The 144,179-nt window shown below is 38.3% G+C and overlaps 1 protein-coding gene and 2 pseudogenes across 1 annotated transcript; 2 read left to right on the forward strand and 1 right to left on the reverse strand.

The window, feature by feature from the left end:
• Nucleotides 1-41,618: 41,618 nt before the first annotated feature.
• Itgb8 (integrin beta 8) lies at nt 41,619-117,092 on the reverse strand. Its single transcript, NM_177290.3, has 14 exons — nt 116,488-117,092; nt 87,335-87,420; nt 81,223-81,397; nt 70,897-71,143; nt 69,316-69,481; nt 68,635-68,793; nt 59,732-59,827; nt 55,811-55,900; nt 52,102-52,236; nt 49,463-49,865; nt 46,815-47,040; nt 45,571-45,677; nt 42,153-42,316; nt 41,619-42,055 (listed from the first exon to the last, which is right to left on the reverse strand). The coding sequence occupies exons 1-14, from the start codon at nt 116,612-116,614 to the stop codon at nt 41,933-41,935; spliced, it is 2,304 nt and encodes a 767-aa protein (NP_796264.2). The 5' UTR covers nt 116,615-117,092; the 3' UTR covers nt 41,619-41,932.
• On the forward strand, nt 83,270-83,441 carry Gm52023 (annotated as a pseudogene).
• Ncoa4-ps (nuclear receptor coactivator 4, pseudogene) lies at nt 139,749-143,091 on the forward strand (annotated as a pseudogene).

Here is a 144,179-nt window from a genome sequence, read left to right on the forward strand (position 1 = left end):
TGTATGAATATTCATAAGCGAGATTGGTCTGAAGTTCTCTCTTTTTGGGGTCCTTGTGTGGGTTAGGTATCAGAGTAATTGTTTCTTCATAGAACAAGTTAGGTAGTGTTCCTTCTGTTTCTATTTTATGAAATAGTTTGAGGAAAATTGGTATTAGGTCTTCTTTGAAGGTCTGGTAGAATTCTGCACTAAATCCATCTGGCCCCGGGCTTTATTTGGTTCGGAGGTTTTTAATGACTTCTATTTCCTTGTGAGATATGGGCCTGTTTAGATAGTTTACCTGCTCTTGATTTAACTTTGGTGTGTGGTATCTGTCTAGAAAACCATCCATTTCATCTAGATTTTTCCAGTTTTGTTGAGTATAGGCTTTTATAGCATGATCTGATGATTTTTTTAATTTCCTCTGTTTCTGTCACCCTTTTCATTTCTGATTTTGTTAATTTGTATATTGCTTCTGGGCCCTTTCATTAGTTTGGTCAGGGGCTATTCTATCTTGTTCACTCTCTCAAAGAACCAGCTTTTGGTTTTGTTGATTTTTTTATATTGTTCTGTTTTTATTTCGTTGATTTTGGCTCTGAGTTTCACTATTTCCTGCAGTCCACTCCTCTTGGGTAAGTTTGTTTCCTTTTGTTCTAGAGTTCTCAGGTGTGCAGTTGTTAGTGTGAAATCTCTCCAGTTTCTTTACCAGGGTACTTAGTGCTATGAATTTTCTTTTTAGCACTGCTTTGATTGTGTCCCATAAGTTTGGATGTGATATGTCAATATTTTAATTAAACTCCAGGAAATCTTTAATTTCTTTCCTTCCTTCCTTCCTTCCTTCCTTCCTTCCTTCCTTCCTTTCTTTCTTTCTTTCTTTCTTTCTTTCTTTCTTTCTTTCTTTCTTTCTTTCTTTCTTTCTTTCTCTCCTCCCTGACCAAGTTATTATTGACTAGAGAGTTGTTCAGCTTCCACATGTATGTGGTCTTTCTGTTGTTTTTGCTGTTATTTTTTTTCACCAACAAACCAAGCATAATTTTATTATTGGAAGGAAAATTGAATTATTTAAGAATAAGAAGTATGTTTTCTTTGAAATCAATACAACAGAATTACCATCTTCAAGTACTAAAAATGACAAAGATAATATTATTCTTTCTTATTTTTTGTTATTAGGTTTTGTTAGCCATTGTACTATATAGAGTTGTTAGTTTGTTTAAAACATTGAAATGCTATTTAGGCAATGTAGTATGAAAGGGTGAAAACCCTTTTAACATTTTTTTCTTTTTTTTTTAATTAGGTATTTTCCTCGTTTACATTTTCAATGCTATCCCAAAGGTCCCCCATACCCACCCCCCTAATCCCCTACCCACCCACTCCCTCTTTTTGGCCCTGGCATTCCCCTGTACTGGGGCATATAAAGTTTGCAAGTCCAATGGGCCTCTCTTTGCAGTGATGGCCGACTAGGCCATCTTTTGATACATATGCAGCTAAAGACAAGAGCTCCCGGGTACTAGTTAGTTCATATTGTTGTTCCACCTATAGGGTTGCAGTTCCCTTTAGCTCCTTGGGTAATTTCTCTAGCTCCTCCATTAGGGGCCGTGTGACCCATCCAATAGCTGACTGTGATCATCCACTTCTGTGTTTGCTAGGCCCCGGCATAGTCTCACAAGAGAGAGCTATATCTGGGTCCTTTCAGCAAAATCTTGCTAGTGTATGCAATGGTGTCAGCATTTGGAAGCTGATTATGGGATGGATCCCTGCATATGGCAATCACTAGATGGTCCATCCTTTCGTCAGAGCTCCAAATTTTGTCTCTGTAACTCCTTTTATGGGTGTTTTGTTCCCATTTCTAAGAAAGGGTAAAGTGTCCACACTTGAGTTCTTCATTCTTCTTGAATTTCATGCGTTTGGCAAGTTGTATCTTATATCTTGGGTATCCTTAGTTTCTGGGCTAATATCCACTTATCAGTGAGTACATATTGTGCGAGTTCCTTTGTGATTGGGTTACCTCACTCAGGATGATACCCTCCAGGTCCATCCATTTGCCTAGGAATTTCATAAATTCATTTTTTTAAATAGGTGAGTAGTATTCCATTGTGTAAATGTACCACATTTTCTGTATCCATTCCTCTGTTGAGGGGCATCTGGGTTCTTTCCAGCTTCTGGCTATTATAAACAAGGCTGCTATGAACATAGTGGAGCATGTATCCTTCTTACCGGTTGGGACATCTTCTGGATATATGCCCAGGAGAGGTATTACAGGATCCTCCGGTAGTACTATGTCCAATTTTCTGAGGAACCACCAGACTGATTTCCAGAGTGGTTGTACAAGCTTGCAATCCCACCAACAATGGAAGAGTGTTCCCCTTTCTCCATATCCTCGCCAGCATCTGCTGTCACCTGAGTTTTTGATCTTAGCCATTCTGACTGGAGTGAAGTGGAATCTCAGTGTTGTTTTGATTTGCATTTCCCTGATGATTAAGGATGTTGAACATTTCTTCAGGTTCTTCTCTGTCATTCGGTATTCCTCAGGTGAGAATTCTTTGTTCAGCTCTGAGCCCCATTTTTTAATGGGGTTATTTGATTTTCTGGAGTTCACCTTCTTGAGTTCTTTATATATATTGGATACTAGTCCCCTATCCGATTTGGGATAGGTAAAGATCCTTTCCCAATCTGTTGGTGGCCTTTTTGTCTTATTGACGGTGTCTTTTGCTTTGCAGAAGCTTTGCAATTTTATGAGGTCCCATTTATCGATTCTTGATCTTACAGCACAAGCCATTGCTGTTCTATTCAGGAATTTTTCCCCTGTACCCATATCTTTGAGGCTTTTCCCTACTTTCTCCTCTATAAGTTTCAGTGTCTCTGGTTTTATGTGGAGTTCCTTAATCCACTTAGATTTGACCTTAGTACAAGGAGATAGAAATGGATCAATTCGCATTCTTCTACATGATAACCGCCAGTTGTGCCAGCACCATTTGTTGAAAATGCTGTCTTTTTTCCATGGATGGTTTTAGCTCCCTTGTCAAAGATCAAGTGACCATAGGTGTGTGGGTTCATCTCTGGGTCTTCAATTCTGTTCCATTGGTCTACTTGTCTGTCACTATACCAGTACCATGCAGTTTTGATCACAATTGCTCTGTAGTACAGTTTTAGGTCTGGCATGGTGATTCCACCAGAGGTTCTTTTATCCTTGAGAAGAGTTTTTGCTATCCTTGGTTTTTTGTTATTCCAGATGAATCTGCCGATTGCCCTTTCACATTCGTTGAAGAATTGAGTTGGAATTTTGATGGGGATTGCATTGAATCTGTAGATTGCTTTTGGCAAGATAGCCATTTTTACAATGTTGATCCTGCCAATCCATGAGAATGGGAGATCTTTCCATCTTCTGAGATCTTCTTTAATTTCTTTCTTTAGAGACTTGAAGTTCTTATCATACAGATCTTTCACTTCCTTAGTTAGAGTCACGCCAAGGTATTTTATATTATTTGTGACTATTGAGAAGGGTGTTGCTTCCGTAATTTCTTTCTCAGCCTGTTTATCCTTTGTGTACAGAAAGGCCATTGACTTGTTTGAGTTAATTTTATATCCAGCTACTTCATTGAAGCTGTTTATCAGGCTTAGGAGTTCTCTGGTAGAATTTTTAGGGTCACTTATATATACTATCATATCATATGCAAAAAGTGATATTTTGACTTCTTCCTTTCCAATTTGTATCCCCTTGATCTCCTTTTGTTGTCTAATTGCTCTGGCTAGGACTTCAAGTACAATGTTGAATAGGTAGTGTGAGAGTGGACAGCCTTGTCTAGTCCCTGATTTTAGTGGGATTGCTTCCAGCTTCTCACCATTTACTTTGATGTTGGCTATTGGTTAGCTGTAGATTGCTTTTATCATGTTTAGGTATGGGCCTTGAATTCCTGATCTTTCCAAGACTTTTATCATGAATGGGTGTTGGATTTTGTCAAATGCTTTCTCAGCATCTAACGAGATGATCATGTGGTTTTTGTCTTTGAGTTTGTTTATATACTGGATTACATTGATGGATTTCCGTATATTAAACCATCCCTGCATCCCTGGGTGAAACCTACTTGGTCAGGATGGATGATTGTTTTGATGTGTTCTTGGATTCGGTTAGCAAGAACTTTATTGAGGATTTTTGCATCGATATTCATAAGGGAAATTGGTCTGAAGATCTCTATCTTTGTTGGGTCTTTTTGTGGTTTAGGTATCAGAGTAATTGTGGCTTCATAGAATGAGTTGGGTAGAGTACCTTCCGTTTCTATTTCGTGGAATAGTTTGTGAAGAACTGGAATTAGGTCTTCTTTGAAGGTCTGATAGAACTCTGCACTAAACCCATCTGGTCCTGGGCTTTTTTTGGCTGGGAGACTATTAATAACTGCTTCTATTTCTTTAGGGGATATGGGACTGTTTAGATGGTCAACTTGATCCTGATTCAACTTTGGTACCTGGTATCTGTCCAGAAATTTGTCCATTTCGTCCAGGTGTTCCAGTTTTATTGAGTATAGCCTTTTGTAAAGGATCTGATGGTGTTTTGGATTTCTTCAGGATCTGTTGTTATGTGTCCCTTTTCATTTCTGATTTTGTTAATTAGGATTTTGTCCCTGTGCCCTCTAGTGAGTCTAGCTAAGGGTTTATCTATCTTGTTGATTTTCTCAAAGAACCAACTCCTCATTTGGTTAATTCTTTGAATAGTTCTTCTTGTTTTCTCTTGGTTGATTTCACCCCTGAGTTTGATTATTTCCTGCAGTCTACTCCTCTTGGTTGAATTTGCTTCCTTTTCTTCTAGACCTTTTAGGTGTGTTGTCAAGCTGCTAATGTGTGCTCTTTCTAGTTTCTTTTTGGAGGCACTCAGAGCTATGAGTTTTCCTCTTAGGCATGCTTTCATTGTGTCCCATAAGTTTGGGTATGTTGTGGCTTCATTTTCATTAAACTCCAAAAAGTCCTTAATTTCTTTCTTTATTCCTTCCTTGACCAAGTTATCATTGAGAAGAGTGCTGTTCAGTTTCCACGTGAATGTTGGCTTTCTATTATTTATTTTGTTATTGAAGATCAGCCTTAGTCCATGGTGATCTGATAGGATGCATGGGACAATTTCAATATTTTTGTATATGTTGAGGCTTGTTTTGTGACCAATTATGTGGTCAATTTTAGAGAAGGTACCATGAGGTGCTGAGAAGAATGTATATCCTTTTGTTTTAGGATAAAATGTTCTGTAGATATCTGTTAAGTCCATTTGTTTCATCACTTCTGTTAGTTTCACTGTGTCCCTGTTTAGTTTCTGTTTCCATGATCTGTCCATTGGTGAAAGTGGTGTGTTGAAGTCTCCCACTATTATTGTGTGTGGTGCAATGTGTGCTTTGAGCTTTACTAACGTTTCTTTAATGAATGTGGCTGCCCTTGTATTTGGAGCATAGATATTCAGAATTGAGAGTTCCTCTTGGAGGATTTTACCTTTGATGAGTATGAAGTGCCCCTCCTTGTCTTTTTTGATGACTTTGGGTTGGAAGTCAATCTTATCAGATATTAGGATGGCTACTCCAGCTTGTTTCTTCAGACCATTTGCTTGGAAAATTGTTTTCCAGCCTTTCATTCTGAAGTAGTGTCTATCTTTTTCTCTGAGATGAGTTTCCTGTAAGCAGCAGAATGTTGGGTCTTGTTTGTGTAGCCAGTTTGTTAGTCTATGTCTTTTTATTGGGGTGTTGAGACCATTGATATTAAGAGATATTAAGGAAAAGTAATTGTTGCTTCCTGTTATTTTTGTTGTTAAAGTTGGCATTCTGTTCTTGTGGCTGTCTTCTTTTAGTTTTGTTGCGGGATTATCTTCTTGTTTTTTCTAGGGTGTGGTTCCCATCCTTGTATTGTTTTTTTTTTTTTCTGTTATTATCCTTTGAAGGGCTGGATTCGTGGAGAGATAATGGGTAAATTTAGTTTTGTCGTGGAATACTTTGGTTTCTCCATCTATGGTAATTGAGAGTTTGGCTGGGTATAGTAGCCTGGGCTGGAATTTGTGTTCTCTTAGTGTCTGTATAACATCTGTCCAGGCTCTTCTGGCTTTCATAGTCTCTGGTGAAAAATCTGGTGTAATTCTGATAGGCTTGCCTTTATATGTTACTTGACCTTTTTCCCTTACTGCTTTTAGTACTCTATCTTTATTTAGTGCATTTGATGTTCTGATTATTATGTGTCGGGAGGAATTTCTTTTCTGGTCCAGTCTATTTGGAGTTCTGTAGGCTTCTTGTATGTTCATGGGCATCTCTTTCTTTAGATTTGGGAAGTTTTCTTCAATAATTTTGTTGAAGATGTTTGCTGGTCCTTTGAGTTGAAAATCTTCATTCTCATCTACTCCTATTATCCGTAGGTTTGGTCTTCTCATTGTGTCCTGGATTTCCTGGATGTTTTGAGTTAGGATCTTTTTGCATTTTCCATTTTCTTTGATTGTTGTGCCGATGTTCTCTATGGAATCTTCTGTACCTGAGATTCTCTCTTCCATCTCTTGTATTCTGTTGCTGATGCTGGCATCTATGGTTCCAGATTTCTTTCCTAGGGTTTCTATCTCCAGTGTTGCCTCACTTTGGGTTTTCTTTATTGTGTCTACTTCCTTTTTTAGGTCTAGTATGGTTTTGTTTATTTCCATCACCTATTTGGATGTGTTTTCCTGTTTTTCTATAAGGACTTGTAACTCTTTAGCAGTGTTCTCCTGTATTTCTTTAAGTGAGTTATTAAATTCCTTCTTTATGTCCTCTACCATCATCATGAGATATGCTTTTAAATCCAGGTCTACATTTTCAGGTGTGTTAGGGTGCCCTGGACTGGGCGAAGTGGGCGTTCTGGGTTCTGATGATGGTGAGTGGTCCTGGTTTCTGTTAGTAGGATTCTTAAGTTTACCTTTCGCCATCTGGCAATCTCTGGAGTTAGTTGTTATAGTTGTCTTTGTTTAGAGATTGTTCCTCTGTTGATTTTGTTACCCTCTATCAGCAGATGTGGGAGACTAGCTCTCTCCTCTGCGTTTCAGTGGTCAGAGCAGTATCTGCAGGCAAGCTCTCCTCTTTCAGGGAAGGTGCACAGTTATCTGGTGTTTGGACCTCCTCCTGGCTGAAGATGAAGGCCTAAAACAGGATCTTTCCCAGAAGCTGTGTTGCTTTGGCCAGGAAGGTGGCCGGTTGTCTGGAGCCGAAGATGGCGCTGCCTCAGAAGCTCTGTGGCCCTCGCGTGTCCCAGAAATGGCTGGCCTCTGTATTCCACACCCTCACCCATGCAGCCTGCCCTCCTCGGAGTCCCTGAGCCAAGGTGGCTCCCGCCTGAGCCTGAGGCAGAAACTTCTCAGGCCGGGCGGACCCCTGTGCTCTCACCAGGAAGGTGGCCGATTGTCTGGAGCTGAAGATGGTGCCGCCCGTTTTTGCTGTTATTGAAGACCAGCCTTAGGCCATGGTGATCTGATAGGATGCATGGGATTATTTCAATCTTCTTATATTGGTTGAGGGTTGTTTTGTGACCAATTAATTAAATGGTCGATTTTGGAGAACTTACCATGAGGTGCTGAGAAGAAGGTATATTCTTTTACTTTAGGGTGAAATGTCCTGTAGATATCTGTTAAATCCATTTGGCTCATAACCTCATTAGTTTCACTGTGTCTCTTTCTAGTTTCTTTTTCAATGACCTGTCCATTGGTATTACTGGGGTGTTGAAATCTCCCACTATTATTGTGTGGGATTTATTAAAGTCAAGTTTCTTTTATGAATGTAGATGTCCTTGCATTTGGAGCACAGATGTTTAGAATTTAGACTTTCTCTTAGTGGATTTACCCTTTGATGAATATAAACTGTCCTTCCTCATCACTCTTGATAACTTTTGGTTGAAAGTCTATTTGATTGGATATAAGAATGGCAACTTCAGCTTGTTTCCTGGGACCTTTTGCTTGGAAGACCTTTTTTCATCTTTTTACTCTGAGATAGTTCTTGTCTTTGTTATTGAGGTGTATTTCTTGTATGCAGTGAAATTCTGGATCTTGTTTGTGCACCCAGTCTATTAGTTTATGTCTGTTATAGTTGAGTTGAATCCATTAATATTGACAGATATTAAACATAGATGACTGCTGGTTCCTGATATGTTTGTTTTTACAGGTGGCTTTATGTGCTTATGGTTCTCTGTTTTTGGCTTTGTTGTGAGATACTTAATATATTGTCCTTTCTTTGGTGCAGGTACCTTCCTTGTGTTGGAGATTTCCTTCCAGGATCCTTTGTAGGGATGGATTGGTAGCTAGATACTGGCTTTGAATTTTTTTTCCTGGAATATTTTGGTGTCTCCATCTATGTTGATTAAGAGTTTTGCTGGGTATAGTAATCTGGGCTGGGATTTGTCTTCTCTTAGAGTCTGCATGAGCTCTGATGAGACTCTTCTGCCTTATATTTTCTGTTGAGAAGTCTGGTGTGATTCAGATAGATCTACCTTTGTATGTTACTTGGCCATTTTCCCTTGCACCTTTTAATATTCTTTCTTTTTTTCTGTGCATTTAGCATTTTGATTATTATGTGACAACAGGATTTTCTTTTCTGGTCCCATTTATTTGGTGTTCTATAGGCTTCTTGTACCTTTATGGCTATCTCTTTTTTTAGGTTGGGGAAGTTTTATTCTATGATTTTGTTGATGACATTTTTGGGTCCTTTGAGCTGGGAATCTTCATTCTCCTCTATTCTGGTTATTCTTAGATTTGGTCTTTTTATTGTATCCTGAATTTCCTGGGTGCTTTGGGTTAGGAGTTTTTTATGTTTTGAATTTTCTTTGACAGTTGTGTCAATATCTTCTAAGGTATCTTCTACACCTGAGGTTCTCTCTTCTATCTCTTATATTATATTCTGGTGGTGATACTTACACCTGCAATTCCTGACCTCTTTCCTAGGTTTTCCATTTCCAGGTTTGCCCCCATTTGTGTTTTCTCTATTGTTTCTACTTCCTCTTTTAGGTCTTGGACTGCTTTATTCAATTTCTTCACCTTTAAAATTTTGTTTTCCTGTATTTTTTTAAGGGAGTGATTTGTTTCCTCTTTAAGGGATTCTATCTGTTTACGTGTATTTTCCTGCATCTCTTTCAGTGAATTATTTATATCCTCTTTAAAGGACTCTGTTATCTTCATGAGATAGGATTTTTAGGTCAGGTTTCTGATTTTCAGGTATGTTGGTGTATTCAGGGCTTGCTATGGTAGGAGAACTGGGTTCTGATGATGCCCACATATATTGGCATCTGTTGTGTATGAGCTTGTGCTTGCCTCTCACCATCTGGTTATCCCTGGTTTTTACTGGTCTGCCTTTTTTGCTTTTGGGTTGCTTCAGATCTCCTGGTATGCCTGTGGCCCTGGCTGTAGCAGACTACCTGTGGGGCCTTCCAACTGGAGGCTCTTCAGAGGGGAAGAGAAACTGCTGATCTGTTGTTGCCTTGGCTGCAATAGATCTCCTGGGAGGCCTTCAAACTGTTAGGTCTTCAGAGAAGCAGTCAAGCTGTTGTCCTGTGTGAAGATGTTCTGTAGGGGCCCTATGGACTGTGGTTTCTGTTTCCTTGTGTGCAGCAGAACTACTGGGAGATTTTCAGTCTGTTGGGTCATTTGCCCTTCATGCCACAGAGCCCTTGGGAGGTCTTCAGACTATGGTGTCTGTTGCCCAGTTGCCCTATATACAGAGGAGCTCCTGGGATGCCTTCAAGCTGTGATGTGTTCAGGGGAGCAGGCAAGCTGGTGATCAGTTGCTCAGTTGTCTTGTGTACAGCACATCTCCTGGGATACCTCGGGCTTTGGTGTCAGTTGCCCAGCTGCTCTGAGTGCAGAGGATCCTCTGAGATGGCTCAGAATATGGTGTCAACTGCTCTGAGTGCAGCAGATCCTCTAGGATGGCTCAGGATATGGTGTCTTCATGGGAGCAGACCAGCTAGCAGTCTGCTCCAGCAGAAAGGACCAGGTAGAAGGGAGTAGCATTTGGGATGCAGCTAGACATATATTGTTTAAATTTGGTTTTGTCATGGAATATTTAGGTTTCTCCCTCTATGATGATTGAGAGTTTTTCAGGGTATAGTAGCCTGGGCTGCCATTTGTGTACTCTCAGCATCTGCATGACCTCTGTCCATACTCTTCTGGCTTTAGGATCTCGGTTGAGAAGTCTGGTGTAATTCTGATAGGTCTGCTTTCATATGGTACTTGACCTTTTTTTCTTATAGCTTTTAATATTCTTTCTTTGTTCTGTGCATTTAGTGCTTTGATTATTATGTAATGAGAAGTTTTTCTTTTCTTATCCAATCTATTTGATATTCTATAGGCTTCTTGTACATTTATGGTCATCTCTTTCTTTAGGTTGGGAAAGTTTGCTTCTATGATTTTGTTGAAGGTGTTTTTGGGTCCTTTGAGATTGGAATCTTTGCTCTCTTCTATTCCTATTATTCTTAGACTTGGTCTTTTCATTCTTGTCCTGAATTATCTGGATGTTGTGGGTTAGAAGTTTTTTACATTTTGTATTTTCTTTGACCACTGTCTCAATATCTTCTAAGGTATCTTCTACATATGAGATTCTCTCTTGTATCTCTTGTTATTGATGCTTGTAACTGTAGCTCCTGACACCTTTCCTAGGTTTTTCATTTCCAGGGTTGCCTCAATTTGTGTTTTCTTTATTGTTTCTACTTTTGTTTTTAGGTCTTGGACCACTTTGTTCAATTCCTTCACCTATTGATTGTGTTTTCCTGTATTTCTTTAAGGGATTTACTTGTTTCCTCTTTAAGGACTTCTATCTGTTTACCTGTGATTTCCTGTATTTCTTTCAGTGAGTTATTTATATCTTCCTTAAAGAACTCTATTAGCTTCATGAGATCGAATTGTAGGTCAGCATTCTGGTTTTCCAGTATGTCGGTGTATCCAGGGCTTGCTGTGGTAGGAGCACCGGGTTCTGATGATGCCAAAGTATATTACCTTCTGTTGCTTATGTGCTTGCCTCTCTCCAACTGGTTATCTCTGGTGTTAGTGTAAGACCCGAAAAGCCTTACATCCGGGTTGTCCCACTCACAGAGACGCAGAGATGGAGATTGATACAAAAAGCAAGAGATTTATTAATTCAGGATGCTGGGGTTGTTCTGAAATAGGGATAGAAGCGACCTCGAGTAGCTAAAGCACACACATTTTATACATTGGGGGGGGCTGTTTAATGTCACTAAAGTTTGGTTAGCCTTTAGCAACATTAAGGGGCAGACTGAAGGACTGGAGACATTGTGTGGGCTTTTCTATACAATCAGAGCACACCTTGCAGTGAGGCAAATTCTGGGAAAAGAACACATTTACTTAACTTTTTACAACCGTGGTCATTTTGAGCTACCACGAATCTTACAATAGCTACCCTGGGTGTCTCTGTCTGGAGCCTGCCTCCTGTTCCCCTGGGTTGCTGCAAGTCTCCTGGGAGGCCTGTGGCCCTGGCTGTAAAAATCCTCCTAGGAGGCTTTCAAATTGTGAGGTCTTCAGAGGACCAAACAAGCTGATGATCTGTCCCAGTAGAAGGCACAGGTTGGATAGGGGGTGGAGTTTGAGTAGGGGGTTGTGGGGTGTCACAGTGGAGACTTGGGAGAAGGAAGGTCCAGAGTCTGCTAGGCTCCTTGGGGTTCCCAGCTGCTGGGATTGTTTTGGAGCGTCCCTTACTTGTTGCTCTGCCTGCAGCAGATCTCCTGGGAGGCCTTCAGACTGTGAGGTCTTTAGAGGAGCAGACAACTTGATGATCTGCCCTGGTGGAAGGCTTCAGAGACTATTATAACAAGCAATTTGCCTGGAAATTGTCTAAACATTCTAGTACAAAAAAGAAATGGAGTGATTCTAGAGGCTCAGTAGATTGCTTACTAACATGTTTGTTACTCTGTATTATTAATTCAATGGCAATTTCTATAGTGTATTAGTTACTTTCTGGCTGTTGTAATAAAATACCATAACCAGCTTATAAAAGGAAGAAATTATTTGGACTTATGATTCTATTGTGATAAAAATTCATCATGGCAGTGGGATGTAGCTGCCTGTGTCCACAGGAACCAAGTTCCTGAGTGAGAGGCCGGAGCAGTAGGGAGGGAACAGCGAGAGAAGAAATGAGACCAAAAAAGATTTCTGATCAAGGCCCAATGTTTACTAAGAGTCTGTGCTTATAAAGGAGGAAAGCTCATATCCTAATCCACTCTTGATGCCTGTAAGCAATTTTTCTGACAGTAGTAAATTGGCAATAAGGTGTCAATAGCTGAGTTGCCTGCTGTCTCAGGAATTTCTCAGGAAGGCAGGTTCAGCCTATCATCAGGTAGCAGCCTTTGCTAGTGACAGAACAATAGAACCACCTAGGTGGGGAGGCTCCACCCCAGGTCATCTCATTTACAGTGGCAGCAAGGTCTGAATCAGCCTGCTCAAGGCTGGGGGAGGCTAGAGAGGGGCAAGTTGTATGCATAGCAGCAGGAACAAGAAGCAGAGACCTTTATCCTCAACTGTAATCAAGAAGAGAGAACAATGCTGAAGTTGGATAAAGTTGTAGGCACTCAGAGCCTTATAAACTTCCTCAAATAGTGCTACTATAGGGGACCAATTATTCATATATCTGAACCTATTGGGGGCATTCTCACTCAAAACTATAAGCAAATTTTGTTTTATCATTCAATAACTTACATGTCAAAAATAGAGGTAATCCAGTGTTAGTAAAAGGGAGCTATGCTATGGTAATAATTGCTTTTATATGTTTATTCCAGTAGTCACCTTGAGGAATGTGAATTCCCCCTAAAATCTATAAAATTTAGATAGTTGCTTAGTGAAGTAAACTAGTATTTAGACCATGGACAGAAGACATAAACTGTGATGCACAGTATCAAACAGCTTCCTGGAAACATGATAGGAAAAATGATTGTATAAAGGCCCTGGCCTTTATTTATTTTTAAGTACCTTTTTTTTCTTAACATGACAGTAAAATCACTAGTAGTCTTAATAACAGAGGATGGAAAAAAAAGCTTAGAAAAACTTAGAAGGATGTCAACTAGTGAATATCCTATCTTCAGTGATAGGAAGAAGTTGGAATGTTTCAAGTCCATAGCCAAATTACCTTGGGTCATCTTTACCGCCATCTGAAGTCATTTACTACCTTTCTCTATATATGACCTAACATGTTTTGTGATCAATTAGGTAAATCCTTTGCAATGTATGAACAGATCCCTAGTTTCTATCAACCAAGGGCCTTAGATGCTATTAGATGCATCTACTGCCTATAACTGTGCTTTTGCTGATTTTGTGATAACCTATCTGCCTGATATAACCACTCATATGTTTGAAAAGTATTTATGAACTTTTCTAATTGATCATTATAAAACACATAAAATTGCTACCTTACTGGAACATGGTATCTGAGGAAACCTGAGTCTATGTTCCTAAGCCACGGTTCATATTTGGCTCTAGAAAAAAAAACCTTCTCTTTCATGCCTTTGAAAAGAAAACGATATAATTAGGATAAACTTCATCAATTAATGGTATAGCCTGCTATATACACGGTTGGGCCCCATTTTGGCCCTGGTTTGGGCCTTGAGGATAAACTTGAGCCTGGCTCGAGTTTTGAGACCTGTCTCAGTCACTTCTTTTTTTTTTTTTTTTTCTTTTCCATTTTTTATTAGGTATTTAGCTCATTTATGTGGGAAGCCACATGTGCCGTTGCAGAGTGGCACTGACTACTGCTGGCCACCACGCATAAGTTTGGACAAACAACCAATGTATACATATGCAGTAAAGTTTTTTGCAAAGACACTGCCTGGCCCGGGCATGATAATAAGGTTCTGTAAGGTACTGAGAGTATAACCAATCAGATGTGAGACATGCAAATGAGGTACGATAATGAGGTTCTGTAAGGTACTGAGAGAGTAACCAATCAGATGTGAGACATGCAAATGAGGTATGATAATGAGGCTCTATGAGGTACTGAGGGAGAGTAGCCAATCAGATAGGAACATGCAAATGAGGCATAGTGCATAACCAATCCGGGTGTGAGACACGCCTCTCCTAGGCCTATAAAAGCAGCACCATTTCTGGGTTCGGGGTCTTTTCGCCTCTACAATCAAGCTCTCCCAATAAACGTGTGCAGAAGGACCCTGTTGCAGCGTCGTTTACTGCTGGCCAGTCCAGCGCGCGCAAGAAGCATTTCCAATGCTATACCAAAAGTCCCCCATACCCACCCACCCCCACTCCCCTACCCACCCACTCCCCCTTTTTGGCCCTGGTGTTCCCCTGTACTGGGGCATATAAAGTTTGCGTGTCCAATGGGCCTCTCTTTCCAGTGATGGCCGACTAGGCCATCTTTTGATACATATGCAGCTAGAGTCAAGAGCTCCGGGGTACTGGTTAGTTCATAATGTTGTTCCACCTATAGGGTTGCAGATCCCTTTAGCTCCTTGGGTACTTTCTCTAGCTCCTCCATTGGGAGCCCTGTGATCCATCCATTAGGTGACTGTGAGCATCCACTTCTGTGTTTGCTAGGCCCCGGCATAGTCTCACAAGAGACAGCTACATCTGGGTCCTTTCGATAAAATCTTGCTAGTGTATGCAATGGTGTCAGCGTTTGGATGCTGATTATGGGGTGGATCCCTGGATATGGCAGTCTCTACATGGTCCATCTTCTTTTTAGGAGTGACTCAGCAAAACGTGTTTGGCTCTGCCTCTGCCCCACCATTGCTGATGTAGAGCTTTGCCATTGGCCCTGTCAGTCACTCCATACCCTCTGTCACCTTCCCTGCCCCCGTGTCATCTTACCCCATCAAAAATCCCCCTCCCTGTGTTCTGAACATATATAAGAGAGAGGTTGATGCCATAAAGTTGAGTTCCTGCTTCGACAAGACTCCTGGCTGTGTTTCTTTTAGGCTGTCTACACTTATCATCTCGCTCAGCCACTGAGAGACCCCGTGGAACCAGGACCTCTCTCCTCTTGCCTGGACCTGCCAGCAAGAAGCCAGCAATACACTATTCTCACTTCAAACATGGGCTACAAATTCATGAGATCCTAAGTACCCCAATTTCTGATCGGCTGCCTATAAACTCAGGGATGTTAACTACTTCTCAGGTGTGTTAGAAGGACTCAGGAGAGCACTATATTTATGATTGCAGTTTTACTATAGTAATAGGGCATACACTAAAGTCAGCCAAAGGGAAGAGTGCATAGGGAAGGGTGTCCTCACACTGCAGAAGAGCACAGCAGTGTGCAGTAATAGCTGTTGCTAACCATGTGTTGTGTAGTGTGACCTTACACCACATCAGTTTATATATATATCATAATATAGCAAGTAAATAAAAGAACACAGAAGTTTGATGTATTTTAAATTTAGGTTATTTTTATAATTATATGAATGGCATAATTTACATATATGTTACAATACACCATATAATTTATAGTTACATAAATTCTTCTGGAACACAGTGCTGCTTCAAATAACTTCAAGGCAAAGAACTGTTAAGTCTTTATTTCACTTGTAACAAAAGTGCATTTTGGAGAACTTTGTTTTTGAAAGTTTCAAGTATCCAATACCAACTTTTATTACAAAGCATTGCTTGAATTATCAGGTTATTTTTGAGATATGGGAGATCTTTGGATGACTTTATGTGATAGAGATAGGCTGTCTTTTAAAGACAGCTTCCATTTTTTTCTTTTTTTTCTTTGTTTTTCTTTTTTTAATTTTATTTTTATTAGATATTTTCTTTATTTACATTTTAAATGTTATCCCCTTTCCTAGTTTCCCCTCTGAAAAATCTCCTATCTCCTCCCCCCCCCCTTTCCCCTGCTCCCAAACCCACCCACTCCCATTCCTGGTCCTGGCATTCCCCTATGTTGGGGCATAGAGCCTTCGCAGGAACAAAGGGCCTCTCTTCCCATTGATAACTGGCTATGCCATCCTCTGCTACAAATATAGCTAGAGCCACAAGTTCCACCATGTGTTTTCTTTGATTGGTGGTATAGTTCCAAGGAGCTCTGAGGGTACTGGTTAGTTTATATTGATGTTCCTCCTATGGGGCTTTAGTCCCCTTTAGCTCCTTGGGTACTTTCTCTAGCTCTTTCACTGGGGACCTTGTATTCCATCCAATGGATGACTGTGAGCATCTACTTCTGTATTTGCCAGGCACTGACAGAGCCTCGCAGGAGACAGCTATATCAGGCTCCTGTCAGCAGGCTCTTGTTGGCATCTGATTAGTGTCTGGATTTGGTAGTTGTTTATGGGGTGGGTCCTGAAGTGGGGCAGTCTCTGCTTGGTCATTCCTTCAGGCTCTGAAAGCTTCCATTTAAATTCAGAAATTTCATAATTTGTATAAACCAATCCAAATTTTGATAGTTTATCAAGGTTCAAATTCTGACTTACTTTGCATTAATATCTTCCCTAAGTTCTATTGAAAAATTCAAAACTTAGTATTTGAAAACTATTATTAAGGCAGTGATTTTTATTCTATTTTAGTCATAATTTTGAAAAAAGAAACCAAAAGACAATCCCAGACAAAACCTTAAAGTAAAAGGTATATGAGAGTGTCTTTCCCTTTCCTCTTTTCTGTTCTCCTTTTCTTTAGTTTATTTCAGTGCTGTTTGGTGAGTAATAAAATTCTGTGTCTGCAGACTGGTTTCTCTCTTGATTGATATTTACACTTATTTTAAAAGCTATTGGTTTTTTACCCAGAGTCATCTTGTTCTAGTAAGTTCCAGCATATTCTGAAAAAATATTTGATACCTGATTCTATTAGGAAAGACTACTAAAGGTCTTTGTACATGCTTGAGTAATGAATGCTATGTTCCAGAAGCTTAAAAATGTTTCCTAATACATTTGTGCAATAATCAAGTCCAGAATCTTCTGTTATTTATATCCTATGTATGCAGCTCTGGGAAATTCAGGAAAAGTGAGTATTGGGCCAAGCTCCTGCTCAAAGAGTGTCTTATTCGATTCACATCTTGTCATCAAGTGCAGTGTGAGTAGTAGCCAGATCAAGACCTGGGAAAGGGCCAGATAGATAAATGGAAATGTTACTTGAGATCAGGGCCTTGACTAATCTTCACTACCCACAGAGGACACTATATTTTGGCAGTTCTCCAGCAAGCTTAGCAGTTTTGTTTCTGCCCTGACTTCAGAGCCCAGGGAGAAGACTGAAACATTTCTTTCTTAGAGTCATGCTCTTTTTTTCTTGATGTATCATTATCTTAAGTGAATATCCTTCTAGAAAGATCTGATAAGTAAATTTTTATTGATAAGCTAAGAATGACCAATAAAGTCAAGTGTGCACTTATCACCCCAACAAAGGATATTGAAGTGAGATTTTGGTTCAAAGAAATAAACAATTAATGATAGTATTTTATGAAGGCTTAAGGGATAACTACTTTTGAAGATGAGTCAAAATTATTATATAGTCATCACGAGAAAAGAGGAACATGGTTAGACCTCTAAAAATATGAATTGGCTATAATAAGAAATTTCTTAAATGTATGAATACATTATAGCTAGACAGAAGATAGGAGAATCAGATTATTGGGCCAAGCTCCTGGGCAAAAAAACTGCCTTACTCAATTTTGTCTTGTCACCAAGTAGATATAGTTTTGGTTGACAACTAAAAGGGAAACTTATAGTATAGCCTGAACTATACAGTGAGACTTCTCCAAGACAAAGAGGAAAGGGAGAGGGAGAGGGACAAAGTAGAAAAGAGAGGGGAAGTGGGAGAGAGAGAAAGTGTTCATTTGTTTTCAGTTAAAGAGTATGTAGTTCAGCTTTATAACTTTATAGTTTATGATTTTTCACTTTCTGACTAAAGAATAATCCATAGAACACCGTATGAATAAAGTTACAGCACTGTACTGAGAAGCACAAAGGAAGCATTGACTAGGTAAAGAACATTAACTTATGCAAGAAACAGTTCTATTTTTTCATTGATCAGTTGTTGCCAAATTATTTTTTTAATCCTGATATATTGCCAGTTAGGCTGTGTGTGTTGCACCTGTTATACATAAATGTCCATAATCCCAGATGAGCTCATCTGTTCATGAACATGTGGAGGGTGGGTGCCTTCCTCTAGATGTGCTCCATATATTTTCTGTTTGTTTTTGTCTTGAGCTAGCTAGCATCTCTCACTAAACCCAGAGCACACAATTTCAAGGCAAGATGAGTTGCCTACTGAGACTATGCCTGTCTCTACCTCCCCAGCTCTGTGGTTACTGACACTCATTGTATTAATAGGCTTTTGCCTGGATGTTGGAGATCTGAACTCAGGACCCTATATTTGCACAACAAGCACTTTTTACCAGCTTCCCAGCCTTGCAATAAGTCTTTTGCACAGTACTCAATTTCTCCTTGATGAATGAGGGCTATTAAACACATTTTGAGGAAAATTAAAAGGAGATTTGTCTTCAAATGCTTAACTAGCATGATTGAAATGCTGCAGTTGTGTGAAAGTAGGTAGGTCACTGACCTAAGGACAGATCAGAACAGTTTCCCAGGAGGGGACAACAGAACAGTCACTCAGTCACCAATTTGACTCATCCCCAAAACTCCACAACCCAGAAATTCATTTATGATTGTTCCCTAGAGCATTTCCTTTTACTAACTGCAGAAGAAACTTTTGATTTCCATACCACTCCAAGCCCCACTGTTATAGTGGGCACCTCTTGTTTTGGTTCTTTCTGTTGGGAGTTTCTTCTTAAGGTCTCCATCTCCCTCTTCTTTGGTGAACAGCTGTGGAGAGTCAAGTCTACACTGATGCTAGAGTTCCTAGCAGGCAAGCCCCAGTTATCCTTCTTTACTATAAAAACAAGTGTTGTTAATATAAATAGAAATAAAAAGTTAACTATAGGAAGGAGAAATGTTTTTAGAAGTTTTGACAAAAGGGCACAAAACATAATATTAACATTGGGACTTCATAGACAAACTTGATGAACCCATTGAATTATGATCTGACTTTATTCTCTAGATTTTTCTCATGGAAAAGCAAATATTCATGTTAAGTCTTCATTCCTCATATGTTATATATTATAGACTTGTTGGGTTGTTTGAAGTATTAAGAAGATCATATAGATAAAGTATATTGCAGAATGTCGAGGTGCAAAAAGTTTTTGTAACATCTAATTTAAGGTATTTTTATTATTTTAAATAGTGACATAGTCTAGAGTTTTTATAAGTGGTGAGTGGGTGTTTTTTTTTAACAGTATTACTTATCTTTTTACACTTATTGTATTTTATATGTATGAGTGTTTTTGCCTGCATGTATATTCACCAAGTGCATGAAGTACTCAGGGAGTACAGCATAGGGAACAGAATTCCCTGGAACTGGAATTAAAAATGGTTGTGGACCACTATGTGAGTGCTGGGAACAAACCCCAGATCCTCTATAAAGGTAACAAGTAATTATCTTTGTTCTATATTTCAATCAATATCATTTGTTATATACAAGTAGTTTATCTGAAGGAAATGTATGATTAATTACAGAACCATCTCTTTAGTCCCAACATCATTACTTTCTAAAGGTTGAACTGTCATAGAAAAAATAACAAAGAACTCTTGAATAAGGTCCAAATGAAGAAAGGCAAATGATTAATTGCCAGACTTTTAGGCTAGGCACCTCAGATACAACTGTAATGTTAAATATTTCAGTCACCATATAAAATATTTCTTATTTTAATTTTCATGTGATGAAGAAACCAATGTATAGATAGACTAAGGTGTTTTGTAATCATATAACTAGCAATATAATACTTATTTCTTAAGGAGTTCCAGTGAACACCAAAAATATATCTTAAGATTACTTTGAACAGTACTAAGAACCAACAACATTTTAACTACTTTTATGGTCACTTTATATTTAATAAAAATTTAAGATAGTTTTGACATTAAGTGATGTCTCTTTTTTTTATGCTTACTAGACTTAGTGTACAAATTAACCTTGGTCACTGAATTGACTCATTCTGTTTCATCTAATTTTTCTGTTATCATGAAACTACAAACAAATGATATTTATGGAAAAGGGATTTGAGTGATGAATCATCACCCATCCCCTTCCCTGAGGCTTCAAGTCTCTATAGAATTAGACACATCCTCTCCCTCTGAGGCCAGGCATGGCAGTCCTCTACTTCATATGTGCCTGGGGACTTGACTAGTCTGTGTATGTTCTTTTGTTGGTGTCTTAGTCTCGGGGAGCTCCCAGGGGTCCTGGTTAGTTGATATTGTTGGTCTTCCTATGGGGTTGCCCTACTCTTCAGATCTTTCATTCCTTCCCCTAACTCTTCCATAGGAGTCCCTGACCTCAGTCCAATGCTTGGCTGTATCTGCATCTGTCTCAGAAAGCTGCTGGTATTCTTCCTTAGAGGACAGCCATGTTAAGCTCCTGTCTACAAGCAAAACAGCATCAGTAATAGTGTCAGGGACTGATAACTGTCCATGAGATGGATCCCAAGTTGGGCAGGTCACTGGTCATCCATTCCTTCAATATCAGTTCCATTTTTCTCCCCGCATTTCTTTTGGACAGAAACAATTTTATATTGAGAATTTTGTAGGTGGGTTGATGCCCCCATTCCTGCACTGGGGTCCAGTCTGATTATTGGGAGTGGTCTATTCAGGTTCCATATCCCCACTATTGGTCATTTTTGCTAAGGTCACCCACATTGAATCCTGGGAGCCTCTTCCATCCCAGGTGTCTGGGACATTCTAGAGGTTCTCCCCACTGCCCTCCTCTGGTAGCTGCATATTTCCATTCATTCTCCTGACCCTTTAGGCCTCTCTTCTGTCTCCCTCCATGCCTGATTCTGCCCCCTTTCCCCTCCCATTCCCCTTTCCCACCAAGATCCCCATCTCCTTCTTTCTCCCATGATTATTTTGTTCCTCCATCTAAGTGGGATGTAAACATCCTCACTTGGCCCTTCCTTCTTATTTAACTTCTTAGGGTTTGTGGGGTGTATCATAGGTATTCTGTAATTTTTGGCTAATAGCCACTTAGTGAATACATGTCATGTATGTCCTTCTGGGTCTGAGTTACCTCACTCAGGATATTTTCTAATTCCATCCATTTGCCTGTAAAATTCATGATATTGTTGTTTTTAATAGCTGAATAGTATTCCATTGTGTAAATGAACCACATTTTCTGTATCCATTCTTTGTTTGTGGGAAATATGGGTTGCTTCCAGTTTCTGCATATTATGAATAAGGCTGCTATTAATATAATTGACATGTGTCTTTGTAATATGGTGAAGCATCTTTTGGGTATATGCCCAGGCCTGGTATAGCTGGGTTTTCAGGTAGAACTATTTCCAATTTTCTGAGAACTGTCAAACTGATTTCCAGAGTGGTTGTACAAGTTTTCAGTCCCACTGGTAATGGAGTAGTTTTTCCCTTTCTCTACATCCTTGCCAGCATGTGCGGTTGCTTGAGTTTTTGGTCTTAGCCATTCTGATTGGTATAAGATGGAATCTCAAGGTCTTTTTGGTTTTCATTTCCCTGATGACTAAGGTTGGTTGAAAGTCTACTTTCTTGGATATTATAATGGCTACTCCAACTTGTTTCTTGGGATGTTTGCTTGAAAAACTTTTTTACCTTTAGCCTGAGTTAGCATCTATCTTTTTTGCTAAGGTGTGTTTCTAGTATGCAGCAGAATGGTGGATCAGGTCTGTTAGCCTGTGTCTTTTTATTGGGGAACTGAACCCATTGATGTTGAGAGATATTAATGACCAATGATTTTTAGTTCCCAATATTTTGTTTTTAGAGTTGGTACTTTGTGTGTGTGCGCGCACACACACACACACACACACACACACACACACACACGTGTGTTTCTCTCCTTTTGGGTTTGTTGTGAGATGGTTAATTTCTTGTGCTTTCTTGGGTATAGTTACCTTCCTTGTGTTGGAGTTTTCCTTCTCGTATCCTCTGTAGGGCTGGATTAGTAGAAAAATATTATTTGTTTGGTTTTGTCATAGACTATCTTGGTTTTTCCACCTACGATTATTGAGATATTTGTTGGGTATAGTAGTCTGAGCTGGCATCTCTGGTCTCTTAGGGTCCACAATTTTCTGTCTTTTAGCATTTCTGTTGGGAAGTCAGGTGTATTTCTGATAGGTCTGCCTTTATATGTTACGTGGCATTTTTTTCCTTACAGCTTTTAATATTCTTTCTTTGTTCCATACATTTAGTGTTTATCATATGGTGGAAGGATTTTCTTTTTTTGGACCAGTCTTTCTTTAGGTTAGGGAAGTTTTCTCCCATGATTTGTTGAAGATGTTTTCTGGCTGTTTGAACTTGGAATCTTCACCTTCTTACCTTCCTGTTAGTCTTAGGTTTGGTCTTTTCATTGTGTCCCAAATTTCCTAGATGTTTTGGGTTAGAAACTTTTCATACTTGGGATTTTCTTTAACCAATGTATCAATATCTTCTATGGTATTTTCCACACCTGAGATTCTCTCTTCCATCTTTTGTATTGTGTTGGTGAAGCTTGCATCTGTAGTTCCTGTTCTCTTTCCTATGTTTTGCATCTCCTATATGTTGCCTCCATTTGTGATTCTTTATTGCTTCTATTTACCTTTTTAGGTCTTGTACCATTTGTTCATTTCCCTCGTGTGCTTGATTATATTTTCCTGTATGAATGCCTTAAGGCATTCATTTGTTTCCTCTTTAAGAACTTCTTCCTCTTCCTGTTTTTTTGTTTGTTTGTTTGTTTGTTTTGTGTGTGTGTGTTTCCTATATATCTCTAAGGATCCATGAAGGCTTCAATCATCTTTTTGAGATAGGATTTAAGGTCAGAATCTTGCTCTTCAGGTGTGTTAGTGTATACAAGGCTTGATGTAGTAGGAGATCTGGGTTCTGATGGTGCTAAATTGCATTGGCTTCTGTTGATTATGTTCTTGTGCTTGCATTTACCATCTGGTTATCTCTGGTATTAACTGGTCTGGAGGTCTTGGATTGGAACAGGCCTTCCCCAAGATACACGGAGCCGTGTGTCCTGGATTAGAACAGGTTTATTGGGAAGCAGTCAGTGCTGTGTCTTTGGCTGGAGCAGGCCTCTTGCATCCTTAGTTAGAGCGGTCCTCCTGGGACATAGGCAGAGCTGTGGGGTGGGAGAGTGTGCAAGCTGAGCTGCCATGGTACAGTTTGAGGTGGGACCAGAAGGGTGCTGGGGATCTGGCAGGGTGAGACAGATCCCACATTTCCTGGACACTTCAGGGTCCCAGATGGCATGGGTACTGGGGCAAGGGATTCACCTGTGTCCTTGGTTAGAGCAGTCTTCCTGGGAGGCAGATAAGTCTGTGATATGGGGGAGCATACATGTCAATCAGCCAAGGGTGCAGTTGAAAATGTGGACCAGAAGAATGATCCAGCAGAGCATTTCTAAGCCAGTGATTCTCAAGCTTCCTAATGCTGAGGCATTAGTACAGTTCCTCATTCTGTGATGATCCCCAACCATAAAATTATTTTTGTTGCTACTTCTTAATTGTAATTTTGCTGTTGTTATGAATCATAATATAGGTCTCTGATATACAGAATATCTGTTCCACCCACTAAAGGGTATGACCCACTGGTTGGGAACTGCTGTTCTATGGCTAGTGTTCAGTATTACATATCCACAATATTAAAGATAAATAAATAAATAAATAAATAAATATAAATAAAACCAGTCAATATACTATTGTAATTTTCTTTTTCCAAACAGAGGAAAAATATTTTCTCAATTGAGGTTTATTTAGAAAGTTTTGTATTCCAGAATCACTTGCTTTCTGTGGCTTCCCTGTTTTGAGTTCATGCATTTCCTTCAAATAAAATACTTATATATAATAAATGACATTGTTTGAAATATAGAACAAAGGTAATTCTTCACTTTTTGTTGTGTTACTTCATTATAGAGCTAATAATGTAATTCTACTAATAGTTTTATAATTATAAAATAAGCTGAGAGAGAGAAAGAGAGAGAGAGAGAGAGAACAAATAATCATGAATAAACAAGATAATTAAATGGAAGCCTCACAACAAAAGCATCAAAACATGGGAGATAGAATAAGAAAAGTTGTGCTCCTCAAAAGAAAGTCTCCTATCTGGGGAGGTACTCTGTGGCTTGGGTTTTGAGGGATTGAGAGGCCTCAAATGCATGGCATTTGGAAGGAGTATCTGGGGCTTACAGGAATCCCTAGACACCTACTGCCCCTACACAAGGGCAACAAGGTTGAGTTGATATTTGGAAAGCATAGGTGTAGCACAGGGAAATGACCTCGATGGAAAGTTAGCCTCCAAGTGTATAATTAGGTGAACCATCCCTGAAGCCACAGAGCAGAACAATGCACAGAGTAAATTAAAATTATTTAAGTACATTGAGCCAGTATAAAACAGATTGATATCAAGATGAATACAGAGGGTGGATTAAGACAGGGTGGAGGGTTAGCAGGACCACACTGTGAGAGTTCACATAATGCTTCTATGAAGGTGATCAAGGGACTCAGAAATGTGGAAAGGGTCAGATCCAATAGATTGTGAGGTTTTTGAAGAAACACAGGAGCAAGCTGCAATCTTTCTGTTTGCTTTCTGAGAAGCTGTGGATTCTATCTACAAATGTCACCTGTAGTGAGAGCAATCTGACATCTAGCAAATACTCAGTTTCTCAGGAATATTTTCTTTGGTATCTCATGTCTCGTTAATATTTAGTAATGCATGTATTTAAGTCTTTTGCACTGTCCATCCCCATCTTTGTTTAACATTTATGTCTGACATATCTCACAGGCCACTAATGTGTATCTATGCTTAACAATGTTTTTTCCTATGCCTCATGAGGCACTGTCATACTTACTATTTATACTTGATATTTCTAATGAATGCTTTCAAGTCTATTTATTCTCCCTGATTTTACACTCCCCTCAGATATTATAGCCAAGATACTTTAGAAAGATGAGATATGAACAAATACTATTCAGATGCTAGCCTGCTGTGTGTAGTGGAGATTAGTTCTAGAGTGTGCTAAGCAAGGGGGCTTGGCAAGAGGGTTCTTCCCACATATCCTTTTGTTTCCAATGCTTGTGGATTGTCCCAACAAGTTTCTAGGGGTGATTTATATGTGGTCACTGAAAAAGCCCTACACACAGCTGTATGCTTTAAAAGCATCCCTACTATAAACTGTATTACGGTGTTTATTCTTCTACCATTACATCTTCCCCTGGACTGATAAATTATTTACTTAATGTTGACAAGGCTAAACTGGAAAAACATGCCAAAATTTAGATACTCAGAGGACCAAAGAAGGGTTTTCCAGACAGATGGTTCCAGAATCTTTCAAGGTAGAATTAAGACTCACAAAAATTTTGATTATAAGTAATATAAAATTGAGTTTCATAATGCATTGTGTCCTATAATCCCTGTTGGAACCCACATACAGTTGATTCTTGATGTTCAGTGTTGCTAAATTCCAGCTGAACTTGACTTAGCTGAGTTCTGAAACAAGAGAAAAATCCCCATTCTTACTTACAGTATAAGACTTTATTCTTTGTTTTTCATCTTGGATCATGGAAATCACCAAAGTTTTACCACTGTGACTCGAGATGCTGATTGGGAGATTGAAATAGCTCTGATCCAACATTGGGTAAGTTCTGCTTTCCCAGGCGACCACTCTAGTATGTCCACATACTACAACAAATATTTTAAAAGGAGCTACTTAGAAATTTGAAGTTTTATATCCAGGTAATTTAATAATCATTTGGAGACTGTTACTAAGGCAAAAACTCCAAAGACAGGATACTTCCTAAGCACTACTAGCTCCACAGCCGGAAAGCTCTATTGCCAAAGCTATACTGTTTAGGTTTGCATATTGTCTCAATTCTCAGATCTTGCTTGACCAAGGTGCTTTTTATTTTTTAAGTTTTAATGAAAACCAGCTTGCCCTACTTTAAGAGGATCTTCTTAACAATCATAAGGAGAAAATTTACAAAATGACTTTTAGACAAATTTTGACTTATATTTTGCTATTAAAAAAGAAATTGGTTGTGTAAAACAATGCTAAATTATTGTATTTATGAGACCAGTCATTTTAGTACTTGAATGAATGCCACTTTTGCAAGGACAGACATAATGAATACAGTTTTGGAGCAGAGGGCTCAATAAAACATACAATTATTTGGAACACTGAAATAACTAATATTCAGAGATAACAAATAAATTTTATTTTACATCTTACTTATGCTTCACAAAGAGTACCAAGCAAGATGCCGCAGAGTATTTTTAATAAATAAATGTACCATTTTGCCTTATTCTCAATTACATATTTTTATAAAGGATTTTTGAAGGAACAGGAGATTCTTTTTATATTCACAGTTCAACAGAAAGAAAAGAAATGATTACAGTGTTCTAGAAATGTCCCTAGAGCAGGAAGGGTGGGAGGAGGATCATCCATGATAATAAAAATAACTGGAAGCTCCTCACAGCTGCAGAAAGCTGTCCCTTATTCTGTGCTAGGAGGAAATGCCATTGTGCCTCCAAATATTCTACCTGGCTTCCCTAGCTCTTCTCTTCTGCTCCTGGTTTGTTTTTTTTAACCACTCTCTGGCAGTTTCATCCTTCGTGATATGACTTCTTGCAGTTTAAAAGTGGATTAGAAGATCATTTATGTCCAAAATTTTGGCCTATGGAGAGGAGACAAGAGGAAATGGAAGTAAAACTGCTTCTGAAATGGAGAGAGATTCCCCAGGAAGTGAGTGGGAAAAAAACTTTGCAAGTCAGAGAAGCATCAGCCAAAAGAATAGGACAGAACGCGGTTTATGGTTTACTGTACTTCCTCCCAAATATGGCTAAAAATGGAAAGTAAAATTCTGCTATGGAGGAGTTTCAAACTAGGTGGGTGGGTACAGAATTTAAAACAAAACAACCACAAAAAAAACCCCAATGAATGCAAGTTACCACATCAAAAGCCCCAAACACAATCAGAATACTATCCAATGAGTACGTTCAGTAATGGAATTTAATAAAATTATTTGTCCTGAAAGAGTTCTCAGTAAATTGGGAACAGAAGGGAATTTCCTCAGCTCTCCATAGGAAATTTGTGAAGAGCTTACAACTCATAACATAATGGTCAAAGTCTGGTGCCTTCATCCTGGCAATACGACAGTGAGATGTTTGTTTGTATTGCTTCACTTCAGCACTGTCCTGGCTACCTTGACCACAGGTGATACTTCATTACATGCTCAAAGCAACTGCAGCAGCAGCAACAACAACAACAACAAAAACAACAACAACAAAAATGAGAGCAGGAGATCAAGAGCTAGAGAAAGCAAAGGAAAGTTACACTTTGGAGTTGGTACTTAAGAGAAATGGTCACACTTAGCAGTGAAGACTCACAAGCAGTATCCCTGGGGAGGGACTCCTTGGAGGTATAAGTGCATTGTCTTATTAAGGAGATAATTATTACTCCTACATTCTTAGAGTATTTTAAGGTGAATCAGGGTTCCTATGGGGTGGTCTCCTGGACAGGTGACTGATAGACCCATTTGCATTAACTGTTAAGGGAGGAGATAATAATATTTAATATTCTAATTTTTCAAGCATGTGGTGGTTTAAATGAGAATGGCCTGCAAAGGCTCAAAAGGGGTGGTGCTATCAGGAGACAGGGTCTTGTTGGGTGAAGTGTGTCACTGGAGGTGGGATCTGGGGTTTCAAAAGTTCAAGGCAGGTCCAGTGTCATTTTCTGTTTCTGCTGCCTGCATATCTAGATTTAGCTGTCTCTCTAGCACAGTGTCTATGTGCATGTCACCATGCTTCCTGCCATGATGATAACAGACTAAACCTCTGAACTGTAAACCTGTCCCAATTAATTTTTTTTTAAATAAGAGTTTCTCTGGTCATGGTGTCTCTTTAGAGAAATTGAAACCTTAACTAAGACAGAGCAAGTCAGAATGTTCTGTATCCACCAGGGCTAGAGGTAAACCTCAGATTCTGGAGGAAAGGACCTTTCCCTAATGGTGTTCCAGTACCTTCACTTTTTTTTTTTTTTTTATATATAAAGCATCTTAATCCTAAGGAGAGTAAACTGTAAAGCTTCCTTTTCTAGGGGAAACAGAAAGTGGGATTTAAAGGCAAAGATGAGGCAAGGGTCCACACTCAGTGGCCTCTAAAGATGGTAATAGTTCTTGTGACCTAACAAAAATAATTGACAGAACCAACTTAAGGGAGGAAGTTTATATTGGCTCATGATTCTAGGGTACAGTCTTTTGTGATGGGGACAGCATTGATGGGAGGTGCATAGGCAGCTGGTCACATTGTCCCTGGTCAGGAAACAAGCATGTGCTGGTATAGAGCTTGCCCTCTCTTTATTTAGTTTACGGGTCTACCACATGGGATGATGCTATGCATACTCAAGGGAGGTCTTCCCTTCTCAGTTAAATCTCCCTGAAGATACCATCATAGACACACTCAGAAGATTGTTCCCGTAGTAATTGTAAATCCAGTCATATTGACAATGATATATTTGTATAGTTTTCAGAAAAGAATATTTTAATTGTGTGTTGTCTATTATTGTACAGTAAACGAGCCATAAAAGTGGCACAGAATAACTGTAACTGCAAGCTTTTATTACCTAATAGTATTTATAGCTCAGGACTCAGAAACAGCTAAGTTGAGTAGTCTGGGTTTCCGGTTGGAGACAGAGTCAAGATGCTGGCTTAGACTAAAGACTCTGAACTGTAAGCTGGCATGGAGGATTTGTTTCATGTCCACTCACATGCCCAGACAAGCCAGTATTGGCTGATGTCAGGAGGCCTGCATTCTTCATCTTGTGGCTCTCCCTATGGGGTTTTGAGAATGTCTTCCTAACATAGCAGCTGGTTTTCATCAAAATGAGCAAGTCAAGAGACAGTAAAGAGACAACAGTAATGGTTTTGACTTAATTTCAGAAATTTTCTATGGTGTCCTAATAGTTACAATTTAGGAGTTAGAAACACATAGGGGTATGAACATGAATATCTTAGGATCATTTGGGATTTATTTTGGAGGCTAGCCACAGAGATAATGGAAAATACATAAAAAGGAGCCCAATGACTTAGCTGAATGTACCCTTTAGAATTTTTTTTCTTTCTGTATACACAAAAGTCAGTGTTTTATGTCAGGTATCTTCCTCAGTTGTTATCCATCTTACTTCCTGAGTAGGGTCTCTCACAGCACCTGAAGCTTACTGATCTGGCTAGACTTTCTGTCCAGAAAGCCCCAGGAATCCTCCTGATTCTGCCTTCATATAACTGGAATCACAAATGCACTGTAACATGCCTGACTTTATACAAGGGTGCTAGAAACCCAAAGAACTTAGGTCCTCACTTGTGCATGACAAGTGTTTTACTAACTGAGCCACCCCCACAGCTTTAGGATGGCTTTTAAAACCCTGACAGTACAAAGCCTTCTTAACGATGCCAAGCACCTGGAACACTCTTATTTTGTTTCTGAAAATAACAGCCATTTGCAACGATCTAGGTTATGTCTAACAATGAGGCTTATGCTTACTACTTGCCCTGTGATCCTATTCCTAGGCAATTAAATGGGACACATAGAAACACAGCTCTGTACACAGAGCTGTATATGAATGTGGATGGCACGTTCACTCACACTCACACAGACAGAAATACATCAAATGTATTAGGTACAGCCTGTGAGATAACTCGGCTGGTAAGCCTTATGACCTGAGTTTAATTCCCAGGATCCACATTGTGAAAGAGGAGAACCGGCCTTTCCAAGTTATTCTCTTTCCTTCATGCATGCCCCTGAAACCCCTCTCCCTGTCCCTCTAAATAAAACATTTTTTTAATGTAGCAAATCAAAACAAGATATTAACCAAAAGTGGAAAAATCAAACTATGATGGGATTTTGGCAAATGATAAATACAAAAGTGTACATATACATGGTCACAGTTAAATTTCAAAACCATTATTCGAAGTGAAAAAAAAGCCAGTGTTAGGCTACACAGGGCACAGTTCTATACTTACTACACACAGCCTGCAAAAGAGGATATAGGAATCACTGTGGTTGTCCAGGATTGAGAACAAGTAGGAAGAGAGGATTGACTATAAAGGCCTTCAGAAACTCTTGGGGTTCTTGAAAATATATAAGCTACTCCCATGAACCGGAGTTTAAAGAAAGCAAATACAATTTAAATAACATAACAGACTTGGCATTTCAGTGTTTTTGTGAGAAGCTTACATTTTAATACTAGGTAAGATATTATTTTTAAGGGAAATTTTAATAAGAAAGTTATGGTCCTTCAGAGAAACAAAAACCTATGGCATTTGCTTTTTTAACTCAGTTGCTTAAAGTACAACTGACTTCACTAACATTGAGGCCTGGCAAGTCAAAACTCTGATGGGAACAGAGGTATACCCAAGTCCAGCGGCAGTTGGGCAGGAACAGGATTAGCTGGCCCTTGCAGAAGGTAGTATATTAAGAATATTTAATGTCTCTGTGAGGTCATACTTTTGATCTGGTCAGGCCTTCAACTCACTGGATTAGGCCAACTCACATTAAGGAGAACAAACTGCTTTACTGAAAGTCCACAGATTCAAACAAAAGCCTCATCTGAAAGCACTTTCTCTGAAATATCACAGTAATCTTTTGCCAGAGATAAGGATGCTGTGGCCCTTACAGGTTGCCATATGATTAACAATCACAGGAGGGGATTATTTGACTGGGAAAAGGATTAAGGAGCTTCTAAACTAACAGAAACTCTCAGAATCTGACTCAGGATGTCTTGGGTGCAAATGTTTCTCAAAACTCATGGAGCAGTAAACTTCACATCTGCCCATTGTGGTAAATTAATGATATATTCTTAATAAAATGCAGAAGAGACTCTGGAAAGCTGTGTTAAGACCGATGTTACAGCTTACCCAGCATAAGAATGTATATGTGTGTATAGATATGAAAATGCCTTTGTGTGTATGTATGGTACATGTGTTTGCATAAGTGTGAGTATGTGTATAAGTGTATGCATATATGCATGTATATATGTGTCTGGTGGTGGTGATAAGTGATGATGACTTTGCTTGTAATATTTTCTCCACTTGTCTCTCCTCTGTTCTTGAGCCACCCACACCAATATTGAACACATGAGGCCACCATTAGTCACCACCACTTTTAAGAACCTATTTTATTTTCTGCAGTTTTTTGGAAGTATGTGGGTTACCTCTATTCTGCTCCCACTAATTAGACCATCATTACTCCTTTTGCCAAAATACAGAATATATGTTCAGCCTTAAATGACTAAGGAGGTAGGAAGAAACTTAAATGGCATCTTTATCTTTTATTAATGGAGGAAATAGAAAAGGGAGGCATGTGCAGTTACTATTCTGGTGACTTTCTACATAACTTTCCAGATGGAATTCATGTCATTAGAGGACAAAGCAATGACAGCTTTAAGCTTGCTAACAGTCTTTTCCTAGCTACCCAAGGACAAATACTTAGCATTAGGGTTATTTAAAATACTAAAAGCATCAGATTTGTCTTAGAACATTAAAATGTGTAGTATAAAAAAAGAATATAGGAAATTGTCAAGCGAGAAGTAACCAATATTTGAAGAATCAATTTGTAAATCAAGGCAGAGATTTTTGTATGCAAAGTAATCTTATTAAATTCAAATGTACAAAAACATAAATCCTAATGATATAGAAAAATTATTAAATTTTTGACAATTTTTTTTGTCAGGTAATAGAGGGTTGTGAGTTATGTCCAAACTATTCCTGAGAATATTCTGATTGTCGCTTCAAATTATATAGCAGGCTGTACAATGAGCATAGACATGTAATCAGACTTAGGAAGAACATGATCAATTTTGTCCCATTTTGTTTTCCTGTGAGGAAACAGGAGGCAGGTATAATAGCCTTGTATGTTATCAGAAGTAATCTATGGCCAACACTTCTGGCATGAATCAAGCATAGGACTCCTCTGTATCTTAAATATCAGGAATCAGTGATCCATTTCCATTGATCCAGAAATCCATTGATCCATTTCAAGTTTGTGGTTGGTGGGGATATTTCTTATTTCACCCACAGAGAGCACAGAAGTCAATTTCTAAAAATAAATACTAAATCTGTCTTCTTTTTTCTTTATTGTTCTCTCTTCTCCTTACCCTCCCCCTCTCTCTGTCTCTCTCATCTCTGTGTTTCTGTCTCTGTTTCTCTCTCTCTCTCTAACCTAAGGGAGGGAGCTAAAATCTTAACGTCATTTGTTCTGACAATTTGCGTGTGACACAGGTGAAAATCTTCTGGTCCCTGCTAACTATGAGCAAAGCCCCAGGTCGCTTTGACAGGTAGATGACAATGCCTACTCCTGATTCATTCAGAGACACAGAGTGAATTTTTATTACAACCTTCTGCTATTCCTAACCTTTCCCAAGGCATTAAATACTAATAATTATCAAGAATAATTAAGGGATATCTTTTTCTCAAAAGAGAAACTTAGAGCAATTCTTGTTCCTTGGAAACTCAGTGTAATCACAACAAACTAATGAATAATATGTTAATGAAATAGCATGAGAAAATTCTAGTTTACCACTTGTGTTAATCCAATATACTGGTTGGTTGAACCATTAAAAAGGGCAGAGTATTTATAATAGTTTGACTGGAAATAAGCCTATAGACTCACAGAGAATAGCATTTTTTAAAGGAATAGAACCAATGTCCTTGTTGGAGTAGATATGGCCTTATTGGAGGAATAATGTCACAGGGTGGGATGGGCAGGGGTTGAGGTTTCAAGGGCTCATGCTTTATAAGTGTTGCCATGGTCGTGGTGTCTCTTCACAACAATAGAAGCCATAACTAAGACAATATCTAATGTACAGAAGTCAGCAGCTTTTGATTTATAGTCTATAAAACGACATTCCCAGGCTGCTGTTAATTCCCCTGAAATATTCTCTGGGATCAAGCTATTTCGTAGCTCCTTTTCTAGTAGGTCCACCTAGATTCTTATCTTGACAGGAGGGTTCTCTCCACTCTAGCTAATTGGCAAACACTTGTAAGAGAAGGTAGTTTTTTTTTTTCTAAAATCATGCATATTCTCAATTATGCTGGGACCTATTTTCATTTAATGATGCTAGAGAAGTGGATACACAAATCACCTAGCAGAGAAAAACCTAGCAGGGTAGGTGCCTAGATTTTTATCCCAGAGCTGCAATATCACGGAAAATTAAGTTGGGCATATTTATTTTTTCCATTTATATTTCCAGTTAGAGCATTCCCCCACTCCTGTTCACCTAGTACACATGAGCAGATGTTTGTAAAATAACTCTGTTCTCACTAAAATCAGGAAAAGCCTGCTCAAACCTTAGGGTCTGCTGGTGCCTATTCCCAGTCATTTGGGGGTGTTTCTCATATGTTGATGGTCACTGAAACTGTGTATAGAGCTCTTGAATGCACATTGCTGGACTCCATTTCTATATTTTCTAACTTAGAAAGTGTGGGCTAGTGTGGTGGTCTAAGAAAAAATGGCCCCCATAGGCTCATATATTTGGTTGGACACTAGGTATTGGCTTTCCTTGACAGGAATTAAGAAGTCTGGCCTTGGTGGAGTAGATATGACTTTGTTGGAGGTTAATAGGTGTGGGCCAATATCTGTGTCTCTCTCTCTCCATCTCTCTCTTTCTTTCTCTCTCTTCTTTTTTTGCTGTTTGACAATCCAGATATAGAACACTCAGATATCTCTCCAGCACCGTATCTGCCTGTTTGCCACCATGCTTTCTGCCATGAGGATAATGGACTAAACTTCTGAAGCTGTAATCTATCCCCAATGTTTTCCTTTATAGGAGTTGCCATGGTTGCTAGGTGATGGTGGCATGTGCCTTTAATCCCAGTATAGGGAGACAAAGACAGGTGGATCTCTGAGTTTGAGGCCAGTCCAGTCTACAGAGTGAGTTCTAGGGCAGCCAGGGCTACACAAAGAAACCCTGTCTCATAACACAACGAAACAAAAACAAAAACAAAAGGTTACCATGGTCAGGGTGTCTCTTTACAGTAATAGAATACTAGCCAAGACAGATAGATACCAGAAGTTTCATTGTCAACAGGTGACTTTCCCTTGATGCTACTGTTGGCCCAGGGGTTCCTCTGTGAACACTAGGGCCTCACAGATTACAATGCATTTAATATGGAAAAATTTTCTTATGTAGGTTATTATTATTTTAGTGGTGATTACAGTGATTTTAGGTTCATAACTATGTAGCACATAGTATGAATTGCCCCGTAAAGGTTTTTCTCTTCCCAGTCTGGTTTGAGAGCTTGTCTGAATAAGACCAGAAGAGGTCTGAACAGGACTGGCCCTGGTGCAGTAACTTCAAGGTGCTGCAGGGGACCCAGTTCAATACACAGGTACATTTGTTTTTCTCATGCAGTGAATGATGGCTTGTAAATATGACCACAATATTTGAAACACATATTGCTGCTCTTTTGATTAGATTTATTTTTTATGAATTGTTGAAAGTGTGATCATTGACGTGGTTTAAAAATTTCCTGCTTTAGTTTGGTCTGGCCAAATATTTTGATAATGTGAGAATTTAGTCTACAAGTCAAGGATTGGCAAGAATAATGTGGTTTGTGAGACCAGTCTGGGAGTTTGATCCAGTTTGGACAGATGCCAGGAGCGACTATTGGAGCTGACATTAGAGTTCTCTTGGAGAAACTCCTTTATCGCCTAAACCAACTCAATTCCCAAGCTTTCTTGACATTCTCTTTAGTAACCAATAGTCCTTCTCTTTGTACTTTTATTTGGATCTTTACTTTCTCTTGGAAAAAACGTGCTCTATATATGGATCCAGTTTGTCACAGTTTTAAATGACCACCCCCATATCATATTTTAATTCACCCAGACCTTCCCAACATAAATGTTTCCACTCTGGCTTCTTTTAGTTTTGTTAAAAACGGACAAGTCTTTCCCACTAAAAAACAACTGATTTTCTTTTGCTGAATACTGAGGCTTGATATTTGATATCTTACCTTGTTTATTCTTTTCTCCATGAACATGATCAGAGCACAGTTTACCTATTAAGCAGAGTTTTAAGCTGGGAGTGACCAGCTCAGTCAGCAAAGTACTTGTCCTACGAACAAGAGGATCCAAGTTCAACTCCCAGAAACCACCTTAAGAAAAAGCTGGTGTGGTTGCATGCACTTATTACAGTGCCAGGAAAGAGAGACAGGCAGATCCTTGAGGCCCAAGGGCTTGCCTATTCAGTGAGCTCCAGGCTAGTGGAAGACCCTTTCTCAAAAGAAAGATTGATGGCACCAGAGGAATGATACCTAAGATATCTGATGTTGCCTCCTGGTCATCATGATTATGTGTACATGTGCTTTTTGGTATAAGATCTTCAGCATGACTACTTAACTAGTCAGCATTATTTGGCCAATCCTTCACACCAAGTTCTTCATAACCTGGGAATGGTAGGTCATTCATTTTCCTAGTGTCACTCTCTCTGCCTTGTGGTCATGCTTTACCATTTTCTAGGTCTTCTTTGATTCTCCCCTTCTCCATGTCCACTCACTTTTTCTGTGAGGACAGATGATTCTATGTGGGTCTTCTGTTCTCTCTTACTTGTGGCATCTTAGTATACGTAGCATTTCAGTTGCCCTTTATTTCTATGTAGCATTTGTTCACACACATTAGCTCTTCTGCTTTATTTACTGCATGTCTTGTACAGGAGTACAGGGACAAAGGAGCCTCTGATAGCTAAACTTGTTTATTACCCTCAAAATACATGGGGACAGTCACTTGTGGAATGAAACGTTGACCTGAGTATGGTAAACTTTTCTGGCTTGAACATTTATTAACTTGATACATTTTTATAAATCCCTGAATCTTCTTGGAAGATCCATTTTTCTTCTTTGAGCAATTAGAGAAAATAATATTTATGTCAGTGAAGGTTCTCAGGGAGACAATTATATATATGAATCAATTAGTAGAATACAGGTTATCTGCTGTTAGGCCTAACGGTATAGCTACACAGTTGACCTGCCAGGGATCAGAGAGGTGAGCACTGTTAGGTAAAGAGGAAGCTATTTACCAGTCTCAGAACATGGTTTCTATGCCAAAGCAGTTTTCTCTAGTTTTCCTCGACAATGAAAAGAGGAAAGAGAAAGTGAAACTATATTTGCACACATCATTTCCTCTTTCATTTCCGCTGTATCTAGTTTTGGCTGTAAAGGAAATTTCAGTGTACTCTATATTGAACTTTAATATATTGAAGATTATATGACTAAAACAGGGTGGGAAGAAATCTGACTCTCAAAGATTAGGTGTAGTTCAAACACAACTGGGATGAATTCTCAAAAATGAAGGCTTGTGAGACAGGCTTTCTACTTAGTTTCTTTCTGAACTTTACACACTCTTTCCAAATTGTTAGGAGCTTCTTAAGAATAAAGTCTCTGTTTTATTTAGTATTTAATACATGCTTCATTGTTCTGTTTTATTCTTTCCCTTGTTTTAAAAGGAAAGAAAGCTAGAACACTTTTTAACAAATTTCAGTTGCTTAATAATGACATTCTAAAATGAGTAATTGGGTATTAGTAGTGTGGTATTTGCGTCAAATGTGTTCTGTATCTGATAGCAGAAATGTCTTAAAGGTAGAGGATGCCAGGTTTAAAACTGACTAATTTTTTAATATTTTGTCATTAGAGTATTATTTCCATTTCCATTATTAGGCTCCGCCTAAAGAGGCAAGGGCAGTTTAGGATGTCACAACTCTTCCTAGGTTGAGGAACCTAAAGACAGTGGCTTTTTAAATTATTCAGTGTTCCCTTTTAGTGACAGCTTGTGATTATTGCCACATTCTCTCCCTTGTCAGTACTGTTTCCCAAGGCTTGGAGGATCATGAAGCACATGGAAAATAAAGAACAATTTTATATATTCTTTATGTTTTTATTAGATCTTTAAAGTTTTATTTTAAAACATAGAATTTTATATAGATTAACACCTACATTTAAACAGACTGGTATATCAATTAAATGCTGTGTCACAACAGTTATAAGCTCTGTTAGAAAAATAAACATCTCACAACAATCTACAGTGTCAGCTTTTAATAAATACATAAAAGAGAAGTTAGTAGTCAACCAGTTATGCAAGGAGATTCATAGTATAGTACGTGAAATTGTCATATTTACCAAGCTTCTGTCTTTAAGGCAATTTCACCTTTTATATAATCAAAGCCAGAAACAACATAAAATGTGTTCATGAAGAATTTGTTTTTCTTTGAGCTATTTCATATTCAAATGTCTTGATTTAAAAATACATTCTATATTAAATGTTTCTTACAAAGGCATTATTTGTTAAGTCAAACAAAGACTGTTATTGATTTTAAAACATGTCTAATTGCTTTTGCAAAGATTTACAAACCTTCATAAAGAAGGTAGTAGATGTAAAACAGCCTTAAACATATGTTAAATATATACAAAATGGATTTCTATATTATAATGTGCAAATTGGTACTTATAATTTAGAATGAAAATAGTTTTGCTCAACATTTCAATAAAAATCTGTGTACCATACTTGTCATTGTGCAGACATGTTTTCAGACTCACATTTATATGTATAAAGTCAGTAAAGTTCTCTACAGAAATCACATTTCTATCCTTGATAATTGCAATGTGGTTTTTTATTTTCTTTCTCCTATACTGATGAGTTACACAGTTGTACTGACATTGGTTGTGAAGAATAGACACCTGGTTGAAAGAGTTAGCTTACAAAGATACATTCTATACAGGAAGGTATTGCAGGTAGACAGAGTAGTGTTATTACTCTCACATATTCGATCAAAAGCTGCCTAAAGAGTTGAACAATTGTTTCACATAAAGTACTATATTTTAACTGCAGTTTTTTTTTTATAACAGTCATCACATGGGCTGTAGAGGAAAAGTTACTTGAGCCAACCAAAACATCAAAAGAAAGTAAAGGATAAGGAGAAATGAGAAAGTTGCGAGATCTCAGAGGAAATCTTTTCAAGACTAGCTGGTTGCATCATTTTAGTCTCTGGTAACTGGCATCAAACTTACAAAGTGCTGTGAAATCTAACTATGATGTTTTCATGTAATCTTTTTTCCAGTTAACTTATTTAAAAGTGAGATGATCATTTTAAACAATCCCTTAACTAGGAATGGGAATGCTAAAGATCCTTAAATGAAAGCTCAAGAAACTCCACACTTTTATTAGCTTCAGTTTGCTTAAATCACTGCTGTTAGCAGACAGTATAAATGGGAGCCTGAAAGAGCTTTTGTAACTCAAAGATTCAAAGGATCCGAGCTAATAGCCAGTTAGGTTTGCATTGAGTAGTATGCGGTTCAGCTGTATTAAAAACTGGCTTCACATGTCATCAAAAACGAATTCATAAACATTTATATGGAAAGAACTGTATCCATGAATATTTAATTACTGTAGTATTTATCTCAACACAGTTTTAAACACTACACTGCAGATGACAATTTCAAGAGATGTCCCAATTTGGGGGATGCTAAATTGAAAAAAAAATGTCTTCTAGAATCAGCAAGACACACAGTAGGTATGTCTAATCAATTATCCACAACTAATTTGCCATGCAGGGATTATGGAAGATGAAAAGGAAAGGATTTGAAGGAATATTAGTGCTATCCCTTGAAAACGTTTGCATTACATAAAATGAAGTTTTTACAGTCCTAAGGACATAAGGATAGCTGTAAGCTAAGTATCAAGAGTAAACAAGGAGAATACAGTATTGAACCTCCTAATGAGCTGCTACCTTTACAAAACATAAATCACAACATTGTGAACATTTAAAATTCTTTGTTTTCAGAAGGGCTGTATTTGTCCAAATGAGTGCCGACATTAATAAGAGATTTTTTTTGGAAATGAAGAACTTAGTTATATTGTTAAGCTGTTATTTTTCAAAATTAGGCTTATTGGCTTGAAGCTTATGGGCAATTTCTAGAGAAATGTGAATGGGACAAACAGGAGACGGGAAGGAAGGAAGAGTCATTGAGTATAAGCTCGTCTACCAAGTGCCAGAAGAAATATAATTCTACTGAGAAAAACATTCATAATCTAGCAAGAATAATGATTTCAGTGTATCACAGATGTTTGTTGATATATAAAAGAATATCCTTAATGGAGGTTTAGTAAATATTAAAAGATATTTGAATTTTATTCTTTGGCGGTTTTGCATTTGATATATACACAATTTTAATTTGTCAATTTTGAAAACTTTGCCCCCAGAGATACCTAGTTTGTTTTTGTTATTTTTATAAACTAAGTTAAATTGAACATGTCTCTTAGAGAATGGATATGGCTTAATAAATAGTAGAAAATACCTAAAAAATTGTATCAAATGTTTATAAATACATGTTTACTGCAGTGTAAAAAAATGTCTCAGAAGAAATAACTTGTATATAGTTGCTTATGTAGTGGAAATATGGGACAGTTTTGAATAATTACACACCAGGGAACAAAATGCTGACAGGCCAAAAAAATTATCACTCGTTATTCATTTTGCTAACAATTTAAAATTCAATTAATTGCATTTACTATCAACAACTCAAATAACTCATGTGATCATAGCATTTGAAAATAGTCTAAAATACATAAATTATTTAATCTAAGAATACCCTGTTTCCCCTTACTGTTAATTAATTCTACCTAGTAAATATTAATTCTCTTCTCACAAACTATTAAACAGAACAATTATTCAAGTAAAATATAAGCCCTACAATCTTTTAAAAATTAGCTTTTTAAGTTAACAAAAAGAAGAGAAAGAAAGGCTACAAGACATTCCACATGTAAGTACATATTATCATCCAGCACTGAATTCTTGGCAAGGAAATTCATCTTTCCCATGGCAACAGCCTTGGTCAGTCTTAAAATTAGTGCAAACTAGTGAGGGCCTAAAAATGTACAAATCATTTTTTTTCAAGGCTTCTCTTTGATTATGCTCTTTTGCTCATTTCATGTGGAAATCATTGTTCATAAACACTGCTCACTTTTGAGTTGCTAGCATTTAATTAATGGATATCTTCCTTTGGGAGGAGGGACTGCCAAGCATCCATTAATATGTATATTTATAAAAGGACCCTATTCTGAGCAGCAAAGTAGGATTTTCACATCAGCTTTAGTGAGCACAGTTTCTTTAGGTGCAGTCACAGTATTTTGACAATGCCCATCTCAACTTGAGTAAACACTCAAGTCAAGAGCATTGTCATAGCTCTGCTAAGGGACACATCATGTTTTCTGACTAGAGAATAATTTACAGGCGTTCCAGCCCCCAGAGTATAATACCTAATAGAGGCTAGTGTTCATCGACATGCTAATATCTAATAACTTTCAAGTGCTGGAGAGCAGCAAACTGAGGAGAGACACTCTTTAGATTCCTCTGTTTTCACAGGTAAGACACTTGCTACACAAAGGACAGTTAGAATTTAGAATCCAAGTCACGAGCCTCTGGATCAAAGCATGGCCAGCTCCAAGAGGCTTGTTCTTGTAGTCACTGTGGAGGGAAGGGCTGCACCAAAGCCTTATCAGAAGGTGGCTAATGGGGAAAACTAGAAGCTGCTTATGCACAGTACCCTTTTCTACTTTGCATTGAAATATTCTCAAGAAAAATATTCAAGACTTGAATAAATCGTATTTTAAATTTTGCCATGGATGTTTTACAGATTCAAGAGGTAGAGTATTATTGTCCAATGCTGTCCTGTAATTGGAAGGCAGCTCTTCTCTGGTATTGTCACTTTCTCCGCGTCTGTGTTTTGTAAAATCGTTTTAATTTTCTGAGCCTCCATTTCCTGGCTAACAAAAAGGGGAGATTAGCTTGTTTCCAGGATATTACCCTCATGTGTCCAATTTTATACCTTTGTGAATTCTTATGAGTAGGGTTGGGATTCAAGGAATGCCCTTAGGGAACACAGGAGGGCAAGAATAATATAGCTTTCCATTTGAAAACTGTTGACATCATCTTGGAGTAAAAATCAAGAGAACACACTCAGAAAAGAGGGTACTCTGCTCGAAGCAGTTTTGTAGACACCTTTTGGATTTCGGGCTACAGGTCAGATCAATGACAGAGTGAAACAATCCATCCAGTTTGACAGGTAAGAATATATAAACTATCTTCAGACAAAGAAGCTATGGACTTAGATGACCTTAGACACCTTACAGTGACCCTTATTAACATTCAGCTTTAAAACCAGTATTCTAGTAAAGTGACATTGTCATATAGGTTCTATGGCAGTAGTAACTTAGCACTTATTTAATCCAGTCATTTGTGACATTATAAACTTATTCCAAAGGAAGAAAAACAGAATTTAAATGCAAAAAGGAGAAGATGTTGGAGTCAAAATCCATTTTGGAAAAGAGAAGAAAGCAGATTTGTACATGCACAAAGCCACGCAGCTTCAAAGGAGAAGAAAACAGACCCGTGCATGCACAAAACTGCACAGCTTCAAAAGCAACACCGCTTAGATTAAAGTTCATCTGTTCACCCAAACTGAAATGAAAGCCTAACCCTTACTCAGCTGGTTGTACACAGCTCGACAATGCCAATTGCCGGGTGTGGTTGACTGCTTTCAACTACTCCTGGATGCTTTTCATCAGCAGGTTGTACAGAAGGATCACCAGTCTGTGGTGGTGACACCCTGCAACCTGCTCCATAGCCTCGTGTTTGTCTGTGAAGCTCAGGGCTGACAGGTACCTGTAAAGTGTAATCAGTGCTTTCCCAGATGATCTACATTCTACGCTGATCTAAATAAGTTATATATTACAATAAAGTGCTACAACACTAGTCTCCAACAGTAGTAAGACACATAGTTCACTGAAAACTTCAGCAGCTGAGTGAGTCATATGGTTGTGAAGACACTTGCCAGTCTTCATGGCACACTCTTCAATATAATTTGTCTTCTCCTGTGACTTTATATTATACTTGCTAGAATAAATTGTAAAACCATCCAGCTTCCAACAGTTTTTGTTTGTTTGTTAATCTTATTTAGAAGTTGCACCTGAAGGCCTCCTGAGCATTTAGTTTGCTGATATCCATTTTTATTTCCTCAGGCTTTTCTCGTCGGTAGGTTACAGCTCTCGTGCAAACACTTTGCAGAATCAGTTTATCCTTGATGGAGAAGAAATATTAGGATTAGTAACAGAGCTGAGTGTTAGAAGTGCACAGTCACATATAATTAATATAATTGTCCTCCGAGTTCACCAACCTTTTTAGAAGCAGACATTCTATAATCTGATGAGGACTTTATTTTATTATTATTCCATTGTAGTATCACTTGTCTAATGATAAGAACTTTAAGCAACCCGATCAAGAATGTGACTATGAATATGATGAAAAATATTCGCAGATAGCTTGGGCCAGATAAACATTCTGCAAGAAAGGAGACAAGTTAATGGGTTAAAATTTTTTTTAAAGTAAACCAAAGTTTTCTGTCAAATAAATATAGTTTACATTCTTATAATAAAAGCAGGTTTCTTTACAAGTCTCTATTTTCACAATAGGAGGTTGACATTACTGATTACTCAAAACAGTGAACCCTTCTTTGGAGAATATTCACAATTAAAATATTTCATTTTTTTGTAGCTTGCTATGTCAAAATTTCTTACCCATATGTAAGTTTGTTTAGAACAGTGACTGAGAGAGCTATAGTGGTGTGTACAGTTCAGTACTATGTGGAAAACATGATTTAAAAAGGATATTGAGCAGCCCCAAGCATTCAGCATGTGTTTTTCCTTTTATGCTTTCTCCTCCTTTATTGCTCAGCAGTAATGGAAAATAAAGTAAACATCTGCAGAAGCAAACTCAGTACTACTCTAATAGGGAAATAAATATTTTCTCTAAACCCTGGTGTAAGATTTCATTATTATTAGACATCATGACTCTGAGAAGTAGGAGTGTTGCATCTTGGACAATACCCAAATCTCTCGTCTCACTTTTTACTAATTAACTTCACTAATCTAGTCTGTTTGCCTCCACAAATTCATTATGTGTTCTTCCTCGAACAATAATCACTTGCTGAAGAAAGAAAAGCCATGTTAGGAGAGGGAAAATGCTAGACCTTTGTTTTAGAACCAGATCTCTGGCAAACTCTCACTGGAAAAATTTGTATAAGCTCTGTGCTTGCCTGAGGTCTACTCTAGTCTCTGAGGAATATGGTTGCACAATAGTGGGTATTCCACAGAGCTCACAAGCTGCCCCAGATTCATAAAACACTTCCTGGACTGAAGCATGTGTTTCTCCACCCATTTTGCACGCTTCAGGGACCTGGTCTGAATGCTGCAGTTGCCTAGGAAAGAGCATCTAGAGAGAGGATGTGCCAAGGCCATGAGCATAGTAGCATCCAGTCATAGCTGATTCTGGCTCCAAAGCTCAATGCTAACCCAGCATGCCTCTTAAATGAGGCAAGGTTTCAATAATGGGGGCAAGAGATCTTCTACAACTAGGTGGACTTAATAGAGACCATTGTTTGTGATTGGTGACAAAAGACTTTGTGGAGTTAAAAAACACGCCCATTCCTATTCATTGAAATGGGAACATCAGATGCCAGTATGGTACAATGCTTCCTTGTTAAAGATATTATGAGTACAGAATACAAAGTGTGTGTCCAAAGGTGGTGCTATTTGATCTTTTACAGCTTCTTTCCTTCAGGTTAGTGACCCTCATAGCTTATGTCCTGACAGATTGTGATATCCCTTGGCTGACTTAGTCTACTCCATCAGCTAAGCCAATCCTTAGAGGGGCACGTGGCTTGATCCCTATCCTGGCTTTTTGCCTGATGGGAGCTTAGCCAGAGAGACTGAAAGAAGACCCTGTAAGAGTGGTTGAGTGGACAAATAATTAAGGTGCCTAACAAATGCTCTTTTCCTTTCCTTGCATAATAGTTGTTAAGGGGAGGGAAGTCTTGTAGTTTGATACATTTCAGAAATATTATGAATGTGTTAGCCAGAGGACCCGTTGAGGGTTCAAGTCTGTATTCATTTTTCCCCAATGTTGTTATGATGATCCAACATTTGCCTCTGGTCATGCTTTTCTTAGCTGAGGTCAGGCTAGGTCTTTTTCTAAGGAGTTTTAAGGGAACACTGTTTGCAACAACACTTAAGTCAGAGTAGTGTTTACTTAACTTAATTAATGATATGTAGGGGCCCTCTTTATTAGAAAGGCACTTGGCTTTCTGGAGAGATTGCTGCAGCCTGAGCTGGCAGCACATGGGACTCTTTTCTGAGCCAAATTCACTGTGGGCTAAGGGAATGAAATATGGGAAACTAAGATGTGCAGGACATTTCTACTTTGCTATTTCTCCGGGGCTGGGTTTTCTATTTGTTGAAATAGTAGAATCAAAATGAACGTTTCCAAAGATCTGACTGTAAGTATAGCTTGTATTTCACAGGTGGTTTTACAGCTTAGACCTGTGCAAAGTGTTTTGAGTTCTTTTGGGAGTGCTCCAGTAAATTTTTGTTTAAAAGTAGTTTTTGAGCATAGCTCTCACATCTTTCCCATTATACATCCTCTTTGATTTGAGGTACTAAACATACCTTTTATTCAATACACTTTTTATCCTCTATTTTGTACATGAGATATAGGCCCACAGAAATTTTGCAGAAGTGCTTACATTTCTTACTTTACTATATTTTAGACCAAGGTTTTTAGCTTAAAAGCAACACATTCTTTCCACTGTGTCAAATTCAGAATTATCCACCTCAAAGTTGTTGTTTTTTTCTTTTCACTTTTCTCTTTTTCTTTTTCTTTTTTTTCCCTTTTAATAGGAAGAATTTTACATAGCTCAGGATGGCCTTGAACTCCCCATGTATCTGAGGCTGACCTTGAACTTCTGATCTCTGGGTACCAACTCCCAAGTTCTCATATGTCACCTGATGCCTAGTTTCATGTGGTGCTGGGAATTGCACACAGGCTTTACCTATGCCAGGCAAGTGCTCTACCAACAGAGCTACACCTCAGACTCATAAGATGTGCAGGACATTTCTACTCTGCTATTTCTCCAGGGCTGGGTTTTCTATTTGTTGAAATAGTAGAATCAAAAGGAACGTTTCCAAAGATCTGACTGCAAGTATAGCTTGTATTTCACAGGTGGTTTTACAGCTTAGATCTTAGGTATACTACAACAGCAGATGATCACTTAAAATTTTAGTGTTTTACCTGAAACAGGAGAATAAAGTTTTTGTAGATATGTGAAGAGTGAGCAGAAGAAACAAATTTAGGTTATATAGGGAAACCATAGCTCCTGAGCTCTTAGTGACATTATTCTACACAGTGAACTTATATTTTTGGCTCATGTAAGTCCTTCTAGATAATTCATTTTCTTGGTCCTTGGTGGAGGCAGGCAGCACATAGAGCCTGTGCGAATGAGCAGGGAGGTGTCACCACCTAAGTATTTCTCTTTGGGAGATTAAAAAATGGATTACTGATTCAGTTTAATACTGTATATACATATTAGAACAGGGTGTGTTTTTGTTTCTGTTTCTTTGTTTATATCTGTGACACAGTGATAGAGTTGTTTTAAAAAGGAATCCAATAATTTACAATGGAATCAATATGAAGCCACTGTTCCTTCTTTCAGGAATAAGGTACATGGTAACTCCTTGCCCCAGGAGTCTCCTCAGACTTACCTGATGTTTGGTCCATGCGATGCTGTTCCATGACAGCACAGGAGGATTTACACTGATCAAGGGCAGCCTGAGACAGATTGTGAGGGTGAAGGCACTGCAGACAATTCCTGTTCAAGGAACATGAAAGGATTACTACTTTAAAAAGTCAATAGACTGAATATTCCTAACCCTAACCCTGTGAAAAATAAATAACCAATGGACAAATTTTGAACCCATTAGCAAAGCATGGTGGCCAAAGCCAATAATCCCAGATACATGAAGTCTGAGGCAGGAGGATGATATGGCCTAGGAATGCCTGATCTACAGAGTAAATTCAAGGTCATCATGAGTAAAACAATGCCTGTAAAGTAAAATAAAATTATAGTAAATAATGATAATAATAATATAATAAGTAGGATATGTTGCTTTTTAGAGTACTTGCACAGTTCAACTCAATTGAATCCATGAGCCTGGATTCAATCCTCACTAGCAAATAAATAACTAAACCCCACCATTATATTAAAATGCTATATTTCTAAACGATTTAAATAACTATGTATATTTCTAAAATTCTTACTTGCATTAGTGATCTGAGAAAGTATGTTTTAAAATTTTAAGCAAGCAAGCTGGAGGCACACTGACATTTATACAAGTGCTCTATGAGCAAGTCTCAGATTGTTAGTGAAAAATATTTTTACACAAAACAATATTTTTTGTTATGCAACACATGACTTTCCATTTATGCATCCCCTAAGTGCTTTATAGCACTATAATTCTTTATGTTAAATATTAAGATATTTAATCTAGTTATAATGAGTCACATTTATTCACTGACTGCCATGTACCAAGTACAAAAATTTTATTTTAGTTAACTTTACAAATATCACTTGATTCTTTCACAATTAACTAGAGGCACAGAGAATTTTAACAAATTATTTTACATTGCACAGCTAAATAGTAATAAGTAGGTTAACTGGCAACCTCTGTTTTCAGGAAAGCATTTTCTTAAAAAAACCAACCAAACAGAGTAGTGACTTTATATAGATTTGTTCTGATTATTCCAATGCAACTTACTAGCCAAAATTAGGAATTCCAGTACCCAATTCTTAAAGTTTCCCACTCAGGATTGTTTTTTTAACTTTTTAATCATCATTTTTGTATGCTAGTAACTAAGAATCCAGCAACTAAGATGAAAGAAGGCAGAATGAAGAGCAAAACCAGCTGTCAGCCAGGATTGCTTTGTTCATTTGGAGACAGAATCATACCAGTTTTCACTGCAGGAGAGATGGCAGGTTGGGCAGTGCTCACAGAGACGGCCAATGCTTCTGGGATCAGTACACTCACACCTGCCACACACGCAGGTGCCTCTCCCGCTGCAAACTTGGCCCTTGGAGTTGACACAGTGCTGTGCTGAGGCTGATGGGCACTGACACCGATCTCCTTCCCAGCCACTAAAGCACTGGCATCTGCCACCTTCACACTCCCCATGCCCTGCAACAGAGACACACTTGGATCAAGGTCACCAGGCCTACAGAGTTGGTAATGTCTCCCCCATTTTCATGAAACATGCAACAGTCTGGTGAGTGGAAACAGCATTAGTTTTGACAAGTCAGTACCAGAATTAAGAAGTGTTTTAAACACTGTTCTATTGTAAGTATATTTCTCCTACTAATATGTAATGCTAACATGTACAAAGAAAGCCCCTACTTTGGTGGCTGACCAACTGCTTAAATGCCAATTTGCTTTCAAGTTTTAAATTAGAAACAGATAAATATTGTGAAACCATAAGGGCTGACTTCAAATCAGCAAAGTAAGAGCATTTGGTCAATGCCTGCCACAGTCTTCCCTCTTCACTGTTGCTAGGGGCTCAGGAGAATTTTGCAGGGTGATGGGGCAAACATTCTAACACTTCTCTGTGTTCAGGCATGGTTAAAGATAGGTCTTGTGAGAAGCAGAAACAATTCCCCTTATTCTCAGAACACTAAGCAAGAGGTTAGCATCCTTAGAACACTATCCAGAACACTGTATTAGCAGGGCAGGCTTAGTCTGTTCTATGTAGGCCGAACAATGGAAAAGACAAAGGCATGTGTGCATGCCTGAGGGGCATTTATTTGCAGACAATTAACTTGAGAAAATCTTGTTTACACACTAATAAATGGATTTTAGACTATAAGAAGTGTCCAAAATTTAATATGGTAATGTGAAGTAGAAGTCTTCAAAAGGAGGTACACTGTATGTTTTATACATTTTCAAGCTTATCCAACTATAGACCAAACACCCTTCCTTTTCTTTCCTCTTTTTCACTTTATCTCCTAGTATTCCTTTCTTCCTCCTCCCTCCCCTCTATTCCCAACCCCCCCCCCCTGTCTCTTCTCTCCCTCTCTCCCTCTTCCTTCTCTTATTGCTGAATACCTAACAGGTTAATTGTCCCATAGAGCCTACTGCTGGTTCAGCTCAATTTGCTAAGTGTAAAACTAATGAGGTCCAGGCAAACAAATGTCGAACACATCCCATTTCCTGATGTAGCTAGCACGCTGAATCCCAGCCAGCTGACCTGTGAATATGAGTTTTCATTCCCAAGGGAAAGTGGTAGGGAAAAATGCATGTCAACTTGCACTCACACAAGCAATTCAAAGCACATCGTCAGTTGCCTCTGTGTGCATTGGGTGTGTGGTCAAAATCATGTAGACAGGGTCAATATATTGAGATTATGCAGCAGAACCTCAGATTCTAAATGTATATGATAGACAGTTCTACTGACCAATGCCAGAAATGTCATTCTCTTCTTCCCTGTAAAATATTTATTTCCCCTATAAAATATATTAGGCAACTGTGGGTTTATTCTGAAGTAATCTTCCTTCCTAACAATAATTCTAGTTACAACTAAATAAATGTCTAGAACACAGAGTATTTTACATATGTAAGAGAATAAAAAGACAACTTATAATAATGTTTTCCTGTAACTTAAAACAAGCTTTCTACTTATCCATGAATAGTTACATTTTATGGGCTTTCATTTCCATACAGTTATAACAATGAAATATTTCCATTTCCCAATAACTTAACACATATTTTGTTACTAACATGCACATACAAAAAAGAGATCTTTATGATAAGTAAACTTACCCTTTCATGGAGAAATGATCAAGGAATTCAAATGACAGGTAGTTTAATTTATTTTAAAGTTACGTTTTTGTTTTAATTTTCAAAGGCTGCATAAGTTTTTCTGGACTGTAACCAGTAGGTGGCAGTGAACTAAATTAGCCAAAAGTAATCTTGATATTTTTATCTTATCCTATTTCATTGCAAAATCTGGTCTGTGTGTGGCCAGAAGGACAAAACTTCTGAATTACTTAACAATCCACTTCTCTCTGAAGAATGTATTCCTTTGTCCAGTCTGTGACTGGTGGCTTTCCAAAAATAAATTGGTGAGGTTTGAATGACTTCGAACATACAATTCTATCTACAATAGTTCTTTAAACATTTTCCAGTGAGTGGAATTATATTTTTATATCTCACTTCCCCTCATCCTGACAGAAACAAAATCCTCTGCAAGCAGGAGGTGGACCATGTGCTGGAATGAATCAGACCCTTATAGAATACCCGCCATTCTTCTAGAAAACCACATCGGCAATCACCAGTAACTTCCTTTTCTTGTGTAAATCTTTCCAAGATCAAGGGACACATGAGATTCATATTTCATTTTAGGTTTTGAATTTTTTAAAATAGCAGCCACAGTACTCAAGCTAAAAATATAAACATGATCTTGCCATGACCTAATTTCACAGACTATGAGGCTTTGAACTTTGATTTTGGGTTAAGTGGCAGTACCTCATCACATCAGATTTAAAGATACACTAATATATATGCCAATATCGTTATGAATTCTAACTGCCTGTGTATATCAACTCACCAGCACACACATCCCCATGGAGATAGGGACAGGAGAAGTCATCCTTCTCACAGTACTGGCCATACACTCTTCCTAGCTTGGTTTTGTGACATAAACATTTCCCACAGATGCAAACACCTCGGCCACTGCAGACAGGTTGATCCTCCTGTGGCTTGCAAGTTTCAGAAGGAAACTGGTCTTCATCAAAATGACATCTGCTGTCATCACACTGTGGACACTTGGGGTCTGGGGCAGCTTCCGCACACTGTCCTTTGAGTCCTCTGTGGTTCTCACACTGGCAACTGCAGCTTCTGTGTATGTGGACTTTAGTGGTTTCATTGAAACCAATAGGCTTGATTATTGCATAGTTTTTTCCTCCCATGATATCACATGTTTTCATCACAACAGTTACATTGAAAAGAACCTAAATTTCAAAGGAAAATAGAAATATCTTTATATCCTTGGATACTGTAAACAGTATATCAAGTAATGATATTTAAATCAATGGTGAACATCTTAGAGATACCAACAATATTTATAAATCACATGTGCATGCAATCTAATATGTAAGTACATAATTGCCACTTAATTCCATTTTTGCCTAACTGATTAATTAGAATTAAAGGAAGTAACAATTGCTAATGGCCTGTAAATCACCATGTGTCCATTTGTCCTCAGGTGTCTGTCACCTTAGGTAACTGATTTCATGGACAACTGCTGAATCAATGTTCTATTTTCTGAATTGGACATATGAGGTTAGTGAACAATTGGCATTAGGAACCAATAAACCTAAGTAAATGGTTTCTTATCTTCTGGGTCAGAACCCTGATTTAGTCATATGGGCAATTTTATTTATTTGTATTTTACTTTTTAGAGGCTCAAGGTAAAGACCAAGAGATGATCTTTAGTATATACATATACAGTTTTTCAGTGGAGGAAAACACAACCCCATCTCTGATGTTACTTGAGAAAGAGGCTCAGGACTTATTCTCCAGCTTCAAGACCTCACACCAAAGTCACTTGTTACTGTGGGGTCATCCCAGAACTAAAGAATGGACTAGTAGCAAGGAGTGGTTTGTTTGTTTGTTTGTTTGTTTGTTTTTCCCTCTAGAACAACAGTTTATTTGCCTGAAAATTTTTCCTTGTTCTTTAATTTCTTGTTATTTATAATATGGTTGATTTAATATCTATATTTTCTGACTTCAGCTTCAGGTGCTTTGGAAAATCGGGAAGCTTATATATACATACAGTTATATATGAGTTCACTACAGTAATTAAATTCCAACATTAAAATAATGGATGCTGGGCTTTTAAATTGGAAATTATGTAGCATGAAATAAAAGATCTATATTTAGGCATCCATGTACAAGACATTTTATTTAAATGTGTCACATTAAAATCAGTGTGGTTGGAGTCAGTTTGTGCTCAAATTGTTTTTGCCTCTAAGAATTTTAAGGATACACAGATGTGTAGGATGAGTGGCCACTGCTATTAAAACTAGTATAATAAAACAGACCTTCTAAAGTTGAAGGCTGGTTGACTCCTCGTGGGAGACAAGCTGTTTATAGTTGAAAGGAGCATAGTCAAAGAAAGAAAAAATTAAGGAAGGTAAATCATTGTTATATATTTGAGTCTTTAAAGACTCACTTTGTTTTTAAGAATTTAGCCTTTTATTTTTTTTACAAAAATTTACAAAAACTTTTCTGTAGCAGAAATCAAATGTATCTTATATAAACTAGTATATGATCGTTTTTGAATGATATCCAAGGAAAAATTATAGAGGAAACTACTGAATTAGAGGCTTAGGATAATTAATTAAAGATACACAGCTTGTGGGCACAATCACACTACCCACAGCTTCTAATGTTCCTATGAGGAAAAAAAATTTAAGTGTTTTCTTTGAATTAATTTTAGAACTTTAGGATTTTGCATTTGAAAAATTCTTCCCAATACAGGATAGAGTAATAAAACTACAGAACCTTAGAACAAGAAAGAGGAAAGAATCAAAAATTTCTCTGTACCAGTTCATTCAGGTACAGCTGAAGTAAGAGATACTGAAGAAGTGACACCCTACCCAGCCCCTGCTGAGAACATGATGTAGTCTATTCTGGCAGTTCTTGGAGAATAACCATTTCATCTGGTCTTGGAGTTCTCTTGGACTCTCAACTCTTTCTAGTTATTATATAAATGGTATCATCCCTCTGATTTGACTGATTTTAACAAATTTCTTCATCTCCTTTTCCTGGACATCACAAGATGAAAGATTTTGGAATTCGTAGCTTTTATATACTGTACCATCCTTTCATACTCTGAGAATGAACAGATTTGAAACAATAAAGGCTTTGTCACTATTACATCTACAGATACTACTTGCTTGGAAGGATGTTATTTTTTTATTAGGCAAAACCTCTCAGAAAATATATTACTACTAAGTATTTAATAAGTACTTAACACAATACATATTTATTTTAACTTGAAAGTTTGAGAGAAGTCAATTATGTATAGACGTAACTTTAAGAAGAAACAGGAAGGCTCATTTAAAGTTGAAACAATATTCTAATAGTAGCAATGTTTTTAAAGTAATTTTTTTTTTTGTTTTTTTTTTTTAAGAAAGCACACCAAAAAATTGTCTTAAACAAGAAAAACATACTGCCACATACTTCGTCATTGCTTGTCACGTTTCCACACCCACTTATGCCTGGCTTTCTGGCCCCATCTGGACAGATGGCAGTGATGTTAAAATGGACACCGTGTACCTGGTTTTCCAGCTGCACTTTTACTTCTGAGATAATCTTCTGCAGAGACATCAATTTTTAATTACACTGAAGTAGTTTCTAGTATAAGCGACAAAGCAGACTTATAATCATTATGCCATCCTGGATTTAATATTTAACTTTAATCAAAGTCTACATCTGGGAAATGAATAAAATGGTAGCTTCTCACAACAGCTCAATTATATTTAAAACATATGAAATACTAAATGATCAGCTGTTTTAAATAGTTGATTTTTCCACATATCTATGATCACAAATTTAAAACCCTATAGAAATACCTCTCTTATCCAGTGTGGCAAAGATAATTTTTCAAATTCATACTGATGATATTTAATGATGAAGTTTAAAGAAACATTCTCATAGCTGATGAATTCTGACAATTTACAGCAGGAAACATGGTTTTGGCAAAAATGAAACTTGAATTTCAAATGATTTTGACTATCATGAAACGTTAAGTGTTTTATAAATACATAGTTGAAACAGTTTTGTGGGGGTGGCATTTCTAAACTGACTGTGCATAGGAATCACTGGTGAAACACTGTTGTACAAGTTTCTCTAAGATGGGCTTACGGATTTTATCATCTCTATGCTTGCTTGCATCCATGATGTTTGCCTTAATTCTAAAGCAGGGCTTCATATAGGGTACAGTACCATGAATTAATTTACACAGTCATTCATTAAATGACTCACTCATTAAACATCTACTGCTTGATGTCAAGTATTGGGCACACACTAAGGCCTTCCATCACAATATTACAGTTCCAAAGGATCCAACTACTTTAAATATATCTTTTAAATATGTGTGCATTTGGTCATATACATCTGAGCCTGGCACATGCAAAAATCCTGATTTTAAACTTATAAAGAAAAATAACAGTGATGTGAAATATGTGGCTATGAAAGGAGAATGGGTTGTACCCTGGAGGAAAAGACTTAGACAGGCTTCCAATGTTTTAGTTAAAGTAACTTTACTCCTTCAACAATAGCTTTGATATGAGATGAGTTTTTACTGATGAATAATTGATTATGAAATTCTGATAGCATGTCCTCAAAAGAAGATGCTTTCCTCAAGTTCATGAATATTATTCAAGTAGGTGAAACCACACACACACACACACACACACACACACACTTACTTTTCTCTCCCCCAAGAGTTCATATACTGCAAGTAATTCTGGCAAGCTAGAAGAACCTTACAAAGGTGTAATCTAATTTGGATATGCATTGGTTTCTTTGGTCAGTACATGTCTCCCATAGCAGCACATTAGCCACACTTGCAGTTCCTCTAAGTTCTCAAACCACTTATGTCTTTGAAGTATTGTATGAAGAAATTTTTCTACAATATTTTCTGTCCTTTGCTTTGCAAGTCAAGGTTCTGGGGAACTATTAAACTTCTTTACTCTCTGAGAGGTGCTAGGACAGATGCTATTCATGTCTAAGAGTTGTTGGGAAAGACCCCATTTTTTTTTCTGGATGCATAATACTTCAATGAATTATGAATTGTCTCTGTTGGGATTTTAATAATACAATTTTGAAACTGTATTATTCTTTAAAAAGAATTTTGAAGACATAGACACATAAAAATAGTAGTAATCGAATCTCAAGGAGATTAACTTAGCCAAAATAAGTTTTTGTTGTGTTAACTATTATTCTTTCACTGCAAGGCTGCATGGAACCACAGTAGGCTAACAGGTATGTGACTACATACCTGCACAAGGCAAAGAACATAAGGCCAAATAGTGCTGTCTGCTTTTACTGTTTGAGACAAAGTCTCACTCATAGCTTACTGCCTCACTTTTTTTAAAACACAAAGATTTTTAAAAAGCTAGATGTGGTGGTACATGCTTATCATTCTAGGACCCAGGAGGAGGCTGAGGCAGCAGTATCAAGATTCTAAGGCTAAACTGGGCTTATGAAACAAACAAACAATACAATAGAATAGAATAGAAGCCAATTTATATACTTCAGGTTAATAAAACAGATACACTGTAGTAATTAAAAGGACTAATTGCATAAACTCCCTTTTCATTTGGATGACTCTTAAGAACAAACTATGGATAGAAATGAAGTATGGGTATGTTTTGCTTTTCTTGATATAAAATTCCATGAATCTAACATTTGAAAAAAAAACACATATGAATGTTTTGTCTGTATGTATGTAAGCAAATGCAGTGCTGATATAGGCTAGAAAAGGGTGATGACAGATCTCTTGAAACTATAGTTCATAGACATCGTTCTGATCCACCATGTGGGTGCTGGGAACTGAATCTCCATTCTCTCGAAGAACAGCAAGTACTCTTAGTTACTGAGCTGTCTCTCCAGTCCTAGGATTTAATATTATTTTTATGGTAGTAAAAGATTTAATTTAAGATATTTGTGTTCATTTAATTCTCTGTAGTTTTCAGACAGTAAAAAGTTTTCTGCAGAAACAAATCTATCAAGATTTATTTTCTTTAAAGAAGAATACATTTAAACAATTTCTTCATTTTCTGCCCTATGTCTGTTTCCCACCTTCCTCTTTGAACCCAAGTTTCAAGCAGGTGCGGCCTGAAGACAGTTAACAAAGCTGCCTATGGGGTTCACAGCTCTGTGGCTCAGGCAACAATAATTCTAAATGTCAGGCAACCAGGCAGGCAGAAAATCTGGAGAAGCCAGGCCTTATAACTGGCCAATAAGTCCATGGGAGAATAAAGCATAGTTTTTAACACCTATTTAAAAAAAAATCAAAGGACAAAAGATAAACAGGCCGTACAGCTGGAAGCAGCTGAGGCATAGAGTAGCACCTGGAATTTCATCCTGCTGCCTGTTTATTAGCTGTGTGGACCGTGGTCAATACTTTTCTGTTCCTAAATATACAATGGGGCTACTAATTGCTGCCCAATAGAGCAGGTGTGTGGATTGAGTGAAGTCATGTATGGAAAATGACTGGCATGAAAAGAAAAGTCAGTATTAGCAAAGTTTACTAAAGCCTTTTAATGCAGACATGATCCAGTTTGAGAGACCAGATGTTCCCTTAAAACTTCTTGCATCTATTCTCTACAGGACTGATGACAACATATAACCAATGGTCCAAGAAAACATCTGGGAAAGTGAAACTTTGGCCTGTTTTGACAAAAAAGAAAAGATAATTGACTGGAACACTGCAATGACTGATCATGGATACTCTTACAAAGCCCTCTTAGTAATCTCTAGATCCTGAGGAATCCACTTACCCCTGTAGATTGTTCTTTAAATAATAGCACAATATTTTTGGCTTGTTTTTGTTAAATTTATGATGTAGGAAACTATACAAAGTTTTGCAACAAGATGGTAACTCACTCAACTCTCAATCTGAAAGGAAGCTTAGATGGCGGGATCAATCTTAGCGCACCTCTCTGTGGGACAAATGAGGTACAGAGACAGACCTGACTCTTTCAAGCATTTGACATCATTGCTAGTCTGTGGTCCATCCAATGGTAACCCCAGCTCTAAATTCCTAGTCTTTCATTCTTTCTGTCACTCCTTGCAAGATGCAGCAGTGCTGCTTTGTACCTTGTCTAAAAAAAATGGTAGTAAAAGCTGACTTGTAGAAAAATTTATAGACTGTACAACATACCTTGTAGGCTTCTACTACTAAATTGTTGAGATTTGCAGCTTTGGATTCTATTTCACCAGCAATGGCACCAGGCAAAAGGGGCAGAAGGTCCTGTAAAACATGTGAGTCGGGTGCATGATATGACAGTAGCATGCAAACAGTGAACAATCAAGACATTAAACATTTTATAGCCATCAGGAAGACAAGCCATTATATGAATGAAAAAAAAAAAGACAAAAACCACAAGCAAGCTAAGAGAAGTATCAGTGTTTGTAGTCCGTGTGTAAATGGGTATGTATGTCCTGAATTTCATGATCAAATCTAATTAAAGTTAGCTCAGCATTTCCTAAACTATTTTTAACATGAGAAGCATTCTGAGGGCAAATACAATGATGAAGTTCTATGGATTTTTTTCCCTCTATTTAGAGATCCAAAATCAACACTTGCAAATTTTCAGAATGGGCCTACAATGTACAAATACTTTAATATTATTTAAGCAGCATTCTCAATATTTTAAGTTTCTAAACTCTGTTCCCATGTGACATAGGTAAATGCTTAATATAAATACTGTTCTGTAGAATGACATCTTGGGACATGCCAGATCAGATGGAAAGTCATAGTTAAGGTGTAAGATTCACAGAGCTGATGAAGAAGATTCAAGGTATCGCTTGAGACTGAAAAATGGCTTCAAGGTCTACCTGAGTGGTAGACCTTTAATGAGAGGTCTGTCTCATTAGAATGAGGAATGATGGACACAGGATTATGATGAGAAAGTCGAATATGAATGCATCAAGTTCATGCTTTAATTAATTTTTCTACTCATTGAGCTTCACCAAGTTCTTCTGTGTGCCAGCCAGACTTAGATTTAGTGATTTTAAAATCCATGTGTCAAACTCTGACTGAATTTAACTTGAGATGTTAAAATTACTAGGCCACGTCATTTCAATCCTTAAGGAGTAATTTTACAAAGCACAATACACATGACACAATGAAAATATGCCCAGCTACTATGAGGAGAGACACCAGCAAGCATTCAGTCTGGGGAACATTGTCATGGACTGTTCCCCCCCAAGAAAGTGACTTAAATGCTTTGTCTAAATGATGAGCAAGAGCTAAGGTAATAATGAGGGAGAATGGCTTTTAGGATTGGGGTGGGGGCAGACCAAGAACCAGGGCACCCAGAATAGGTATAGCCTGATAAATGTGTGTGTGTGCACAGAACAATAAGACACACATCTGAAAGAAAAAGTCCAAGACAGGAAACAGTCGAGGATGAGGCCAGAGAGATGGACAGAGGCCTATGGTCTCCTATGCCATATAAGAGACTTAGATGTTGAGCAACATAACATTTTGCTTTAGGGAGTGTTGTGGATATCTTTGTGATTTAAGTGGATTTTCTAGGTATCCATATAGAGGATGAACCTCAGATATAGTATGGGATGCTGGTTTATAAACCAGATAAACAAGGTTTATAAAAAATGATCCCTCTAAGAGTAGGTGACAGCAAGGGCAACTGGAAAGCTGAGCAGAATCCAGGCTTGGAGAGCCCAGTGATCCTTACGTTGCACACAAGTCAGTTAACAATAAACATGATTCTGTATTTTATCAGTCAATGGCAGATTTACAAAAGGAGGGAGAAACCCTGGTGCCAATAGCACATGAAGGGACAATAAGCAGTGGAGAAACAGGAGGCAAAAGACACAAAAAGCTGTATAGAATTTGAAGGTCAGCTCTTAATCTAGACGTTAAGAGCCCAGAATTTGAGTTATTAGAAAACCAGGCAAGCTCTTAACTTCTCTAAATGTTTGCTCATCTTAAAAGAAGCATGTTCACAATACTTCTCTTGTTATAGGTAGCTAAAGGTACTAGAAGAATGGATGTTTTCAGTATCTGAAAATAGGTACTCACCAAACAGCAGCTGTTTGTGCCATTTTTCTAGTGGCTTGTAACTATTCAGTTTGGACCAGAACTAACTCACGTGAATGTTAATGTACTAATATGTTATAAGGTGATTGATTCCATTGTGTTTACATACATTTGTGGAATCTGGGAATTAAATTTTTCATCAAAGATTTCAAATGGCAGTATTGATACACTTAAAGTGGCATTTAAACTGATAGCAATGTCATTAGGTATAAAGTAAACTAATGAAGGAAACATCAGCTTTGTAGAAGGTGGAAATGAGTTTCAGCATTTGTTGAAATCAAAAGAAAACGTGGCTGCCCAAAGGGCTCAATGAATGAATGAATGAATGAATGAATGAGTGTAAAGTAGACAGGCCACTGTGAGAGGTTCAGAGTAGAGAATAGAAGGAAGAAGCAAAATTGTAAAGGAGACAAAGGCTGAGTGAAGAGAGGACAACTGAGGTATCATGGTCTCATGGAAACAAGAAAGGGAAGAGACACTCAAAGACTGAAGAAGCAATGCCACAGGCACAACACATTTCTCTGTTGGGAGTTACATGGCATTTCCAGATTGCTACTGCTGTGCAATGTCTGCTTTGCTTGTCAGCCTCTCGTACACCAAAGACTCCTGGGAACCTCAGAAACTGTTTTCATGTACAAGCCATTGATTGGCTCAGTTACTTCCATGGCTTCTGTAGATCTTTTACTTCATAATCTAGCCCAAAGCTATGTGTGTTAGTGCTGTTGAAAAATCAATGTATCTACAACTTCTAAATGTAGAGAGAATCTCTTGTGTGCCATATGGTTGTATTACTTGTCAATAAAAAAGCAAAACAAAACAAAAAATCTATGGCCTACAGGAAAGGTTAGAATAGAAGGTGGGACATCTGGCATGTGGAAAGGATTATGGAATAGAGACAAGCAGGGATTGGTCTGGGAACATGGAGGAGAACAGAAGTATGGGAGCTGAGCAGCTACAGAGCAGCCACATGGCAGGACTTAGATTAAAATAAATGGGATATTTAGTTATGAGCTAATTGAGGAACAAGCAAAGCATATGATGTAGGTATTTGTAAAAATATTTGAGTCCTCAGAGTCACTATTCTGGGAGTCTGGGGTCAGGAGGAAACACTGGGTTTTCACGGAAATATTGTAAGAAAGAAAAACCAGATAAGTGTGCTGCAGATAGTATCTTCTAGACATGAAATTGAAGTTGCATCCATGAAATCTCAACAATATGACTGACTAAACAAGATCTGTGTAATGATGATACCAACTGACATACCAACATGGATAGAAGCATTTTCATGGAACCGCACAGTTAGAGAAAAGGCTATACAGCCAATCAAAGGCTACAAATAGGGAGAATAACTTTTTTCCAGGGATGAGTCTCTGACAGGTCTTAGTAAATTATCCAATCCCAAGTCAGCCCTGAACAAACACACATAAAAGCAACACTGAAACAGCAGGACATACAATATGTATAGATGCATATATGTGCATGTGTTAAATAATAAGGAAGAGGTTATGGATTTAAGAGGAAGTTGGGGGTATAGGGGAGTTGGAGAGAGGAAGGGAGTAGGAATGATGTAAATATAGTGCTTATGTTTGAAATTCTTCAAAAAAATTAAATAAATTAAAACAATAGACAGCTGCTGTTCTCCAGTCTTAGGCTATATTCTAAGGACATGGCCATGGACCTTGGCACTAGCTTGAAAGGGACAGAGTTGGGGTATGAAATACTTCCATCTGATGGCAGTCTCCCATTGCTGCTGCATTCAGTGCCAGCTTAGGTGTTAAGCTGTGCCCATGCATCTCAAGTATAGTTCTCATAGTTTTCAATGCCCACATGTCACAGTTCTAGGTGTCCTGGATAGAATATACACCTAAATGATACTATAAAGTTCACTTTAACTGAGACATCATTAAATTCACTTGTTGTATCACAATTCCAGAATCTATATCTCCACTTCTGAAAACTGCCCTCACTTAAACCAATCCAAGAGTTTTAACTTTGATATTGCAGATGTGAACATACCTTGTACCAATGAAACTGCTTTCCTTGAACTGCAAAAATGACATTTATGTTGTTGTCTATTAACTTTTCAGAAAGTTGGCCTAATGACGGATGTTCCTGTAATGGACAGTGAAGAAAAATAAGGAGTGAAGTTCAACATCTCAGTCTCATCAATCTCCAGACTTTTAGTATAGAAAAAAAAATCCATGTGATTTAGAATAGCAATGCATTTACTTGTTTGTGACAGTCAAGGAACATTTACACTCTCTTCAAGTGCAACACCAATATTAATGAAGTCAGGATGTCTTGCAAGCAGAACTCCATAACAGTCTACAACTTAGAATAGTAAGGAGGGTCAAATTCACACTGTAAAGGGAGGATCAGAGCCCTGTTAACATTGGATTGAAACTGACATAACTGAAAGATAGTGTAACACTCAACAGTAGAGATAGGCCAATGACATGTATTCTAAGATAAAACTCAGCAAGATCTGAGGTGTAATTATACACACACAAATATGTAATATATATATATATATATATATATATGTGTGTGTGTGTGTGTGTGTGTGTAATATATACATATATATATATTACACACACATATATACACACACATTAAGTAACCACATATGTCTATAAACACATTTGTGTGTGTTTCTGTGTGTGTGTGTGTGTGTGTGTGTGTGTGTGTATTTGTATGCACGTGCATCTGATTTGACTCCTGACATAGCATATATAAACTCTCTTTACAAGTAGAAAACCCTGTGGTTTTTATTTGGATAGCAAAAACTTTCTGTTCTGTTCTTCTGCAACATGTACAGAGATCCACTTTCTACAATTACTGGTTAATTAGAAAGATGGCAATACTTCATTAAAGTAGAAAGATGTATTCAGTAGATACTCTAACAGCACTCAGGATTTCTATTTTAACTTCTATAGAGTGCATATTAATGACATTTATTATTATACTTGGGTTTGGGTGTATGATATACTATGAGCTCACTTTACCTTGGTAAATAAAGCATAAAAAACTAAATGTAGCTTTTTTTGTTTGCTGGTTTTGTGTGTGTGTGTGTGTGTGTGTGTGTGTGTGTGTGTGTGTGTGTGGTGATGGTGACAGTTATTAGAAAGCTAAGGATGAGTTAGTTAGAAAGAAAATGCACTCTAGTTCAGGGAAGAGAATGCAGCTCATGGTAGAGTTCTTGCCTAGCATGCAAAAGATCTTGGCTTCAATTCTCAGCAACGCCCTCCCATTTCATCCTCCGGATTGACAACTTTAGAAGTTGCTATTTACCGTTAGTTACATAGTTAGGCACAACACTGGTATTGTTTCTTTTCAAATCCTCTTCTAAGAATTAAATTTTCTCACACAATAGGTTCATAATTAGACATTCCCCAGAGAAATGCCAGACTCCACTTTCTGTGACCTCTAGATATTCATTGGTGCTTAGGTGTAGGAGCCAAGGGTTGTGTAACTGAGCCTACCTAGCTTCAAGCAGGTCAAGGTCAAGTTTTCTGTAGTTTCTGTGCCAGGTTATATGTGCCAATGCTAATCTCTGTAATCTAGAAACAATGAGCACTTAGTAATAAAAGTAAATTAGTCTTATGGATAGCCAATGTTCTGTGGCCCACATTTTAAATATATACATATGGGCAAAGATACAGCCTTGCTTTAAAAAATACTACTAGGGCAGCAAGTGTGTTTGGTGTTAGAACATTTGCTTAGCATACATGGGACCCTCGGCTCAACCTGAAGGAGACATCAGAGCAAATGATCTGTATTTGTTTTCCTTAGTTACACTTAGATGTGATATGAAACTAATTCATGAACAGGCTCAGAAAGTGTTAGCACATGGGCTTGCATAAGAAAAATTCTGCCTAGAGCAATTCTTAGGAAAGTAACTTTAAAGTAATAGAAAAATACCCCCTAAATATAAATTCTCCCAGCCAAATTCCTATTCCTGTTCCTAATAAAGTACAAGACCTTAAAATAGATTTGTGACAGTTTGCGTAATACCAGTTAAGCTACAGGGAATAAGTATAAAGCAAGACAAATCTAGATACATTGGAAATATTATTTTAATAGTATTAGTTACTTTAAAAATATTTTTGCTTTGACAAAAAATAATGACAGCTTGCCAAGCACCTATTCTTCTTACTTATAAAAACATTTCATTTAAAGTAAGAAAAAACTCATATGTTTTAAACTAGCTTATACTTAATTCACACAAAGTCAATATTTAAAGAAAAGTTGAAGATGTGAGCAGCTTTTGGAGCCTTTTAAGTTTTTTTCCTTTTCCACAAATAGGAAGTCATGTTAACCAAAATTACACAAAATTCGAGTCTAGAATATTCATTCTAATTGGTTAGAAGCTGATTGAAAGGGTTCATCAGACTTTTAAGCTTAAAAAAAAAACTTTTTTTTTTTGTTTCTAAAGAGAAATCTATTTTAAAAGAAAAATCCTAAGTACCTCGAGGCAGATATTTAGATTATAAATGTCTAACACATGTTTAAATAAACCACTGTTGACAAGTGGCTATGGATTAATGGCCATTTCTCAAGCCTCCTCACCTCTCCTTCATGAAGCACATTATTTTTAAAGCATTTTATCTTTTATTCTGCTAGTAGGAGAACACATTCTCTCTCAACTGTCCTGTCCTGGTGAAGTCATGACTCCTCAAATCTAGCACATAACCCTACCTCCCCGCTTCCACCTAACCCATTACATATTGCTTATCTAAACACTGAAAATAATTAATGGCGATAAGGTGCATTTCAGAGGCAACGGGAGAAAGGATGGAACATGCCAGGGGTGTTGCTAAGTTATTAAGCTTGTGGGAAGGGACTTATAAATGTCAGAAGGGAAAAGAGGTTGATGGGGAACACTTTCAGTAGAAGTCTGGGCGAATTATAATAGTGTCTATAGCCAAGAGGACAAAGAAAGTGCCAAAGGCTTTCTTCATTTTAAGTAAAATTAATGTAAGAAGCAAGGTGAGTTAAGAGGTTTGTAGTACTGAAAACTATAATAAGATATTGAAAACTTCACTTTTTAGTGAATTTGTGTTTTAGAGCAAGGCAGGTACACTGGAAACAGTGTGATAGTGAAGACATCTGGAGATGAAAACTTGGAACATATGTTGTCCATTTACCTCTGTCTCAACAGTCTGGGTCTTCAGCACATGGCAGATCCTGATAACAGCTAAGAGCAGGCTGGGCAAGAGTGGGGTTACCAACATTTGGGGATGAATATTCTCTTTGTTTAAGAGTGTGTCTATAGATGGTGTCCTATGCAATACAGTCTGTACAAATAGATATACAGTAGAAAATATGAAACATAATGTCGGACTATCCACTAAAGGGCAATACCCCTTTCTCTGTGCTATAATAGCTAAAATGTATTTGGCATGAAAATGTCCTCTTAAAAATTAAATCTCCCAAAGAAAATCAGAATAGGTATCCTGAACAGAGCAATGATGCTGGGGCTACATTGCCCAGCTCTGCAACTGCCAGTTCTGCCCTTAATTTGGATCTTAAATGTCCCTCAAAAGCCCACATGGTTCAAGACTAGTCTGCACACTGTGAAGCTAGAGAGCAACACTGGAACCTTTGACTGGTGGAATTTATTAGAATTATTGAGGCCACTGGGGCATATCCTGGGACAAGACTGCAGGGTCTCTTTCCATCTATTGCTCCCTGGCTGCAAGGTAAGCAGTTTTGCCACCATAGTCCCAATATGATGGGGACAAACTTTATGGACCAGAACTTCCCAAAAACTGAGGTTAAAAATAAACTCTGTCTCTTTACAAGCCAATCATCTCAGGTAAGTATTACAGGGAAGGGATGGTGACTGGCAAACTATGTGACTAGGACATTTACTGCAGACCCTTCCATGGGGTGGGGTGGGATTGTTTTCAGGACTGACCTTTACATTAATTACCCATGAGAAGTAAAACAGCATCTCTACCTGGCCTGTGAGTTTGTGCTTTTGAAAAGTAAAAGGGCTGAGGAACAACAATATGAACTAACCAGTAACCCCCAGAGCTCCCAGGGACTAAACCACCAACCAATGAGTACACATGGTGGGACTCATGGCTCCAGCAGCATGTGTAGCAGAGGATGGCCTAGGGAGGAGAGGCCCTTGGTCCTGTGAAGGTTATATGCCCCAGTGAAGGGGAATGCTAGGGCCAGGAAGTGGAAGTGGGTGGGTTGTTGAGCAGGGGGAGGGGGAGGGGACAGAGGGTTTTCAGAGGGAAACCAGGAAAGGGAGTAACATTTGAAATGTAAATAAAGAAAATATCTAATTAAAAAAAGAAAAGTAAAAGGACATGCACAAAATAATTACTTACTAAAAACTTTTAGATAAAAGACTACTACCAGTATAGGCATGCTCTTCCATGTGCTTTGGCAGATCTGCCTCACTCACTAACTTTATGCCCCTGGCTTCTGGAGTGTTTGAATATGTATTCTAGGCTTCATGAAATTCCACTTAGTAAAGGAGGGCAAGGGCTATCAATTTTTGTAAGCTTTTTAAAAAGAATGGATGTTTTCTGCTTAAACATTTTAACCCAAACATTTAATTTAAGCAAGGTAGTTTATCCCATAACTTGTAAATGAAATTTAAGCATTCTTGAGCTAAGTTTTTAGGCATTAGTTGAATCCCTTTCTGAAGGTTCTACAGAAGCAGAGCCAGGTTCCTGGGTAGGTAATTTTTGCATGTAACATTTGCTTTCGATTAAGAGTAAGTTCAGTTAGGTATTGTTTGCAGAGATCATTTCCTGCCTACTTTTCTGAGAACATATAAAGCATTCAAATTGGGTTTCATAAAATAACTGCAAAAATGTTCTCAGCATGTTTTCAGTTTTAAAGCACATAGTACAGTCATCTGCTAATAAGTGTTTTGTTGTTCTTAAAGCCCACAAGATAAAAACAATATTTGTTAAAAACTGCATATAGACTTCAAGCTTTCCAGAAATATTTTAATGTTACAGAATGTATTCTTACTAATGTATCCAAAGCACATGCTGAGAAGTGAAAGTATACTTAACACTTTTTGATCTTGAAGAGCCCATTTCTTAATCAACAGCAGCAAAAATAATTAACTAAATTAATTTACTAAACAAATTTCTTTATTAAAAGATTGCAAGTTGGAGCTGGAGAGATGACTCAGCAGTTAAGAGAACTGTCTACTCTTCCACAGGTCCTGAGTTCAATTTCCAGCAACCACATGGTGGCTCACCACTATCTATAAGGGATCCAATGCCTTCTTCTGGCGTGTCTGAAGACAGCTATACTGTATTCATATTCATAAAATAAATAAAGAAATCTTTTTAAAAAGATTGCAAGTCTTTGCATAAGTGGAATTGTCTGATGTCAATATTAGTTATAAATGCCTTTGTGATCTTGAATGTTAAGGAAAATCCATTTTTTAGTAAAAAAAAAAGAACACTGAAATGAATACAACATAAAACTTTGTTAACTCATTTAGCTAAGCTACGAATTAAAATAATCAAGTATGTTCTTAACTTTGCTTTCTTCATTAGCAGTTTGGAAAAAAATCCTTAAATGTACTTCATGGTCAATAGAAAACTTCTATAAATAGCATGCTGAAAGTGAAGTCCATGTTATACAGAACTGTGTGAGAGCAAGAACAAGAGTGTTGAATATATTTCTATGCAAGGAAGCATAAGTATGCAGTAATAGCGAATTACTTTCAGTGATTCTCCAGTTATCTAAGATGCTGACCTAGTCAGCTACTCTATTGCACTGGGGATTCAGGGAAAGGAATGACAGATGGAGCAGGCGGTAAGGAGTTCTGAGGAAGCTTATGGAAGATTGAAGAATCACTGACTAGTGACTGGGGCACATGAGAAGCTGTGAGCAGAAGGGAACATCAAGTCTGAACAGGAGGCACTGGTGAGTATATCATACACACCAGCGCACTGGTCTTACATATTTGAATTTGTGTGTTCAGGACTAAGTCATACTGGCATCTGAACGCCCATTGACCAGGTTCACTAAATGCTTTCCACAATGTGCTTCTTGGTCTCCTTCTTTGTGGTGGAAGATCTTTGTACAATTCTTGGCCTTTGCCAAGGGTCGGGTGAATGGAAGAGCTCTAACTTAGGTTGAGAGTAAGTTTGGGGGAGATGGGTAGGGAAACAAAATGGACTTCTAGGCTCTAAGTATTAACATATATTTTCCATCATCTACAATTTTGTATGAACCACTGTCCTTTGGGAAAGAATGTCATATTCTAAGTTGACATTATTGCTGTACAGACTGAAACACTAGGTTAACACAAGTTTTTATTATAACACAGTATAAGGGAAACACTAGTAAATAGATTTATTTAATAGTATACCATCAATGCCAACAGCTAGGTACTCATAGAAAAATCTGTACAAAGAAATTTGCTTAAGTTAAATTATCTTTTGTAATTCAGATAAAACCAAGGCATATGTGTTTATTCTTCTGTGGGTAAAGGTTACAGTGTAAAACTTAGAACTGAAAATGTACCAGGATAATCATTTTGTTATTTCTTTACTTTTTGATTGAGACACTTTGACCAGATAGTTAAAAATACAGATTGAAATGCATTAGGTCCTAGACCAACAGTTCATTACTTTTGTAGTTTCCATTCTCACACAGGTTTAACTTAGCTTTTCTAATCTTGAATGTTTTTGTAAGTAAAAGGATGATAATGATAACTACTATTTAGAGTTGTTGTAATGATAAATTCTATGTTGTATGCAAAATGTTTGCAAAGGTGCTTTCAGCCAATGTATAGTTATTGTGATTAGCATGAGCTACATTGGTCTTCCTGAAGTGATTATAACTCATTTCCTGAAATGAGTATAATGTAGATCCCTGTGATTCAGACACACAAGAGGCATTTAACCTGCTATTTCCCTTAATAAAAAGGAAGTCCAAAGTCTTTGGGCCAAGAAGTTGAGTATCACTACTGGCATTGGTTTTTGGAGATAAGACTAGGAAGCAGTGTTTAACCTTTTCCTTAACTGATACAGAATTTAGAATTCCTTCATAGCACTTGATAGGAAGAACAGGTAGACCTATGCCTAGAGATGGGATCAAGGTAGCCTGAGACACACAAGGATGCAGAGTCATTCATTGTACATTTTACACATGGTGATACAACCAAGGAGTCACTCCAATGCACCAGCTCCTTTTGTTTTTGTTTTTTTTGTTTTGTTTTGGTTTTGGTTTTGGTTTTGTTTTGTCAGTTTGGCTAGCAATGAGAATTCTCAACAGGAAGAATCTTTAAAATATTGACCTGGGGTAATTGAAATACAGGTGTCCTTTGAATTATTATCAAGTACACTTCTCTTGGCTTCATCCAATAAATCACAGAAGCAACAAGTGTTAGGGTCATTCCTCTAAATAAATGGAATGTTACCAAGAACACAACAAAGGGCATGATGTATTGCCTGCCTCCCCCATATTATAATAACTCAAATGGTGTCTAGAAATCCTGGAAAAATTGTGACTTATCTCCACAAGGTTATATAATATAACCTAGGTCTAATTTAATGACAGCATGTTATTTTGCCCAACGTTCCTTCCTGGATGAGCCACAACATCCATTTAAGTATATGGATGAAGAGATTATGTCAGTCACTTGACAAGACTTCAATAGAATAACAGGAATTGGGTAACATGCCATTGTCTTGTCTCTTTTCAAAAGCTTTTCTCTGTCTCAGAACAGAGTAACTCTTCCTCTTTCCTCCTCCATTGCTAAGGAACACATTGGATCTCTAAGATAGATTAAATGAAACCAACTAGAAAGAAAGCTAGATAAAAAATGAATAACAGATGAGAAATATAGCTGCATAGGAGAGGATTGACAAATTCAAAGATACCCTCAAAGCCTGGATTTTAAATATGCTAAAGATTGAATTTATTATATTTTGTTATTTTATTTTATTGTTTGAAGCAAAATCCGCTGTGTCCAGGTTGATCTTGAACTTGCTATATATCTAAAGATGATATTTATTTCTGATCTTCTTGTCTCTACCTCCTGAATGCTGGAATTAGAAGCATGAACCACCATGCCTAGTTTATGTGGTACTAGGCAATGGAGCTTGTGAATTGAGAAACTTGTCAGCTTTCTTCAAACATTTCCAAGTAAATAGCTGTCAACATCATACACAAATGATACCCTGTTGCCCTTTTTTTCATGTCTGCAATTAGCCAATGCTAGGGAAAATATGGTGATGAAAGGCTGCATTTAAATACATGATTCAAATCTTATGCAAACTTTTGGAAAGTAATTCAGACAAGTTGCATCCCTGAAGCAGCCCTAGCAGCCCTAGCAGCCCAAGCAGCCCAAGCAGCTCTAGCAGCCCTAGCAGCCCTCTGTGTTGCAGGAGGATGATCCGAGTGGGCGCACAAAGCCTGCCTTGTTTTATGCTTCTTCTCATGATCTTTATTTAGCTTCTTTAGTATTATATTCTGAAGATTCCTCAGACCATTTCCATTTCTTTTGTCACTTCTTATTCTATTTATAGATACCAAACTCATAGAAGTAGCTTATTTCCACAAAGCAAAGCCACATTTTTCTTTCTTTTAAAGACCTTCGAATCACATGAAAATAAGCCCTTGTATCACGTTGTTTAAAAAACAACAACAACAACAACAAAAATAAATAAAATTTAAAAACCTCTACAGTTCTTAGTAGCTTTTCAGAGTCAGATACTAGACAGTATCAGTGACTTTTAGACATCAACTTATTCGACAAGTAATTGTAGAGTATTCTGCTCCATAGGTGTTGGTTCCTGGCCCATTTTGGTTCTGCATATTGCTTTTAGGTAATTTCCTGGGATAAGGGTGGCTGAATTGACTATTTTAACTTTCATCTTAGCCTAAGGAGTCATCATAGCTAGGAAAGGCTGTTGCTACATTACCATGGTTGTCGATTTGACGTAGACATTGTTTTTGAGATGGCAGTTTCCGTCATTCGGCACCACTATGCCTGCCAATTTGCTGTCAAGAGCAAGATGTGATGTCTGGTCTGTCATCACCAGCAGCAATCTTTTAGCTTCTTTTCGCCATCCAATATGACTCTTAAAATAAACACGTAATTAGACCCTGTACAATGACATGGATCTCACTGTGGTCTTTGCCTCAAGTAAACGATATGTTTGAGTTAACAAATATTGTCAGGCTTGAATGATGTACAGTCTCTAAAATAGCATGCCTAAGTATTTGTTTACCCTTCACTTCCTCACTATCATCTGGCCACTCTAGTTCCTGACTATAGGGGCATATGGTCCACCGGAGGAAGAATAAGCCAAATGACATGACAGGAGTGGAACACAAGACTCTTTCTGGATCTGTTTTGAGGTGTGTACAAGCAAAACACATTCTCTTTGTTAGAGCTTATCTTCTCTCTATAGCCGTTTCCCAACCTGGCCCTGCTATCCAGGTATATAGCAAAATGAATTTCAAGAGTGATGAGAAATGAGATTTTTTTTAAAATGTATTTCTCCATGTTGTTTCCACTGCACAAATCAACTAGAACATAAGACTCTTGCACCCTCAGCTACATCTGAGCACTCAGGCACCCAGCATGAAAAACTACTTACCTCACAGACGGCAGCCTGAAGCATGGCATCAAAACCTCCTTCAGGGGTGTCTATGTTTCCAGAGATCTTTTGTCTGTGGACTGCTTTTTCAAACTCAGTGATGTTTTCTGTCAGAGACAGCACATGAATGTATCCATGGGGAGGCATACAGTCTAAATTGTAGTCACTGTGTAAGAAAAGGAAGTTCAAAATCTAGTTTTCTATGCTTCCTTAAAGTTTTCAAAGTACTATTAACAGTCAAATTATGTAGTTTCTGTAAGAAAGAAGTGGGTTTTTGGAGGGGTGGGGAAATTTTTGTATCAAAATATCTGTAAGATTGGAGAATTTAATGTTGATGAACACTTTTTTGTGAGCAGAATATAGAGCTATAAGGTTTGATGTTCAAAAATGAAGATTCTATGTGTTTCATGAATACAGGTCAATGAAGCACTTTAGTATGCTAATGATGGCTGAATTTTTAAGAGAAACATAAGAATTTGTACTAATTTCCTAGCACAGTTTTGTTTTGGAGCTGATGAGAAACACATCCAGGGAGATAATTTGGGAATTCAGTGTAAGTAGCATTTTTATTTCTAAAAAGATATCACACTAATTTTGCAAATGAAGCTTGCTGTGGAACTATTAGTGAGCATTAAATCTTATGAGAAAGACTTTGGTAAACACTCTTGCATCTCAGAAAGAGACTCATTCCTTGGGTAAGCTCTCCTTCAAGGAGATTGTTCAAGCTTGGCATAATGTTACCCAAGTCCAAGGGAGACAGAGGCATCAGGATTGTGAGTTCTGGGTCAGTCTAAACTACAAAGTAACACCTCATCACAGAAAACTTTAATGAATGAATGGATAAAGAAATAAACAAATAGGAGAAGACTTCTCAAAGTCCCTTAAAAGATAACTTAATACCATTCCATACAATTGATAACTATTTCTGCAAGTTTGAATGTGTAGGGTGAAATGATTTGAGCAGTTTATAGAGAGAGAAAATACCTTTAAGGAAAATGATTTATGGGACGAGAGGCTTACAGAGTCATTTCTCTGAAAATCTATACTATGAAAATTTATACTATGTAGAAACTTGCATGCTCAAAGATAGTTTTCTTTGCTTGAGGAGGTAGATACTATTTAGAATCAAATTTGTAATTTTTGATCTATGTCTTTGAGACAGTTGGCTATATCATTAACAATGTAAGTATACAATATTACAATATAGTAAGATGTTAGTGTAGCATTGAGATGATAAATATTCTAAAATGTGTCAAAGCTAAAATCAACAAATTTGGAGCATGCACAAAGGAGAAATATAGTATTCCCAGAGGTATTTATATGCACGTCAGCCTCATTGGTATAAATTCATACACAATTACTAATAAAAGGTAAGGTTTTCTTGTATGAAAAAAGCAAATAAACAATATTTGAGGAAATATCACTTAAATGTCTCCAGAGAGGAACAAATATCCTTCCCAAATGTAAATAAAATAACTTTTATTTAATAAGGCAATATTTTGAAACATGGCAAGTCTTCATATAAGAACAAACAACATAAGAAAGATTCTTTTACTATTATCCACATGAAACATTAGCTACCTGCACTGATTGTGGATCCTTTCCGGGTGGATACTAATGTATGGCGAGACAGTTTTATCCACATATGAGCCAAAACCAAGACGGAAGTCACGGGAATAAAGGGCCATTTTTTTAGATAAATCATTTCCAACGGAATTCAATTTTTCTATATTATTGTGCATTGATGCTGACACATCAACCAGATAATAAAGATCCACGGGGTATTTCTTCAGAGGACGGACTTTTAACATAAAATTAGCTTCAGCTCCTAATTCAAAGAAAGAAAAACATCATGTAGTCTTTATTTACACATCTTAGATGTCAGTAAGTCAGTGACATTTTCATTTGTATTTGGAGTGTGTGTGTGCGCACCTGCCTGCATGTGTGTAAGCACACTGGTCACAACATAATGCTGAGGCCAGACAACAACTTGCAGGAGTCAGAATCAGTTCTGTGCTTCTGTCTGGTGGATCCCAGAGTTTGAACTGGATTCATCAGGCTACAGGTGGATTCTACAGGCAAGCACCTGTAGCCACTGAGCCATCTTGGTGGCTTTCAGTGGTACTTTATTTTTATTTTTTTTAAGATTTATTTATTTATTTTATGTATATGAGTACGCCGTTGCTTCAGACACACCAGAAGAAGGCATCAGATCCCATGGTGCTGGGAATTGAACTCAGGACCCCTGGAAGAACAATCGGTGCTCTTAACCACTGAGCCATCTCTTCAGCCCTCAGTGATACTTTATTATGCAGCACAACTATAGTAAGCTTACACACTAGCAAGTTACTTTTCTTATTGTGTGACTGCCACTGTGTATCATTATGCACATGACTCAACACTGGATAGAGGTAACATAAGTGAAAACAACAGATTATTTGAGTTCACAGATTAGAGGATACGGCCAGTTATCTTAGTGGGGATGGCATAGCAGTTGGGGCAGCAGGAGCTTGATGATCCACTTTTTCTTATCTTTGTTGATCAGGAATCAGAGTGTTACAGAAGATAGCAGAGTTGGGTTTGTCTCCTGAAAGCCTCTCACAGTGACCAGCCATATCCTTTCAGAACAGGGTCAGAAGCTGGGGACATAGTGTTCAAACAAATAGCCATGACGGATGCCTCAGATCTAAGCTACAACAATGAATTTCTGACAGTTCTATAGACAATATACAATCAAAAAATTGACCAGCTCAGTACAAATGTAGGAGGAATCATTTACATAAACACAAATTGTCCATTGCCATCAGAGCTGGGAAACCACAATGCAAAGTAATAAAGCAGCATTCTGTCTGGAAAAGGTCTAAGGTGGCTGTGCTCAGGGAATGAACTGAGGCCAATCAGAAAGACTCCTTACGGAAAATGACTTTTTATTCTATGTAGGTGTTAATTCATCCTTCTGCAGTAAGGCCTTTGTCAATGAGATGTGAATCCTTTGGCACTTGACAGTACATGAAACTCTTTGAGATGATGACTGATACATTATGAATCAGCTGATGAGCTTCCTCCTATAGATTACTGGGTAAGTCAGTGGGTTAGAGCAGAAAATAAGGCATACTATGTTGAAGGTGTGGAAATTATTAGTTCAACACATAGAGGGGCTTGTATGCTGAAGAAAGATCACAGAGGCCTTGAGCAAAATAACTGGCCTGGAAGGCACAGTTACTCCCAAGACAGGTAGAGTTGCCCAAGGGTAGCTGTCTGCAGTGCAGGTTATTTAGTTCTTGGCCACTTTATGATTTGACATAGGACATGGGTTATTCATCTTGACCCTTCAGAGATTCTGGGTCTGCATTTAAAATATGCTAGGAATAGTCACCTACTTAAAATTTGTGAATTTCTCCTTTCAAAACAATAAGTTAAATGATTTCAGATCATTAACTGCTCATATACAGAGGACATTTCAACTGGGAAATATTTATAAAAATAAATTACAACCTGTATAGCCACATAGTGAGTGGGATGATATACTTAAAAGATTTCACTAATCAATTAATCATTCCTGTATTTTCCTTTAAATTCTTTTACAATTCCAATGTTTTTCAGTCTGAACTATTTAACCTATCAAAATAATAAGGTTTTACTGGCAGATAAGAACAAATATAGAAAAAGAGAGGTTTTCATTCGTTTCTAATTTGCTGCCTGAGTAGGAAACCCCATGAATGTAGTGCTCTGAGTTCTGCTTCCCCTAAGTTTGGAAGGAAAAGTGAGGTAAGCATAACCTAGCTTTGTCCATTCTCCCAGTCCACTTTAGGAGCTGGGCTGCATTCAGAGAGCATTTGCTCTATTCACCCTTTGGGTCCATGATGACAAGTACCAGTAGAAACATCTGTAATTAAAGTGGGAATTTAAATGTAGGCGAGCATCAGAAATTAGTATACGGGGCCAGATTAAGAAAAGAAAAACACAGAACACAACTGGAGAGCATAGTTCATGCAGAAGGGCTTGACACATAGGTCAACACTTAAGAAATATATAAATTGTGTAATTGTTTTTTTTTTTTTTTTTGGAATGTTGCTTGGGAAGATTGCTAAAGGGCTTAGGCTTTAGCCATAAGGTGTTTTTACCTTGGTGGATCGTTGTAGTTTATGGTGGTTCTGTCTGACAATGAATGGCTCTTTGTTTTTTGAGATGATGCTAGATGTGTCAGTTTTCAGCAGACTGTGCAGAGAACTCAGCAATTGTGTGGGTTGGTGACCTCAGTGAAAGGCAGTTTGTGCAGCAGCTGTAAAGATTTACTTGGGGGCCTAAGCTACTGAAGACACTTCAGGCAAATGCCAGCCACACAGGAGTTCTATGCTGACAAGATTTGTTCACAGCCTAGCCAGCAAAATCTCCTTTCACTGGCTCAGCAAAGAAGAGGTGATGAGAAAGCCTTGGAGACCATTGTGACAGGATCCTGGATTATCTAGATGCTGGCCTCTGCATAGATACCTAGATCAGTCCCCAACGTGGGCTAAAACTTCAATAAGATAAGTTGCCAATAACCTCAATAAGAAAGTTTTAAAGAAAAACTTTCTATATTTTGATCTTGTAGTCATTGCCCAGGAAAACAATATTTGTTATATTTACATTTCCAGAACCCTGAACTGCCAGTGAGGTTTTGCCAGTTCAGGGTAGATAGCCCTATACAGGTTGACTCCAAATCTCACTTTGCTTGTTAATATGGGATCAAATTTGCATTACCATGCCTTCCTTGCCTGTGAATTTCACTCATTACCCATAATGTGCTCTCATATTGCCTTTGGATTATGCAATTATGTATATGGAAAAAATTAGCTGTGGGTTTTGTAATATAGAGAAATATGTATAGATATATTGCTTAAGATCTGTGGCTGTCACCATTGCAGGGCTGTTAATGCAAGTAGCAATATTTTAATGTCAGAGGAACTGTGGGAGATCAGCTATGCAGAGATAGATGCACTACATTCATATATTCTACAAACTGGTATATATTAGCTGATCAAACCATTCTTTAATTGAATGTTGCCCAAGTTACTCTTAAGTCTATTATTTATATTCAACCCAAACTATGCCCTTTGTCCAATTATAAGTGATTTTGTGAGATTACATGGAAACTTTAGGATATCTAAATTATAAAATTCCAAAATGTCCTATTTAATTAAAAATTGGCCACCACCTAGCTTGGTGTGCCAGGGCTTGTCTTGTTTCCCAGGAATGCTACCAAAGGAACTATGAAAGTAACAGCAAAACCATGCTGGTGGACCATGGAACTCTGGACTGAAGTGGTAACACCTCATGCTCATCAAACACTTGGTGCGATGCAGTGTTTTAAAACAAAGAGACTAACAACGGTGAGGAAGGAAGAGAAGTGAGAGCTAATCACTCTTGATATTTCTTCCTGCAAGAATAGCTTCATGAGCTAAACACATGGCTCAGTGGTTAAGATCATGAGCTGTTCTTCCATAGGACTCAGATTTGATTTCCAGAACCCACATGATGCTCACAACCATATGTAACTCCAATCCCAAGGGATCCAAAACCCTCATCTGATCCCTGATGGCATTGTGTACAAGTGGTGCCCAAACATATATGTAGGCAAAACACACATAAATATATAAATAACTAAATTAAAGAATAACTTTTATTCATTCCTCATTACTGGTAATATATGAATTTTAAGGCAATTTTATTTAAAGAATTACATTATTTTTTCATGACTATGGTAGTTAGAGTGAAAATGGGTCCCAATGGGCTTAAATCTTTGAGTACTTCATGCTTAGTGCCTAGTGGAACTGTTTGGAGCTGATTAAAAGATGTGGTCTTGTTAGAGGAGCTATGTCACTAGGGGTGAGCTTTGAGGTTTCAAATGACTCTTTCCATTCCCAGTATGTTTTTTATTACTTTCTACATGTGGATCAAGATGGGAGTTCTAGGCTGTTCTTGTTACCATGTCTCTGCTGTGTCATCATAGAATCTAACCTTCAGGAACCATAATTCCAATGAACATTTTCTTATAAGTTGCTTTGGTCATGATGTCTTATCACATCAACAGAAAAGTAACTAAGACAAAGACCCATGTTCAATCATTCCTATTATTATTTTAAAACAAACTGGATTATTTCAATTATTAGACATTATGAAACCGTTATATTCAATCATATTTTATTTCTATGTAAAGAGAAACGAACCTGAAGTTTACTTTCCAAATACTTAGAAAGGTAAGACGTGATGGACAACTGTTTAGATTGAAGTTTACTAGAGAGGTTTAGTCAGTGTATCTTCAGCTCATGTGTAGTTGTTCATAGTCACTCATGTCATTTTGCTCTGAGTATGGAGGATAAAGGGTGATGTCGATTATGTTGCTGGTATCCTTTTCTTACCAGACTCATGAAGAGGAAAAATTTGGACAACGAGAAATAAGTTTCTGACAATGTTTTAGTTTTTGTTCGAATCCTTTGCTGCCATGGAACACATACTTTCTTTTCTTCATCAGCTTCTCTTCAAGGAGTACAAGTGAATGTGAAGACTATACTCTCTCTCTCTCTCTGTGTGTGTGTGTGTGTGTGTTTGTGTGTGTGTGTATTTGTTGTGAATTAAACCACATTTTCTAACTAATTTTAGATCCTGTCGCCCACATTAAACCATCAAACCACTAAACATAGTTGATAGTCAAGGCCAACTATGTGGAAAATGGTTATAATTGACTATAATCTGGGGCTGACCATAACATTTCCTCCTTGGTATTTTCTTGTCTTTATGAATTTCTCCCCTCCCATCTTGTGTCCTCTTCTTACCATCTTTTCATTTTATTGTTGTTTCACACAGGACCTCACTATGTAGCTCAGATTGGCCTAAAACTCAACTCCCCCTGAATCTCTCCTCCCTGTCTTAGCTTTGTCTACGTTTTCCCTTCTTACTTCACCTTCCTCCTTGGCCTTGAGCTTTTCCAGACACTACACCATGGATTCTGTTTTTTGTTGTTGTTTGCTTCTTTTGTTAAAGCTCAAACTTGTATATGTACTTGCCTGCTTACGGAGCTCAAGTAACTAATTATGGCAGATTGAAGCACCTCTACCCTCGTCTTAAGTCTAACAAAATAAAACTGCTTGTAAGTTCCCAGAAATACTCTGCAAACACATGCTTCCATGTCTGCTTTATGTTCATTTTGGCTGTGGTAAGCTAACCTCCCTTTCCTTCGTGTAATTACTGCTTTAAGACACTGTTCAGTAAGCTACTTCTCCTTGGACCAGGGTGAGCTTCCTTCTCTTGTTTTTCTGGCAACTGGATCATACTCTCATTTTAATGTTTTCTATATAATTATGAGGTTCCAGACATAACATCTTTATTGTCTTTCAATTTTTACAAGCTACTACAAGATAGTTTTACACTATAAGATTAGTTCTGTATTTGGCACACAATAAAAACACATATATTATTGATTATTGCCATTATTTCTATTGGATTCTAAGTAAATTTAAGAATAGGGCTTGCTTTTCATCTCTGAAGCCTTTTTATCTTCCTATAATCTGAGAATACCTAAAACAATATAGATCCAAAAGGGGAAAAGTTGTAATTATTGATGTATATAAATTACATGAACCCATAAGCAGAAACATGCAAATTATACATACTACATTGCAAATATTTTCTGAAGAACAGGGCACTTAAAGGATATAGTCACATTTCTTAGAGATAAATAATATATAAACCAGGATAACCTGCTGGAAATTAGTGTTTAATTATAAAATAGGGTGACTGGCATATTAGTATGGACAAGAAAATCACACCAAACACTTAAGAAAAGATGGTTAGAAATAGTCAGCTTATCACAGATGTTCAAGCATCCTAGTACTGGCATGGGGAGGCTGAGAGCAGATAGCTCACAGACTATTACACTGAGAATGCTGAAGACTGGGCCTGCGGCTGCTGACCCAAGTTTTATCCCTGGGACTCATATTATGGAAAGAACTGACTCCCACAAATTGTCCCTTGACCTCCCCTTATGAGCTATAGTATTTTTGCCTACACACAGACACAGATAAACACACACTAAATAAATGTAATACAATTTTTGATTAGAAATTGAAGACATTAAATAAGAAAGGAAGCTTGGCTCACATAAATCTAAGTGAATCTCATTTTTTCTTATGAATTTTATGGGAATAAATATACATTACAAATCTAAACAATTTTTCTCCCCTTAACACAATGTTACAATTTGAAACTTGAATGTTTGCAAGGACCCAATATGTTAAATGTCTGATCCATTCTCCAGTGCTGTTGGAGGTGAAGCATAACTGAATAAAGTTAGTCACTGGAGACATGCCTTTGGAAGTATATTTGGACCCCTGTCTCTTTCTCTTTGCCCCTAACCAACATGAAATGGTGCATGTTTATGTCTCATCTGCATGCCATAATAAACAGTCTCATAGGCCCCAAAACAGTGAAGCCGAATGATTATGGATGGAAATGCTGATATCATGAGACAAAACAAATCTGTAAGTTATTTCTCTGAAGTATTTTGTCACAGTGACATAAAGCTAACTCACCTAGCAAATCCACTTTTAGCAACATATTCTAAGGAAATAAGCCGGTCTGTTAGAGAAACTGCATTTGAACTTGATTGGGATAATCTCACCCTTACTAAATATAATGTAACAGTGTTTTTGGAGACTTGTAGTTGCCACAGTAACATCTTCTTGTTCAAATATGTGTATTCTTTTGTTTGTCAGGACACAGTGGCTCTTAGCAAATGCAGTCTGCTTTGATTTGCTACAGTGAAGGTAGACTCACAACAACTAAGTATCTTATAGGCCTACTGCAAATCTGTATAGGAGTTTGCATGATACAGGTATAATTGTTCCTTGAAAGTCTGAATGAACACAAAGCACTTCTCACCATGTAACTGTTTATACCAAAAGTACCTGTATACTATTTCTCATTTAATAAAAAATTTAATTTACTTTTATCTTTATTTGTTAATTAGATTTACTAACAATATATTATTCTTACTGAGCTTATATATCTATTTACATTTTATTTTAATGCTATATTTAACTTATTTTAAATTTAAATTATTTAATTTTATTTTATGATTGCTTGTTTTGCTGTCATTTGTTTGGATGCTTAGTTCACTTGTATTCATTTCTTTTTCAAAATAAAGCAAACATTTCCATTTTTTAGAACAATTCAAGTTATATTTTTTCTATTTGAATGTATTTTGTCACTGTTACTCTTAGTTTATGATTAGAACTTTGATTTTATCTTTTCAGTCAATTTTAATTCACTGTGCTCAAAGATATGGATTGTGAAATAATTTTTAGTTTCTATGAACTTTAATAGCTTATATATCGGTGTTATAAGCTGAATAGTATTTGAAGATGTGCCTTGGGAAGTGATTAGGTTTAGATTAAATCATGAGTGTCATACTTAATAATGGGATTAATAATCCTCTGAGATACTGGAGAACTTAATTCTACATTGTCCCCCTTCCTGTGACTTTCCCTGTCAACTCTGCCATGCGAGGAGTCACTAGGAAAATCTGTTAGCCTGGTGAAGAACCATCACTGGGCACTAAATCTGCCTACATCTTGTTCTTGAACTTCCCTGGATTTAGACATTGTAGACTTTCTGAAACTGTGAAAAAAGATAATTCTATCATTTGTATCACCAAATATAAGACATTGTGTGGTGGCAGCTAAACATACTAAAGTGTCAAAATTTTAAGCTCAGTTGTTCTGGTGTATAATTTCCCCCTATTTCCTCTGAAGATATTGAAGGAAATGGTTTTCAGCTCTCCTCTAATGACTCCTCTAATGAACAACTTGTTAAGTCAGAGATATGACACAGTGATCTGAGGGATTTGAAGAAAGACTTGGGGTAATGACCATGGTAACATCATACCTTCAACTGTAGGTGTGCTCGGGAAGTAACGCTGAACACACCAGAGCTAGAAAGCCAAATTATAATGGAGAGCCATGTATGTTACCATTCAGGGTTAACACAGAAAGAACAAACAAGCAAACAAACAAAAAAAACCCACCCCATGAAGACTTTACAGATAAAGGTGGAAAATACTGTAAAGATATGGAGACTATTGCATATGCCAGCAAGATTTTGCTGAAAGGAACCTGATATAGCTGTCTCCTGTGAGGCTTTGCCCGTGCCTGGAAAATACAGAAGTGGATGCTCACAGTCATCTATAGGATGGAACACAGGGTCCCCAGTGGAGGAGCTAGAGAAAGTACCCAAGAGCTGAAGGGGTCTGCAACCCTATAAGGAGGAACAACAATATGAATTAATCAGTACCCCCAGAGCTCGTGTCTCAGCTGCATATGTAGCAGAAGATGGCCTAGTCGGCCATCGTTGGGAAGAGAGGCCCCTTGGTCTAGCAAACTTTATATGCCCCGGTACAGGGGAATGCCAGGGCCAAGAAGTGGGGGTGAGTGGTTAGGGGAGGGGGGGTGAGGGTATAGGGGACTTTTGGGATAGCATTTGAAATGTAAATGAAGAAAATATCTAATAAAAAAAAGATGTGGAGCCTGGTAAGAAACTGGGACTTTTAGAAGTAATCTAGGAGAGATTAGAAAAACCTGTGATCATGATCCTGCTGTAAAACCAAGTAGAGAAAAAAAGTCATTAGAGGTGGATGGACAATTATAACTGCAGAAGATTGTGTGTGCAGGCAAAATCTATGTGTGATTACTGGAATATTAAGGGCAGATTGGTCTGGGTATGATTGCTTGTTTTGCTGTCCTTTTGTTTGTATGCTCAGTTCATTTTTATTCGTTTCTTTTTCAAAATAACAATTCAAGTTATACCTTACTTATTTGAATATATTCTGTCACTGTTACTCTTAGTTTATGAATAGAACTTTGATTACATTTTGTGAGCCAATTTTATTGCGCTGTGAATAAAGATATGGATTGTGAAATAATTTTTAGTTTAATTAACTTTATTAAAAACAAAAACAAGAACGGACCACCCACACTGAACTAATGAAGCGTTGAAAATAACTTAATATTACTTTAAATCAGTCTTCTAGCTCTGTGGTTTATGTCTGTGTTCTTTAACATCTTGTATACAATTTATGTATTGGAATTCATGTACCTTGGGCAATGGTTGTTTTCCAGATCTACAAACATATGTCAGACTGAGGGGCCTACTGTGACAGAAGGAGAGATATCAGAGAAATGCATGAGGAAAAGTATATACTAATCTCAAATGCCATCACAGAGCTGTCTAAGGTAATTATGATAATAGTAAATGCTAGTTTTGTTTAAAAGTTCATAGCAGAGGCTCTCAGTACTTAATTTGTTTTTCCCAATAACTAATGAATCAGTGCATTATATAAGTATTTATGGAGAATTTGCTCTATTCCTGCACTCTGAAAAATGGAGAAGGAGTATTAAAAAAGTGTGTTCTCTTTCTTGTCTTAGCAAGTATGACAGGCTTGGAGCTACCAGGCTTGACAATGGCCATACAATTATCATACATACATGGCTAAAGGAGAGAACTCCTGCAACTTATTCTCTGACCTCTAGGTGCACTGTGGCATGTGTGTGCCTCTTTGCCCTCTACCAACTAAATAACTAAATGTAAGAAAAAGTTCCCTTTCTCCAGAGCTTCATTGGATTCATAGCATAATTACATCACAGTGTGACTGTACCATAAGATCAGAACACAGAGTTACAATAGGTTGAAATAAGGTTTCTAATGTGTCCCGGGTCATACAGTTTAGCTACAAACATGACAGGGACAAGATCTGAGCTCAGTAGACTTCAGCTACTCTGCTGTTTGGTTGTATCATATTAACTGTGAGCAAGTTACTAGGAGCTGTCTTTGCAAATTAAGGATCATCACAGATTTCTTTGAAAATTGCCAAACCTGGATGCAGTTGGACTGAGACTTCTCCCGGTGTCACCTGGGTATTGATTTCATTCTCACTTGACGTTACAACATGCACAGACAGGTATTCTATTGAATCAACTGGACAGCCTTTGCTTATCAAACTGGAAACAGTATCACAACGTTCACTTCCTGATCCACCTGAAACAAAATCCTGTTTAAAAAAAAAAAAAGAAAATCACTGATGTTTTTTAGCAAATCACCTCTGTGACAACTTAAGAAACCTTACAATGTAAATATTACAAAGGAGACATTTCCCATGTAGAACAAATTAAGCTATCATATAAATTAGCTGTATGCTTCTAATAAAACTATGAGCAACGTTGTCAGGAATAAAAGTTTCACTTCTACAGTACATTTAAAAATAGGAAAACAAGTTAATAAGGAGGAGAGTTTAATCAAGCACTTTAATTGTTGTTGACTGAGCCCTGTAAAATTACACCAGCTTCATTCTTTTTAAACATCTGACTTTGGAAAGACAGACTTAAGAAAAGAATTAGTCAAAGTGGACAATTTATTGTTTCCACATGTGTGCCGTATGTTTCAAGAAACCCAGCTGGCATGTCTACTGTATACTGTTGTGCTTGGGAGATGAGAACAACTCCTTCAAAATCACATGAATAACTGTGCTGACAACTCCTCTAAGAAGGAATTGGAATTCTAGCTTCTTAAACTATCAATTTCTGCAGGTTGTTATATACAAAGCAGCCCGTAAATAACTAGACAAACCAAGAAAGATGCTTGTGATGACATAGCAATAAATGATTTCAATTCAGGCTTTCCTGATTTTTCATCTAAAGCTAAATTTTTCATGGTCATTCAGCATAAAATGGTGTCTAGCTTAGGATTAATGAAATTTAATTTGTTCTGGCTGAGATTTAAAAAGTGATATTTCTATTTTTTCATGTGACCATTCAGGTTTTGTACTGAAAAGTATGGAACTATTTTACTATGGATAATATTGATCTAAATTATTTATTTGAGATAGTTACATGTGAGCTGAGTATTTGCCCAGTAATCTTCCTGGCAGAGCTATTTTGGCCCAGCATTTAATCATTTCACCTTTCAGTTATATGATTCAGGGAATTTGATCTCTAGTTAATTAATCATTCAGCAAAAGTCTGTTGAGCAGACACTACACAATAATGATTTTTCTAAGTGTTAAGGATACAATGCAAGGCAGCTAGAGTCTTCACTACTGAAGTCAACAGATCATGGATGAATTCGGTCACTAAGCAGGAAAATATACTTATTATATTCTATATGGGAATAAAGCTTAGGGGCAAGAGAATGTCATAGGGTTTATGGAGAAAGTGAAGTATGAACTTTAAATGACAAGCCAAAGGTGATGTCATTAATTATAAAGAGTGATATCCCCAGAACCAGGGAATGACTAGATAGTATCATGTTAGGCAATAGAAAACATTAAAAAAATTTTTCTTTTCTCAATTTAGAGCATGGCTTAGTAAATTAAAGTAAGTGGGACAAATGCAACCATTTGTCTGTTTTCATGGTTTGTGTGTCATAATGCCCCATTTTTCAAAGATGGTAGAAGAATGTGCTGCAGAGACTGTGTATGGCTCCAAGTGCTAACGGTTTACTGTTCGGCCTTCACAATATTGGCTGATAATTAGTGTATGTCTTTCACTGGTGATCCAAAAGCAGTAAAAATGGAAAGGGCAATCTGCTCTTCTTTCTAATTAAACTTTCCAAGTGTTTGGTAAGTGGTATTGCGGACACGGGCACATTTAAATGTGGCTTACAGTTAACCTTCACCTAGATTTTAAGCAGAAGCTTAAAACAGTTGTGACCTTTACTTATATCTAAATGCATCATATCAACTGGTAACACCCACAGCTATCAGCCAGATACAGTTTTGTAAACTGCTTGGAGTTCCTCAGAGAAGTAGGCAGTAACTGGTACAGCATGTGTCACAGTTCCTCTAGTACACTTCAAGTTAGGTGGAGGACTCTGTTTCTCTCAGCATTTGGACACTGAGGGTACACAAGGTTTGGTACTTGTTGCAATTGCTTCTTGGCCTTTTGGCTAAGATCAAGTGTGGTACTTGTTGCATTTCCAACTTACGTGTCATGTCACAAAAGGGCTACAATCATTTTCCTGATGTAAAGTCCCCATGATGTCATATCATGCAAAGGAAATAAAATATAAGCAGCTCTAATCTTCCTTTCCAGCCTGCTAGAGTGTCTGAACTCTGGTGTACAAAATACAGACGATGAAGAGGTGTCTAATTTCCTGTAACTATACATCAAGTTATATGCCATGTGACCTTTAAATGTCAAACAGTTTTGCTAAAATAGCAAAATCTTCTCAATTGTTTTGCAATGTCTGAATCAGAATGGTGGTTTTAGCCCCACTATAAGCACTAAATCAGAAAAGCATCGCCAACAGACCAGTTACGTTTGAAAAGGAAAGAAAAGGCTCTTGCCATTGCGGCTTTCTTTCCATTTGAAAGAAGGGCAATTTGAAACCACACCCTTTTAATTTCTTGGCAGTTTATGTCATCTTAATTTCTTCAAACCCTTATGTTTTACTTTTTCTTCAAGAAAAATACTGGGGAACTCAGACTCCAAGTTTCTGTAGCTAGAATCTGATGAGAAGGAGAGGCCCAGGCTGAAGTCCCTACAGCTTTTTAGCCTTCACCAGTTGCCTCTTCTGTGCAATAGCATAAAACTCTGTGTATATAAACAAAATGCATTTCCCCACTACTGAGTGTTTTGGGCTTCCAAAGCCAGCAATCTGCTTGGAAATAAAGGGTCTTATTCTATGATGACTGTGGTTTCAAGTCAGGCGCGTTCTAACACTGGCTATATCAGCCAAGATGGAAACTAGATTATATTAACAAGGTACTTTCTATCTCAAATGTTTTCTAATGGTTTTCTGGAGCGTGGAAGGAAGGGAAATAGAGATTATGGAATAACAGATGAAAATGTCACATGAAAATGGAAGCAAATTGAGTGTATCCTGTCTACATCCATAGTGACTTTTGAGACAAAATTTTTATTAATTTTTGACAATTTCATACATGTATATATTCCCCCTTTTACCTCCCTCCACCAGTAATGCCTTCTCCTCCCTACAAATATTTTTTCCCACATTCAAGTCTATCTGTTTTGTTTTATGACCCAGGGCTGTCTTTGTGTTTATGAGTTTGGAATTATCTACTTCAGCCTGGTGGGCTCACCATTCAGCACACAACTAAAGACAATGACTACACCTCTCCAGGATATTTCAGTTGCTAATTTTTTGGCAGGGAGAGGATGGCCTATCCATAACCCGTTGTTCACAAGACCGGTCTTATGCAGGTCTGGTGCAGGTAGCTACAGCTGCTGTGAATTTCAAACTGCAATGCTGAGTTGTTCTTAGTAGACAGAATTTCTCAGCCTTCCCCCTTGCCTTCCAGCTCCTCCATCTTTTCCACCACCCCTTCTTGGGCATTTCATGAAATGAGCCTTATAGGATGTGTTATTTTGATTAAGGCACTTTTCATCCATTATCACCATGATCAGGAATAACCTCTTCTTTCTTTCCCTCCAACTTTTCCGACTGAGAAATCATGGCCACTAGCCACATCTGTGTCTATATGATGGGTGATTTTACTTCTTGACAGTTCAGACTGCTTGTGCATGCAGGGATGTGTGGAAGCTGGAGGTTGATGTTTACATGTCTTCTCCCATTACTTCTCCACCTTAGTTTTTTTTGAAATACAGTCTTTTACTTAGTTTTTTTAATCTGGAGCTTGCCATTTCAACTAGATGATCTTGCCAGCAAGACCCATATGTGTTTGTTTGCACCTCCCAGTGCTGTGGTTACAGATGTGTGCCACTCCACCTGGATTTCATGTAGGTGATGGGGGTCCTAACTGAGGTCCTCCTGTACAAACACTTTCCCTCCAATGAGCCATCTCTCTCCAGCTCCTGGTGGAATTTTTGGCACAGTCAGCTCAGTTTCCTAAATGTAAGTAATGTATATATAGTCACAAGTCCTATATCTCAAGCAATGTCCAATGTCCTATGTCATATATTACCTCATTAAATATTGGTTAAAGTGTAGCGTAGGCACAATCAGTATTTCCATTTTAGAGATAGGAAAAAAAAGTGATTTAAAGGGATAGTTGTTTACATAGTTTACAGTTAGAAACCATTGGAATTAGGGCTTAAATTAAACTTGGTGTCTCTTTAGAGTCTCATCTTTCTTCTTTTTTTTTTTTTGGAGTCTGATCTTTCTAAATATGAATTACATTACACTATAGTGTATAGACAAGAATAACCTTGCAAATGTTCAATGTTTTCATCAAGGTCCCTGTTTGCAGGCCCAACAGTCGACACAGGTTCCCTCTGTTTCTCAGCACACCCTCTGCACTGGCCTTCTTCCTTCTGAATTACCATCCCTTGGCACACCCCCAAGTTTCTGCTTCTGTGGGCAGACAGATGGGTATTTTCAGAGCTGCCATTTTTCTCCCCCTTTGTACCAATCACAGCTGTGAGGAGGAGTGGTCTCTCTGGAACCCAATGTCACACTTGGCTGACAACTACGCTTTGAAACATATTTCTGAAAGCTCACCCCAACGACTCCCACTAAAGCACTCAGCAGCTGAAGTTGGCTTGGCACAAAAAGCAAGGCTCTCCTTAAAGTGATGAGTGGAATATTGGCTTAGGGTCAGAAAAACCAGGTCACATCCCTGACCCAGAGAACCCTACAAGGCAACTCCATGTTCAAGGCTGTAGAGATGAGTGAGGAAAGAAAGGGATGCTCAGAAAATAGCAAGAATGCTGTCTCGTCTTTAGATCACTGAACTGATGATCTTGGACTAAGAAACTCTGGAATCTTCCTCTTAATGACATTGTCTGACTTGATGGGTGGTGACAAAGTACTTCCTTGTTAGTTAATGACGTCTGATTTTTCCTATGATAAAGCTCAGAGAACACAGGAAACCATGAGACTGTCAGCAGAAAAGGTAGCTTTTCGGTATGGCTATTGTATGTGAATCCCTTACACTGTAGTCCCTGACTTGTTCACAGGTGAGAGTGATATTCATTATCCCTGCTACTTCTCATTAGTCTTTGTCTTCCTGCTACATTCATGAGGAGGAAGAAAACGGAGGGTGACAAGATGATGGGAGTTTAGTTGTTGAGATAAATTAAAGGAAGTAAAACTAGAGATTCATATCCATGTCAGGCACAAGTCTCTGAAAGCCCATTGGTTGCAATGCCCAGAAGTTGCATAAGTAATTACAAACTACCCAAATAACCTTAAAAGAAACTCCAATATAGCAGATGGCACCTTGGGGAAATATTATGTATAGAGAGATAGGTAACTCTGACTTAAGAGTTCAAAAACCTTATAAAACAATGTTAGAGCAAGACAAAAAGATAACATTATAATTTTTACTAAGAATTTTGTTGCAATTTGTTTTTCTACACAGAATGCAGAACATTAACCTCTTAACAATAACAGTGTATTATTCTCTACTCTATAGGATTTAAATGTACACAATACTTTGTGAACAGATTTAAGTGTGAAAATAAAGGCATCACATTTTCTATAAGTAAAAAGAAATTGCTATACAGTGTTATGAAATCACTGAACTATTGGTATTTCATGTAAAAAGAAGCAAAATGGACAACAAATAATCCTGATTTTCTTTTATAAGCAAGTATTAAAAGAGCAATCAAACAGGCTATAATTTTATGCTACAAATTGCAGCAAGAATCTTTTATCAAAGTCTACTGAGCTATCAATGTTATTATATGTTTGCCAAGTTTTGCTATAGAACAGATGGAAAGCATAAATGGTGTACACTCCTGTCAAAATTACCACACTTTTTCTAACAAAAACATTACAATTGATTTTATATTCAGCCAGATAATCTGCTTTCCCACAGAAAAACCAAATAAAGTTTTCCTGATGTTCAGCAATATCTTTCTTGTTCCTGATGCATCCTTAATGTACAGAATATTGGGGCAATGAAATCAGGCTAGAGAGGAAGTTAAGGATAGAAAAAACTAAAAAGTAGCAAGCAGCAAAAACAAGCAAGCAAGCAAGCAAACAAACAAACAAAAACAAGACACACCTCTTGAACACACCATCCGCATTCCGGACCCAGCTGGAGGCACCTGGCACAGGAGACCACATTTGCAGAGCCACATCTATTGTGTTCTGAAATTCAAGTTAAGATGAACCATTAGGCTTTTATTTTTTTTCCTTTTTAAATGTGGAAAGTGAACACAATTCAAATTGCAGTTATAAAAGTGAAATAGAGTCACCTTTTGTTAGAAATAGATAGTATCAAATAATGTATAGTTTCTTTGGGAAGCATCAACCTTCTAATTGCCATTGATGGGCATCTGGGTAGCTAGCATTTAATTTTCTAAGACTGAGAGAAAGGAGGAGCATGGAAATGTGACCATTGTGCTATCTGGGAATTAAGCTTCACTACAGGCTGTGCAGCTGCACTGCAAGGGGACCCTTAAAGTTTCAGTTCATTGAAGTCATAGTTCATAATCTGAGCCATGCAGGTGCTCTTCCTTCTGACAGTTTTCACATAAAAATGAGCATGTTAGCAGGTAAAGTCACGCTGAGTCACTGTGAGGGAAATTTCTGAGAGGTAATCTTGATGGACATTTAAAGTAGTTCCAGGAGGAGTGGATTGTGTCAATATTATTTTGTATAATACAGATCTAGACACTATGACATAAATCAGTATTTTAGACACAGGATGGTTCAATTGAGTAAGCCCTTTTAGCTAATTCAATGTGGTGTTTTAGACTGGATCTCATTAAGAACATTGATTCCTATGCTGGATTGTATCTGAATAGATATTTGTATCTGGAAATTGCCTTTATTCCTATCCATGTACTCCGTTCTTGATTATAACAAGGTTCATTATGGTAAACATAGACACATAGACTCTAATACAGAATGAACATGTACCAGTTTTTCTTGTGTTAATGGTCCTATAATTTATCCTTTAACCTGAGATGGCCTACAGGCACTGAATCATTTACCTCCACTTTACTCATAGGCACACAGTGAATGAAGTGTAGACATCAAGACTACAAGTCACTTACAGTTTAGATGGAAGAGAATATGCAGGTTATGTAACAGGAGATTTCATCAAATTGCTATGGGAATGTGGTGAAAATGGTTCTCTCTATTTTAGAGCAATGGAAAGAGATGGGGGTGGGGCTCTTAAAGTATTGCTCTATATTGTGTCATCCAGTACCCTCTTTGCTATCTTGGTTCACATATTTTAATCTGTATTTCTCTCCTTAAAAGTGCATTCAGCATTGAAGTATGTATTCTTATGGACATAATGACTTGTGATTGTGAGAATTTACAGGGATAGAGTCCATCAAATTCACGTTGCAACTTTTCTTCTCTCTTTCAACTTTCCTAAACATTTGGAATTCAGGGTGAAACAGCTCTGACTTGCATGTGTCATAGCACAGGTGCTGAAGTGGGCAGAGTGGAGGCGGCAACTACAGTAGAGAGGTACTAACTATAGCAGAGTGTCAGGCTATGTGCACCCTCCCCTGACTTCCCTAGGCAGGCTCTACATTAAGCCTAGCATACTCTTCCCTAACACCCTCTCATGTGTGTGGTGTGTGTGTGTGTGTGTGTATATATATATATATATATATATATATATATATATATATATACCTCCAAGAGTTCTTCACTGATCTTCCTAGATATAGTCTAGAATTCCAAGAACTAAAAATAGTTTCTGTTTTGGGCTCCCTTCACTACCAGCTTAGCCATCTAAATATGGAGACTCCCTGGTCCAAATCATCCATCTGGCTTAGTCTGAAAAAAAAAAAATCCTGCTTAAATAATTCTTAAAATATTCAGAAGACAGAGTGACCTTTCAGTTTTATTTCCAGAAAGAAAAATAAAATTGGTCTAGAAATCAGGCACATCGATTCCAAACTCTTGTGGAAGTGTTCTGCATCTCTAATCCAGTGGCTAAGGTGGGGGTCTTTAGAGTGTAACTGTGTCTGAGATTCCTCCACTCTGAGTCTGTAGCCCTTTTAAAAGAGGCTTCTCTGTGGCTGCCCCCTTTTGCCTTCTTAGTCTCAGTCACGTGAAACAGAGGATCCTCACCAAGCATGGAATGTCTGCTCTTTTATGGTGGGTTTCCCAGCCTCTAGAGTTTTGAGAAACACATTTCTTATAAATTACTTAATATCAGATATACTGTTACAGCAACAAGAAATAAGATTCAGAGGTGATTTGACCTTTACTGGTGCTGACTTTGACCTTACTGGAACACGGAGTGACATGTATTTCAGTCTATACTCAAATGGGTCTGACTCAACTTTATGTTGCCAGTTAAGATTGCAGAATCCTGGAAGAACAAGCAGGGCCTAGGGCTCTGGTAATTATTGCTAATGTTTGTCTAATTCTGACCTAAGTTCCTCCAGGTCTGAGCTTTGTTAGGCTCCTACTTCCTTCCACAGTACACACGAAACACAGCAAATTTACAAGCAAAAATTTCTGTCCCTTTCTATCTTGCCTAGAACTCTTTATAGCCCAAGCTGGCTTTGAAGTAGCAGCCATCTTCTTGTCCCTATGCCAGACTACCCAACTGAGTGGTCATGAAGAGCTGAAGAAATTTTCTCTGTATTCTCTTATTTTAAGTTTCCAGGGCCAACCCCTGTTCTCCAACTCATATACCTGAAAGATGATAGTCAAGATGGATAGGGAACTTGGTCCTGTAGATGCATCACAGATCCCAGGGCTGACATTAGAGCCTACATAACTACAGACAAAGATTGAGCCCAGACATGGATCTAGAAATGGTTTTGCAGACCTAGGGAAGGTAGGGAACTGAACTCCATGGGAACAGTGTCAAACATTATTTCTGTACAATGCCATGGTTATACTTGCCAGATATGCTTTGACAAAATTTTCAGAGAGTGCTCTTTAATTAAAAAATATGCAAGTTAGGAATATGTCTAAAATTTAAATAACATACTAATTATGGCATTTCTTGTCACTGAGTGAACTGTTAGTAATTCTCTCTGTCTCTCCATCTGTCTCTGTCTGTCTGTCTGTCTCTCTCTCTCATAGGCGCATGTGTACACACACACACACACACACAGAGAGAGAGAGAGAGAGAGAGAGAGAGAGAGAGAGAGAGAGAGAGAGAGAGAGAGAGAGAGCTCAATGCACACGTGTTGTTTAGGACTCTGGCATTTGTCATTAGCCTCTGGATATGTTTGGCTCTTTGGCTTTTTCATTCCTAATACAAGAACGAGGTGGTTTCCTAGCAGCCTGGGGTCCTGCCCTGACACCTCATTAGAGTGTGGGCTTGAGGAGTTCTTCCCTCATCTAAGATTACAGTGTCTGCTTGTTCAGCCTTTTGTCCAGTGCTGTTGCTTTATATACACTGTTCTTTATAATCTAGTCTTAACTTTCTTAGGAAAGATAGTTTTGTATTGATTGTAACAAGTACTCTTATGTGCATGGTGACAACATTTAAAGCCATACAACTCCAAATACGTCTGTTGGGCCTTTTTATAGTCTCCTGAAATCTGTGTTATTTCTCTGTGACACAAACCAGTAAAGAATTTAATGACTTATTGTCTTTCTAAATAATGTTATACCTTGACCTATGAGCAATTTTCACATTATGAGACTAGAAGGAGCAGGTATATTGGGGCAGCATTTCTAAATGGTTACTGGGGAAAACACCAGATTTTCACAGAGCTGCCACTTACTAACATGTGCCTTAAAACCCCTACAATTTCATTTTCTCCCTCTAGTGGGTATCTAACCCATTTCCACCTATTTCTGCAATGATGCTCTAAAATAGAGTAGGCAAGCATAGTAAGCACTCAGTAGAGGATCTGTTATAATGTTATAATTGACATCACTAATTATATGTGCTCCTGTACGTAGTTTTTTTTATTTTTTATTAGGTATTTATTTCATTTACATTTCCGATGCTATCCCAAAAGTCCTCCACACGCTCCCCCACCCACTCCCCTACCCACCGACTCCCACTTCTTGGCCCTGGCGTTCCCCTGTACTGAGGCATATAAAGTTTGCATGACCAATGGGCCTCTCTTTCCACTGATGGCCGACTAGGCCATCTTCTGATACATATGCAGCTAGAGACACGAGCTCTGGGGGAGGGGGGGTACTGGTTAGTTCATATTGTTGTTCCACCTATAAGGTTGCAGATCCCCCCAGCTCCTTGGGCACTTTCTCTAGCTCCTCCATTGGGGGCCCTGTGATTCATCCAATAGCTGACTGTGAGCATCCACTTCTGTGTTTGCTAGGCCCTGGCATAGTCTCACAAGAGACAGCTTTGTCAGTGTCCTAAGTTTTTATATGTAGGTGTGTTTTTGTGTTTAGTTCTAGGTTCCCATATAGGATAATGGTATGTGTTTATATCTGTAGTAAATATACTTTGCTGTCTGCACTTAATATGTGAGTGTCTTGAGTCATAAGACAAAAATGTAAACTGTAGCTAATATAGATAAATAGGTGAACAAAAAGATAATGAACTCAGCTTAGTTGTTTAAAATGATTATTAAAAACAAGGGAATTAAGGAAACATATGCCAATCTACTCCTGTGAGTAAAAGCTGGGCCCAACAGAGGTCCAAATTACAGAAGCTCTCTGAGAACACATTCATTTTATTCATGTTTTCACTGTGATACATATGAAATGATGTCTACGAATGTCCATATATGGAATAATAAGGACCCATCACCTGCAGAGGGCAGACAGATCAGGTACTACATGTCCATAATGCTCAGCTCAGTCTTCTTTGTTTAGTAGCCATCACTTAATCAAATATTTTAAGACTATCTAGTCAGTAGAAGTGAAGAAACTTAAACAGATGGCAAGTACCCCAAACAAAATCAAACAAGCATACCCCAACACGCTTCCCAAACAAACAGCATAATAGATATTTTGGTGTTTAGACTGAGAGCTTTCCTCAAATCAAATGATCAGGCCAAATGAAGGTTAGAAACAAGATTTCCAGTGTTATTTTCTTGCTGTAAAGACTGTACATTGAAAATTTTATGTAATTAAAATGATATCTGTTGGGATTTTTTTTTTTTTGGCTCACAGAACAAATAGGATTAACAGGCATTGTAGACTTTGATATTTAGAAGCACTTGTTCCAGATTCTTCTATTAATGTTAGACAGCATGATTTGTAAGAAAGTACATTTTCCAGGCACTGTTCCTTCCCTTTCTCAATTATCATACAAGTCAAATTATGCTTGGATAATTATATAAAACTACTTCCTTAAATTGAAGTAAAGTCAACACTATATTTTGATAACAGTCAAATCAGACACACAGTCTGTGTAAATTTGAAGGGTAACTCCAGGGTCTTCTTTATACTCATATATCCTATGAATGTGTGTCATGGTTTTGTTACAGTTACTCTCAAGATTCTGAACCTAATTACTGAAGCTTTTTTAATACAAAGATTCAATGTATGCTGCTATTTGATACATAGACAGGAACAAAGAAAAACACTGATGCCTCAAACATGAGAATCATCTAGTTATTCCAAGGTTTGAGCTACTGTTTCCTAAATGTCCCTATAAAACTGAAGACTAGGAAGGGAGTAACTTCTTTGAAAACTGGGCATGAGAAGTGAAAGTCAAAGAGTAGTAGGGATCAGAAAAGCAACAGGACAGAGAAGACAGGAGGAGGCAAAACATCTCTTGAAAGAGTATCTGAGAAGGGAAACTATGAAGGCTAAGATGAGCAAGTTAGTTCCTGAAACCACGCCTCAAAACAAAGGCCATGAGAAAATGACACAGGTCTGCTACTTTTTTCTCTTCCAATGGGTTCATGCTTGGACTTCATAGGTATAATGTTCAAACAGTGCAAGCTACAATTTTTCATTTACTGTTTTATTTAGTGCATAGACTAGTGGAAACAATTCTACCCCTGGAACCAATGAAGAAGCAGATAAAAGAGTTACAATATATCTATATCAAAGCTTTAACTATTAAATTAATACTTATGGACAAAATATATCTTTGTTATATCTATTTATACATAGTTAAAAATTTACTTGTATATGTGTAGTTTACTCCTAAGTTATAGAGTCAGAAGCTACTAGTCTCTAACATAATATAGTAAGTAGTGTCAGCTAGCAGACTCCTTTATTTAGTATATTGTTTAATCTGTTTCAAACTTGTAAATAAGCATTCAATTCAAAGCAACGAAAATCAGTATGTCTATCGGGAAAGCAATTTTGTAGGCTCGGCTCCTTCTTCTGCTGGTGTGTGCATGTATAGATGTTTATGTATGTGTGTGCACACATATATGTGTACATGTAGAAAATCTCACAGCATTGTGAATTCAGTGAGAGTGAAAGTCACATTCTTCTCATGTTTGGCCTCTTGGTTAGAATTTTCAGATTGGGAATTCTGAAGCAGTTTTAGAAGAAGAGAAAGTGATATGGTAATGCTTAACTACTAGTAGTATATGAAGAGAGACTGAAGAAACGAGGTCACTATGAGAAGAGATACAGAGATTCTTAGTATTCGTTTATTGAGAAATATGGTTGGGGAGGGCACAGTAATAGAACCCAGAGCACAAATGGTATCACAATTTTGTCCAACCTTGAGGCAAGGTCTAACTTCAAGCTCAAAAGTTGTAGGCCGGCCAGTGTAGGGTAGAGTTGGGTATAATGGCCTGACCTTTAACATTGAAATGTAGCTCCTTGGAATAAGAGCAAATCTGGGAAAGGGAACAAATTCAAACAACAGAGTTCAAAAGCAGAACACAGGCAACTGACCATCTGATGAAAGAAGTTTAGGTGGACTGCCACCAACATCTGCAATGGTCTACCCCAAATAGCGATAAACTATTGGTCTGCTGGTTCCATTTAAATTACTATACCCAAGATGTTTAAACCAGCACTGACAGGAACTGGAATGTCACAATTCCCAGCTTCTCTTGCAGTGATGATGGTTGTATGAATCACTCTAATGACAGAGAGTTATCACAAAGTTGCTTAATGCGTCTTCTGTGAAAGGTTCTCATAAAGGCGTTTTCTTTACTTTGCCTCTCCTGCTTATTTCCTAGCATGTGTAAATATCTCCATCATCATCTTCAGACCAGAGAGAACTTGTCTCAGAAAAGTCAATGCTAAAGATTCAAAGAAGATCCACTCCTTTCTGAGTCTGTCTGTATGTAACACTCAAGAGCTGCATCTGAGGCTAAGAATACACATATCCTGATCTTAATTAACCCACTGCTTTTAGAAGTCACACACTAAAATATTGACAGAGATATTAACTAACAAATTTTTATCTGAGAGTTTAAAAAAATTAGTGAGAGAGACAAAATATTCAAGTACATGGTTTTAGAAGAATTATGACACTTTCTCTCACAAGCATGAAGTAAAGACTCCCCCACCCCACTCACACACACATTTTGTTTGCGTTGCCTTGGAGAAAATGACTAGACTCTTTAAACTTATTTTATTTTTTATTAAAAGATTAATTTAATTAATTTATTGTTATTATTTATCATTATTTCATGTGTATGTGATATGTATATATGCCTGTACCTTGATGATGAGCATAATTTTGTACATGTCACAAGCCTACTTTGCAGAGCTGACTCTATCCTTCTACCTTTACATAGGTTCCAGAGATCCAACTCAGGTTGTAGCAATTGTACTAATCCTCTGAACTCTCTTGTATACCTATAATGTATTTTCTTTATATCCCTGGTACCCGGGTCATGCATAATGAATGCATTTATTCAGTGTGCAGTGAATAAACAGAATTCTATGTGAAGCTTAATTTGGAAATTTAATTCCTGGGGTTTATAACAGCTCTTGAATACTTACATTTTAAAATAGTCTTCATTTACCAAACATTTATTTTAAAAGGCAACATGTTTGCTTCTTAATCCACATCTGCATGAAGCACATGACTCTCCAAATTCATGAAAACAAATATACCCTAGTGACATTATTTATTTTGAAAATACAACTTTTATTTTGAAAGTCTTTTGAAAATACAATTTATTTTGAAAATTAAATTTGTTTCAAAAGAATTCTCACAATTTGATGAGATAATACAGAACTAAATAACGCTTTTTACTCATATTCTCATCAGATGCAAAACCACTACATCTATTTTTATTCTTTGATTGCCCAGATCAAAGCCAAAATTCCATTCAGAAAGTGTTCCTTTTTTACGTTGGAATAAGCCCAGTGTGGAACTTTCTTATGAATGTCAGGAAAACTTGCTCCTTTAATCCAGACGAGAGGCCCTTAGTATATGTTATCTTGTGTTTCAAGGACAAGACTCAACCTTCTCATTATCTAGCCAGTGAATAGTTCTTGCAGTTATATTAAGAAAGCAAAATGGGAAAAGGCCATTTTAACTTTGGGCAGGTTCTGGAATGTTGTAATAACACTGCACATTCTAGTCATTGGTCCTAGTTATTGGTCTGACCATTTGGTTGGATTGGGACAATCCGAAATGAGTCTATTACACTGGGCTAGGATGGCATAAATTTGAATACCAGTTTTCAAGAAGAACCAGTATATAACTACAAGTAACCTTCATGGTCCCTAGAGGCCTCATCAGAGAGGATCATAGCAGAAGTCTTCATTATAATGTATTTTTATACCTAATAACTAGTTTGAAAGGCTATGACTAGTGGGCCCATTGGGTGCTTTATTTATTTATGCTTTATCTTCAGGCACTTTTTACATTTAACAGGGCACTAGTATAATTAATTACAATTACAGTTATGTCATTGGTATAAACTGGAACTCCCCAGGGAGAAGAAAGGCCAAGACCAGCCTAAATCCTCCAGAGGTTCTCAACCTATAAGTCACAACCATTGAAAAACACAGATTTCTGATGGTCTTAGGACCTGAGACACCATTCAACAACAGTTAGAGCTATGAAGTAGCAATGAAAATAATTTTATGCTTGGGGGTCACCACAACATGAGGAACTGTATTAAAGGGTTACAGCATTAGAAAGGTTGAGAACCACCAGCCCTGAATGTTTCAGGAGTGAGCAATGAGAAGAACAAAGCGATTAGTGGTTTAAAGATATGGAAGTCTCTCTCCCCCAGCTGTCAATGATGAAGGACTCTTTCCTCACAGGCTGACTTGGGGCATGGATTGAAGCCTAGGTAAGTGCTGAAAATGAATTGATAGACAGTTATGTTTAGATCACATTCCACATACACCCTGATATATATCATTTGATGTATAAAGCAGATGAACACACAACATGAGTATTTGCTTGCCTGATGATTGCTGTTTCTATTTATCCCTAGGTCATGAAATTCTTGGGTGGGCCAAGTTGTCATAAAGGATCCAATTTGGTTTTGCAGTAGGTTGTTCATTTGACATGTCAGTTTGCCTTCAGACACTCACCTACTAGGAAAGTGAGACAAACTTAAGAAGAAAGGTGTGGTCAAGACCACTTATCTCCCAGCACAGCTTTCTACTGAAGCCTTAGACTTTAAAAACCATCAACAGCTCAGGACTCAAAGAAGGTTCCAGAGGCCACTCTGAGGTAAATTCTGGTTAGGGCTGCATTTGTCTAAGTTGGAAAGGCAATGTTAGTCATGTGCTTTGTGTCTTGTTTTAACTGGAACTTTTCCATACATTCCAACTATCCTGTTTATGAGGCACACTCCCTTTCTATAAAAGCCAAATATTCACCAGCTTTCCACCCTACATGTTTTGAACTTAATATACTAGATCAAGTGAGTTCTAGGGGTTTCTTCCTATTTTCCTTTTCAATTCCTGGCAGGTAGGAATTTCCTGTTCTCCCACTTTAAAAACAAACAGCAACAACAGTAAACCTAAAACACAGTGTTTCTCAGGCCAGAAAAATGCCTTGGTTAAAAAGGCAAAAGAAAAATGTCCTCTGGTAAGAGAAATGCTTTGTCTGCATCAAACCTTCCAAACCAAGAGTCATATTGCAGGTGTGCACTTGATTAAAACCGCAAGGCAACACCTGCAGTGTAAGGAATTCAGCTTGCTTTTAATTCTGTAAACCTGTGTGTCTGTTTCTGTGTGTGACTTTTACACTTATCGTTTGTAAAAGGTTTCTTGTTTTCACTATACCAAACGCCTCACTCAAGTCAGATGGCCAGTGAACTTCTTCGTATTCTCCTATCTCTGCCTCCCATCTTGCCACTGGTATAATGAGACTACAGACATACATTATTAGCCTGGTTTTATGTGAATTCATGGGATCTGAACTCAGGTCCTCATGCTTGTGCCCAACAAGCCAAGCCATGTCCCACTTCTCAGTCCAGAATTTGGTTTTAAATAAAATAAACAAGAAAATGAATAAAAACCTATGGTGATGAAGTTCAGTTAGAAATGGTTTTCTTCACACTGCATTTCAAAAGTCTGGATCCTGTCACTTGAAAAGTCAAATCTATATTCACCTTCAAATACAATTAAGGAAAACTAACACAATAAAAATTCATCCTGCAATTACCCCATGTTGGGCTCTATATTGAGCCTCAATGATGGTAAAAAAAAAATCCTTTGAGGGTGGCACTGCTGTCCTGTTTTTTTGGATGGTGAGAGAAAGTCTAGAGAAGCTAATTCTCAACCCAATGTCATCCAGCTACTGTGCCCGGGAACAGGCATGGTAGGCCCTTGTGACTACTGAGCATTTTCCCGAGAAGACAGCCCCCTGCCCCATGCAGTTGAGAACAACAGAAAGACAATTCCCTCAAAGCTACTGGATTTTATTTACTGGATTTTACTGGAGTTATTAATGTTAGTCCTTAAGTGAAAACTCAGTAACCCCAGGCACCCTAAGGCATAGCTTAAATACAAGCACCCGGTCAGCAGTTTTCCTATCATCCACCTTAAAGTCAGCTCATTCTCCGACTCTAAAAGTGAGGATGCTACATTCCCCAGAAGGTGTTTAGTATTTTCAATGCCTACCAGCCCCCTACATGCTTCCGCCCTTTGCAAGAATCATTTTTTTTTCTATGCTCAGGATAACTATGAGTTTTAGCTTGAAAGTTCTGCCTGAACCTCTTGCTGAGACATGAATCAGGTCTGCTGGCTAGTGCTTAGTGGGGGGGAGGCTGGATCCTCTTTTCAACTGTTTCCCTGACCTCTTGCCAGGAGATGCTCTGAGTTGCTTACTAATTAGGCAAAAGCATAAAGTGCTGCTCACAGTGGCCTTTCACTTGCTAACTCCCAGTTCTGCCCTGGTAGCCAAATCTGGACTAGGGAAGAGGGCAGGTTGGTCCTTGGTCACCACTACTCCCCTGACCTTGGCTCTGTTAATGAACTCAGCTGAGGTTCTGCTTGCTGATGGATTAGGGGTACTACTCCCCAAATCACAGGCACCGCTTGTTCTCTGAGTAAAGATCAACAACAACAACCAAAGAACTTTTTAAAAGCAGAATTTGAATTAGTGGGACGTGAGTGGTGAAGATCATACATCTAGCCTGTACCATTCTCTTAGCATATGGGGCTGTTTTAAGATACAGTTTATAAAAGATTTATTTTAATGATCAACAAAATCCCCATGCTTTAGCTATAACACATGTGCATAATGTTGAATGAACATTCATTGTTTCCTGTTTTAACATTACTGAATGGCATCACCAGCCTATACAGAAAATGGGAGGGGTCCACATGTAGACACAGCACTGCCTCCATGGGTCTTTCAGAATCTGTACACTCACTCAAAATGTTATATCAATAAAATGTACAGTTAATTTGCAAATTAGAATATTATTTGTTAAAAGAACAACCAGTGCAGGAGTGGGTGGGTGGGAGAGTGGGTGGGGAGGGTGGGGGGGACTTTTGGGATAGCATTGGAAATGTAAATGAAATAAATACCTAATAATAATAATAAAATATTTTTTCTCCAAACAATACACAGAAAACATTAAATCGCAAGATATGGCTTTTAAAAAGTGAACTAATGACACTTTATATATGTTTTTGGATTTAGCTACTTAGTGGCCAAATTAGGGTGTTTAAGCCTACAAAGTATTTGGTTAATTTGCATAGCTTCTTCAATTTAGATGAAAAGGTAAGTAATTATAATGCCTTTCATATTGATTGAGCTCAATTGGTGAATATATATATTCTAATTTATAGTTCTAATGCTGCGAAGAGACACCATGATCAAGCAAATTTTTATAGCATTTAATTGGGAGCTTCCTTACAGTTTTAGAGAGTTAGTCTGTGGTCAGCCTGGCATAAGCTTTTGAAACCTCAAAGCCCACCCCTAGTGATATACGTCCTTCGAGAATGCCACACCAACTCCAACAACTCCTCCTAATCCTTTTCAAACAGTGCCACTAACAGGGAACCACCCATTCAAACATATGAGACTTTAGAACCATTTTCATTCAAATTCAATCTGTGAAGGAGAATAGACAGGGTAGTGATATCAGTCTAGGGCTTTCTTAATAATTAATACTATTCCCAATATACTAGTACAGTTAGAACTCCATGTTAATAATGTATCTTATATCTTATTCTATATATTAAATTATTTCCTACCCTCAACACCAAGGCTAGTTCTAGATTTATGTATGTCTCATCTAAAGTTTATTTTATAAATATAAGATGTCATATAAAAGGAAATCCTGAGTTACAGTCAGATGAATGTAACTGAAGTATATCTTACACAATGAACATGTAGAGAAATGAGGTAAGGGAGAAATTTGAGACAAACCAGAAGATGGGACAGTTAGTTTCCTCCGACTTCCACAAACATGCACATATATAAACATGTACATACATATGTAAAGTCATCAGATACATTTTCCAGGTTCATTTCCTGATACAGTGTGATCATATTACTTCTTCCATGAATAGAAACTTTCAAAAGTAAAAATAAACAATCCATATCCTGTATAATTTCTCCTCTCCTGGGAAGTAGTAACATGTTATTACAGGTATTTAATTGAGTGACTTGCTGGTAGCAAAATGAATTGCATGCTGTTTTGAAGAAGTCCCCTTATGACCTAGTCATCTTCCCGAGTCCCCACCTTTTAATACTGTCACATCCAGTATTAGACTTTCATATTTACATTTTGGAAGCACCCACATATTGAGACTATTAAACAACATTAAACAAACAAACAAACAAACTATTGCTAACTCTATAGCATCTTCTCTCACTTCTCCCCTGATACCCGAAGACTACTCAGCATTCCTTCTGGTATATTGCCTCAGGGAGTCCTTCGACTTCCAGTTTAGACACACTTATTTCATGTCTTATCAAAAGACCTTTCCTCTTCACTGCAGGCATAATTAATCCCTTTACAACTGACTCCTTCTATAATTTGTATTCTAATTCTTTCACTCTGCAGAGCTATTTGTCTGCCTGTTATTTGCTACTTGTATTTTCTATTCAAATATTTGCATATTATGTCTGGGTCTATAGCTTAGATATTACACAAGCAAATACATCTATCAAGAAGCAAAATCCTCCAGGAAGGAGACACTATTAGTCCAATTGGGAAAATGTCCTTTGGTACCTTCACTGGCTAAGAATTCTTGGTTTGTACCTCAGACAATCAGTTTTATCACTAGGAGTCAAGAGTAGTCCAGACACACAAGGAAATCCCATCTACCACTTGGGAAGAGATAAGCTAGAGTAAGCCTCTAATACCTGAGCAAGAACAGGCTTCCTCGGGCCTCTTTTCTCCCTTCTGCAGACTTCAACAGCAATCTCTGAACACCTGCTCCCTTCCCCTGAAGCACCCACAAAATTAAGTACAGAACAATTTCCATTGAGCTCCTCAGGACTAATACTTTTCCTTGATTATACCAATCACTATAAGATGCTCTCCCTTACTGTAATCAGCTGTGACTCTGTGGAACCTCTGTCTACCTTTTATCTTCTTTACACCACTGGTAAATCCCACTCAATTCTTGGTATATACTACAGAGGAGTTGTCTGTATCTCAGTCTCTTCCCAAAGCACCCTTTATCGTCCAGTCCCTGCAGAGCAGTAGCTTTCATGAGGACTGTGCTTCCACTGTTGACTTATGAGCAGTGATGAGTGTTCTTCCCCTAGCCCTCATTGCTGGACCTAAAAGATGGGCAGGTGCCTTCCTCATTGCCATTTGCAGAGTTCTCCCTAAGTGCATTGACCCTTCCTAACCAAAGGTCCTTCAGTAGTGAGTTGTCAGGCATGTAGTGCTATTTGCTGACCCCACTTCCCAGGTAAATTCTCATCTCATCTCCAGAAAGTTGTAACTGCTTGATTATGAGCAGAGGACCAGGCTCTCCAATATTCCTTCCATCTAATATACACAGGCCATCTCTGCAAGGCCTGCATATTCAGGCTCCTTTTTCTTTTCTCCAATTATTTCTGCCACTGTCCTAATTGTGTCACTCATGGTAGCTCACGGCTTCAGAGCTCATCATTAGTAGACAGTGCAACCTCACTGGGATCTTGATGCACACATCTTTCTCTGAGCACAATCTTCTTCCTTTTAGCCCTGAGTGTAAGTTTTTGATAGTGACAGTAAGCCACCACCTGTTCTTGAACCCTATTACTGAGAGTCTCTCACATTACTTGCTAGGCCCTCTGTTCCTTGTCCTTCAGCAAATCTTCTACAAAGCTGACTTTCTCACTGCCTCCAAGTCTTGTTCAAATGTCGCCTTTCTTAACAACCATGGGCCCTGACAGTGCTCTCAAAGTTGTAATTCCCAACTGCCTCCTTTCTCTGTTTTCACATTGCACATATCTTTTATACAAGATAATTACTTATAATTATTTACATGTTTATTACAAGGAGTGTAGTCCCGAGTGAATGTGTGATGTTGATATGGCTACAGTCATGCCAAAGACCAATGCCCCAGTCCTATGATGGTGGCAAAGCTTTCCCTGGCTGATGGTGTGAATGTTGACAGGATGTGCAGAAAGCCACCATAGCTTATTCCCCTTGAATGTTTATGGCCTGTAGTCTGTTTTCCTACAGAGACTTCACCTACCAAGATTAGCTAAACCTGGCTCCTTGTTCAGCTCTATGTAATAATCCCACCTCCCCTTAAACGGTATATAAATAACACGTGGAACTTCCAATGTCATGGTTTTTCCACTAGATAGACCAGCTCACTCAACCTCAAATATTTTGTGTCTGTGTGTCTGTCTTTTCTTCCTTCGTTTCTTCACCACCTCAGGTAGGTGAATCCTTACAGAACACAGCAGCTTATTGTTTATTCTTTTCTCTCCTACCAAGATAATAACTTGCAAGGAAAAGGATAGTGTGTGTGTGTGTGTGTGTGTGTGTGTGTGTGTGTCAGAGAGAGAGAAAGAGAAAGAGAGAGACACAGAGAGAGAGAGAGCAGAACATTGTGTATTTTTGTGTACATGTGGGTACATGTGTGCAGGCAAGAGATTGATGCTAGGTGTCTTCTTCTGTCACTGTCCACCTTGATTTTGAGATAGTCTTTCAAAGCTTAGACCTTACCATTTCAGCAACTGGTTAACAAAACTTTCTCCAGGTTGTGCCTATTTTTGCCCCCCCCCCCCCCACCACTGAGGCTACAAATTCCTGCCACTGCGTGTGGCTTTTATACTGGGGAATGGAAATCAGGTTCTGGTGCTTGTACTCTACTCACTGAGCCATCTTTCCAGACCTCTGTTCATGTAATGCACACACACACACACACACACACACACACACACACACACACATTCTGTTTTCTTGTCATATGAATGTAATCTCCAATGGGACAAATATTTTTGTTCATTCTGTTCTCTTCTATCTCCTCAGCATTTAGAGAAAGACCGGGCATGCTCTAAACAGTACATATTTGTGGAGTGAGAGAATGAATGGGCATCTCTTTCATTGATCAAAATGCCCTGTGTGTATTCTTTCTCACCCTCCCCCACATCTGACTTGTGCTTATTTCTGTGTCATTCATGTTGCTTTCCCCCATCTGTGTCCCCTTTTCTCAATCCACTCAGGAACTCAGCAGGCCCATCTTGGAGGAGCTTAGCTTGGATACATCTCATCTGTTATGTCTCTTCTCTACTACTTCCCAGCCTACATATGTGAATATTTTCCTCCATGAAACATCCTGAATTTGGGCTCTTTGATATCCTAAGTCTACTCATTAGTTAATCCTCTTGTTTCTCATTTTACACACATATTTCACAGTTTAAACACAGTGCAAGCAGACTGTGCTCTTGGGGTACAGTATGCACAGTCTAGATGGGTGGATGGCACTTTCTGGTGATTCACTTCACGACAGTGGGGAGATACTGTGTCCATGTGTACAGAGGAATAGACATCCTTGAAAATCTCTTAGCCAGGGATCCACACTCTAACACTCTACTGAGGAGAGAAAGAGCTAAAAGCAAACCTTAATATATATAAAGATATTGAGGTTCTGTCTTCTATTACAACACATTTGCCTTGTACCCTGTCTAAAGCTGAGAGGGACTGAGAACCAAAGGTTTCTTCTGCAGCTCCATAACACTGCAGTGTGTACTTCCTCAAATTCTCAAGAACAGTTACTCTGTCTGCAGGCAATTTCTATGGTATCCAGACCTATGTCCCATGGACCTCCTAGTTAAATGATGTTTTTCTGATCAGCTCTAACTGAGTTTTATGAATCTGATCCAATGAAAACTGTAAGGCTTTCTTCTATTAACAAATAACATTTAAATAAGGTCACTGCCAACAGAGGAAAGCATATACATGCATCTTAAATAGTTTGAAAATCAGTCAAGATATGAATGATCATGGAACTTCATTAAAACAACTTTTACATGTAGCCCAGGGAATCCAAGTTTAACTACTTTTCACCTCACAAGAACTTTTCTAGTATTAGTAAAAACTGGTTGCTTAGGATGAAGAAATGGGCAAGGATTTCATCCAAAGAAGAACATCCTGTCATTTGGGGAGTAGAAGTAGCAGATTCCATTTTTTTCAGGATTTTGGAGTAGTAATGATTTTGATGGCATTTCTTTGCCTATGGGTATTCTAGTATTACCTGGTACTATACAGAGATTTTTAAGGCTACAGTACTTGCTGTGTGATGTTTATGGCATCAGAGCCAAACCTGACATAAAACAGAACCTTTACAACTATGTCACAAAAAGGACCAGGCAGGGTGCAGTGGCATCTGATAACAGGGACTTGTCACCTCAAATGGAGACAACAAGGAACAAAGCAAACTTCCTTGAGGAAGTTCTGGGGCCTTTTTATTGCATGATTGCACCTCTATTTTGTCTGGTTCCCTGCCTGTTAAATATCACACCCTATTTCCAGGACTGGACTAGGATTGGTGACAACCACCAAACAGCAGCAGCCTGTTCAAAGGCATGAAATGATTTCCATTATCCAGAATCCCTATTCAATCTGATTGCTGAGTCTCCTAGAATTTACCCAGCTTCCTCTTAAACTTAGATCTCTTCTGTTTTAAAACACCTACTGGCCTCTTTGAGGGTTCAACTTACTGCTTCTTCTAAAGACTTTAAGCTTTGTATAGTACTACAACAAAATCATATTTGAGTGGACAGTATAAGAGCTACTTTCTCACTATGAAAGAAGCTATAGACTGTTTCCTTACCTACTTAGACTCATATGTTCATGTAGCCATAGCTGTTTTAATTTACCTTTTGAGTCTGAAACAAGGCTATATTCCAAAGTAAGTGTCAAACAAACTCAGAGATTATAGGATTCTGCATTCCCATTCAAACTCAGAGATTATAGGATTCTGCATTCACTCAAAGTGAGAATGCTTGCAGACATTTAGTCCTTGCCTTGTAGACAATCAGAGGTACCCTGACTATGGTATGAAAGCAATTCAGAGAAGAAATAGATAAAGGCCTCTTATGACATGAGTTTGCATATGATTTGTAAACTCCCTTAGTTTCTAGTATTTCTTGCCTGTCTCCCAGTATTTCTTGATGCCTTGATGCTACATCATCTGTGAAAGTCACTGGATCATAAGGGCAGTATCTGGGAACCTAGATTTCTTTGCACCATTTTGGATCACTTACTGAACAGTATTGTCTAAGCTCTATAAAGGTGAATATGCACTATTGAGGGTAAAGTTATTCTGACCCAGACTCTTTCTAGAACAGCCATGCTTAAGAGTGATAGTTGGCTAAAGAAAGGCCTCTAAAAATTGAAATACTTCTGTATTTTTTGTGATTGTTTTCAGGGAATTTAGATTCCTGTTTACTAATAAACATCTTTAATAAGATTCTCACACAGGTTGATGATTTAGTAAGCTCTCTGAGACTATGGCAGGTTTATACAATCTGGTGTAATTTGTTGCTAAATGTTCTTTAACATATCAGAAATACCTAGTAACCACAAAGGATCAAGAACACTTGTGTTCCACACATAGGAACTGTGTTGAAAAAAGGTTAAGCCTCAAGAATCATAATTTTTAGTGCAGAAGGAAAACAGTTTGTGGTCTTTAGACAATAGTTAAGATGTGTATCTGTGAGGAAAAGTATAATGTCCAGTAACAGTTCTGACCAGACATATCCACCCTGCTCAGAAGTTCATTAAGAAGTTGCACTTCTTCAAGGCCAAACTCATCTCTCGGATGCAGAATTTTTCTCCAAAACCTTGATGTCTGCTTCCCCCATAATATTCAGATATCGACCACTGTCCCATCAAGTCTGTCACAGATAATTCAGGCTCAAAGCAGTGAGCTCGGGTATTAGTGCTGTGCTGACTTCCTGGCAGACCAAGACTGTCTTGGACTTGTTTGTTTCCATGAGGGGAACATAGCTAGGAAATGCCGGTACTTATCCTCCAAATGCTCTTCTCTGCCTTCAGCAAAACATGTGCCACCCTCAAGAACCCCTTCCTCTTCTCTTTTCAGTCCCATCAGATGGCACTGAACCCTATGTGGTCTTAATTCTTCACAAAACATCATCTATACAGCATCTCATGAACTAATGGTGGTAAAGACATTTAACCCTTATATGTTTATCACCAACTTAGAGAGTTCTGGTATTGTGACTATATATATATCAGACCTTTCCTTTGGACTGTCACTTGAGCTGGCTGGAACTGAACTGCTTATTGAAAGGGGCCTCTTTGTTATTTGATTGGTTAGTTTGGTTTTTGTCTTGTTTTGTTGTTGTTTGGGAGTTTTTTGTTTGTTTCTTTGTTTGTTTTTGAGACTGGTTTTCACTGTGTAGCTTTAGCTGGTCTGGAGCTTGCTATGTAGATCTAGCTGGCCTTGAACTCCCAGATTATACACCTGCCTCTGGTTCCTATGTGCTGGGATTAAGGATCAGCACCAACATACCTGTTAGTGACCTTTTAAAACTAAACTCAGGATTCCTGGAACTGACTTCTATCATGAGTTGAGCTGCTTTGTTGTTTTCAGGGTTAACCATCCAGATGAAGTTTTCTCCCAGAGTATGTCATGTGTAGAGGGTTATCTTTTGCAAATTATAATCTACATGTTTTAAATTCATTACACAAATTCAAACCAAATGTACAAAAAGACAATAGAGGAATACCTTTTAAGGACGTATGCCTTGTATTAAGAGATTGTCTCCATCTTTTCTCTGCAAACAATAAAGTTTGCTACAATGACTTCTTTGTTTGCAACTAGAACAGCCAGTTCTACAGCAATCCCTGCCCTTCCTACTACTTTCTTGTATTCTTTGTTCCCCAGAAGTCAATGAATACCTTACATGACTAGGCAAAGCCAGCCTGGCTTCTTAGCTTCTCTCCAGTAGTCACTTAGGAAAGGCACCCCCAGTTTGGCACTTCACAAGGTACATTCTGTCAACTTTCTTCTTTTAAAGGAACTAGAGTTTTTGTTTTAATGACTTTCCTTTTAAGATCTCTTAAATATTCAGAAGTCCCTTTGTAGGATAGAGGTAATCGCTCATTCCATGAGAAGCCTCCCTCCCCTACTCAATACCTGCTAGAGTTACTAAAGAGTACTACGGAGTATATAGACCTTGCTCAGATCAGGCAAAATGCTTCTACCTAGAAAGGTACTTGTCATTCAATTCCAAGCCAAGGGCTTTGGACCTATGTATACGAACATAGATCAGGAGGCTTCATTTTGTATCAGTATATCTTGAACTATTAGTGTAAATCCAAAGTATCTAAAGCTGTTCAAAACATGAAATAACCCTGTGTCCATCTTCTGTGCCTAGCAGGACACATGTGGAACTGTGTCTATGTCCCATCCTTCTCTTCTGTCTTTATTACTATCCTTTCTCCCCACATTCCCAGGCTTATGGCCATCCAGAATTTTTGGCTAAACCCAGCCCTTCCCAGCTACTTCTGTTTAATGAGATGTATTTGGTAACATTCTAGGCTAATCACACTCATAGATACTTACAACAGACTCTTTCTTTGTCAAATTTATTCATATTTTTCAGGCAAAACAAAATAATGAAATACCTTGTAGAAAGAGGTAACACATTTCTAAACCACTTACCGTAATGATAGGTGGCTCATTAGGAAGGTCAGAATGAAAGGTTACTTCTTCAACGCTTATATCCTGCTTTAACATGTGATATGGTAAAAAAAAAATGCCATTCAAAATGAAACATCTTTTAAAGTTACCTTAAGAACAAATGTGCAGTAGGCAGTCTGACAATCTGAGTTTAATACTTAAGACCCACATAATGGAACAGGAGAACGGGCTTACTCATGTTTTCCTCTTACTCATGAATGGTGCTCACATTCACACACATATACCCAGGATAAATAATAAGTAAAATAACTTCTTTCAATTTAATAAAAATTTAAAAAGAATATACATGGTAAGACCATTGTAATTTACTTTGTAATTTTCTGTCAATGATTTGGATTTTAATTAAGTTAATTAAGGGCCTTTAAAAATAACTGAAATCATTTGAATATATTTGTTTGGTATCATTGTTTCCTAGAAAGAACTGACCCCTGCTCTTCTGTTGAAAGGTGGTATTACTTTAACTAATGTATTTAATCCCACTGGATGCCATTTTTACTTTCACTACAGTTTTCTTTGGCTGGAAATTATGCTGATTTACTGACTGTGAAAGTCAAAATAAGGTGACATCAACTCTGATTAGTGAAGTGAAAAGTAGTTCCTTTACTCCTTGAAAACAGTGTGGTGCTATCTACTACACATTCATTCTCTTATTAGGAAATAAAAGGTAAAACTAATTTAAGAATATTTGTACACCGGCTCTCACAGGCATGCTATTTGCAAGAGGGAAGAACCCAGTTCATGTCTTCGATTTTACTGCAAGTAGAAAAATATAAAAGACTTCTGTACTTTACTCTGGTACTATCCTTGTCTGCCCCACTCTCCAATAATATTTTAACTATTAGGCAAGTCTGCTGTAACTTTTCAAGGCCAAGGCCAGAATACAAACAACACCAGGCATAACAAAGCCAAGTATTTAATACTTGCAAACTAGAATAAGAAATCATTAAATCAAAGGAGTTCACTGTGGTTTAGATATAAAACATTCCTTTAAGACTCACATGCTACCGGCTTGGTACTTAATGCAACAGTCCAGAGGTAAGAGTCTGAGTAGTGATCAGATCATGAGCATGCTAATCTTATCAATGGATTAACCATGGAAGAATTCCTATCTGAACAGACCTTTTGGAGACAGAGCCTATTTAAGGAGGAAGTAGGTCACTTGTCCTTAAAGAAAGGCAGATCTTGTTTTTGTCTATGGTCAAGAGCATGCTCCCTCACCCCAGTCTCTTCTTTCTCCCCCATCTCACTCTTCGTTCTGGTTACTATGAAGTGAGCATTCTCTGCCAAAGATTCCCATTGCCCTAGTAGCCTGCCCAGGGTGTCTAAAGAGATAAAGGTGGGAACATCTGAAGTCTGAAGACAAATCACACTTCCCTCCTTACAGTTTATTTCTCAGGTGTTTTGTTAATTAAACTCTTAACAAATGAATTTTGACTTCTGGTTGGGAACATGGCAGTGTATGAAGCTCTCAAACCTCTAGCTCAGGGTCAGTCTTTTCCCTCCCAGCTCTAGAATCATTCTGCAATGCAAAGAGGCAGTCATTTACCTGCACAAAAACTGCAGCTTGTGTGTCTAAGCTCTGTCTTGTTCCTCTGGCATCCAGCCATATTTGGCTGTTTGTCTTGGATTTGACACAGTAAGAAGGCCCAGAAAGCAGCTAGGTCAAGAATTTTAGAAACAATCTAGAAGTGACTGACAGACAAGGGTACCCTCCATGGGTCCATTCATGCCAGATTGGGGAGTAACCAGAAGAGGATACAAGGAGGTCTCACAAGGTCAGGGAGGATCTCCACTCCCCTGTAGATGGCAGTCAATGATGATGATTCAGAGTGCTGAGTCAAACTCAGCTCTAAATTCTGTTTCCATCACTTATTAGCTAAGTAAGAGAACTTTCAGAAGTTATTTGGTAACTTCCCCTAGCACAGAGAACTGGAACAATAAGGAAATAGTAGATTTTCACATCACATGCTTAGGAGGCCTCCTGGCCTGTAGAAATACTTCTCAAAGCTTAACCATTCTTATTCTTTTAACTCTAAAGCTCAGTGTAGTGCTTTTCATGACCTCAGAGGCTTAAGAAAAGCCATACAGTGGTAATGTAGATGAGAATAATTTGTCTATTTATTGCTTTTTTTGTGTGCTGTAAATGAAGTAGTTTTTAAAGCCAGCACCAAGAGGGAATGGGTAGACTTACTTTTCATACTTATCTTACCAACCATGCTAAGAAGCGTGTGAGAACTAATTAAGGAAGAACAAATTTACGGAGTTAAGATTCAATAATTCAGAGTCTTAGCTTTTGATGTTGGTAAAGATCTGCTGCAAAGGTCCAGAGACTGCTTGCTGGGGTAGACTTGGAAAGTCAAAACAAGCAACTCCACTTTTAGAAACAACTCTTATTCTGTAGGCTCATATAAGGGTCGGAGTTGAGTGGGGATCAGGCACTAATGTGTAAGGAACTAACTTACTTTACAACTGTTCACTGTTCTTACATTATTCAAGGTGATTTATTCCAAATGATTTATTGGACCTATTGTGCCAGGCTCTGAAGACAGAATCAGCAGTCATAGTGTATCCTGTCAAAAGGATGAATGAGGATGGAGGCAGAGGCCATTCTGGAAGGGATCTGTATGCCACCCAACTGAGGAGCCTCAAGGCAATGAGGATCCAAGGCAGGAGCCCTTTTTGTGACAGGTCATTCAGGCTTTCTCTACCTACTGAGCTTACTAGATCCATATAGACAAAAATCTCCATTTTGAGAAACATCTTAAGAATCCCCATTATCATTTAATTATTCTATTCAGTATCAATCTCCATTTTACTTTTATCTTACCTGTATCAACCTCTTATCTATTGCCTTGTTACTGTCTCATTCAAAACATTTTTTCCCCACATAGAACTATGTGAGGATTTTATTATCTTTAAAAGCAAAAGAAAATTTTATTATAGTTATCAATTTAAAAATCCTAACATCTATCTCCTGTCACATTTTCCCTGAGAAACTAAACTGAAGAATGTATTAAGCTAAGAAGAAAAAAAGAAAGAAAACACCAAAGAAAAGGTGATATATGCGTGTGACCCTGGACTGTGAGTTTGAGAGCTTCATACACTGCCAAGTTCCCAACCAGAAAATCATTAACAGCCAATGGAACATCCAGGTTAGTAACTAAGCATTGATGAGCCAAAATTGATATAAACATATGAAATGATGTAGAACTTCAGCTGCTGTAGCAGTTAGAAGCATACCTAGGCCGAAGTTGGTTAATAATCTGACCACATCATAGATCTGTTCCTATAAGTAATTTCTGTTTGCTTTGTTTGTTTGCTTTATGCTTTTTCTCAGTGTAACAGCCCTGACTGTCCTGGACTCAATTTGTAGACAAGGCTGGCCTCGAAATCACAAAGATCTGCCTGCCTCTTCTTCCCCAATGCTAGTATTAAGGGCATAAACTACAACACCTGGCCTTTCTATATGTACTTTTGATTGACCTTAGAGGCTCATTCTTTTTCTTCTTGCTGACACATTGGAAAGCTAAGGGACCACAAGGAAGCATATTTTACCACAGGGTGTTCCCCACTAAGCCACCTGTTTTTCCCCCTACATGAGAAACCTTTCCACAGTGAGGTATACGTGAGACAAGCTGGGAATAACGGAGCTTCCCCAGGAGGCGTGTTTTGAAGCCACCCATGATTCTAAAATCCAAATCCTATCTTTGTGATTGCTTTGCACAGTCAACAGGGTCCTATATTACTCATGCTATGGTGGTGGCCCAAACTCCCAATGTGACAGAGACATGTTTATATAATACCCAGAAAGTTCTTTAAGGAATTGTTAAGCTATATAAAGGAATTCAAATCTGGCTCTCCCTTATACTGACTATGTGTTGTACACACTGTTCATCTCTTGTGCATCAACTCCCTCTTTTCAAAAGCAGAGGTATAAATCCACTTTTCTCACAGTGTTGTTCTGAAGATTTAATGAATACATTGAATTATTTATAAAATGGGATGGAAGAGAAATAAGCTCAAATGACAAACATATCTTTAAGAATACAATGTTTAAAGATTTTAATTGAGTGACAATATTCAGCTTCAAATAGTCAAATAAATTATTATAAAATGTAAGGGATTTTTCCTATGGTTTATTTTAATGATACAGCTAGTATGAATTCAGAGGATGTATTTCTTATAAAATTGGAGAGCCTTCACAAGACCTCATAGTCTTCTGCTGACCAAACTTGTCAACCATCAATTTGCACTGCAACAGAAGCTAGAGTTTTGAGAACAAGGAAGACTGAACAAATATAGGAACATTAGGGGAAAGTTGTTTGGTTATTCAATGGATGAACAAAAGATGATATCCTCATTCCAGTCTGGAAAGGTAAAACTCAAGTAAATAATAAGAGGTTTATACCAGTTGTTATAGAGTTATCATAACAGGAACAAGCTAAACTCTGCAATGACTGGAGATGCCAGACAATAGGCTCCATCAGGGAAGATGGGTGGGCATCTCTTCTTGACAAACCCAAACAAAGGCTCACCAAAGGCAAATAGTTTGCTGATTGCAAAAAAACTACAGAGGGACAGAGCTTATTTGTTAAAGTTTGAAAATCTTAGATTAAAATAGAACCTTATACTTCTGTGGTTCACAAAAGGATCCAAGGGAGCCTGTCTGTGAGCAAGGTGAGGAATTTAAAAACAGGTTATTTATCCCTGTCTATACCAGATTCAGTCATTAGAAGTTCAAAAGTCTGTAAATGTAAAGAACAAAGACAATATTATCTCACATGCTGTGTTTTCTGCAAGAAACTTTTATTTAAAATAGTAGTATATAAAAATTGGAAAGATAATTTAGTGTTTATATAATGATATTTCTAAATTCCCATAAACATCCAAGTGGAGTAGAAACTATCATACTTATCTTGATTGCCTATCCTAATCTTATTTGAAACTTTCCCTTTCTTTTATGAACTGTATCTGTTGCCCCTTCTTGGCTTATTCTGATGCCAACTAACTTGTAGTTCTGCATAATAAAGACATAATTAGCTTGGCAGGCATATATATTCACAAGTAAATAATATATCTTCCAAACTTAAGCATACATTGAAAAGTGATCAGCTGGCAAATGTATTCTAAGAAATTCTGCTCTCTGGTCAGTTGTCCTCACTTTTAAGTCTGATCTACCAAGAATCTGACTCACCAGTGACTGAACTAACAGAATGTGAAAGGGGCAAGTTTGAGAGAGAAAATTAGGCATTTGGTTTTGAATATATAGGGATCAATTTTGTCTTTAGACACACAATAGGGAATAGACAATTTGCATTCTCCTCTGCAGAGCCAATAAGAAGTCAAGATTGGAGATAGACATCTGCATGGTATCATCATAAAAACACAACTTAAAACACCAAGGCTAGATCAATTCACTTCGGTCTCTGTATTGATAAGGAAGAGAAATGAGGACAGAACTCCAGAGCCACTGCTGTTATTGGAGTTCATTGAACAAACAAGAATCAAAACCAGTGTTGGAGAAAGCAGTTAATCCAGGAGATCATAGATCTTAAAAGCTAACTGTTGGGTGGCCAGTACCAACTTCCTAATTGATGAAAGGTCTAGTAGATGATAACTAAGGATTAGATAACAGATTTGACAATCAGTCACCAAATCTGAGTTGAGCAGAACCTCCACATGGTAAATAAAGCTTTCCACAAGCTCTCAGTATTGTGAGATGAAATAAGCTTGAAACTCTTTCAAAGCACTTACAGTAGAAGGACATTTTTGAAATCATATCAGCTACTTGTTTTCACATGTAAGGCAAGCATGGATGACTTTTAAACAGACCCCAAAGTGTCTTTGTCACCTAAAGACAGAATTACTACATACACATTGTATGAAAGTGACATAGAAGACTAGCTAAAGAATTTTGGAGGCTAGTGAGATGGCTCAGTGGTTAACATGCTTGCATAGCTAGATCTCCAGAAGCCCACATATAGATGTCCAGTTGGCATGTTAATTGCTTATAATTCTAGACTTGGGAAATGGGAACAGAATCCTCAGAAACAATCTGGCTAACAAGACTAGCCACATCAGTGAATTCTGGTTTTGACTGAGAGACTCTGCTTCAATGAATAAGGTAAAAGAGCAATGTAGTATGGTTTCGACATCAACCTCAGGCCTCCAAATGCATATTCATCCACATGCATTCATACCCACGCATATATGCACCCCCCACATGCAAAATCATTGCTGTGCATTCATGCATACATGAGTGCGTGCGCACACACACTCACTCTCTCACACACACACACACACTAAAACTGAGGATATTCAGAGAATACTTGATATGATGAAATCTATTTCAGGGAAAGTCATACTGTTGTCACAAAGCAAAGCTCATTCTGTAGATTGGTTGTAATGGAAAAAGTACAATAGCTAAATAAAAAGAAAATGAAATCTCATTGCAATAATAGCTACCATTTGTTAAAGAAATTGTGAGTTTTGAGATGTATCATTTTTCTATTGCTATGTAATTGGGTGACAAATTAGTTTTAATCTTTTAAAATTAGCAAGTGTAGAAATAAAATGTTGCTGCAATAACTCTTCAATATTAACTATTTTTTATTTAATGGAAAAACATTAGTGACCAGCTTTTTAATGTTGGCATTGATGATTTCAATTGTCTTCAGTCTCCATTAGTTTTTGCAAAGGAAAATTAAAAGGAACTAGAGTGATGTCTACATCAGAAATCTTTGCATCTCATTCATAATATACTCTACCCACAGTATTCAGCCACCTTCAACTCTCTCTGCTCACACTACTATAAGTCTAATGTACATTTGTATAAATTGTTCTTTAAAAATAAAACTGAAGTGATATATAGCTATAGTCTTCTTACTATGGCTTTATTGCCCTCAGCATCTTCTTGGTGTAAACTACTGGGCATGGGAACAAGATTTCCTTTGTAACCGATACCTAAATTTCTATTCTGCTTTAAGCATTTAATTTGCACAGTAAGACCTGTAATTTAAGACTTGTAGCTGTATCACAAAGTACAGCTGTTTATAGTGATCTCTAATTTGCTGAGTAGTACTGGCTATAATTTTTTTTTCATGTTTTAAACTACCATGCAAGTCATTATACATCAGAAGCTTTTGTATATTGACAGGGACTGGGAAAAGGATGCCTTGTTTTGATTTCAGATAAGCATTCACTTTTCAGGTCAGCAGGTGCAAGGCAGCCCATTCATAATACTTGCTTCAAATCAATAATAGTCACTGGATGGAAATATCTTGCTGGTACACAGGAACTTGACTTATCTCTACAAGCACAATGAACTTTTAAAAACCTTTGTTATTAGCAAAGATTAAAGGTGAGTGAGACTTTCTTTGGAACAAAATATATTCTGTTGACATAAGTTTTGGTCAGTTTATTGGTGCGAATGTTTACTAAATCTAGGAGAACACTTTATTTACTGACATAGGGTGGAATTAAGCTCAGTGGAAAATCTGCTGTGGCAAACACATGTTCCATTCAAAAGATACTTGATAAGGAGTGTGACTCTTTCCTTTGTATTAGGTTTCATTTATTTTGAAATCTCAAAGTCTCAAAATAACTACAAAATGAAAGTTGACTCTAGTTTGTCCTGTTTGATACAACTAGGAAAATCTCACCCAAAACTAATGCTAGACAACTATATATGCAATAATTAGAAGAAATTGCCTGGGCTTCTCTATTATAAACTTTTACATATAAGTATTTACTTTAGTTAACTTCAGGAAGAAAGCCAGCACACCAATTTAAAGTAAAGGACTAAATTTCAGTTTTACAACAGAAGTGAGGCTATTAATTAAAACTCCTTTAAGGTTGAGAGACTACAGTAAGTCTCTAATAAAATTTAAGGGATTAGTAACCCGAAGGGAAAAGTAAGTAAGTAAGTAAATAAATAAATAAATAAATAAGGCAATGGTAACTCCATCTGCAAAAAAAAAAAAAAAAAACATTTGGCCTCTATGGTAAATTTAATCCTTAGATTGTTATTATTACTTATTCTGTTTCATGAGTCACCAAGAATACAATGCTAACATGTTAAAGTGCCAAGCCCCCTCTCATGCACTGTCTGACTAGAAATGACTTGGGAAAGGTAGGCATCTATATCTGTTTTACAGATGAAGACAATAAAAGTTTATAGAGAGGTGACCTCTTGGTAACAGAGACCAAACTTAGGGGACAGATCATTTAGCCACAATAATTTAACAATCCCACCCCTCCGCAGGGCAGTGGCTTAAACCATGAATGGATATTCCTCAAGGGCATTAATTCATTCAAGCTGAATGTTATGGCAGAAGAAACTTGTTCTTTCTTAGACCAATAAATGAAAGACTCTTTCCTTTTATAAACCATCTTAGCCACAGGCTCTTAGTGGATGATGCTCCACCCCTAAGGTGAAAAGTTGGGGAATACAGACTATATAGTGATATCCTCAGGAAATACTGGAACCCCCAAACTGCATTCTGTAAGTACAACAGACTCTTTCCCAAACTTCAACTCAAATAAACTTTTCCCAGCACTGTGGACTATTGCTGTCACTTAGGGGTGAAAATGCCTGATACCTGGCTTCTTTATGGAGAACTTTGTTACACACCTGCCCTCCTGAAGTCTCAGCAGGACTGACCAGGACTGACATCTTCCACTTACCTGTCAGGGATGCCCAGGCCATAAGCTCTCAATACCAGCCCAAGACTTTGGGAGAAGGGAAGAAAACAAAGTAAAATAACTTACCACTTTGGCCCAGTCCGAGAACAAGTGAAAATACCCAGGCTGCCCCAAGAACCAAGGCTGGACCTCGCTGGCAGTTGTGCAGAGAGAGCAGTGCAGCAGTCAGAAAAGCCAGGGCCGAGCCGCACATAATGCAAAGCAGCCCGCCCGGTGCCTACTGCCTAGTTGCTTTCCTGATGCGCTCTCCCGACTTGAGAGCGCACCTTGAGGCCCGTGGGCTGCGAGTCCCTAGGACCTTTTCGACAGGCCGGGTTGGCCGACCCAGTTGCTCTCAGTAGGCGATACAGGTATTCGGTCCAGGGCAGCTCTCTGCATCTCAGGGCCCTTAAGGCCCTCCCAGCTCCGCACGGCGGGGCTTGCAGTCTCAACAAAAAGCACCTCCTTGGACAGCCGATGGCCCGCGGGGGCGAAGCAAGTACGGGCTCCACAGTCCGCTCCCAGACAAAGAAAAGAGCTTTTGTTTCTCCCCAGCCGATGGGGCTCTGCTGCATAAATCAGCTTAGCGAAGAGCCAAACACAATCAAACCCAAACAAAGCCTGAGGCTGGGGGGAAAACCACCCTAATGTAATTCACAGGGTGATGCTGCTTTAGTGGGAGGGGACGGCTAGAAGGCCAAGGGGGTGGGGGAGTTGCTGGCGCATCAGTCGGTGCTAGCTTCTTCCACAGGTGGGCAGGGAGGCCAACTCCACTTAGTCGCAGCTAGCAGAGGTTCAGGCGGCAGCGTTCCGATTGGCGGGAGAGGAGACACGGGTGCCAGCAGCTTGGGGAAGCAGCTCCGCGAGCTCCCTAGAAGCTCCTGTCTGCACTCGCGGGCAACCAACAAGGCATCCCAGTTGCTTACTGGGCTAGAAGGGGATGTTCCATGCACCTCGCTGGGAGGGAGCTGCGTACCCTTGTCCTTTCTCGGACTCTGTCGGCTCAGGCGTCTGGCCACCCAGAACCCTGGCAGCTGATGCGTTCTGGGATGAGAGGGAAGAGAGGCAGGCGATGGGCAGGGATGGGGTGATCTAGTTCTGTGGTCCCCCGTGGGGGCTCCCAGCTTTCGGGTGGCTGGGCGTGCTCCGAGCTGAGAGTTGCTAGGAAACCTCCCCACGCTACAGTGCTCCTTGCTTGGGTCGCCAGCAAGCGCAGTGGCGGCCCAGGACAGCAGCAGCAGCAGAAGCAGCAAACAGCTCCAGCTCGGAGTAGCGTGGGCGGGACATTGGTGAGGCATGAAGTCACCGCGGCCCACACTCGCTCTTTGTTTTGCTCACTCCAGCTCTTTTTTCTCCCCCCTCGAATCTAATAGTTGCCATTCCCATCGTTCTCAAGAATTCCTGGTGCGTAGTGGCGCAACAGGAATCGCATGCTGAGTTCTCTTTTCTCTCACCCCCTCGCCCCCCAATTCTGAGTTCCAACGCTTCCATAACGGTATAGGTGGAAAACTTCTCGCAGCTCGAGTGGCAGCATGAACCCCAACATTTCATCCTCTTGCCGCGTGCTCCTTTGTTCAGGAATCCTTACTGGCCCGCAGCTGCTGAATACAAAGTAGATTTCGGGGGCCTCTCCCCTCCCCCAACACTGCTCTCAGAGTATTCACTGCCCGCTTTCCTTGCAGCCTTAAGACCTTGCCCTGTGTCTGATCCCAAATCTGTCTGAGGTCTTCCCAGACTTTGGAGATTTAGACAAGATGTATTCTACTGTCAGATATATTTCGTTGTTCCTTTTGTAGACCCTCAGCCCTGAAAGGGGCAGCCTAGCTTTTTCCCAGGGTCTGTTTGTGGTTCTTTGGCCTTTTGTTGGTTACAATGGATCTTTTGACCTTAAACGCCACCTTCTCAGTAAAAGGAAACAAGAAGTTGCAGATGGCAGCAGAAGAGTGAATGAATACAAGCTTGCAATTCAGTTTTGCAGTTTTGGGTGAGGCTAAAGCGTTGCTAAACTGGACAGCCAAGGAAGTAGTAGCATTGCCTCTCCAGGTCTTGTCAGCGCCCTCGACACCTTAAGGAGAAGGAAGAAACACAGTTCTCTAGGTTTGGGAAAGAGCTCCTTTTCTAATTTGATACTGGAGACCTTGGCTCCTAGTTTCCCCTAGAGCCCAATAATTTTCATTGTATTGAAGTTCAGTTCGACTTTTTTTTACTAGTGGCTTACACAACACCACTTTTTTCAGGCATCAGACCCAGTCCAGCCAGGTCAAGGTGAACTATAGGGGATTTTTTTCTCCTTAATTGTTTCCGGCTTCTTATTTGGAGTAAAGAAAACAAGTAGGAGGTCCCACCAACCCTCCTCTTTAAAAAACTTCTTTCTGTTTTCTAATTGTTGACAGTGAATGGAAAGTACCTGGTTAATAAACCACAACATCAAAAACTCCCCTTTCTTCAGGTGTGGACTGTACATTGGACTAACAGTAAAGCCAGGAACCTAGTTAGTAAAGTGCCCTAGATCTGTTAAGGAGGATCATTTGTGAAGCTAAGGGGGCAATCCATACTTCAACGACTGATGTCAGTCAACACAACTCCAAGCCACTGTACTTCATTTTCAAATTTTCATTCTTTGGTTTTTCAAATTTCTTCCTGGATATCTTCATTGAGATGTAGCTACTGTAAAGTAGCTGAGATAGGTTGGAACAAAAACATAGCATAGTGAAGATATGGTTAGAGCCACTTCAGCTGGGAAGTGTGTTTATTTTCTTGAAATTATGTGACAAACCTAGGCAATGCAGCAACCCTTGAGGCATTGCAAAGCTCTGACAAAGATAACAAGTTAATCTCAATAGCATCCAGTCTGCCTTGTGAAATTACTGATACATTAATGTTTCAGTCAACCTGCTTTTACATCAGAAATGACAGTTACAATACTAAATGAGACAGAAGCTTATACAATAAGAATGGATGAAATTTTGTGAAACTGCTAAAGTATATAATTTTATATTGTTAGGTGTTCATATACTTTACATCTGAACTCAAACCTACTGTGTGAAAAGATAAAACAATGAAATAAATTTGTTTCGGAAAGGTTGAAAGTCATTCAAAAGACAGCCATTTCTGGCCACGAAATACATGCCAGAGTTTGGGGGTAGACTGCAGTTGGTAAATGTCACACAAGCATGAGGTCTTGAATTTGGATCCCCACAACCTACATAAAAAGCTTGGCATGGGACCCCCTTCCCCGAGCTCCAGAGGACCAGACGGATTTCCAAAGCTCATTGACCAGACAGCTGAATCCATTAGTTCCAGGTTGAATGAAAGAGCTTGTCTTAAAAAACCAAAAAAACAAAAGCAAAAGATGGATTGAAATTGAGAAAAGCATCCAATAAGAGAAATCGAGAAAAGTGTTCAGAGTCAACCTCTACCCACTGTCCACAGGCATGCACTCACATATGCATATATATGCCATGATACATGTTTATTGGCACACTGACAAGTTGCCTCAGTTTTGTTTCCTGTTGCTGTCATATAAATACTTTCACGAGATCAACCTAAGAAAAGGTTTGCTAGTCTCTCAATTGAAGGTGACAGTCCATTATTTCAAGGAAAAATCAAGTTGACAGAAACTTCAAAGAGCAAATCACTCAGGGCAAGCAATACCCAGGGTCCCCTCTCCTTTCATTCACTCCAGGCCAGAACATGAAAAGGTGCTGCCTACATCCAGGGGGAGCCTTTCCACATCAATGAACCCAATTAAGAAAATCCCTCTCAGACAAAGCCAATGAAGAGAATCCCTCATTCTGACTCCTTTCTCAAGTGAATCTAGATAGTGTCAAGCTGACAAAATGAACAACCACCACACAAGTACATACACAACACAGGTACCACTATGCATTCATCCAAAACTCCCCAATGCCAATTCTTAAAGGTTATTGAACAATCACAGCATTATTTGCCACTAATTTTCTGTTGGAAAGAGAGTATAATTCTGGTTATCAAAATAAAAATAAAATAATGTGCTAGACAATAGACTGTGAGCCTATAGATATGAGGAAGACATCTGAACATTTTTGGTTATGAAAATATAATTACTCCTGAAATTCTGCAGTTCATCCTTGAGTTTTCTTATAATAAATGTAACAAATAACCTAGGGACAAAAGGTGTACTTGTATTGAGTAAATGTCACTGGCTACATAACTTATAATTTCTCTTGTAAAAAAAAGGGGGGGCATGATACTATAAAGAAATACAGTATTATCTCCATTGTTACCTGAAGTTTAACAAAGAAAAATGTTCAAGATGATGACTAATTCCTGTTTTCTATCATGTTTCTCGCTTTGACATTTCTGATAGCTAATTTTTCATCATTTTCAGTAATGAGAGCAAATTAAAGTCATAGATAGTCTAAAATAAGATTCTAGCTATTCATTCCAGCCTTTGAACCATTAGACTCTTTGAGTTGTTAATAAGTCATAAAATTAGATGACTTAAGCTTCTACCCTACTCCTTTAACCTTAATTTCTTGCCAATGCAGTTTATGGTGAGCATGAATAAGCTGTGTGGGTAGTAGGAATAACAGACACATCTGAAAGACTTTTATTGAGTATGTAAATGTGAAACTGATTTTTTTTCCAAATGACTTATTTCATACTTGCATCCACAGCTATATTAACATTTCAAAAATATGTCTTTTGATGTTGAGGCTAGAGCTACTGGATAGATTTTTAGGGTATCATCATAAGTCTATAAACTTCTCTCAGCTACAGCTCATAAGAGATGAAAATGATCTAAAAATTGGACTATGTCATGAAAATGATCATGTCTAGGTGATTTTTCTGAGTAAGCACATGAAGCATTGAAAAATACTGCTCTCTAGTCTATTTTGTTATTGGGTGAACTAAAGAGTATCTAACACATAATCATCATAAATTATTAACAAACTTATTCTTTCTCTGTTCCAGGAGATTTTGAATTAGTGGGTTTTGTATACAGCCCAGCAACCATCTCAGTAAGCTCTTAGAATGGTTTTTCTATTCTCATGACTATTGAATCCCATCGATAATGGCTAAATAAAGACTTCTCAAAATTGTCATCAATAGAAACAAAGTCTATTAGGTGCAGTTTTAAGACACACACACACAGAAAGAGAGAGAGAGAGAGAGAGAGAGAGAGAGAGAGAGAGAAGAATGGAACTAGTATCATATAAAGGTAGATGGCAGATGATTAAGGTTATGAACTGCTATTATTTTCTGAAACAAGATCCCATGATTAAGCTTAGAAAACATTCAGTTAAATGGCTAAGTTCTTCCCTAGAGAAATTTCCAGAAACTAGAGTAGGCCACCGTTTATTTGATTTTGAAAACTCTTTATTTTGGGACCAGCATACATGTATACTGCTCAGTTGTTCTCCTTGTACAAATGTAGAAATTAAACCCAACCAGGCAAAGAGAATAGCTTTATTTCTTTAAGAATTCTTGGGCATGCAAGAATCAGAGCTCTGATTTTCTTGGACCACCACACATTAATGATAACTTTTGATTTCAAGTAATAGAATAGTACTGTAAATGTTATAAGCTTTTATTAATTTTTTTAATGGGAAGAAGTTGGGAGCTCACAGAATTAGCATAAGGCTGGGAAAACAGGATTGAATAAGGCCACAGAACAGAGGCGACATTGGCCGATTGTCTTAATTAGGGCCTCTACTGCTGTGAAGAGATATCATTAATGACCATGGCGACTCTAAAAACATTTAAGTGGGGTTGGCTTACAGTTCAGAGGTTTAATCATAATGGCAAGTAACAAGATGGCATAAAGACAGACATGGTGCTGGAGAGTTAGCAGAGAGTTCTATATCTGGATCTGAAGGCAGTATGAAAAGAGAATGAGCCACTGGGCCTGACTTGAATATTTAAAAAGCCCATCTACCAGTGACATACTTCATTCAACAAGACCACATCTCATAATAGTGCCACTCCCTATGAGCCTGTGGGGGCCATTTTCATTCAAAGGACTACATCTAGAAGTGTCTAACTCACAAGAGTTTGAATCACCCCATCATTTGTAAATCAATTGCTGAAGATTTAGAATCAAATTTCTAACTTTCAGAATTTCTGTTATACATCATTGCACTGGAACACTGGAAGTGGAGAAGAGAAGGGGGAGCTACTGCTGTTGGATTCCTCTGTGGAAAATATGTTAGTTTGGAATATTTTATCTGTGCACAGTCTTATTCCAGCTTCCTCTTATCCTTTTATTTTTCTCTTTTTTTCAGCATGCAGCAAAGTGATGCTTACTTAGCCTTCAATTCATTTTTATGGGAATTCTAGAAATGCAAAGATGTTTGAATACATGTCTAAATTTTGAGAAATTCTATATTGGCTCAAGCCTATAGCAGGTGCTACCAGGGTTGCCTCTTGTCTCATCCAGCTAACCATATGCTTGGAATGCTGGTGAATTGATACTGTCTTAACTGCAACTGATTGTGTGGGAGCAAGGTGTAAATACTTCAGTTCCCTGTCCTGTGAATGGAATCATGTGGGACCTATGTTCTACAGTATTTTTGGAATAGTTTTCAAAAATAATTTTCTATATCATAGGTTAATAAAAATAAAATAAAATATTAGAATAATAGATGTCACCAAAATTTCAAATTGTTATATGTGGGAACTAAAAAGAGAGCCCGGGGGAAGAGAGGGAAGGGAAAAGGCCCATGCCCCACCAGAGTTTCCCTATTCTCTGGTCAGTAAGGCATGGGAGGGCTGCTACCTACCCTTTCCACTCATCCCTGGGTGTGCATTCCTCTATTCCAATCTTCAGGGAGTGGCCAAGGGGCAGCCCAACCAGGGGACCCCGGAGCTACCTTGCAAAACCTGGGGGTTATAGGAGAGAGGGATGAGGGAAGAGGTTCCCAACACTCACCAGTGTGCAGCGGATCTTGATGGAGCAGAGACTCTCTATGGTTTAAGAGCTTTATTATAGAAATGCAGGGAGAAAGAGAGAAGGGAGAAAGAGAGAGAGAGAGAGAGAGAGAGAGAGAGAGAGAGAGAGAGAGAGAGAGAATAGGCTAGAGAGAAAGAGTAAGAGAGCAGAGAGAGGAGAGGAGAGGAGAGGAGAGGAGAGGAGAGGAGAGGAGAGGAGAGGAGAGGAGAGGAGAGGAGAGGAGAGGACAAAGAGAGAGGGGAGAGGGTGAGAGAGAGGGGAGAGGGTGAGAGAGAGAAGGGTAAGAGGGAGACAAGTAAGAGAGTAAGAAGTAAAAGAACAAGGTGGGACTGAACACCCCTTTTTATGGTCTTTACTGTTGCTAGGTAACTGGAGAGGAGTTTAGCCTGAAAGTCAGAAGCTTGGGCCATTGCCTATGTGACTACTGACAATGCTTCTCTTGTGGGGGTTGTGGGGGGTGGTAACTTAGGCAGGGGCCAGAGTTCCAGGAGCATAAGGGAATGCCTACCATGCCATGAAAGTGAATTATAACCATTGGGGTTCAGACCTCAGCTCAACTGGAGACCAGCCTGCAAGTCCCCACAGCTGTATAAGTTTCTGAAGACTTTCAGTCTCTAAATGTTCTTCCCAAACAACAAAGAATAGTCTTTCAGGCCATTCTGAAACAGGAGAAGGAACGTATATCATATCACAATTTGAACAACACTGAGTATGTTTCACCTAAACTCCCCCAGGAAAATAAACTGTAGTAGATCAGCACATTTCAGGAGCGTCTCCTCCCTCATTTCTCCACTGTTCCCTTGTCTCAAGGGACAACTAGCATAACATCAGTGATGAACATAATTGAGACTCTGAACATGAAAATTTGCATTCTATTCTTTTCTATCTATAAAGTAGCCACAACAAAAATTACAAGAACTTTAGAATATAAAATGTCCAATTGGAAGCTGCTACTTAGTAGCTAATGGATGGGCAAATTATTTATTTTCCCCATGCCTCAATTTACCTATTTTTGCAAGGATGACATTAAGATAACTATCAGAATTGGAAAATGAAAATGATACATTATGACATTTCTATGATGGCTTTTACATCATAGAAAATTCTGGTAAGGATGTAATGCAGCAGGAGCTACTACTATTCATTGCTCTCAAACTCCAAAGTACCGTGATTACTCCTTATAGATAGTCTGGCATTTATTATAAACCAAATGAACCAGTAGTCATATTTGATGTTATTTTTTTCAAAGAAGTTGAAAACTATGTCTATCTAGAACCAGTACATGGATTTTTACACCACCTTTAATCATAATTTCTCAAACTTGGAAGCAATCAAAATGTCTTTCAAAGGTTGTGAAAATGTTGTCTTCTAGACATAACACAACCTGTGTAGTAATGAGCTCATAGCATGTGTGACTGTTTTCAGTGAGCCTACACAAGGCTAGACTATCAGCACTCAATCATACATTATGGAGGGCCTCATAGGTACTACCTAGCTCTGCTGGATGATTGCCTACAGCTGGTTACTTAGGGGACCATCATTGTTTTTAGTTGTGAACCTATTGAAGAAATCACAGAACTTCACTGAACAGTTCCAAACACATAGTCACACAGATGATCCTAGTTAAATGTAAAGATCTCACAAAATGAAAGAAAAGAAAAAGAAATTGATGGAAACAAACAAAACATAATTTGTAGGGATGATGGCAAGAGAGATGTAAGGGACAGAGGATTATAGCAATCAGCTCTTTATAATATATGAAATTGTCAAAGGATAAATTCATTAAATTTTTTAAATGATGTTTTCTAATCATTTGATAAATAAGTAAAACATAATATATCCTGACAGTGGAATATTTATCAACACTAAAATCAAACATATTATTAAACTACGAAAGATATGGAGAAACCTAAGTTCATATTATTATATGAAAGAAGGTCCTGTAGGCTAAGACTTTTCAAAACCTACTTTAATAAGGGTTTTTTTTTAAATATTTTTTATTATTACGTATTTTCCTCAATTACATTTAGAATGCTATCCCAAAAGTCCCCCATACCCTCCTCTCCACTTCCCTACCCATTTTTTGGCCCTGGCATTCCCCTGTACTCGGGCATATAAAGTTTACGTGTCCAATGGGCCTCTCTTTCCAGTGATGGCCGACTAGGCCATCTTTTGATACATATGCAGCTAGAGTCAAGAGCTCCAGGGTACTGGTTAGTTCATAATGTTGTTGCACCTACAGGGTTGCAGATCTCTTTAGCTACTTGGATACTTTCTCTAGCTCCTCCATTGGGGGCCCTGTGCTCCACCCAATAGCTGACTGTGAGCATCTACTTATGTGTTTGTTAGGCCCCGGCCTAGTCTCACAAGAGACAGCTATATCAGGGTAATAAGGGTTTTTAAATGCTTCAACCTCCTTTATAACCTGATGACCAAAGGTAGGGGAGGAAGACGGCTAATAGGAAAAAGGGAATGTGAACCTGTTTAGAAGTATTGCGGGGGTGGTGGGAGAGAGGGTGATTCCAATCTCCATTGCTAGACATCCATCTACTAGCAAAATACTGAACATGAATCAGCAGCAGTGGCTTGATTCAGAAGAAACCATGAGGCTCCACCAATCAGCGCAAGTCCACAGAAGCAGCAAGAAGCAGCTGGAACACTATCAAAAGTTCTTTAGTGTGTTTCTCTCTACAAAGTCACAAGCAAAGATCAGCAAAGAAAGCCAGGTGAATTAATAGCAGAGTGTGGTCAGTGAAGACCAGCATCAGTGAAGCCCAAGGAAGACAAGCAAGGTGAATCAAGGCCAGAGCATTGTTCACTGTCTGTTGGGATAAACTTATATTCATCCAAATATCACCTGTCCTCTCAAGCATCTGCTCCAGCATAATATCACATGCTCTTTCACGAGATAGGTTACAGTAAAACACCACATATCTATTCTCTGCAAAACACATTCTCTCACGTGTCTGTCTTAGCAAAACATCCTTTTATAAGACAGCTTCAAGAAAAAAAATCACATGGCACAACTGAGTCTCCAGCAAAACCAGAAACTTCCACTACAAGCCAATTTGCAAAAGCTCTGCACTATTTGATTCTAACTACATAGCATTCTGAAAAGAGAGAATCTTTGAAGACAGTATAAAGAACGGTGGCTGGCAGAGGTTATTTGGGCTAGAAAGAAGAACAGCAAGATCAGAGGTGTTTTACTGAAGTGGAAGTGTCCTGTACAATGGTGGACAAAATGCCATGCCCCATTAGTGCCAGCCCACAAGATGTAGAACAGCAAGATTAAACCCCAATATAAACTGTGAACAGCAGTTGAAACATGGTATTACTCTATCAAAAACATTACTGTGGTGAGGTTGGTCATAGGGGAAGCTGTATAAGTGCAGAAGCACAGTTATATAGAAATTCTTTGTATGTACTTCTTAATTGTAGTGTGTACCTAAAGCTGTTATAAAAAATAGTTCATAAACACACATCCACACCCATATGTATTTATACACATACCACACATAAAACCACCAAGTAAGATAATTATTAAAATTAAAAGGAAGACCATGAACAAAACATACTAGAATTCATAATGTACTAACCATTTAGAGTTTTTTAAAAATTGGTAGTTAGAATTATTTTAATTTTATAATGTGTAAATGTGTAAAAATTATCAAAACTTGCATATTGTGAAGAAAAAAAGCAAAAGAAATACTGTTGTTTTGCTGAATGCTAAACTTTTCTCTTCTAGTATCCATTTTCTTATTTATGCATAGTAACAGATGCAGTGAGCTGGTCTTTATAGAAATTTGTAACCGAAGCATCTTTGACGACAATCTAATTTTATGCCTTCTTTGTCAGACAAAGTTATTCTTAAATCTCCAGTCTGATATCATTATCTAGCTTGATATACAACTGTAGGATGGACATATTGACTTACGTGTTTACAAAAAGACACATGTTTATAATATTACCTTTTACTTAAAGTTTAAGATGTTTAAGCTTTTAAGTACGTAGGAAACTAAATGGATGTTTAATAAGCATTATATGCTATTGTTTCAAAAGTGTAGTGATTTTTAAGGCCTAAAGCTGGGTCTATCCAACAGAGGTATCTGCAGATATTATAAAGACAACGTTTCACATTGACATAGTTTATCTGTTGAGCCACTGTGGTATTTGGAGGCAGTCATGCATCATTTCACAGCTACAGGCCCTTCTAAAGCTCAATAAGTCAATGAGCCTAGGGCCAAAAGTTTCTCTTTCAGCATTTTCTCATGATCACATGGCCTCTAGAGAATGAAGTCATCACAAAATTTAAATTATTCTAATTGAATTCACATGGAATGTTTAGACTTGGCATTCAGCCAACATCAGCCCCTTCTCAAATTTCAAAATTACTTCATGTTTCACCTTGAAGAATGTGACCTTTTAACATACTAAGGAAATTCTTTGAGAATTAATCATTGGATATTGAATTTAAGCATTCATTTAGTAAACATATAACTATTTATTGAACATTTACTATGTAAAGTGATAGGCCCTAAGAAAAATACAAATATTAGTGAAAGTGAATCTTTCTTCTCAGATATATTTAAATCAGATTTTTGGGAAAAAAAATGACTCAATTACTAAATTGGTAAACAGGGTAGCTGAGGAAACCATCCTAACATCAGTAATAAAATTTAATACAACATAAAACATTATTCACAAACTAAGTGATTTAAATAAATTATAGCTGTTTGGAAAAGATATTTAAAGTAGATACTTTTACCAGATGTTTGTGGTAGAGTAAATGCTGTAGTGTAAAACCTTGAGACTATATATATGTGTGTGTGTGTGTGTGTGTGTGTGTATATATATATATATATACATATATATATATACATATATATATACATATATATATATATATTATTTCTGACATTGGTAATAATTGAAAATTACCAATACTAAATAATCTAGTCAATATTATAAAGACAAGTAACAGATTTAATGAGTTTTTGAATTTGTATATGTTTAAAAATATTGCAGGAAAAAGGTAAACACTTAGTCTAGAGCAGATGATTTTGTAAAAATGAGGAAATATAAGTGCTTGTAGACACATGGGAATAGTTCAGTGTCACCAGTTATAAAAATGTAGTTTAAGATATAAGATGTTTCCATGTGGTGATGACTCATGTCTTTAGTCCCAGCACTCAGGAGTCAGAGGCAGATGTGTGAGTTTAAGGCTAGCTTGGTCTACAGAGTGAGTTCCAAGACAGCCAAAACTACATAGAGAAACCCTCTCTCAACAAACAAGCAAACAAACAAAGATGAGATTACATTTCTATGCAACAAATACCCATGATTTCAAAATATAGAGGATTGAAATCAATAAAAAATGCTCACAGTAGAATTTTTTTTCCTTGACAGTTTTTTTTTAATTTTTATTAGGTATTTTCCTCATTTACATTCCCAATGCTATCCCAAAAGTCCCCCATACCCACCCTCCCAATCCCCTACCCACCCACTCCCCCTTTTTGGCCCTGGCGTTCCCCTGTACTGGGGCATATAAAGTTTGCAAGTCCAATGGGCCTCTCTTTCCAGTGATGGCCAATTAGACCATCTTTTGTGTGGGAAGCCGCCCTCACATTTGCCATTATAAGATGGCGCTGACAGCTGTGTTCTAAGTGGTAAACATAATCTGCACACGTGCAGGGGCAGATTTCCGGCCATGTGTTCTGCCTTTCTCGTGATGACAACTGGGCCAATGGGCTGCAGCCAATCAGGGAGTAATACGTCCTAGGCGGAGGATAATTCTCCTTAAAAGGGACAGGGTTTTGCCATTCTCTCTCTTGCTTTCTTGTTCTTGTTCTTTTTCTTGCTTTCTTGCTCTCTCTTGCTCTCTTGCTCTGGCTCTTACTCTCTTGCTCCTGAAGATGTAAGCAATAAAGCTTTTGCCGCAGAAGATTCCGGTTTGTTGCATCTTTCCTGGCCGGTCTCGAGAACGCGTGTAAGACTTTTGATACATATGCAGCTAGAGACAAGAGCTCCGGGGTACTGGTTAGTTCATATTGTTGTTCCACCTATAGGGTTGCAGTTCCCTTTAGGTCCTTGGGTAATTTCTCTAGCTCCTCCATTGGGGGCCCTGTGCTCCATTCAATAGCTGACTGTGAGCATCCACTTCTGTGTTTGCTAGGCCCCGGCATAGTCTCACAAGACACAGCTATATCTGGGTCCTTTCAGCAAAATCTTGCTAGTGTATGCAATGGTGTCAGTGTTTGGAAGCTGATTATGGGATGGATCCCTGGATAAGGCAATCACTAGATGGTCCACCCTTTCGTCACAGCTCCAAATTTTGTCTCTGTGACTCCTTCCATGGGTGTTTTGTTCCCAATTCTAAGAAGGGGCAATGTAACCACACTTTGGTCTTCGTTCTTCTTGAGTTTCATGCATTTAGCAAATTGTATCTTATATCTTGGGTATCCTAAGTTTCTGGGCTAATATCCACTTATCAGTGAGTACATGTTGTGTGAGTTCCTTTGTGATTGAGTTACCTCACTCAGGATGATGCCCTCCAGGTCCATCCATTTGCCTAGGAATTTCATAAATTTATTCTTTTTAATACCTGAGTAGTACTCCATTGTGTAAATGTACCACATTTTCTGTATCCATTCCTCTGTTGAGGGGCATCTGGGTTCTTTCCAGCTTCTGGCTATTATAAATAAGGCTGCTATGAACATAGTGAAGCATGTGTCCTCCTTACCGGTTGGGACATCTTCTGGATATATGCCCAGGAGAGGTATTGTGGGATCCTCCAGTAGTACTATGTCCAATTTTCTGAGGAACCACCAGACTGATTCCAGAGTGGTTGTACCAGCTTGCAATCCCACCAAAATGGAAGAGTGTTCCTCTTTCTCCACATCCTCACCAGCATCAGCTGTCACCTCAATTTTTGATCTTAGCCATTCTGACTGATATGAGGTGGAATCTCAGGGTTGTTTTGATTTGCATTTCCCTGATGATTAAGGATGTTGAACATTTTTTTCAGGTGCTTCTCTGCCATTAGGTATTCCTCAGTTGAGAATTCTTTGTTCAGCTCTGAGCCCCATTTTTTAATGGGGTTATTTGATTTTCTGGAGTCCACCTTCTTGAGTTCTTTATATATATTGGATATTAGTCCCCTGTCCGATTTGGGATAGGTAAAGATCCTTTCCCAATCTGTTGGTGGTCTTTTTGTCTTATTGAAGGTGTCTTTTGCCTTGCAGAAGCTTTGCAATTTTATGAGGTCCCATTTATTGATTCTCGATCTTACAGCACAAGCCATTGCTGTTCTATTCAGTAATTTTTCCCCTGTACCCATATCTTTGAGGCTTTTCCCTACTTTCTCCTCTATAAGTTTCAGTGTCTCTGGTTTTATGTGGAGTTCCTTAATCCATTTTAAACTGTATATTTTTTACAATTAGTGGCACCTTATAAAATCTCTAAAATATTTGAAACATTAACCCCCCATCTATGGAGTGAAACTTCTAAAGATTCAGAGATATAGAGCATTTACTTATAAATATGCGTGTCTCATTATGACATTTAATTATAACACATGATGGAAACAATATTTTGGATTCTTAGAACCCTGTATAAGCTAAAGCAGATGAAGAGATGAGTAGGTTTTTAGGTACGTATGAATTTTATTTTTCCATTTTATAGGTGGATGCTCGGTAACTTTTGTCATTTGTCAGCTGTAGTCCTGCAGTAAAGATCTTGTTGCTGCCAACAACTGGTTTATTATGAAAAGACTTTTTTTGTTTGTTTGTTTGGTTTTGGTTGGTTTTTTTTTTCCAGACAGTGTTTCTCTGTGTAGCTCTGGCTGTCCTGGAACTCACTTTGTAGAGCATGCTGGCCTCGAACTCAGGAATCCACCTGCCTCTGCCTCCTGAGTTCTGGGATTAAAGGTGTGTGCCACTATGCCCAGCAAGACATTTTTATTTATTTATTTGTTTTATTAGCTATTTTCTTTATATACATTTCAAATACTATCCCAAAAGTTCCCTATACCCTTACCCCGCCCTGCTCCCCTACCCACCCACTCCCACTTCTTGGCCCTGGCATTCCCCTGTACTGGGGCATATAAAGTTTGCAAGACCAAGAGGCCTCTCTTCCCAGTGTTGGCCGACTAGGCCATCTTCTGCTACATATGCAGCTAGAGATACGAGCTCTGGGGATACTGGTTAGTTCATATTGTTGTTCCACCTATAGGGTTGCAGACCCCTTCAGCTTCTTGGGTGCTTTCTCTAGCTTCTCCATTGGGGGCCCTGTGTTCCATCTTATAAGTGGATATACATCCACTTCTGTATTTGCCAGGCACTAGCATAGCCTCATACAAGACAGCTATAACAGGGTCCCTTCAGCAAAATCTTTCTGGCATATGCAATAGTGTCTGGGTTTGGTGGCTGATTATGGGATGGATCCCCAGGTGGGGTAGTCTCTGGATAGTCCATCCTTTTGTCTTAGCTCCAAACTTTGTCTCTGTAACTCCTTTCATGGGTATTTTGTTCCCTATTCTAAGGAATAATGAAGTATCCACCCATTGGTCTTCCCTCTTCTTGATTTTCTTGTGTTTTGCAAATTGTATCTTGGGTGTTCTATGTTTCTGGGCTAATATCCACTTATCAGTGAGTGCATACCTAATGACTTCTTTTGTGATTGGGTTACCTCACTAAGGATGATATCCTCCAGATACATCCATTTGTCCAAGAATTTCATAAATTCATTGTTTTTAATAGCTGAGTAGTACTCCATTGTGTAAATGTACCACATTTTCTGTATCCATTCTTCTGTTGAGGGACATCTGGGTTCTTTCCAGCTTCTGGCTATTATAAATAAGGCTGCTATGAACATAGTGGAGCATGTGTTCTTATTACCAGTTGGAACTTCTTCTTGGTATATGCCCAGGAGAGATATTGCTGGATCTTCTGGTAGTACTATGTCCAATTTTCTGAGGAACCTCCAGAGTGACTTCCAGAGTGGTTGTACAAGCTTGCAATCCCACCAGCAGTGGAGGAGTGTTCCTTTTTCTCCACATCCTCGCCATCATCTGCTGTCACCTGAATTTTTGATCTTAGCCATTCTGACTGGTGTGAGGTGGAATCTCAGGGTTGTTTTGATTTGCATTTCCCTGATGATTAAGGATGTTGAACATTTTTTCAGGTGCTTCTCAGCCATTCGGTATTCCTCAGTTGAGAATTCTTTGTTTAGCTCTGAACCCCATTTTTATTGGCGTTATTTGAATTTCTGGAGTCCAGCTTCTTGAGCTCTTTGTATATATTGGATATTAGTCCCCTATCAGATTTAGGATTGGTAAAAATCCTTTCCCAATCTGTTGGTGGCCTTTTTGTCTTATTGACAGTGCCGGCAAGACATTTTAAAAGTAATGTCTTCATAATCATCTTTTCTCTTTACTTAAATTAGTTAAGCCGCAATCCAGTAATCACAACAAAAAATGATAGGGATTGTATTGTCCAATCTACCAGCCCATTTCCTGGAATTTGGGTAAAAAGCCCTTCCAAACACCATTGGTTACTTGTTTTGTACACCAAGCAGTCTGTCACTCCCTGAATTTATCACAAGCTTCTTGCTTCTCTACCTTCACTCATGGTTTTCTGGAAACTGATTTTCTTTATAGCCTGTACCCAACTTCCCACTTCCAGTGTGAGTACACTTAAGTACCATGACTGCTGACTTCTGCTCCATGGTTAAGCTTGTGCATTTTCTGTTTTCCAAATGTCTCATTGGTTAGAAGTGAGGTGTCACAACACTCCAGTCGAGTCAGCCTGTCAGGCAGGGATGCCTAAAAGCTGCTCATGAGGCAAAAAGAGTTTCAAGGAAGCTCTCCTCCTGGAGTCTGGAGTTCTCTTAATTCTCCATTTCCTCGTTAGTCTAGTGTATGTATCCGTGCTCTCTTTCAGTACCATACTATTATAAGTGCCTTTTAAGATTGAATTCTGACATAGCTAAAGCCTCAGTGTTCCAACAGTCCTAGATTGTCCTTGAGCAAGATCTTGGGCTTGGAATTCAGTACTGCCCCTGGTATTACACTATCTCTTTGAGTAAAAGTTAGGTCACTGCCCTTCACAGGAATCTACCATCACCAAGGAAAAAAGAGGTTTCTGACCGTAGAAGAAACCAGAATACTTAGAATTATAGCTGAGTTACACCCATATACTGGAATTTACAATGGATTAGGAAGTAGATCGGGCTGTGGTTTTAGAGTATTGCATTATTCATGAGATGGTTAGCTAGAATGGAACTCCCTAGTTAGAACCAAGACTTGGGTGTGAAAGCCCTTGCCCTAGGAGTGAAAAGTTCTCACACCTGGCTTCTAAGACTATAGCTGATCTTAGATAGGGCTGACTTTGTCTCAGTTATTTTATTGCCCAGTTCCTGCCAGTCTTTGCGTTTTTATTCCTCTGTTCTGTGTAAGAGTCATTAAACATCCGGTTACCTCATTTGTACCTTGCAGGTATGTCACCCAACTTCCTTATTGTCTTCTGCATAAAAAGTCTGATGTTCGATTTGAAAAATTACATTCAGATTCCACACGACCTCTCCTGTGTGCATCTGTTTGTCACTCATCCTACGCTTTGTCCACCCGAGACTAGAGACCCGTTCCACGCAGACAAGGGGCCCAGAGGGTTTGTGGCAGTGAGGAAACTTATTTAACTTAGTATTGAGCCCTTTAGACCTAGTACAGCTATAACATGGCATATAGTACTTCATGAATGGTGTGTATTATTCTTGATTAGTTGAGCATTAGAGAAAAATCTTAGATTGGTCTCCTTTTGGGGGGAAAAAAACCTTTGTGAATGTGGCATACATTGGATTTTGGATTTTTTGTTTGTTTGCTTGATTGCTTGCTTTAATCCTTTTTATTATAATATAATGTGATATAGCACTTGGTGGAAAACATAAGGATGTTCCATGGTCGGGGGAATCATTAAAAACACACCCTTATACATAGACTTCCCTGCTTTGCAGTGACAAATAATTCACAGTGAATGGGGAATGTATTGTTTCAGAAACTGGGGCCAGTTGTAGAAATGGCCATGGACTTCAGGAGAAAGAGCAATAGTACCTGAAACCTGTCAGTCTACCCATAACTGTCAGCACCCATACTTGTACTTAGGTTTTCTCAGCGGATGATCACAGCTGGGTCATCTAGGGCAAGCCTTGCTTAGATTTTTGTTCTCCTTCGTAAGGAGCATCAAGGGCTATCAGGCATATGCTTTTTTCTTTATTGGCTTTTCTTGATTGATCATTTCTCTGACTAGTTGGATGCCTTTGAATACTATTATTTCATCAATAATGTAATCACATAACAGTGACCTGATTACATTTTTTTCCTATACAGTTTACTACTAACTTTAAGAAGTCTCTTTAGCCAGACTTTGTCAGCCCTCTCTGGAGCTTTCAGCCATCTCTTCTCCACAGCGCTTTAGAGTCTTCCTTTTGAAACACTAAAATCTGAACCACTTACCTTCTCTAAAGTTCATTTTATGTCAGATTTCTGTCTCTCTCCCAGGCCACGAAAGGGACATTTAGTACCAGCATTGAAACCTTGGACATTCTTAGCCCAAATCGTATTCCCAGTGCCCTTTTCTGTGAAATTCCCCTACTACTTTCCAACTTCATCCACCCAGTACTCTACAGACCAGGATCCTGGGTCTCTGCTACTTTCAGTTGCCTTTTTGTAAGCATCATTTTTAGCCAGACATTTTCCCCCCACTTCTTTTTGTCACACTTGATAGTCAAACTCCGCCCCTCCCGGTGTGTGTGTGTGTGTGTCTGTGTGTGTGTGACAGAGAGAGATGCTTTTTATAATTGTGCTACATCCTCAGCCATACCCACTATTATTTGTTATTTATTATTTCTATCAAGTCTGAACTCCCTTTGGTATGGCTGGCATATCTTTCACTTTTAAGTTATTAAGTTATTTGGATTAAAAATAATACGTGGCAGATACAGAGGCAGGTGGATCTCTGAGTTTGAGGCCAACCTGGTTTACAAAGTAAGTTCCAGGACAGCCAGGGCTACACAGAGAAACCCTGACTTGGGTTCCCTTTCCCTCAAACAATGAACTGATACAAAAAACATAGGAGAATGGTTACATATTCATCACCTTTGCTCTACCTATGGTGTTGGATAATTTTATGGGGAGCCAGCCAGTAAGCAGCACCACTACATGGCCTCTGCATCAGCTCCTGTCTCCTGGTTCTTTCCCTGTTTGAGTTCCTGTCTTTACTTTCTTTAGTGATGGACTATGGATATGGAAGTGTAACCTGAATAAACGTTTTCCTCCCCAAATGACTTTTGATCATGATGCTTAATCAGAGCAAAACTAGCCCAATTTAGGACAACTATGAAGTGGCTTTTAGACTGGATTCACCATTTTTGTTGTAATTATGAATATCTTTCTATGCTATATAAAAGTCTATATAAGCTGTGGTGGCGCACACCTTTAATTCCAACACTCGGGAGGCAGAAGCAGGCAGATTTCTGAGTTCGAGGCCAGCCTGGTTTACAGAGCGAGTTCCAGGACAGCCAGGGCTACACAGAGAGACCCTGTCTCGAAAAACCAAAAAAAAAAAAAAGTCTATATAAATAATATATTGCTACTCTGTATATTTAAATAGGTTCTTTAATTCTACCAGATTCACTAGCAAAATATCTATTAACTGGATAATTAGAGGGAAGTTTGCTAATAAAATGACAATTTACATGTATGGGAAAAAGTGTCTACGAGCACACAGTATTTGGAATTAGAAGCAGTGTTGAGAGGAGGGTCACTATTCTTAGGCTTTAAATGACAAAAGAAGGATGCCTTACTAAACAAACCTCAGGAGGATTGAGGGTGGAGAGACTCAGGGCATGCTTTTCCCCATTGGTTCAAATGTCAGCCAGTCCTTGGTCACCTGCATGGAAGAGACAGGAGAATAATTCATACTTTATTCTTTTTTACTTCTTTAATCTTCTGTAAAGATATCTCAGTGTGATGCTCATCCCAAGTCCAGTGGTAGGAGAGCTATAGACAGAGAACGAAGAAGGCTGGCCTTGAGGGTTGGGGACAGCCAGGCAAACAGAAGGCATCTGACATGCCCTATAATAAATTATGATTCTTCAGAGCTTTTGAGTATTGATAATATATTTGTATGGATCTTCATCCAGACACCATTTTACAAAAAGATTTATTTATTTTATTTATATAAGTACACTGTAGCTGTCTTCAGGCACACCAGAAGAGGGCACTGGATTCTATTGCAGATGGTTGTGAGCCCCCATATGGTTGCTGGGAGTTGAACTCAGGACCAGTGGAAGAGCAGTCAGTGCTCTTAACCTAACCTCTGAGCAATTTCTCTAGCCCTTATCCAAACTCTTAAACATTTAAGGCTTGGGGGGTTTTGTTTTTGTTTTCTTTTTTTAACTGCAAAGCTGATGTCATTAGATCAAAATAAAGACTTTCTCAAGACTCTGAACAATTACTGTCAAATAGCTTTGCTTTTCTACCAGACTATAGAAGCTTATTCTCCAATTAGAAGAGCATAAGTGAACTTCTTTTATGAAACCCTAAATGCAGAGGTTTAGGGGAAATTTTCTGACAACTGGCAAGAAGAGAAGCATACCTGTGGGTTTTGGGAGAAGAAAATAGGACAGACTAGAAGATACAGAGATGGGAGAAGTAAAGAAATTGATGGGACACTGTGTAGCAAGGATCTCAACCTTGAATAATGATTATATCCTTTGAAATAGCATTTCAAGGCAAGTCTCAAGAAAGAGAAAGCAACTTGTATTTTTAGGACTGTAGGGAGTTTGTAAGGAAAAGCACAAGGAATGTGTTTCATAAAGATAATAGTAGGGAATATTTAGTACCCATAGCCTGCAGAAATAGAAAAAGAAATATTACAAGAAATATATCCATACACATTGTGTGTGTGTGATGTGTATGTGCGTGCGTGCGTGCGTGCGTGCGTGCGTGCGTGCGTGCGTGCGTGTGTGTGTGTGTGTGTGTGTGTGTGTGTGTAGGATGAGGCCTTCCCAAGGGAAAAAGAAGCCATGGGACGGGCATTGAAAAACACTCTGACAAGTACGATGATCCCAATTTCTTTCCAGTCTTTGAATGCCTCCAATGCCCTCAGCTGGGTCACATACAACAAAAGCCAGAACACGTGAGCCCCTTTAGTGTCATCTACACTGGCCACAGATAAAATAGAGAAGGGGACTAGAAAATGAAAAAAATCATTTACTTTATAGGAGACCAAATGACCAGGAAATTGGCTTTATTATATATAGAACATTGCTTCCTGAGTCTTGATAGATTTCACTTATTGAGTTATCAATCTTTCTAAAAAAAAAAAAAAACTTGCATTTTTAGTTGTGAATAAATGTCATTCAGTACTGTTTTGATGGGGTCCTTTTCTGGCAAAATATGCCTGGTATACATTATTGACTATCAAACTAGGTCTGCAGTCATATTCTTTTTGTCCCATTGACTTTATGTCCTGTAAGTAAATAATAATATGGTTTTCCATGGTGGCTATAAAAAGAGAGCTCAAGAAGTGATGTACGCACAGCTAGACAGCCTTGGGTTTTAATATTTATGCAATGTTCAGTAACATATTATGGCAAGCCTCTTCAGAAAACCATTGAAAATATTCTTTAAAACATCAAAAGAGCTAAAAATTAGTAAGGATTTCAAGCCAATTGAAATACTTTACACATTCTGGTATCAAGCAATATGTTTATTGAGAAGAGAGGGCAATGATGACTGAAATTACTATAATTGAAGCATGGTTCATGTTTAGATGATGAAAGTTCAGCTTTCTCAGGCTCAGTAAAGTGATATAGGTGATTAGTTGTGGAGTACTCAAGAGATGGGAAGATCATTCAGAATAGAAATTTTCATGTGGTGCTCTCCACAATGCAGTTGGAAATGTCTGAAGCTTTAAAAAAAAAAAGAAAAAGAAAAAAGGAAGTAAAGTTTCATTATAGACTTTGAAGTGAAGATGCACTTAATTAAGTATGTCTTCTGTGCTGGGAGCTACCCAGGTCTGTTCATTCTGTGGTTGTTCCATAGAGGCAACTGTGTACACATGACTGTTATTGTTGTCATCTCAGAAGAGGAAACTGAGTCACAAGAGATAACTGGCCCAAAACTACTAGTGCAGATGGTGGAATTAAGTTCAATTTGGTTGATTAAACGTAATATCCCATGTCCTTAATCATGACTGACTTTTAGCAATTAGTACTAATTATAGCCACTCTAGAAATGCAGTGAACATAAATGTAATATAAAAGATTCTTTCTGGGTTTGGCTTTAATAGGAGAAAAAAATAAAAATTACAACTTAATAATTACTGTGAAATTGATTGAATTGGTGTTTTTCTTTGCTGAATAAACTTTGAAAAGGAAAACAGTTTGATTCTTCTTCTTACCAAAAGTATAATGTAATGACATGCTTAGAAAAGCCCATTGTGACGAAATCACACATTTTACTGAGGTAATTATGGTAATCATAGGCTATTTCACATTTTCCTGTTGTTCTACCCATCAGTTTTTAGAGTTTCATCTGCTTAGCATGTGAGGCAAATAGTGCCACATCTGCAATGGGAGAGTGCCAAGGTATGCCATGTCCACAAAAGAATGGACTAAAGCCTAGAGTAACGTGCCATCAGCCACGTTTGTATAAATCCCGAAAGTGATTTGATTTAGCAAGATACTCTAGCAGTAGATTTTCCAGACAGTGGTGCTTTTATATACCTCATTGGCAACTAATGGGCACTGTAGTAAGAAAAGCTGGTTTTATTTATCGATGAGAGGTACACAGCATACTGAACATGTGCTGGAATCAGTTATTCAGCATCTGCTGGATGGTGCTGCCTCCTGGCTTAACAAGGATCAATTACCTTGAGTTTGCTTCCCTTCCAGATACATGTAGAGGAGTAAAGGGTGAGCTTTGGCCTCCTGTTTTCTCCCTGCCAGTGCAGAACAGGCTAAGTACAGGTCATGGATGCCAAAGGCTCTCAGTGGGAGAATAGAAGAGTCTAGAATCACTCACTGGGTGACTCTTCTAGACTTCTCTGATGTTCTTCTCTAGCTTAGGAGTCATTTTCCAAGTAAAAGGGCCAATACTTTCATGAATGCTTGGCTACCATTAAAGCTGAGTAAGAAGTGTTAATAACCAGTATTTTTGAAACAACAATATCTAGAATTAGGGACTGAGGGGTCAGGAAAAAGGCTTTCTAACCTGTGGTCATGTTTGAGCACATTGTCTCGGTCTATTCCTCTACTACAACAAAACAATAGATTGAGTAAATTAGAAACAAAAATAGAAATGAACTGTTTACAGTTCTGAAGTCTGAGAAGTATTGGATTAAGATACCAGCAAATGAGCAGTTTTCGTCGCGGGGCCAGACTACCTGGAACAGTGAGCAGAATGAACACATCCCTGGAACAGAGTGGCTGCTACAGTAATAGAGAAACTCTTCTGAGGTGCAGTGATGCAAGGAGGGAGCTGGAGCTTGCTATTGGTGGAGTACTTCGGGCTGAACAGCAAATTAAAGATAATTTACGAGAGGTAAAAGCTCAGATTCACAGCTGCATAAGTCGCCACCTGGAATGCCTTCGGAGCCGAGAGGTGTGGCTCAATGAACAGGTCGATCTCATCTATCAGCTTAAAGAGGAGACACTGCAGCAGCAGGCTCAGCAGCTCTATTGGCTAATGGGCCAATTCAATTGTCTTATTCATCAACTGGAGTATACTCAGAACAAAGATCTTGCCAATCAAGTCTCTGTGTGCTTGGAGAGACTGGGCAGTTTGGCCCTGAAGCCTGAAGATTCAACTGTCCTACTCTTTGAAGCAGATACATCTGCTCTGCGCCAGACCATCACCACATTTGGATCCCTTAAGACCATTCAAATCCCTGAGCATCTGATGGCTCACGCGAGCTCCTCAAGTATTGGGCCTTTCCTAGAGAAAAGAGGCTATATCCAGGTGCCAGAGCAGAAGTCAGCATCCAGTGGCACAGCTGTATCTCTGAGTGAGTGGCTTCTTGTAAGCAAACCTGCCATTGGTCTTCAGGCTCCTTATGTACCCAGTACCAACCCACAGGACTGGCTTATCCCAAAACAGACTTCAGAGAATAGTCAGACTTCTGCCAGAGCCTGCAGTTTCTTCAGCGATGCCTGGGGCAATCTGAAGGGCTTAGAAAATTGGCTCCTTAACAGTCATCAACAAGAAATTGCTGGAAAACCAAGTTCCTCAAAATGTAACAGCCATTGTAGCACCAGTTCTTTCTCTCCTGAAGCTGAAAAGGCTGAAGATGTAGAGCTCCTTGATCAAGACGAGCTGGACCTGTCTGATTGGTTGGTGACTCCTCAGGAACCCTGTGAGCTGGAGAAGCCTGTGGATGGCAGCTGGGAAACCAGCGAGAAGTTTAAACTCTTGTTCCAGGTGTTCAGAGAGCCCTACAATGTGAGTGATTGGCTTGTCAAGCCTGACTCCTGTACCAACTGTCAGGGCAACCAGCCTAGAGGTGTGGAGATTGAGAACCTGGGCAATCTGAAATGCCTAAATGACCACTTGGAGGCCAAAAAATCAGTGTCGGTCCCCGGCGCAACAATCAGCGACGGCTGGCTTGCCCAGAACCATCAGGACACATGGAAAGTAGAGGAAGTGTGTAAAGCCAACGAGCCCTGCACCAGTTTTGCAGAGTGTGTGTGTGATGACAACTGTGAGAAGGAAGCCGTGTATAAATGGCTTCTGAAGAAGGGAGGAAAGGACAAGAATGGAATGCCTATGGAACCTAAATCTGAGCCTGAGAAACACAGAGAGTCCCTGACACTGTGGCTCTGCCCTTCCAGAAATGAGCTAACAGAACAAGCTAAGGCACCCAAGGCTATGGCTCCTGCTAGAATTGCTGATTCCTTCCACGTCATAAAGAATAGTTCCTTGTCAGAGTGGCTTATAGGGCCTACGTGCAAAGGAGGCCCTAAGGACGTGCCTAATACAGAGGAGAGAGCTGGCAAAGAGATGCTTCAAAGCTCCATGGCCACTTCCTGGTGTCCCTTTAACACTGCCGACTGGGTTTTACCAGGAAAGAAAGTGGGAAGCCTCAGCCAGTTCCCCTCTGGAGAAGATAAGTGGCTACTTCGAAAGAAGGCACAGGAAGCATTTCTTAATTCACCCCTACAAGAAGAACGTAACTTTCGCCCCGACTGTTACGGCCTCCCAGCAGTTTGTGATCTCTTTGCCTGTATGCAGCTTAAGGTTGATAAAGAAAAATGGCTGTACAGAACTCCTCTACAGATGTGAAGGAACAGACTACCAGAATCGAGCAGCTTTCCTGCAGATTATTGCACATCCTTGAGCTGAGTGACTGCGATTTGCCAAACCATTGTGCATTCCAAGCCTGACTAGTCAGCTTAGTTCCTCTCCTGCTTAGTTTTGAACTAGTAAACAGAAGTCATAAACTATGAGTTAAGTCTGTGAAAGAGGCTTCAAGTGGAGGTGATTCATTCTTTTGAAAGCCGTAACGTGCGTAACTTGATCAACTCCCGTACTAGAAACCACATCCCGGTACACAGGCCTTTACCAGCTTTTCTACAGCCAACACTAGTTTTAAAAGTGAAATATTCCTATATCAAGTGTGTTAATGTGTTCAAGGTAATAAGTTCTCTAACATTTGTCTTTTAGCTGTTTCTCATTACAGGCTTCTAGAGATTTGAAAATTTTTTTTGTTCAGTTGATATATAGAATATTTCACACAAATAGTTAACCTTGCCAATACAGTATATTTTTCCCTACTAAATGTCTATTAGTTATATTGCAAATTTTGATACTCATCAGATATTTAGCCTACATACCATTTCTAACATTTCTCATTTGGAAGAAATTAAGCTATTATAGTTGTTGCCTTTATTTCTTTCCAGTATCCAGTGAGCTCTTTGAAAGGGACTTTGTTTTAAGACCACTCTTAGGGCAGTCAGAGCTCTTAAAGTCCTACAAACCTCGGCTTTAACTAAAGTGAACCCTAAAGCAGAAAGGTAAAAAGTGTTAGGAATGCAGTACCCGAACCACTGGTCATCCTAAGGATTTCTTGGTGCATCCTGTGTAAATGGAAGCTGAGCTTGACACCTGGTGCTCTTAACTAGGGATAAAGTCAATGTCCTGTTACTTCAAGCACAGCATCCTGAACCTCCTAAAGTACAGTGCAGTGACATCTTGATTACCAGGCTGTGCTCAACACTGTGCCTTGGAGTGTCTCACCGAGACTTCACAGAACTGATATCCTTGAGTTCTGTATTCTAGAAAGCTTCTCTAAGGATTTATCTTTTACAGTTCCCAAGGATAAATTAGTTGCTTTCTATTCTTTGAACTATTAATATTAAGCCTCTGAAATGCCTATGCTATTGGAAGTACTTTTGGGAAAATTTTATGGTCCCATAGTGACATTACCATACAGCTTTACTGAAGCTCCAAATCATAGCTGAAAAGAACCTCATATTTTCTTATGTCCCTCAAGATGCCACTGAGTATTATAAAGTTGGTAGGTAAAGACAATTTAAGGAGCCTTTCCAACATTTTAGGTTGCAGGGAACTTTGTAGTTTCTTTTTTGAGGTCTAACACTGTATTCACATTATTAAAACATAATTTAAGTTAATCACTTGCTAATGATATATAAAACTTTCTTTTGCATTAAGTTTTAAATCTCCATTAAAAGCATAATGGACAAAAAAAAAAAAAAAAAAAAAAAAAAAAAAAAAAAAAAAAAAAAAAAGATACCAGCAAATTCAGTATCTCGTGAGGAAGACTTTCTCAAAGATAGCTCCTTCTAGTGGAAATGACACAACATGGTGTGGTGCCTCTTTTAAAACAGTGAACCTCACTTATAAGAGTCATGGAACTTATTACCTCCCAAATGTTGCATCTCTTGATAGTATCACATTGGAATTAAATGTCAATATGAGCACTTTAGAGAATAATAAGCATTCACACTACGGTGTTAAATAGATTTAAAATGGATATATGGTATTCTAAACCTCTCTTCCATATTCAGTTCAATTTCTTTACGTCTTAGCTGAAAAACACCAGACCTAGGTGATAGTGCAGAAAATCTTGGGCAAGAACTCAATAGCTTAGAGCCATGGACCGGATCCAAGTCAGAGTTCCTCCTCACCTGTGACACTCTTTCTGTTCTCTGAGGCTTTATTGTTGGGTAGAGGCTGTTTATTATAGAGTGTTTAGTGCCATTCCTAGCTTCCACCTCTTTGGTGCCATGTATGCCCATCTTGAATGTCCCCAGATACTGGCAATTCTTTGTGTGGCAGGGTGGGCATCAGTCACTCCTGGTTGAAAATGGTAGACATAGATAATTACCTAGAATAGGATTTGGCAAGTTGGTTTAGACTGGTAATGCAATGAAACAGACAGAATAAGAAATTCTTAATGCAAGCTGGAATACATGAAAGTTTACATGGACCACATATGTCCTCTGAAGAAGCTGTTTATATATTTGGAGTGTGTGTGTGTGTTTAAGTTACTTTGTTTACTTATTGATGTGTAATAAGGCACTATAAAACATTAGGAGAGTAATAACATTTATTTTATTTACAAACCTAAATTTTGGTCTAGGATAGGTGAGATAATTTATCACCATCATACCAGGGTGACCTAATTCTGAACTCATGAGTCATCTAAAGTCCCTCACACTCACATATCTGGTTGCTGAAGTGCTGGCTGTTGTTAGGGATTAAAATGGAGATCTTAAAAAAAAAAAAAAAAGCCCACATATGGCTTTTCTATGGGGTTGCTTAGCTTTT

This window comes from Mus musculus, chromosome 12 (genome assembly GCF_000001635.26).
Source record: "Mus musculus strain C57BL/6J chromosome 12, GRCm38.p6 C57BL/6J".
NCBI classification, from domain to species: domain Eukaryota; kingdom Metazoa; phylum Chordata; class Mammalia; order Rodentia; family Muridae; genus Mus; species Mus musculus.

Bases quoted from the DNA above. Each gene is read 5' to 3' on its own strand.
- Itgb8 (NM_177290.3), bottom strand. From the start codon at position 116,614: ATGTGCGGCTCGGCCCTGGCTTTTCTGACTGCTGCACTGCTCTCTCTG. The intron at 87,421-116,487 runs GTAAGTTATTTT...CTTGAATTTCAG, and splicing joins TCTCGGACTGGGCCAAAGTG to AACACAATAGATGTGGCTCT. The intron at 52,237-55,810 runs GTATGTTGTACA...ATGTCTCTGCAG, and splicing joins TAGTAGTAGAAGCCTACAAG to AAGATTATCTCAGAAGTAAA.